At 38.4% G+C, this 125,956-nt stretch overlaps 2 protein-coding genes and 3 non-coding genes across 6 annotated transcripts in view; all 5 read left to right on the top strand.

The window, feature by feature from the left end:
• The first annotated feature begins 10,047 nt into the window (after positions 1-10,047).
• Cht7 (chitinase 7) lies at positions 10,048-113,692 on the top strand. 2 transcript variants are annotated; one of them, XM_019050145.2, is made up of 16 exons: positions 10,048-10,250; positions 78,111-78,204; positions 82,645-82,841; positions 89,481-89,718; positions 90,649-90,828; positions 92,324-92,447; positions 94,847-95,156; positions 97,698-97,936; positions 98,820-99,022; positions 102,944-103,161; positions 103,904-104,058; positions 105,316-105,456; positions 107,323-107,656; positions 109,643-109,765; positions 110,401-110,602; positions 111,660-113,692. In XM_019050145.2, the coding sequence occupies exons 2-16, from the start codon at positions 78,111-78,113 to the stop codon at positions 111,878-111,880; spliced, it is 2,979 nt and encodes a 992-aa protein (XP_018905690.2). In that variant the 5' UTR covers positions 10,048-10,250; the 3' UTR covers positions 111,881-113,692. The 2 variants fall into 2 exon arrangements, with proteins under 2 accessions (XP_018905690.2, XP_018905689.2); XM_019050144.2 differs by lacking the exon at positions 10,048-10,250 and adding an exon at positions 42,224-42,476.
• Positions 43,713-43,834, top strand: LOC140224126 (U4 spliceosomal RNA). Its single transcript, XR_011899400.1, has one exon. It is a non-coding gene; the product is annotated as a U4 spliceosomal RNA (small nuclear RNA).
• LOC140224125 (U4 spliceosomal RNA) lies at positions 44,302-44,452 on the top strand. Its single transcript, XR_011899399.1, has one exon. It is a non-coding gene; the product is annotated as a U4 spliceosomal RNA (small nuclear RNA).
• A 5,001-nt stretch (positions 113,693-118,693) lies between the features above and the next one.
• Positions 118,694-125,956, top strand: part of LOC109036155 (fatty acyl-CoA reductase wat) — a 17,825-nt gene continuing 10,562 nt past the window's right edge. Inside the window, exons 1-3 of the mRNA XM_072296839.1 lie at positions 118,694-121,521; positions 124,016-124,183; positions 125,400-125,564. Coding sequence (XP_072152940.1) covers positions 125,407-125,564 — 158 coding nt within the window. The 5' untranslated portion in view covers positions 118,694-121,521; positions 124,016-124,183; positions 125,400-125,406. The remainder of the gene's footprint in view (positions 121,522-124,015; positions 124,184-125,399; positions 125,565-125,956) is intronic.
• On the top strand, positions 122,805-122,876 carry TRNAM-CAU (transfer RNA methionine (anticodon CAU)). The gene has a single exon. It is a non-coding gene; the product is annotated as a tRNA-Met (tRNA).

Genomic DNA, 125,956 nt, shown 5'->3' with positions numbered 1-125,956 from the left:
TTGTAGTCCTTGAAAAAACTTAAGAATCAATTCAAATATTTTTTTGAAGTCCTGAGTCCTGAACCTGCGTCATTCATAGAATCAGTGGCAACGCTGGGGTTTCTTAGCAGTTCTATGAACGCAAAAGATTTCAATAGTTGCAACAGTAAATTGAGCAATTAAGTTCGATCGTCTTTCTTTTCTTCTCCATCCTGCTCCTCTGGAGCTTTTTGGTTGCGTTAAAAGATTCTTTAGACTCACGCTGTGCTCCTGTGGCGTGGCGCGCTTTGCGATACATCGAATGATCTGCCATTTAAACCTATGGAAAAGGATAGATAAACAGGGTGTTCGCAACGAACACCTTAAAAATCGATTCTTTACCATATCTTCAACTGGGGAAATATCGATAATCGATCATTCACTCTTCGCCACCACTGTGCTCACTATGTTGTCGGTGCTCAGACCATTCATGCACTATGAATATTCTGAATATCCGTGAGTTAAGTAAGCTTGCTTTACAGAGTCTCTTGCAGCAACTTGTCTCATCATAGAAACTTGCTATATTTACTTGTCTTGGCACATAATTATGGAAACAAATCAAAAGCTCTTAAAAGTTCTCTAACCAAAAGTAGGGTATGATAATTTCTTGTAGATGAAAGGACCTAACTGAGAAAATCTACTAGTTTAATTGAGTCCTTGCACGAGTTTTGAGGTGTTGATGTGTCATTAAAATTAAAATTAAGATTCAGTGTTCGAGCAATATGCCAAGTCAAACATATTTGTTAGAGCAAGGCTATTTATGAATAAAATAAAAAAAATGATTTACAAAGCCATAACCTTCCTTTCCTAAGCACAAACTAGTTGTTCAGGAGAGAAAAAATTTAATTCCTCTGCATTGAGTAGTTGTTTCCGAGAGAAATTTTCTCTCTCCCGAGCAACTAGTTGGTGCTTAAGAGAGGATTGTATCCGTTCCTAAGCGTTAAGTATATAGTTGCTCAGGAGAGAAAACATCTCTCTTTTAAGCACCAGCTAGTTGCTCAGGAGAGAAAACATTTCTTGGGGAGAAGCTTTGAATCAGGCACTGTGAAATATTTTTCGTCCGGTTGGGTTCAATACCGACTTGCAGCTTAGAGAACGGCAACTCTGTTGAAGGCAATCAATGAACTTAGCGTTCCAACTTTGCTGCGAACTTTTAACAGTACGTCAAGGTTTGCAGCACACAGTGGGTCGATTTTAAAGAAAAGCGATATAACACAACTCAACTAACTATAAAGGATTTTTTTAAAACTCACCCAGGATTTTGCCTATTTTAGTTCGCCATTTTTGTTCTTGTATACGAAATGCCTAAAAATACACTTTCAGATTAAAAACCTACCTTATCTCGCTGAAAGTTTCCATACATTTTGCATGTAATCAATGGGATCCAAAAAGTTACGCAAAGTTTAATCTCAGCGGCCATTCAAAAAAAATAGTAGAGATTTGATCCTAAGGATTTTTAAGGCAGGATATCACCATTTTCTTTAACCTTTTTGAGCACTTTTAATATGATCATTTTAACAACTGTTTTTCCTTATTATGAGATAACATGCATCCAAGATTTAATGTCTGTCTTGCTGTAGCCTTGATCATATGAGATGTCTAAAAACTAGTAGATATATTTTATTGATATCACTAGACTTGTAATCATATCAGTAGATATTCCACTGATATTATTAAGGACTCTAATAATTTCAGTAGAAATTTTACTAATATCAGTAAAGATCCAACTGACATCCTCAGATTCTCTGTTGATACCTGACTTGATCATATCTGTTTCTACGTCATCTTCAGTGAAGCTACTAATGTAGAGCGAATGAGTTGATATACATTAATTACGCTCGGATATATCTAAACAAGAATGAACGACTAACAGAAGAGCCTAGAGCCTTGCGGTAGCTCTTTAAGCGCGTGAGTCCGAGGTGACGCTGTTGAATTATCAAATGACGCCGGCCAGTGTTAGAAAAATCAACGTGACGTATATTCCTCCGTCCGAAATATAAAATTTCACGCACAATTTTGCAATGCTCATACTCACAGAGTACAATTAAGACGCCTAATAACCTAATAGGGAAACATCGCAACCGTTCACCTGATCAATGCTTGTCTTGTGCGCGCTCCACACACTATGTTGCAAAATCTAGTCGAACACACGTTTATTCTAATGACGGAGTTTGAATAAATGGGTTTTATTTGACAATCTTGTTCACCGTTCAATGCGCTAGGTCGAACAGTGAAAGGCTGAGCAATGATGCACGATCGCGCTTCGTAGATTGTTCCAGATATGGCGTCAGTGTAAGGGATCTCGATTGTGATAAACATTGATCACATCAGGTTAGACCTAACGGGAATATAACCTCTCACGGTTCGTTTGAGTAAAAGTTATATGAAATTTTCTATCACTCAAAAAGTCTTTTCGGATTCGAAAAGTAGAGTGAAAATGGAGTCTTTCTAGCTAAAAATGAAAATAGGTCGTTCGAGCTCCTGGAGAAATATATCGTTTTTTACATTTTTTAGGGCTTATTAGAGGCTGATACGAAAATTGACTCAAAATTACTCAATGTTTCTGTTTTAATTTCTAAACTAAGATAGCTATTAAAATGATCTTGGGTTCATTTTAAAGCTGGTGTAATTTGCCGTCGATTGAGTGGTCGCTTTAAGCTAATTTTGTCCAAAATTGACAAAGTTATGATAGCTTGAATAAAGGGTATCCAAAATAAGCTTACTCGTTTTCCTTACCGAGTAAGGCTCTATTTTTTTCTTTTTTCCCCTTCAAGACCAAAAACGCTAGAGTCAATCTGTAAAAATTACAGCATTTGTAGTACTCTCAGGTCTGTAACGAGCGTCAGATTTTTAAATTTGACCCATTGGTTCCGGAGAAAATCAATTTTTGGTCGTTTCTGTTCCGTTCTGCTTACAATCAGCTATTGACATACGGCGCAAGACGCGCCACTGACGAGGAGACCAAGTACAGAAAATCAATTTTATCCACTTTAACAATCGATCAAATTTAACATGTAAAGCTCGTTAGAAAGTTTAAAATACGATAAAGAACATTTTACTCTTTGCGTTTTTTCCCTAAGCCCCCATTTTTTGGAGTTATGGGGCATTTTCGGGGCAATTTTCAATTCGATGCTGTAAGTGGCCAAATTATTCGCATTTCAAAATCTAAAAGTCTCCTGAGAGGAGAGGTCAATACCTTTTTATTGATGTGCCATATGACCCCTGCTGATCCAAATTTTGGGGGCCACGACCTCTCAAAACTTTTGGGGCTTTGGAGGGCCATAAGTCACAAAAATTTCAAAAAGCAAGGGTATGTTTCGACCTCAGACATGGATTCTACGCGAAAAACTACGTAGAATCGATATGGCGCACGGCCTGTTTGCTCCAAATTACTAAAGAACTCCATTTCTCCATAAAAGGCCGTGTATTTTTGGAGAAAATAAGGAGCAAAAAAAAATCTGATTCTAATAGGCCGTGCGCCATATCGATTCTACGTAAAACGGATCAGCAGGGGTCATATGGCACATCAATAAAAAGGTATTGACCTCTCCCCTCAGGAGACTTTTAGATTTTGAAATGCGAATAAGGTGAGGTTGGGTAACTGGGCAGGAGTTCGGAGAAAAATGTCAAAATTTCAACTTCATGATTTTTTTCCCATCATTATATTGACAGTGGAGGCTACTTTTAAATTTTTTTTAGTAAGTACAACACCTTGTCTAAATGTAGGAAGAGTCAAAAGTCGAATTTCATCTTTCAATTTTTTCCCACAAATTTTCAAAAATTTCCCGTTTTTTTCACCCAGTTACCCAACGTCGTGGGGTAACTGGACTACCCCCCCTTAATTTTTGAGGGGGGCATTATTTTTAATTCTCATTGGCCAGAAAGTGATGTCCTGCTCATGAAGGTTTAAGAAAATGTCATTTGAATGTATATAAACATGTTTAAGTGGTTAAGAATGATGTCGTAACAGTTAGCGGCAAAAAAACCCTCAAATCTGAGAATTGAATAACGGTAAAAAAAAATTGTTTCCTTGTAGATAAATGCTTAGAACTTTCTGTATTACTACTTATAAAGTAGTATTGTATACCAGGACACTGTTTGGCCACTTTTAGTGAGATTAAGCATGATACATTTTTAAAAAATGAAAAAAAATTAAGCCGCAAGGCTGATCTGGGATAGAGTCAGGCGCCAAAAAGTTCCCTTAATTTTTAAGGGGGGCATTATTTGTAATTCTCATTGGCCAGAAAAGAATGTCCTTCTCATGAGGGTTTCAGAGAATTTCATTTGAATTTATATAACCATGTTTAAGTCGTTAAAAGTGATGTCATAACAGTTAGCGGCAAAAATGTAATTAAGTAATGCTTAAGTTATGCTATAATTGACTTAAGTTAGAAGTTTAGTGTGCTGGGAACCCTGATTATTGGTCTTTGGCACTTAAAAGTCCACAATAGTCAATTAGTTTTGACATTTTCAGAAGTAAACAAACACCGAAGCACAGCAACCTTGCAATGGGTAACTGGGCAGGTGCCACCACTGCCACCTGCCCAGTTACCTTGGGGTGGGTGCCCAGTTACCCCACAAAGGGAAAATTTTCAAGGTAACTGGGCATCAACCCTTTGCAGCCAGTATTTTCATCCAATTACGTTGTAATTACTCACGCATTACACAAATACATCATACATGAAGAAGAATTGTCAAAGTTGAATAAAATACTTGCTGGGAGTGAGATATGAGGCTCTTTTCGGGACCACCTCCGGCGTTGTTTTGAAAAAAAAGCTGTCCAATTTTCGGCACTTCACCATTCACCATAAAATTTTTTTTTGAAGTTATGTTTACATGTTCTAGATGGTTTACGTCATAATGAAGGTATGCCAACAGTGAAAACAATTTTTGCACTAATCTGGTAGAAATACAGAGGGTACTGCCCAGTTACCCCACCGCCCAGTTACCCAACCTCACCTTAATTTGGCCACTTACAGCAATCGAATTGAAAATTGTCCCGAAAATGCCCCATAACTCCAAAAAATGGGGGCTTAGGGAAAAAACGCAAAGAGTAAAATGTTCTTTATCGTATTTTAAACTTTCTAACGAGCTTTACATGTTAAATTTGATCGATTGTTAAAGTGGATAAAATTGATTTTCTGTACTTGGTCTCCTCGTCAGTGGCGCGTCTTGCGCCGTATGTCAATAGCTGATTGTAAGCAGAACGGAACAGAAACGACCAAAAATTGATTTTCTCCGGAACCAATGGGTCAAATTTAAAAATCTGACGCTCGTTACAGACCTGAGAGTACTACAAATGCTGTAATTTTTACAGATTGACTCTAAAGTTTTTGGTCTTGAAGGGGAAAAAAGAAAAAATAGAGCCTTACTTGGTAAGGAAAACAAGTAAGCTTATTTTGGATACCCTTTATTCAAGCTATCATAACTTTGTCAATTTTTGACAAAATTAGCTTGCAGACCACTCAATCGACGGCAAATTACACCAGCTTTAAAATGAAACCAAGATCATTTTAATAGCTATCTTAGTTTAGAAATTAAAACAGAAACATTGAGTAATTTTGAGTCAATTTTCGTATCAGCCTCTAATAAGCCCTAAAAAATGTAAAAAACGATATATTTCTCCAGGAGCTCGAACGACCTATTTTCATTTTTAGCTAGAAAGACTCCATTTTCACTCTACTTTTCGAATCCGAAAAGACTTTTTGAGTGATAGAAAATTTCATATAACTTTTACTCAAACGAACCGTGCTCTCTTGATGTCATCAATTGAAATCATTTTTTACCAGTAGGGTGGCTCAAGTTGTTATTAGTATACTTGTTTCTTAAACGGCTCTTCCTCAGAGAGACCTAGTTTGATTTACACTTTGTGTCTGATTTCCGTTTCATAATAAATAAGAATAATTACAATAATTTCCAGAAATTAATTTCTCAACATTCTCAACTCATATCAGACTGATTCATAAAATAAAAACGTGTAAAATGATGTAAAATTGCGATGTGCCCAAACATTAAACATTAGCCATTTAAGCATTTAGGTCTAGCATGTTTTTTCACCATTTCTGAGCCGTCATTCTTCAATTTGATTAAGGAGGTTATTGATAGAGCATGGTGAAAATGACGGATTTTACTAACTTCCAGTAAAGCCCAGCAGTATAACTTTGGAAATAGATCATTGCCAGGATAAACACAATGATTTGTAACAATAGAATATGTAGCACACATTAAACAAACTTGTGTGGGTTTCGAACATTTTAATGTTGGTTCACGTCTTTTATAAAGTTATAACGATCATCAAATTGTTTATTTTATGTATTGTACTTTTCGTGGCGTTATATCATTGCAATTCCTGCCAAAAAAATATTTTTAATGTATTTCAGTTGGATTTTACTCGAAGCTCGTAAAAATTGCTTTTTGAATGATGCTATTTCAAAGATCATCTAAATCATAATGTGAACCATATGAGACCTCTCTGAGAGATGAAGCTGTTCAAGGAACAACATTGAGAAATCATGCCTCTGGTTGTTACGTTTTTCGATGTATATCACTATTCTTTCAATTTCAATATAAACTGATTTATAATTCTATGATTTTTCACCATTTGTCATTAGATGATCACTCCCATTTCCTCAAACTGCATCCTTATATGCTTAGCTGTGGCCACTTTCGTGGGAGCTTCGATTGTGGTGACAAATTAAGACTTTACGTGTTTTCGTGGGCTTCCGAATGTGACGAAGCATTGTCGCCGTCTTTTTTATGATTTAAAAACAACGGAATCATCACTTTCATATCAATCCAAGCGATCTCAAAATAATTATCATATTAAATATCAATGCAGCACTTTGACTAGCTTTATATTTTGAGAGACTTGAACGCGTGGAGAGAAAAGTCAACTTTGTTAAGGTATAGATGTTGCTTCATGTTGGAACCTAAAACAAGCAGTAAGCTCCAACGCATTCGCGTCGGAAAGCGGCTCTGGTTCTGGAAAGCCAAAACTAATCGGAACTTTATGAATAAATTGCTCCATTTAAAAATCAAAACAATATCGAATTGCGATATATTACACGGATAAGATAGAGCTATGTCCTGTCGTAAGGGCGACATAGAGTCGATGTCATTTCAATAATCGCCCCGATGGCCACGATAGTTGTTAAACGTTTACGGTTTCCTTGGTAACCTTTGTTTGCTATCAGCTGATATCGAGTAATATGCCTAGGAAGCTCCAACCACTGCCTTCTTCCAAAAAACCGCGAAAACTTTAAAATTCAAAATTTCAAATTTTGAACGTAAAGTACATTTTTTCCATCACGAGATTAAAGCACAGACAAGTTTTGAATTATTGACTGTATCACCATGATTCCAAAAATACACTACACAACATAGCATTGGCTAACAATAAAACAATATGCAATAAAATAAAGTCATGACAAGGTACATAGTCGAAAATGGCGCCGATTCCCATCAACCAACGCGCGGTCTCTCCAATGTAACATGGTCCATTGATACTCCCCAGCTGGGACCGTCCGGAATAGCAGCTCTAGTGCAAGCACCAGAGCCGCTAAAAGCCATTTAATACTGGCCATTTTTTGTCATCAATTTTATACGTGTGTCCATACTTGTGCACTCCCTATACGGTACTCTAAATTAAATTATTTTATTTCTGGACAATCTTCGTGGTCCATCGTTTCTGAAAGAACTATTACTTTACTCTCCAAGTAGGAAAGTTTAGCCGGAAAGTTTTTCAATTAATCTTATCATATTAAATATCAATGCAGCACTGTGACTGCGGCTTTATATTTTGAGAGACTTAAACGCGTGGAGAGAAAAGTCAACTTTGTTAAGCTATAGATGTTTTTTCAAGTTGAAACCTAAAAAAGCCATTTAATATTGGCCATTTTTTGTCATCAATTTTATACGTGTGTCCATACTTGTGCACTCCCTATACGGTACTCTAAATTAAATTATTTTATTTCTGGACAATCTTCGTGGTCCATCGTTATCTGATAGAACTATTACTTTACTCTCCGAGTAGAAAAGTTTAGCCGGAAAGTTTTTCAATTAATCTTATCATATTAAATATCAATGCAGCACTGTGACTGCGTTTTATATTTTGAGAGACTTAAACGCGTGGAGAGAAAAGTCAACTTTGTTAAGGTATAGATGTTGCTTCATGTTGAACCCTAAAAAAGCTATTTAATATTGGCCAATTTTGTCATCAATTTTATACGTGTGTCCATATATACTTGTGCATTCCTTATACGGTACTCTAAATTAAATTATTTTATCTCCGAACAATCTTCGTGATCCATCGTTATCGATAGTACTATTACTTTACTCTCCGAGTAGGAAAGTTTAGCCGGAAAGTTCTTCAATTAATCTTATCATATTAAATATCAATGCAGCACTGTGACTACTTTTATATTTTGAGAGACTTAAACGCGTGTAGAGAAAAGTCAACTTTGTTAAGCTATAGATGTTGCTTCATGTTGAAACCTAAAAAAGCAATTTAATATTGGTCATTTTTTGTCATCAATTTCATACGTGTGTCCATACTTGTGCACTCCTTATACGGTACTCTAAATTATTTTATTTCTGAACTATCTTCGTGGTCCATCGTCTTTGAAAGTATACTATTACTTTACTCTCCAAGTAGGAAAGTTGAGCCGGAAAGTTCTTCAACTCGGTCTTTATGAGACTCATGTCATCGACGCTTGGTTCGGCACGTGCAGACGGTGCGGTCACAGCAAAACTGTCGCTGGTGGTGCCGGCGGCCTGGAGCTCCCTCCTATCCACCGCCTGCGCTCAGACCAGTTCACCACTCAGTGGGGAGGATTGGCCATGACGAGGAAAGTTTAAAAGCTTGGGTATCAATGCTTAAGTTATGGCCTGTTTTTGCCTTTGCGAATCCCTGTCATACTTTCTTCAATTCTATGGAGGACCAGTGACAGTAATTTCTTGAAAACTTCCTTGATTTCTCTTCGCTGTCGGCAGAATGTTCGATGTAAAAAAGTTGGCTTGTCTCTCCTTGAAAAAATCGAATACCCTCGGAGATTTTGAAACATTACAATGCTGTGCTGAGGAAAACGGGGTATGTGCATTCGAGCTTTGCCAAATTTCTCCGGGTGAACCGTGTCCTTTTGAGGAAAGTAATATTTACAATCCCTTGTAATTTTCAGCTATGATAGAATATTCCGGACAAAATTGTCTAAAAAAATTGAGGAAAAAAAGGAAAAGATAAGAAGAAGAAGAACCAAGAGGAAGGAGATAAGAAGAAGAGGAAGAAGAAAAGAGAAGATAAAAATAAGAAGAAAACATGAAGAAGTGAAAAACGAGAAGAAGATAAGAAGAAGAAAACAAGAAGATGATAAGAAGAAGAAGAAAACAAGAAGGAAATAATAAGAAGAAAATGAGCAGGAAAAAAGAAGAAGAAGAGTTGAAGACGTAAAGAGAGAAAAAAGAAGAAAACAAGAAGAATATAAGAAGAAGAATACAACTAGAAAAAGAGAAGAGGAGAGGAGAGAAGAAGAAGAAGAAGATGAAGAAGAAGAAGGAGAGAAGAATAAGCAGAAGAAGAAGAAGAAGAATAAGAAGAAGAAAAAGAAGAAGAAGAAAAAGAAGGAGAAGAAAAAGAAGAAGGAGAAGAAGAGGAGGAGGAGGACGGAGAAAAGAAGAAGACAAGAAGAAGACAAGAAGAAGGAGAAGAAAAGAGAGAAGAAAAGAAGGAGAAGGAGAAAAACAGGAGAAGAAGGAAACAAAAAGAAGAAGAAAAAGACGAAAAAAAGAAGGAGGAGACGAAAAGAAGAAGAAGGAGAAGAAAATACCTTGAAATTTATAATATAATATAAACAATATAAAATGGCAAATGTAAATGGCAATATAAATGGCAATACAAACAGCATAATTTTGAGTTCGAGACAAAAACTTCTTGTCCGACTTCTCTGGAATACCCCGTCCCACGGTGCGACGTCCTGCTAGGGAGAGCGTCGAGCCGGAGCGCCGTCCCCGGACGAGCCGTGAGCCCATAGTCCTTCGCTGCCAGCGCCGAGATAGTCTTCGCACGGACTCCCCATCTCGCCCACAAGTTTCGCGATTCAGCCCGCTTTTCCCGACCCCTGACCCAGTTTCCGCTTTCCCAATTTCGGAAGTTTTCATCGCTGCCCCCCGCCCCTTCCCGCGAGTGTTTGTGTGCATTTGGAGTTTCGTGAAGTGTTCTTCAGAGCGGTTTCATAGGGGTGAGTACAAGTTGATTTTCTTAGATTTACATCCAGAGAAAAACATATAAATCTCCTGTGCTATGCTGCCGGGTTAAGAAAAAACGCCGTATGAACCCTCAGGCTTTGCCAATTTTCCTCTGGTAAAACAAGAATTAAACTTATGAATGTTTTACTCCTGATTTTTCAGCTGACGTTGTTCGCATTTTCACCCAAAGTTCCTGAAAATTTCAAAATATTACATTCGTAACTTTCATCAAAAATAAACATTTTATTCAAGGCAACTCTCGAATGTTCATACGGCGTTCTTCCTTAGCACGGCAGTATGGAGGAACGCCGTATAAGTCATCAGGCGCACCAAACTCTCTTTGAGAAATTAAAAAATGTCAAAATTTCCCATCCAATTTCCTGAGGCTCGTAATTTGATCTTAAAAATCTGACAATTTCGAGGAAAAATATTGATAACATTTTTCAAAAATAAATCTTTTCGGAGAGGAAATCTGGTAACATCCGAATGCTCATACGGCGTTTTTACTTAGCACGGCATAAATGACGTGCCGATCGAGACCGGCCGCGACGTAAAATGAGGGGCGCAGAGGACAAGACAAATATGTGCAGTTTTTGACAAAATTGGGGAATCAATAATTTCAGCAAAAACAATCCTAAAATATATTCTGTGAAAAATTTACAAGTAAGATCAAATATTTAAGCATTAAAAAGTGATTTTGAATTTTCTTGTCCCCGCGAGGCTTCGTGAAATTTCAATTTTTTAACATGTACTTCTTAAAATTGCAAAAACTACACCGGTGCACCTTATCCTCCAAGCCCTTCAAATACCTCTGCGAATAGGAGTATCCTTAGATCAAGATCTTTCGTAATTTTGAGGAAAGTTTAAGTGCGGTCGAATGAGAGCTTAGATTGTGTCAACATTTAAGTAATCGGTTTGTGTTTGATTTGAAATTTAGAAAATCGTGCAGAAACTTCAGCATATTACTCGCTATCGTACCACCAAATATATGGACACGCATCATTTGCTGAATATAAACAATACGCTTAAAAAAACCTTAGGTGATAACCATACTTAGAAAAATTTTGAAGCTAGAGCCGACATTTCTGATTCCAGCCGCCGATATCAAGTGCAATCGCAGGAAGCCTCCGTCTTTTCATCAAATTTTGGCATTCGGTATCGAGAATTTTAGTTCTAGCTATCGAGTTTATTGAGGCACAGATAATGTTGAACAATTTTTTTTACCGTGCAGTGTTTTGAAATATGAGTTTACCAAACTTACATGGTCATTGCATAAAATTGGAGAAAAAATAGCTCTACCGTCCGTTTGGAAAGAATGAAAATGAAAATAGTGAGTTGACTCTCCAATGCTGATGTATTATGTTGATGCTACAACAAGATGTAGCCTCATAGCTTCCTCTACATCTGGTTGGCCTTTTACTTCCACACATTTTAGAACGAACAAATCAACGACGTGAATTGTGTTTTAACTTAGGTTTAAACTTAGCAAGTCAGTAAGTACCCTAATTTCTAAAATTGGTCAGTGAAATCCACTTCTTATAAAAAATGAAAAGGAGAGCTCTTTTCTCCACAGCCGGGTAGTTGCCTTTTGTATAAACACATCGGATTTTTGCCTACACGCATGACACTCCTCGAAAAGTCTAAACGTTTTTCGATTGAAGTGTTGAGAGGTAGAAAGATTTAATTGCATTAAAATGTTTCAAAATTGCACCTAACGGCTTACTTTTTCATTTATCAATGGGTGAGTTGCAGTCAACAATCTGCGACATGCGTCATATTGCAACAAATGTGCATTGGCATAGCATAAGTGTCTTTGATAAAGCAAATTTCGTGTTACGAATCCACTTTTTGATTGGTCCACGAGCTTAGGGCTAATATTTTGCCCTCGCAGCCGTAAATAAACAAACGCTCCCATTTCGAGAGGCTTTAAAAACGTGTACCAAACCTCTAACGAAAAATTACTCTCGTTATACCATTACTTACCCTCTCTTTCTGTTTAAACCTTCATAGTATTCTTCGAATTGTAATGTTAGTAGTCCTTGAGTTTTTCTTCATTTTATAATTAAATTCTTTATCAGAAATTTACCGATTATTTCATTAATATCTCCTAGAGGGGATTCAATAGTTGTGCTGCAGTCTCCATTTCGTTTGTGAAGATACTTACGTAGCGCCGCAAGCGCACCGTATCAGCCATATTTTTTGCGACCAATGAAAAACCGATACACAAATGGCTGAGTATGTACTCTAACTGGTATCATGCATTAAAGAAGAATAATAACTGCCTGAACACCAACCGTAACAATCATTATTTAGTTTCTAACGTGCTTCTTCACTTCTATATTTTTAATCTTTTTTAAATTCTATACGAATACACTGTAATCCACCGGCGACTGCTAATTGCTCGTGTTGGATGTATGTCTCGTATTTACAATATTGAAAATAATTCGGAAGGAACCCCAAAAGAATATTTCCGACCTTTTTTTAGCGTAATAATAACTTTTCATTCGAAACTTCGCAACGTTGTAATGGAATTAAGCCCTTCTGGTTCTTATACCACTTGAATGATTGAATGGCACTCGCAGTGAATTTAACTCAAAGTCCGCGGAACTGCAGAATACGCGTCGGATTTCATCGGCGGTCGATTCGCTTGCCAGCGATGGTCGGTGAGCACTTGAGCAGGCGAAGTATGTAGAAACTGCAGCTACTGATCCTGGGTGTCAGGTCGTAGCAGACCGGATTCCCTCGGTTTCACGTTACATCCTTGGATAGCAAGTCCTGACCTCTCACCAGAAGCTTCTGCTTTACCGAGTGCTCCCTCCTTGCAAGTATGAGGTAACTCCAAGAGGGTCAGCCTTCTGGCCACTCATGAGGCCTTAGAATATGAGAGGTATTCTTTATTGGTGTTATTTTGTCGCTATTCACAAATCGTCGTTTCTCAGACCAAAGAACGTAACTTGATTCCACACTGGAAAAAAAACACATTGGATCTAGAGTCCAGACTCTTGAAAACATTGACAAGAAAAAATACTCTTGATTCAATCAGATTTAAGCTTAAATCAAAAGGAAATCCGCTCAAATGAAGAGGCTTGGTTCTTGATTTAAACAAAAATCCGATTGAATCAAGAGTATTTTTTCTTGTCGATGTTTTTAAGAGTCTGGATTCTAGATCCAATAGGTTTTTTTTCAGTGCACGGTTGCATAGTTTACTTAAACAATTTAATTTTCAACGAGAGTATGCAAGCGCAATTTTTGTCTAAAATTTGTCTGATTCTCTCACGAGGTTGACAGAAAAATCGGTGAAATTTTCAATTAGAGATGCCCAAGATTCTTCTGGTAAAAATGCAATTCGCAAAAGGAGATTTGGCAACATTGAAGTGTAGTTACGTTTGTATAGGAAATGATGAGATGTAATGACGAATGAGGACACATCCACCAGGATGGAATAGACTAGATCTTAGCTAGAGACAAACCAAACATGCTGTCTTTTCAAAACGTTTTTCAAAGAATTATTCGCACGAGACGGAAAGCTCAAAAAGTAACTCGTGAAGGAGGTACGGACGATCATTTTTAACACAGATAAAATGGAAGCTAGATCATACAAATACCATTTATGAGCAATTAGCGTAAATTGTGAACACTCATTTTGTATAAAATTGAGGTGGTAAACCAGTCCAGTCCCAAATTTTTCGGATATTTTAATTGCAATCTAATCTAAAGGGTCTAAGAGTTTCAAGAATTTATATTGATAACTTTCCACAAAAATGTATATTTTATCAGAGGAAATTAGTTCATATGGCATGATTCCTCACCTTAGCGGTAAAAGGTACATGATTAATCTCGAGTTATTAGTGGGAAAGTTAAACGAAATGGGAACATGGACGGAAATATGATTCATTCAATTGAACTATTTCTGCCAAACGGAACTATGTGCATCAAGACATGGGCCCTGAGACCCATAAGAATATATGCATAACAGAGCTCATGTCATAATGCACATAGTTTCGTTTGGCAGGAATACGTCCAATTCAGATGAATATCCGAAAAGTCAAATTCAAATGTCACTCTATCAGTGTGGGGCATAATGGATGCGATGAGTTCAGTGAAAGTGAAATTTCCGTAAAATTTGCCAACGCGGACCGCGACAGCTCAACTTCCGAGCGATCAGTCAATGCGAAAAGTGATCGCACATGGTAACGACCAGTTTAATAACAGCAAACGCCAATAATTTACCGTCTGGAAAAGAAACCGGAAATTTCCGGCACTGACGCCGGCGGGATGAAACGGCGAAGTTGACAGACCGCGGTATGAAATAAATTTCTCCTCGTGATATGAATTTACTTGATTTATATGCACTATTTTACAACGGATGCCTTCACCTGTTGATCATGTTATCGATCGCTGGCAACGACTGAGAGAAGTCGTTGCCATTCCGATCCATTCTGCTATTCCTTGAACGCCCGATAAAAATTAACTTTTTTTCAAAATATATATATATATATATCTCCTTTGAGAACTTGTCTTTATCCTATTGGCAAATGACTATTCAAACATTATTTTTGAAAAAAGACGAAAAAAACTTGTACTTTTCAAAAAACAGTTGAAATTTAAATTTTATTAAGATAATATTTTGAGCGTTTTTTTAAAGTGAAGTTACAAGATGTAAGGTTTAAGAAAAGAAGTATGAAAAAGAATAAAGAAGAAGAAATAAGAATATATTATATAGAATAAAAAAGTTCCGTTGTTACTATATTAACTTTTAAAATATTTAAACAATTTTTTTTTTAAAAACTCTATCAATATGGTAAAGTTTTTCCAAATTATTTTAACAAAAACTAGACGTAAATTTTCCTTTGTGGGAAAGGAAAATGTTCAAAAAAGGTGCACTAAAACATAATTTTAAACATATGTTTCGTTGCACATACCTAGCAGTTAAAGTACTTTCTATTTCTTTAGGTTTAATACATATTTAAGACTTGGCAACATAGTAAAGGATTTCGCTGGTCACAAATTGAACCGCTTCCATTGCACGCGATGAATCCGATCAACCTCGAAGAGTTGGGTATTAAATGCTAATGTTTAATTTAACGGTCCTGAAATCGATCAGCATTCGCACGATCACACCAAGAGGTATATTGCCAGAGGTATTGAGTTTTGATTGCCAGACTCTTTACATACGCGGCCGTAATCTTTTGCTGGAGCTAAAAAAAATGTCATGTGATATTGCTCTGAAATTACGACGTTAAATTCTGAAATTCCTGAACTTACAATTCTTGTTTAAGATGTTGACATTTGTTATCGCTTACCCTTCAAAATGTATATTTAAGGCCAAATAATTATTTAAGTTAAGCATCAGCCACCAAATATATAACCTTCGTGCTAAACTCAAGAGCCACCAAGAAATACAGGATCTTTGAAATGATTAAAGACAGTAAAGATGATTCCTTTTACAAAATGTCATTTTTAAGTTATTTTTGTGAGCATTTATCGGTAGCATCAAGAAAAATGCTATGACTGAAAAATCATGTGATTTTTACTCTCAGTATTCTAATTCTTGAGTGGATCTTTATTAGAGTGAAAACATTTGATTACTCGTGCCTTAGCGGTTGCAAAACTTTCAAGCCTCGCTTTATTTTCATGAGTTATGTAGGAAAAGATTGGCCATACTTTTATCGGATCTAGCTGTTGTATTGTAGTAACGATAGATCATCAAAGATATAAACCATATGGTGGTTCAGCTTGGAGACTTTAACGCAAGGATAACAAAATAAACCAGGACTTCGTATTCTTCTTAGTCGTGAGCCTTCTTTCCTAAAATATAAAATCATGTTCGCCACGATTAAAACAATATTAAAAGAGGTCATTTAGTTTAAAACGCTACTACAGATTCACATAAACCTACAATAAGTTCAGATTAGCCAGACGATCAGCGGATATAAACAAATTGGTACCCGCTTTGTTCTTAGAGTGATTAATGAAACATTTTAATTTGAAATTTATCCCAACACTGGAAAGAAATACACATTGGATCTAGAGTCCAGACTCTTGAAAACATCGAAAAGAAAAAATACTCTTGATTCAATCAGATTTAAGCTTAAATCAAAAGGAAATCCGCTCAAATTAAGAGGCTCGGTTCTTGATTTAAGCTTAAATCTGATTGAATCGAGAGTATTTTTCTTGTCGATGTATTTAAGAGTCTGGACTCTAGATCCAGTGTGTTTTTTTTCCAGTGAAGCAGCATAGTAATAGACATATTTTAGATTACTGTTAGCGTAGCTGTTCGATTGAATCTTTCTCAACTGTTTACTCAGAGTTTGTCAGAGGAGCGATCAAGCAGCAAGAAAAGAAAGATGTTTAGTCCTGCGGAAGGATAATGTCATTTTCGTCATCCAAAAAGTGACAGATCACCATGGAATCAATTTCGGATTCGATGCACTGTTCACGAGCGATGGACGGTTTCCGGTGGGGAAAGAGGGTGGCGACTGCTGTCCTCTTACCGAACTCCTGCTAATTCATCTCGCCGTCGTGACATGATCGCTTTTCGAATCATCTTTGCGCGTCATCAATTTTCGGCACGGAGCCACCGGTTCGAGTCTCGATGACTCCAAACTTTCTACCCGAACTACTTCAGTTGCTTCCGTTACCGCGTTTGGCATCAGTCAGCATGTTGCCAGTTTTTTTCATTTTTTTAACATTTTTTTATTTAAAAAAAAAAACACGACTATTCCCACTGCTTCCGGTAGAAAATTGATCTATTTTGCAAGACGTATAACCCATGCAAAATTTTTCTCTGACTCTAAAATATACATAAAAAAGGCTGGATTAAGTCCGACCTTGAAAAAACGACAGAAAAATACTCTTGATTCAACGGATTTAGTATATGAAACCAATCTCTTAACAGGATCTTGATAAGCAAAAACATTGAATCAAAGTATTCGTCTTTGTTCAGACTAGACTTATCAACGATTATTTATTAAGCGACTTATTTTATTCCAGTGCATATTACCGAGAAGGATGGAAAACCCATTTAAAAATTAGTTTCACAGTTTTATCATCAAACGAAGTTCACGTTGCAAAAATCAAAGTTACAAAACAAGAGCGGAATAGAAGAATAAGAAAAAAAGCTTAGACATAAATCAATCAGCACTTTTGTAATAAGCACAACGATTATAAAATAACTTAAATTCACTGTCACACCAAAAAGTTATTCGTCACCAATTACGATCATTTTACATCGTATAAAACAAACCCTACGACAGCAGTTTAGTTCATTACAGGTTTCATATTGAGTGAACCCAAATTCTTAATAACCCAACAATATTATTCTCACTTCATTCTTTCCAACCTCATTTCTAAGGCAACTATAATGTTGCGTTGTAACCTTTGTTATGCAAGTTGGATTTATTCAAAATGACCTGTTTTTTCAATGAAGTTCGGCAAGAGTCAAGTATAAAAACTGTGGTGACTTGGACAACGCCCTGCCGGACGCGATGTCCTTTATGTTTGCGTCGAAAGACGTCAGAGTTGATCTCAATAATTTGCCCACAAGTTCGCATCCTGCACTTTTTTATGTTGATGAAAAGATGAAATGGCGTATTAGGAGTGGCAAACTGACAACTCTCATGCTTACGACTGATTAACGTTGCTTAACAGAAGTTTTCAAGCTCTGAAACAATATATTCCATAAATTTGGTTAAAGCACTACTTCATAACAAAATTGATTCGTTAAAACCATGAACATAGTTCTATCCTTAAGGGTATCGTTAAAGCTTTCCAATCGCTCTCGGTAAAAGCAGTTTCGGAGAAATCCCACAGGAACTTCATCCTTAAAACAAGGGATTCCTTTACACTCGCTACTGATATTAATCGGTATTTTGCAACACTTAAGCCATTGGAAATTATCATCTAAATACCCCGATAGTCTGTGCGTGATAAGTCAACGTCATTCTTATCATATTAAGCTCTCGTTTTGTGAGGATTAAATAAAAAAATACGGTGATATTGAGTTTGAAATGAGACAACCGTATCACATGCGTTTACACATTTTGCCTTATTTGTTTGTTGCCTGGAGAGAAAAGGAGTCTTGAAAAGGGAAGGAGACGCTTTGCAAAAAATGAGGGAGAAGCTCTGTAGGAAAAAAAAACAATAAAAAAAATGTGCCACTTTGACCCACAAGAATAATCGTACTTTGTCCCAGATTCTGAACGAAGAACGAAGGACCAGTTTCTTCCAGCTGATCAACATGTAGCACATGAAAGGCATTCGCGAAGATCAGAGTATCATTTGGTGTATAAGGTGTCTACTTGTCAGCCCATCGTTTACACATTTTTTTTTCATTCTTCTTTTTCTTCTTCATACTTCCTCGGACTATGAAAAAAAAAGAATGGTGAGCCACTTCTAAAGAATGCAAGTAGTGCATAATGATCCTTCGGTGACTATCAATTTTGAAGTTCATTCTCAATAAACCTATCACCATAAGGTACTTTTGATTTTTTCAAAATCATTTTACTGCCAAACTTTCATAAAAAATAGAACAAATAATCGTCTCAATGAATTGAAATCGGTTCAAACTTAGCGCACAAAAGTCTGGCCCAGACATCCAGACAGTGTGTCGACAAAAATCAAGTACCAATCGCAACAAAAAAAACAATTATTCATTGTGATGTCAGATCAACTTTTTGCCACTTTACCGTGTGCCAATACTTAATTCTCACCAGTTTATTTCAATTGCCACACTGCGTCAGTGTTTTTTATTTTTGTTTTTTCTCTCAGTCGATTTCATTCCTGAAACCTTCAGAGTCTCGGCGAGTCCCCTACCACGAGCAGATTTGCGAGAGCCTTGACGGAGTCTCGCGGTGCTTTTCACCGTTAGGACAGCGAACTGGCAGTGCGTCTGAGAACGTAACGCCGCGCCAAGTAACCGCATGCGAACTCCAGCGCAGCTCGCGGGCATGCACAATGAATATTACAACTTAACGATGCTGTTAGCTGCACACATGCTCATTGAAGTGAGCGTATGACACAGACGTCGCAGTTGCAGATCAGTGTCCCTGTTACCGATAGAAAGTAATGTCTCGAGTCAGTACTGCTTCCCATCGGCGTTGCCGATCTCGATGGACATTATACACGTAACTAGGGGAAGAATGGGTCAGTTGCGCTGGTCACAGAACACTGGAAAAAAACACATTGGATCTGGAGTCCAGACTCTTGAAAATATTGACAAGAAAAAATACTCTTGATTCAATCGGATTCTTGCTTAAATCAAAACGAAATCCGCTAAATTAAGAGGCTTGGTTCTTGACTTAAGCTAGATTCTGATTGAATCAAGAGTACTTTTTCTTGTCGATGTTTCTAAGAGTCTGGACTCTAGATCCAATGTGTACTACAGAATGATTGACTATACTCCTACTGTTCTGATTTAATTCTCAACTATTGTTAACGTGAAAAAATTTCACCAGTCATCGGTCATCATCCATCGATCGAAATCTGTGAGCGATGATTAGCGAAATTCAGTATGCCGTTTTCTTGCCCCTCAATTCTTTTTAATTATATTTCCTTCTTAGTATACCTAAGGTCGGCCTCCTGTGATGAAGTGGTTATAGCGCTTGCTCCATGTTATGTCGGGAGGTCCCGAGTTTTGTAATAATCTTCAGTGCCTGAGCAAAGAGGTGCATGCGACGTGGACATGGGTGAGGCGGCGAGTGTCTGGAGAGTCAAAACGCCTTCAATCCCGTGCGTATGCAACACGGACATCCATGGGGCCCGAATAGTTGCATCCACGCTTCACGATGAAATTATTACGGTGTTCGTCGCATTCAACACCAACTGAGGAAGCTTCGCTTATCATGTAATAAATTTCACCTTTCCAGAACCTAAACTCAGGTATCAGCACTGAAAAAAAGTGACATCAATTTACAATCAGGAAATCTTCCTTGGGATCAAGAGTGAACTCGCTTAAATCGTGCAGGTTCTTGCTAAAGGTAGGCGAGTTTTTTTTTTTCTCGTTAACATATTTCCTTCTTGATTCAAGAGGAGCATCTTCTTAGCGGCAAGTCCAACTATGTTTCTACTTAAAGCTTAGTATATGATGTCACCCGCTCCAATTTAAGCCTCCCCTGTTGGTTGTGTAAGTCGACTCAGGGCTGCCAAACACCCAAGTAGGCAATTTTATGAAATCTTGTGGGAACTCTGAGGAGGAACTTTCCATGACTGGACGTGCAGTGGAAAAAATGTGATAAGCTTACGCATAATGATTCATAAATTTGCAGCCAGGAATTTTTCATCCTTATATTTAAGCTGAATTTCTATAGAACCAAAAGGAAAATGCTCGAATGAAGCAAAAACAAGTATCTTCAACTGATTGTGAGCAGCATTATTCTTGATTCAAGAAAAAATCATTCTTGGCGGTGAATTGAAGAATTTTACTTTCTCGAGAGTGAAACTAGGATTTCATCTATTTTTCCTTCTACTATGGCAAAAGTGCTACCACCCCTCCCTTCCCCCGATTCACTCTCGAATACTGGGATTCGAATCGGAATATGTTCTCCTCGTACGTAAAATGACAAATCGACATGCCAGTGGCGAGGCGCGAATGATCGATTATCGACATTTTTCCATTTGAGGCTTTGGTGAAGAATCGATTATTAAGGTGTTTGTTGCGATTACCCTGTTTATCGATCCTTTTCAATAGGTTTAATGGTACATCAATCGATATATCGCAAAACACTGGAATTCACCGTAGCGCTACACGACGTTTTCCTTATGGAAACTTACGATCGGTGACAATTCTGTCGGAGGGCGGCGCGGGTCGGGAGAAGGCGTGCCCGGCAAAAACGGCTTATCTACGTCTGATTTTCATGGCGCTTGCGTGGTTCTTCCTCGGCTAGGTGTCGGCGCAGTGAAGCGTGGGGCGCGAGCCGTTAAGCCCCAGAAACCGGCCTCGTTGCAAAGCCATGCGTTCTCCGCGTCGTAGAAAGTTCCCGGGTGCAGCCGAGAAGCTCCAAGCTCCAACCCACAATTACCGCTATCGTTGAGCGTTGACCACCGAGCTTTTGGTCCAGCGGAACGACAGCAACGTTGCCACCTTGTCTACAGGCAAAACACATTTACTATTCTGCCGTCCGACGTGAGCACGCCGTACCACGATTTAACATTTTCTCGATTCTTGTTTTCTGGAAAATGCTATGTTTTACGATAGAACCAGCAAATAAACATCCTTTATTTTTTTTAGTCAATTCCAGCATACCGTTAAGAACTCAAAATGAAACATTGAGGTCGTTAGGTTCTCTTGTACACTGGAAAAAAAACACATTGGATCTAGAGTCCAGACTCTTAAAAACATCGACAAGAAAAAGTACTCTTGATTCAATCAGAATCTAGCTTAAATTAAGAACCAAGCCTCTTAATTTAAGCGGATTTCGTTTTGATTCAAGCAAAAATCCGATTGAATCAAGAGTATTATTTCTTGTCCATGTTTTCAAGGGCCTAGACTCTAGATCCAATGTGGTTTTTTTTCCAGTGCAGTATGTGTGGAAGATAAATATAAAATTTTGAATGGAGTTACGGCTTTTTTGCTGTCAAGGGCAGTATTTCTCCCAGAAGTAGGGATGCTTCATCATATGTGACTGATCGATTAATCGTTTTTGGGATTCCGCGCAGTTTTATCAATGGACCTTTTGCAAAAAAATATTGGAATTTCTTACATAAAATGGCTCAAAAATCGCGACGAGCGCATCGAGGAAGTCTGAAACACACTCCTTACTTCACAATTTTCGTAAGGAATGTACGGTTTTTTTTTTTAAGCTTCCCGCTTCAAAAACGATACTACGGTATTAACAGGTGAACATCTCGTAAGAGGAGTCGTTCCATCCAACCCTTGCTCACTGGTATGCTACACAATATTTACCATAGCCGACGCCAACCAAACACCGACCACACGTGACGTAACGTGACGTAACGTGACGTAACGTGACGTAACGTGACGTGACGTGACGTAACGTGACGTAACGTGACGTGACGTGACGTAACGTGACGTAAAGTGACGTGACGACACATGACGAGACGAATTTTATCAACCGACGTGTTCATATTGACCATTTCCTTGCGTTGATGAAGACCATGGTGCTTCCTTACGATTTGCGCCCAAAAGCGTCAGCCATGTCGAATATTGTGTTGCATCCTAGTGGGCAAGGGTTGAATGGAAAGACTTCTCTCTCGAAATGTTCACCTGTGCCGTAGTATTGTTCTTGAAGCGGGAAGCTGAAAAAATCCATACCTCTTACGCAGCTTGTGGAGTTAGAAGTATCTTTCAGACTTTTCCGATGCACTCATTATGATTTCTGAGCCATTTTTAAGAAGTAATAACTCTTGTATTCGCTCTAGCTGAAGTTCGCAACAGGCTCACTGGGTTGCGCTATGCAAAAAAAATTCGAAACGCAAGTCATCAACTAGCCCAATAATAATTGACCCATTACTTGAGTATACAGTTTCTCTTCGGGCATACCCTTCCGATGAATAGCAAAGATAACAATGGCGTGGCATGCTTTGCGATGTATCGATTGATCTGCCTTTTAAACCTACAGAAAAGATCGATAAACAGGGTGTTCGCAACAAACACCTTATCAATCGATTCTCTACCGCAGCTTCAAACGGGAGAATATCGATTATCGATATTCACGCCTCGCGACTGAAAGATAAAACAGTTTTGCCTGGCATGCAAAAGGCGTTGGGTTCTATGAAACAAGGCCCCCGGCTATACACTGGGCAAAGTCCGGCGCAACAGTAACACTAACCTACAATCAAAATTGCCGGCACTCAACCTACACCAGTCAATAATTGGTCGCCATAAAAGTAGGCAGCCACGTTTGCGGAGATTTGGTTTACAAAGAGTCAGTGCTCGGGCACTTTGGAATATGCATTGGCAGATATTTTGAAACCGCTGGATGGCAAGATTTTTGCATTATTGCCGACCTAGGTGGTAATATTTATAATATTCGAATGTATTATTCGTGTGTGAAAAACTGAGTTAATCCTCTGACGGTCACATTAAGTGCCAAAGTTGTAGCAGTCGGCATGGCACCTTAACAAGCCGCCATTCATTGAATGCAGAGTAAATTGTAAGAAGTCATAATGATGTCCGTGAGTGCTCTAAGTTGTAGTCAAGAGACCAATGGAGTTGGACTGTCGTGGTCTAGCGATGAGTTCCATGGCGGTGATCATGCAAATCTCTTCCGAGACCTTTTTTATCCAGTTTTCACGTTCACGATATCTTTAAACTGTCTTTAGTCTTGAATTTCAATCCTTTTTTTTTGTGTCTTCACAGTCAACATATCAATCTATGAAAAGTGTGAGCATTTTCTATATTTTGATTGAAATTCCTCCATTTTTTTCTTCTTCCTACAAATGGGTTGAGATTAACGAACAGTGAGATGGTTACATTCTTGCCCTCATTACTACCAGAGGCTAGTCAATTATTGATGCATAAATACTCATTACGTAAACGAAAGTTATCGTGGAAATTTCCTCTTCCTCCAATCTCCTGACGATCGCAAGTAGTATTCTTCTTTTTAAAAAAATAGATGCCAGTATTAGTGTTTATAGTTAAGTTGGGGGCAGCCGACAAGCCTAGGTATTATGAAGATATTTGGTCTAATGGTGCCTCGACCTCTTACGTCGATGCTTTGTTGCAATCATTTCACTCTAGAACAGATGTCGAAATTAGATTATCAATCCCAGTCGAGACCTGCGACTGAGTAATGAAAGATTGGTAAAATTTTGACAAGTACTCATAATCCAGAAGGACATCAGGAACGAAAACGGACGGAAACCATGAATTGACCACTCAATTGAAAGGAGAGTTCAGTTGTAGAGAACGATTGAATGAATGTGTTTTCAGCTAAAGGAAATAAAATTCAAACGTGTAGCAGTCTGATACACCTCCAGTAAAGTTCACGTTTTGCGTATAACTTACTCCATACCAAAAGCTGTGCATTGCAGCTGTTCAGAAAAAGAAAAAACTAAATTCAGCCGTTAATATTTGCTGAATGGAAAATGTTTTCGGCGCATATATTCACCTCCGAAAAATGTGAACATTTTTAGTTCTGTAAGGGTACTTAAAACGTGTTTTCAAGTTAGGTACTTTTAAGATAAGGCATTCGCGCCTATCTTTTCATGTAAAACGAAGACAAGAATTTTGACCGAAAAAAATGAAAAATAAAAAATAAAATAAACGATGCGTATGACCCATTGAAACTCTTCCTCTAGAATGAAACGGAATTTTTAATTCCTCTGGGCTCAGCAATTTATACCAAAACATATTAAAGTCACGAAAAGTACCTATAGAAAAATGTCCAAAGATGTGGCTAGAAGAGAAAAGATGAGGTGCATAAACGGGAAAAAATGACGATGAAGAGAAAACAAATGATTCTTCACAATTCCGAGATCCCACAAAAATGAAGAACATGACATTAAAGTGAATACATTCTGTTGCAAAGCTCAGTGCAGCGAGGAAATGAAAAATGTACGCTTATAATTTTTCTTGGATTCTGAGCAACGCGACATTGCAACGTATTGCCAAATCGCAAAGGAAATGGTTCTTTTTTAACATGCTTAATGATGTAGCCAGTAGTTTTTAATACGCAGTGAGACATCATTGTAGCATACTTATGAGTCTTGGCATTCCCCTCCTGAAGTCCCCCTCACTTTCTCTCTGCTCTATGCTTACAGTCATTATCCGTGCAGTTTCGTAATGGTTTCGGATTCAATAGACCAGCAAACTTAGGATTCCTCATTAAGTTATACTCAACATTTAGAGATTACGTTGTGATGAGATAAGTGATCGAGAAATAAAATGCCACGACGCGACGAGACGATTTCCTGAAAAACGTCAGATACTCTTGAAAGAGGATCACCCAGGAAGTTTTAAAATTGAGTTATGAATACAAAATTTAAGTACTTAAACAAGTACTTATGTTGACTCGGATTTCAATATTTTAACCATGATTTTTTTTATTTATTGAAAAAAATATAATATGGTGAAAATATTGCCCGTACCGATTGTCTGCTTTGGTCAACTAAATCTACCTACTATCTACTAACTAGTACCTACTATCTACTATCTACTACCTACTACCTACTACCTACTACCTACTACCTACTACCTACTACCTACTACCTAATACCTACCTACAACTAAACCTACTTTTTCGGCACAGAGATTCTTGAAGGTTTTGTGTTCTAGCTTGGGCTCATTTTTGCGATTACGTTCATTTTAAGAATTAGTGTTAATGAACTTTTTCCGCGTTTAAAACTCTGTTTTACTGGTCAAATTCCACAAAAATCGATGAAATATGGCATACTAGCAAGAGGATCTCTTGAGAAGAGGTACCCTAATTATTAATTACTGGAGCATTAGGATAAACCAGTGCGGTGGAGTGGCGTGACCGTATGAAGGATTCGCGACTTGATTTTTCGTCATCGCGGATTTTTTTTTCTTTTTTTTTGGCAACGAGCCAAAGTTTGCGATGACGAAGAGCCGTCATCTTGATTTCACCGCGGGCTCAACAAGATGTTTGGCGGGGTGGGGCGGGAGGAGGGGGTCGTTCTGGCGATACATAACCACACGAGTACTTTTACTTCGAAATTAAAACTCCGCGCCCGCCGTGAAAACGAAACCGAACAGAACTTTATCGAGGCTCCGTAATTTCTATTTCAACTTTCGCTGATTAACTTTTAAAGTTGGCATGGGAGTCACGAGATCGTTTCCTCGCTCTCCGTGCTTTACCGCTAGTTACATTCGATTTTTTTTTATTATTTATTTATTTTTCATTCTACTTTCCTAATGCTTCATCTCTTTACTTTATTTCTTTTTTCCTTCATTATTTTTTCCATCTATCGTTTTCCATTTGAGAGGCTTATAGGGCAAGACGCATGAGTGCAGTATTTGCTATTTTGAGAAATACGTGTTTGAATTTCCGGAATTACCTACATGGATCCCTCTGACGGAGAGAAAGTTCAAACTGACTTTTTCATGCTTAAAAATTGGAATTTTGGAGGGAATTTTTCACTGAATATAGTATGTACAATAAGACTAGTTTTACTTGAAATCATTAATATCTAATTTTTTTCAAAAACTGCACATATCCCTGTTCTCCAAGCCCCTCATTCCTTTTCATCTCCCTCTTATATGTATTATCTGATATTAAATATTTATTTTTTCATTTGATTTGATATATACTGAAGACGGCACTTGACACATTGATAAAAGCATAGTTGTTTGAGAGTTACGGCCTATCAAAAATCTTCACGTTTGAGAGGAGAATAGGGACAAGTATAATACCATCAAAATCAGTCCAGTAGCTTGTTTGCCGGCATTACACTCGCACACTATGTGTCATTGATTTGAATTACTCTAACATAGTTACATTATTTTACGACCGATCTGTTACAAGTCGTATACTTCTGACCTAAATGCGTAACACATCTGAATTGAACAAGCAAATGATATAATTTGACTTGGAGTGAAAGTTGCTCGTAAATTACGCCAAAAATGCTTCAAATAATATCTGTGATAAAGTTCTCAAAGTCTAAGGAGAGCTCTTCGCTTTTTTCCATGGTGCCAATTTATATGCCACACTTTTAGCCATCAAAGACGATTGACTGACTTAATTTTTGAACGATATTTTTTTTTCAATATGATAATTTGTATGAGTCGAAACTTAACAATTTTAATATCCTCTGGTTCATTCCTAATACAAATAAAATTTATCGTAGGAGAGGATAACAGACTGAGCTCCCAACCAGTTTGCCAACCTCGCGTTTTATGTGACGGTGTGAGGCCCTTATGGCGTGTGCTCTGCGCCTTACGCCGCACAGTGGAGCAAATCAGCGAGAGAGGTGAAAAACTTTAAAAGCTGATATCCTCGTTGACTCAAAGTGAAGAAGTTTAAAGATGATTCATTTTCTCACTTTTCTCGTAAACTTTTCGTAAAGAAGCACTCTTTAAAATGTATAGTGCGCCGAAATAAACGTACATCTTTGTACTTCTGGTCGAAAGTTGTGTGTCCGACCTCCCCCGAAAGCTCATCCCACCGAGCGCCAACTTGCTCGTTCGAATAATGAGCCTACCGACCTATATCAGTGGTTCCCAAATAAATGTAAGCACTGAACTCCAGACGAAGAACCGGATCTGACTGGAGCACCTTGAGGTAAACACAATGATTGAGACATCCTTTTGTAAGGACCTCAAAAGCGTACAAAATGATTAAGGTCTCCATTTGAAGGGAAGCAGTGCAGTCAATTGTGTCATTATGGGACTTTTCATGCCTACCTTTGGCAAAATTCGGTCGATTTTAGAGGGATAAGGATCTGAATCGATCAAATTTAACCGAGATTGTGCCTGAGCGCATTTCACGTTGTTAATGTTTTCATCATTGTTAAGACGAATAAATTGATTTTTTTTAAATTTTAATTTGAAAAAATAGAAATCGATGCGATCTTGTCATATTTATCTTCTAATTTGATGTAAGTGGTAGAGTCAAGTTCCCTCATTTGCATTAAATTGCATAATTTATACCAAAAATCTCTTTTATTGAAAGGAGAAAAGGGCAAAACACCTGAAGAATAAACGCAAAATAACAAATTTGGAAAGCTAAGTCGTGTTTATCAATAGATTTGTGTATTTTCAAATATAGGATGGCCCAGACCTACCGTGCCATGGGGTTTTTTCGGTTTTACTAGTCTCAGAGCCTCCCTGGTTCCCCTTGAGAGGTAAAAGCAGAGGGGCGCGTGCTTCAAAAGTCAGGGTTTGTGTCAAAATTTTCAAATTATTTCATCGGAATCAGAAAGTACGGAAATTTTAACTCAAATTGACACCACAAAATCCGAGATCTCTCGCTCGGTCAACATGAAAAAAATTCAATTTATTTACTTACTCCGAAATTATTTTCCTTGGGTAAGGACGGTGGGGAGAGGCACACACAGATCTTGGTGCTAGGCTTCGGTCCTCCCCGATGGTTTCACCCACAGTTGCCACACGATCGCGGTTCGTGACCAGTTTCTCAAAATAGCGGCGTTACTTTCTGAAAGAGAGCCTCACGCTTGCAGAGTAAAGAAACAATTCCTCGTAAAATGTTTCAACATCGGGCGTGATGTCAAAGGAGGATCACTGAACTTAGTATTCGAGACCAGCATCCTGTGGTAGCGGAAAGGCGTAATGGGGCTGCGGAGAGTTGCCAAAGGTTATACAAGAAATTCTTCCTCTAGTTCCAGCGTGCAAAGAGATCGTGCTTTTAAATGAACTACATTTTGCAATTAGGAACTGTAATTTCTGGTTCAGTTTAGAAACAACGTATTTATCATTAGGTTCCCTGTGCACATACGTTTCTTTTAGGAATGAGCCAGAAATTGTAGTTCCTAATTGCGAAATAAAGTCAAATTACACATTATAATGAATGATTCTCTGTGTTGACATTTTACATAGAACACGATTGACGAATTGACTTTTTTCCAAATTCAATTCAGAGGTGATACAATTGGACGTATTTATGCTGAAAGGAACTATGTGCATAGGGTTTGGGTGGAGCATAGTTCCGTTTAGCATAAATGCGTCCAACTGTGGCGTGCGTCAATGCACGCTCCTTGCGTATAAAAAAACCGAAGTCTTCTCATTGCAGATGGGCACTAACCTGAATTCGGCATATTTTTCGACGCAAGAATTTTCACAAGTGTTTTTTTTTTTTTTTTTTTTTTTTTTTTTTTTTTTTTATTTGACCACTTTACAGGTGTCTTGCATCAGACGACTAAGGACATGAGGAGGAAATTATGTTTTGCGTATTTGCCGGACCTATGCGGTGTTTTTAATGGCTGATTTGGACGTGTTTATGCTTAAAAGTACTATGTTACATCCAAAATGCACATAGTTCCTTTTTGTATAAATACGTCCATTTGATCCACGACAATCATAATTTTTAACAAGCAGAAACTTTGAATTTACTACTTATCATAAAAAATATGAACGTTGGCATTTCCCTCATAACTTAATTTTCAGATTTTGGTATGCATAACCGTATTCTGAGTGAAATTATTTTGATGACTACACATATGTTTTTTATACGTTTAATGCTTACCCTGTATTGTGGTCGAATAAAACAATGGACCCGTCAGTGGCGATGCTGTTAGTTGGCAATACTGTTTATCCTCTATTCAAATCCATTAAGTTTATCGATTTAGGGGAGATAAGCTGCTTGACCAAGAATCGATTGTTTCACATACACTTAAATGACGGAAAACCAGTGCTGCCAGCATTCGAGAATCGCCACGGGGACCCGATGATTTTCTCTACTCAACCAGAAGAAAAAAACGAAAGTCCTAAGGGGCATCTCAAGAAAATTTTTTCTCTATTTAGGACTGAAATTTTTAGAAGATTTCACACGTATCATCATTTTATTTATTCCGACAACCACTCTTTATTTTTCTCGGCAAGAACAGGGAAAAAAAAAGAGATCGAAATGAAAACTTTAGGGGCAATAAAACTGCGGGATGAAAGCAGCAAGGACAATGGAGACGTGACAGTAAAAAAACTGACGCACATCAACACAGATGCCATCTTTTGAAACAACAACTACAATTTACAGCGAGGTATGACTGAAAACTTGCAACTTTTATTCGATTTGCAGCGCTGGGCATCAAGGTAAATAATCTTGGTGAAGGTTTCAGGTTGTGCCGCGCATCCGTTATGAGCTTGAACGTGCGTGTATATCAAAACCAGTGTTGCCAGATTTCAGGGATACATGGCTTTATTTTGAAAAATCGGCCTATGCGGAAAAAATTCGACCGCTTGCCCTATCTGGCAACCATGAATTGTGCGAGTAACTTGATGATACATTGCGATTATTTTAGACTTCGATGTAACACCGTCCGTACTCCTTGTAATGGAGTGCGAAGGCAAAGAACTCAGCGCCTTCACCTTTTTGCCGCACCGGAGACTTTTTTTCAAAAGCCTTTAATACGTTAATTTTTTCGATTTCCCTCTTAGTATACCTGTCGCAGAACTCAGGAGTGATGGGAAATGCTAAAAAAAAAAAAAAAAAAAAAAAAAAAAAAAAAAAAAAAAAAAACGAAATTAATTAATTTTCTCGTTTAATTAGGGAGTGGCTAAATCATATTAATTTGATGCGTATCGTACGCAAAATAAGCATACACGGTGATACGGTGCAAAATACAACAATGAAATAGCAGTACTAATTTTTTGCATCGTTCCTGAGCAAATATTTAAACATAATAAGCTCTTCAGTACAAAAAATTGCACTGAATGTTGCCTAAGAGCGGTGGTGAGGCGTGAACGATCGATTATCGATATATCCTCATGACTCGAAAGTATAAAGAACCGATTTTTAGAGTGATCGTTGTAAACAACCCATTTATCGACCCTTATCCGTAGGTTTAAATGGCAGATTAATTGATGTATAGCAAAGCCCGCCATGCTACTGTCCCATAGTTGTTTTCAATGCTACTGTTATTCGGTGACTTAAACGCATGGGTAGGAAAAACATCACACTGATCTTTGCCGCAAGGTGGCTTTCAAATCTTTTGAAAAATACTGTTGAGAACGGCATGATCATAAATTGAAGAGCGCTTTCAATGCTACTGTTATTCGGTGACTTAAACGCAGGGGTAGGAAAAACATCGCACTGACCTTCGCCGCAAGGTGGCTTTCAAATCTTTTGAAAAATACTGTTGAGAACGGCATGACCATAAATTGAAGAGCGTTTTCATTTGAAATAATGAGGAAACAAAAGGATATAAACATAATATTTCACAGACACTCAAACAGACGAACAAAAAATTGAAATCGGCTTCGGCTTTCAATTTTAATTGACATTTTTATCTCATTGGTTCCCCCACGAATATTTCCATCATCATTCCTCCTCCCAGCTATATCGTTTCATCTTTCCTCATCACTCACAGACCAGGCACTTCGATCATGCGTCATCGATGTATCAATGTACACTATGACCTTATCACTATCAAATAATCAATGTACATATCGAGTCTATTAACCGTGGTCGAACCAGAATTTTAAATTTTTTTCAGGACAGTGTCTTATAAAACGTATAGGACAGCGCGTTTGGTCCTCATAATTATTGTTTGAAACGTATGTTTTCTTTCATTTTCATCCCACCCTCTTCGCTTATTTTAAACTTAGGTAGATAATTGGACGTAGATCGGAACTATGTGCATTAAGACATGAGCCCTGAGACCATAAGAATATATGCATGACAGGGCTCACGTCATAATGCACATAGTTCCGCTTGACAGAAATACGTCCAATTGAGACGTCATGGTGCAAAGTTTGATTTATTTTATCAATAAACCTGAGCTATTAAATTTTTATCTTCCTTACCCAGGCGGGAAGAGAGAACTTTACGGGCGAAAGTTTTTCAATTCAGTGCGTAACTTCAAGCGGAAACGTGGGTTGCGCTAGCTGTTACTTTTTATATCCCACCTGTAATGGGGAATCGATTACATGAAAAGGTGTCGATTACTAGGTTCCACGAGACTATTAATTAATCTTTGATCAACAGGAGACAGATTACAGCATACTGTTGCTCAGTGGCGTGGCGTGCTTTGCGATATATCGATTGATCTGCCATTGGAGCTTATGAAAAAGGATCGAAACACAGGGTGTTTGCAACGAACACCTGGATAATCGATTTTTCATCACAATTTCAAATGGGGAAATATCATCGATTGATCGATCGATCGATCGTTCACGGCTGCTGCTCCTCGCGCTCATTTTGCGAGGTTCTCTACCGTCATCATTATGAAACTGATAATTACCCATCATTAGGTCGATGAATTGCTCTACCTTGGGCATATTTCACATACATTTTTGTCAAATAGGCGCATAAACATATGATATTTGGGTCGATTGGCTTTGTAAAGGCATGTATCTTCAGATCCAGTGGGTGGAATTCGTGAATTTCGCGAGGCAATGTTTTGAAAGTTTTTAATCTCTTATTTAGTGAAAATGCAATCTTTATTCCCGTTTGCGCCACTGTGGAGGTCTAAAAGAAGGGTACCAATCAGACATGGATTAGTATTGTCTTTACTCTCAGTATAAAGGAACTTTACGACACTTCATTTCCCGCGGAATCATACCCAAATGTGAAGCCCATCAGTGACGTGGCGTGCTTTGCGATCCATCGATATTTCCCCATTTGAAGCTATGTTAAATAATCGATTATTAAAGTGTTCGCTGCGAACACTCTGTCTATCGATACTTTTCCATAGGTTTCAATGGGATATCAATCGATACATCGCCAAGCACGCCACGCCACTGGAGCCCACGTCCTCGACTAAACACCCCGGGCAACCGGAGCCCACCCGCAAGGCTCGAAGCTCAAAGCTCTGGGTAATTAATCAAGCGTCCGGCGCGGCGCGGCGGCAGCGGCGGCGTCGTCGTGATTCGTTCGGATTCGTTCGAGTTCTGTCACGATACAAATCGGGATCCAGATGAATGCCGAGCGCGGCGTGCAGACCGTACATTCACATCCGACGACCTTGACTTGCACCGCAAACACCCCCCTCCCGCCGGCAGCGCGGACCGCAGGACTCAGGCCGGCCAATCGAAAGTGAAAGCTGAACGGCAGACAGCTCCGACTCCTGATCGCGCCTGCTAGCTACGCTGTGTCCGCGAGGAGGCTGAGCTCGAGGCCCGGGGACCGAGCCGAGGTTCATGGGAATGTGAAATGAGGCGGCCGCCGTTCGCCGTTACAGGTGGAAAAACTCCGGCTCGCTATCGGCCGCAGCACCGGCGAGCGTGGGAGGAATATAGTTTGACGGATTTGACCATGACGCAGAGAGACAAACATCAGGTCTCGATAGACGATCAAAGTCCCGAACCAATTACCATCAAAGTTTCGGGAATCATCAGTCTTAAACTCATTAATTATCTTAATTTTAAAATGAAAACTTGGCAGAAATTTCGGCCTCCTGTGGTGTAGTGGTTATAGCGCTGGCTCTACAATCAGGGGGCCCCGGGTTCGACTCCCGGCTAGGCGACCCGAGTTTGATGGTCTCAAACAACGGTTGCCTTGGGCTGGTACATGGTACGGAAGGAGCGGCTCTTACTGGAAGCGCAAGGATTACCACTTGTGTGGTATTTGAAGTAGTAAAAAAAAAAAGAAATGTTTCCTGAAGCAGGAAATGATGAATGGTGGCACTCCGCTCTGATTTTACTTTGGACAAAATAGTGCGGCCCGTCAAAATTTGATGGTAGATGGTGGCCATCAGTCATCGGCATGTCTACTTTGATCGGAATTGGTTCGGAATTTGATCGTATATCCAGGGCTTTCGTGCTTGAGACCAGGAGGAATCGCTGGCGTTCATCGGTGGATCCAGCAAAGTGGCAACAATGTTTTTCTCCATTTAAGGCTATGGAAGTTTATCGATTCTTGGAGGGGCCAGGCACATACGGCACGGCAAAACAGAAAGTGATCAAACCTGCCGTATTATCGAAGAGAACGATAAGTACAAATATGAGGTTTAGGAAACACGGATCTTATTTTTCCGAACGAATCTTCCGTTTTTCGTGACACTGTCAAAAGTCATCGAAAAGACTCATTTTTTGAATGATTAAATATCGAAATCTCTTAATTTCAACCATATGAAAAGATTCGTATTCATTGCATATTAGGCAAGACAGCAGAATGTAACCTTCTGCATGCTAATGCACTTAAATTCGGACGGACCACATTCAAATTTTAAGGTTTAAAATTGGCAGAATATGATATCATTTTACTCAAGACAGCAGAAAGTTTGCTCTCGTGCGGTAAAGTTACTTCAAATGGAAGTAAGTCTACGTTTGTAAACTTACTTCCATTTGTTTGAGATGACGTCAATTTTTCCGCTCTTAGCGCTTTTCTATAATTCAGTATTTTCCATACATACGTGATCCAATTTTTTAAGGTCAGCGCCACACACAAATGTCTGCTTTGTTGCTGGTTATTATTTTTTGAGCCCCTCTAATTTTCTACCTCTTCTTTTCTCGCTCCAACCTCAAAGTCATAGAGTGGGAATCACGAGTCCCAGGATAGAAGTCAAAAAGTTAATTCAATCTTGGGCACTGCGTGATTTATTGCTGCGACCGCGCATGCTGGCAGTAACTGGTTTAGAGCCTTCAGAAATGTGCGCGTATTACCGTAAGACATATGAATACACGCACCGACATTGTTGCAAGGTCTGGAGAAGATGGATGATAGCCTGTGGTTCTTTTGAAATTCGCCAAAAGTTTTGAACAACTCTGATGCTCGGTTCAGAAAAACAAATATGTTTTATTTTCATTTTTCACATGAGAAGTTGTTTAATGTAACGCACTTGCACACGCCACATCATTTTTTTTTTTTTTTTTTTTTTTTTTTTTTTTTAAATTAATTCGTCGATATGTTGCCCTAGGCTTCTCCTAGATAGTCGTGTTTGCCACACGTTTGTACTGTCAGAAAAAATTGAAACTAGCATATTAAAAATACGTTTTAATGCCAAATTTGGCTGGCTAAGCTGCATAGAACATGGTAATTGAACAAAAAATCGAGCTACAAGCCAAAAATAAATTATAAACAAGTATTTTAAACTATGTACAGGTGAGAAATAATATAAAACATGTGCTTTGAAATATTACTTGTTTAATTTATTTTTGGCTGGTAGCTCGATTTTTTAATCAATTACCATGTCATATCAAAAGTATTGTCTTTTTTCACCCTCTATCTCTCTCTCTCTACCTGCTGTTTTTTCAGGGAGTGAAAGATTAAATGGTAATAACGAAGCACGTATCTTCAACAGTCATCCATTCTTTGCTTTGTTCAGATAATGAATTTAAAGTGGCTTTACAGCATGGTATAGACCAAGAACATGCTTAAATTTCGTGCTTAAAACTAATCCAGAAAAAAATCGACAACTTCCCTCCAACAGCCCCCCCCCCCCTCTACTTTTACAATTGATTACGCCAAGTTGGCTTTAATATCTGCTCACAATAATGTTTTGCGGGAAATTATAAAACTATAGTTTTCTGATAGTGGCAACGTTTGAGAGCTAGAGTGGCGTAGGTAATGGACATTGGTCGTTTCGTGGACCAATGGGCCAATTTGATGATTGTGGTCCACGACACCGCCAGTTTTCTGTTTAAATAACTGTATATATTAGATTTAGAAAGGTGGAAAGAACTCGTTCATCGCTACCTAGCAACCATGAGTCTGATCGATGCTGTGACCGTTTGTGGGACAGAAGTCACACTTTCACCGCCGCCCCAGCCATTCAAAGCGCCGTTGCCTTTTGATATAAAAGTCACAGCTCTAATCACTAATTTAAAAATTAACTTTTACACGTCGATTAAACTATATAGCAATTTTTCTTCTGTTAAATAGATCTGGTTTTTTGTAGACTGATTCAGAAAAATCCACCTGCTCTCCAGGCCGCCATAAGGGGGGGGGGGATACTGGGTCCCTGGTACCGGGGCCCGGGCCCCGGAGGGGGCCCGTGTTACCCGTTAAAAACCACTACGAATTCACATACAATCCTGGTTTCGTAAGAAAAAGTGAAAAATTTACCCTAAAAATTTCGGGTAAAGGTGAATAGATTTTCAGAAACACGCTGGGGCACTGTAGAATTCTTCTTAAATTTTCAAAGAAGTATACTTCTTGGAAAATTTCTATCTATTTTCGAGATTTACAGTACAGAGGGATATTTTTAGTACGGCGTTTCATTTTCTACCGTCGTCAGATGCTAAGAGTCTCCAGTCTGGGCATTCTCGACTTAAATGGCTCATGGCTCAACTCCCTTGCCATAGACAAACTAAGGGGGAGTCCAGGGGGGCCTGGCCCTCTTAGAACTGAAAATAGTATCATATGCCCCCCCAAAAAAATAAAAATAAAATTTTTCAGATGTTTTGAATGCAACAATTCGCAAGTATTTTGTGCTGAAAGTATAAAAAAAAAAAAAAAAAAAAAAAAAAAAAAAAAAAAACAACATGATTATTCCGCAGAAATTGGTGGAAAAATTCTTTATGGAAGCTTCAAAATGCGTCCGATTAGTCGTATAAATTCTAAAATTTCTCGGGGGATGCCCCTCGGACCCCCCCCCCCCCATTTCAATCCAATCCATTTAAATCTTCCGTCACATTCATACGGCGCAATGATACAACTATTTGAACTCTCCGGAATGCGTGAGATATCACTCCGCATTTGAAGGCGTTTTCAAAACAGCCAAGTTCGTTATCGGAATAATCGTTTTGCGTAGTTCATATTATTTTGTTTCCATTTCTAACCACTTGTTTAATATAACCCCTCCTATAAAAATTACCCATTTGCTAAATACAATTCTAGCTGGAGCGCACTTCAGCTATGCATTCACCACTGCAAAAATGTTAACGGAAATCGAAAAGGCCAACGTGCATGAAGGCTATTTCAATTGTAATTTTTCGTCGCATTTCTAAGGCGCAATGATACAACTATTTGAACTCTCCGGAATGCGTGAGGTATCACGCCGCATTTGAAGGCGTTTTCAAAACAGCAAGTTCCGTTATCGGAATAATCGTTTTGCGTAGTTCATATTATTTTGTTTCCATTTCTAACCACTTGTTTAATTATAACCCTCCTATAAAAATTACCCATTTGCTAAATACAATTCTAGCTGGAGCGCCCTTCAGCTATGCATTCACCACTGCAAAAATGTCAAAGGAAATCGACACGCCCAGCGCGCATGGAGGCTATTTCCATTTAAATCTTCCGTCTCATTCTTACGGCGCAATGATACAACTATTTGAACTCTCCGGAATGCGTGAGGTATCACGCCGCATTTGAAGGCGTTTTCAGAACAGCCAAGTTCCGTTATCGGAATAATCGTTTTGCATAGTTCGTATTCTTTTGTTATATTCCGTACCACTCGTTTATTTTTAATCCTCGTAGAAAAACCACCCATTTGCTAAATACAATTCTAGCTGGAGCGCACTTCAGCTATGCATTCACCACTGCAAAAATTTCAGAGGAAATCGACAAGCCCAGTGTGCATGGAGGCTATCTCCATTTAAATTGCATGGACACTCCATGCAACAATTCGCAAGTATTTTGTGCTGAAAGTAGAGAAAAAAAACATGATTATTCCGCAGAAATTGATGGAAAAATTCTTAATGGAAGCTTCAAAATGCGTCCGATTAGTCGTATAAATTCTAAAATTTCTCGGGGGATGCCCTCGGACTCTCCCCCCCCCCCTCCGTGCTTGGGGCCGGACCTTAAAACTGGTACCTGGGCCCGAGATGGGATGTGGCGGGCCTGGCTCTCTCTCGAGTGGCCAAACTAAAAACAAAACCAATGCAAAATCGAATTTTCATCGCGTAAACATAGTCCGTGCCAAATATGCACTTTTCCACCTTATTTCAGATACATTTTGTCAATTCATGAACGCAAAAAAACGCAATCATTTGGTTTTATTTGCTCTGTACTCACGTACATATGAAGATGAATGCTTAATCTTAATGGTTATCTTATTTTGTTACAGGTAAGTTTCGAAACGTAGTTCTGCAGACTTTGACGTACAGGTAAAATATCTGTATAAACATTGCATATCTACCAAGGACCAATCATGTTTTTTGAACATGGCGTAAAAATGAAGTGCCCCTCAATTCGTAAATGTTAAACATTCGCTTGATGTGAACTACATTTTGCAACGAGGAACCACTACTTCTGTTCTATTTTAGAAACAGCATATACGTCATTGGTGGTTCCATAATGCAAAATGCGGTCTAATTGTAACCGTGTAGCGGCAAAAAGCCTCTGCCCCCGGAGGAATTTGATTTAGATCAGTAACTAATTTTCGTTCGAAAAAGGATTATCCTCTTGAAAAATGTATTTGACCACTAAAATAAGTACAGAGGCCAAAAGTGGCCTTCGGCTTAAGAGGCAGGAAGTTTTAATTGTATAACACAGAAAACGATGATTGGTTGAATTAGGAAAGCCTAATGTCTCCATCGTATTTTATCAGAAATTTTGCAGATTAATCTCAAAATTTCTGATGATTAATTGGCTTATCTTCCTTATCAGTGTTCTATCATGCAAATTAAAATATCTCTAGAATACCCATTGCTTTCGTAAATGCACTTTGAAGAAAAAGAGAGAGAAAAACGGCAGAAAATGAGCAAAAGTTGAAGAATTAATACTTGTAGATAAGGAACAATTCGGATGTTTCGAATGAAGAAAAAAAAAGTCGATGAGTTTTTTGGTGCAAGACTCAGTAATGCGCAGCGGGCTAGAAAATATCACGATCCTGCCAAATTTCCTCTAACGTATCGACTGGACCTGAAAAAATTGCACATGAAACGTTTTGGTGAATAGTTTTAGTTGATCAGAGACCAAATATGAATTGCTCGAATATCGTTCAAGCGTGTACATCCTGCAGTCATTCAGTGACTCTAACGCATGGGTAGGAAAAACATCGCATTGTTTAATCGTTTGAAAGATACTGTTAAGGGCAGTGATCATATGTTCAAGAGCGTCTTTTTTCAAGTAATGAGGAAGCGAGAGGGTGTAATATAAATTCCAAAAGTTCTTTTTTTAATATTAAAGTAAAATTCATCATTTCCTAAGGGTCATACACTGTTTTTTTCAAATAACTATCGAAGCGATTATGTTAAAATAACTATAAATAAACAAAATTTCAATTTAGTCTTGTGGTGAAAGTAGCCTAGTTTACATTGCAAAACCAACATATAATTGGAACCGGTTGAGCAGAAAGGAAGCAATCCTAACGGTCCATTTCCAAATTTTTTGTATGGTTGGTTTTTTTACAGGATGGATGAGAGTGTACATTATTTGAACATTTCGGGGGATTTTCTGTGTTGTGAATCAAATTACCTGAAACTTTCAAGAGAACCCATACAATCGTTCCTCCTCTGTAAAAACGTAAATTGATCGCTAAAACTGTCTATGGCTAATATGATTTGGTCTCTTCCGGCTTAGCCCGGTCCAATTCGTTGCTGCATCCAACTTCGGGAACTAATTTGTGGCTCATTTAGAAGCGTCAAAAGACTCAGGTTTTTTTTTTTTTTTTTTTTTTTTTTTTTTTAATTCATGGTTTTAGGTTCATCGCTCAGCAGTGCACTTTAAATGAGTAGGTGATTTATTGAGACATAAGTCACGGAATAACTGAGCGCCGTTGACATGGTCCAAAGAGAAGAGACAATGAGTCAATATTACTTCGGATGCTCCTGACAGTTATAATCATCGAAATGTCAATGGTGTTCGTGTAAAAGAGCATCAGGCACTCTCGTAACACGCGATTATATTGCCATAGGAAGACGTGTTTCCTTAATTAAATCAGAAGTAACTATACCTATGACGACATGAGCCTTGCCATGCATGCATCCTCGTAGATCGACGGGCTCATGTTAGAATGGATGTGGTCTCTTTTGATTTAGATACGTCGCTAATTCATCGTTTCCCAGACGAAGGCACGTTACTCGGTTGTAGGGTTGCAGACTGACTCAGACAAGTCGATTTTGTGAAGGGAAAGTAACTGTAAATCTCTGCTCAAAATTTTACTGATTTTTGTAGTGAGTCCAAGGGAAAATGGTTAAAATTAGGAGAGAGAAATGTTGAAATTTTAAAATGGAAATAATGTAGCAATAGTTATTGTCTTTTGTCTGGAGAATGATAACTTGACACGATCGTCATTGAAAATTCCCGGTTTTTAATATATGAAAATTCCGCAATATGATGGTGTGGTGGTAGTTTTTATTGTTTAGAACCTATATATGAAGGCAATAATTTTAAAACCAAATATTCCTAGTAATCATTAAATTTCGGCATTTTGGGATATTGTCGCTTACGTGCATGCATAAAATCATTTTTTTTTTTAATTTTTTTTTTTACTGTTGAAAATATGTTGAACACTATTAAAACTGTTAAACACTGTTGAAAAAGTTATTCTTTGTGAGAAATTTTGGAGTGAAATTCTATGCCAGAGTTTATAAAGCGCCCAAAAACCCCGAGTGATATGAATGTGGAGCGGAATTTATTTTTCTATAGAGGTGACTTTCACTATTACGGAGTGGAATCTACTCTTTTTGCGGAGTGTCGCACGCTTTTATGGTGCTAATTTCAATTCGCAACCAAATCACTCGGGGTATTTGGCAGCTATATTGACTCCGACACCGAATTTCACTCCTCGATTTTTAATAGTGTAGGTTGTAATGATGGCTCGGTGATCAAGCTGTCCTGAGTTTGATTCCCGGCTGATACCAGACTTCGTTTCTGTTTAAATGGCATTTAAAACACTGGAGCTTTGTCATGTGTTCTGGCTAAAAAACATCATAATCAAAAAATTCCAAGAAATCTTTGGAAGCTCATACACTTGATGACAGCTAAGAATTCACGCCGAAGATCTTGACAACGGAGAAAGGAAAATATAAATAGAGCAAAACGAAGATGAAGAGGTGGATACAAATTCGAACACATCAACACGTGAGCCTTCGAACAAAAAGCCTGACTCTGAACCTCTGAGTAAAATGTCATCCATGATTAATGTGGTGTTGCCAATAATGTCTCTTTTGGTTTTTTTCTACGTCTCGGTGTTCGGTCTCGGTTGCTACCTTGATAATGATATGGAGTATGTCTAAGAAACGGCGATAGGCAGATGAAAAGAGAAGGGAGGAGTCCATTGTTTATCGCGAGAAGATGATGCACACCACCAAATTAAAAGGAACACGTGGTTTTTGGCCTCAGCCCTTCACAGTATTTGATTTTGTCAAAGCAGCGAAAGGTTTTAGGGGAGAATTAGGAGCCTGATTTCCAAACTTTCAAGAAATAAAAATGAAAAATTCGACCCCAGGTGTCTCCATGATCGAAAAAAGACTGTACATTTAGATTTTCTCTCCAAAATTCAAAATCAGCTCATTAAAAAAAGGGTAAATTGGCCCGAAATGATAATACAAAATCACCTTTTAGGAGAAAAATTAAGAGGAAAGAAACTGATTGTTTATTTTTGCGGCCCTAGTCCAATTTTAAGCTGATTTTCTACGTAAACACGAAATTCATCGAAGAAGCACCTGCAAACTCTTCATTCGTTAAAATGGTCCTACTTATGATTCTATTTTTAGGCCTCCTTGAAACTTAAAAATTATGATCATCATGTAAGCCATATGGGGCTCCAATGAATGTACCGTTTCAAGAACGGATATGGATACGGTCCCCCACCGCACAGTGGATCGTGTCGATCAGAGAGGTCGGATATTAAAGTTTTTGCTGAAACTGCAAATTTTGATGTTGATTCCGTCACATTTTAAATCTTAAGAGTTGCCTCTATTGGAAAATTTCACGAGGAAACCAATGGAACCCCTTTTAGGTTCTATAAAGTTTTGTATTAATGGAGTTATGAGCTTTTAAAGTCTCCCCCATTGATTCGATCCAATGTGTGCCGCCTCTGCCGTGCTAAGGAAGAACGCCGTATGAACATTCGAGAGTTGCCAAATTTCCTTCGATGAAACGTTTATTTTCGAGGAAAGTTGTTAATATTTTTCCTTGAAATTTTCAGGAACTTTAGGCGAAATTGCGAACAAAATCATCTCGAAAATTGAAGGAAAGATATTCAAAAATTTACCAGGAAATTCGTGTTTTATCAAAGGTAATTTGGCAACGCCTGATGGCTCATACGGCGTTCTTCCTTAGCACGGCAGCGCTGCTCTCGAGTCATCCTCTTCAATCATTGCACTGACTCCATGTCACTGACCCATGTAGTTCCCTCGCAACAAGTGCCATGATAGACAACTCATTTTCCCCCCGAAGAAGTGACAACTCAGCTGCCCAATCATCGATTCACCAAACCCCCCGTCCAAGCCCCCCCCCCCCCCTCCACTCGTCGGTAAATGTCACTCGCCAACCATTATTTCAAACACGACTCAATCTCGGCAGTTCCACGCGCGTCGACTTCTGGTTCGGTTTCCAATTGTCTCTGCGGATCAACGGGAGTGTGACCGGTTGGAGTACGGTTCGCACCGGACCGGTTCGGCTTTTCGCGTTCGCGGGAGTGGAGTGCGTCGAGCAGCAGCGCTTTCTGCTGGGAAGTTGACCCATTGTGTGAAGGCGTGCTTCGTTTCAGTCGTAACAGCTGTTCGCGGAGTTCGCGTCGGTGATGGTGTGAGATTTTTGTGTTTCCCGGGCCACGATTCAAACTTTTTCGAGGTAAGAACTGTTGTAGTTCCTGGAGAATAGTATTTGAACCGCACTGTCGTCTCAAGCAAAATCGCCGTAACTCCACTCCTATGGTTTTATATTTTTCTAGCATGCACTGCTCTATTACAAGAGGATGCAATTGCCCTAAGTAATGGTGTGCCAGAGTTGCATAAAAAAAATAAGAAGGATTTGTTAGGTTTTTTTAAAACGGCATTTCGTCAAAAAAATTGACGAATTTTCGAATGGAGATACGGCGTTTTCCCTTTGGACAATGTCTGTTTTCCAGACAGTCCCTTTGTCTGTTTTCCAGGAAACGTATGCTTTTTTCCAGAATATTTTTTTCAAACAGGAGAAATTTGAGAGCATTCGGATGCTCACAAAGTGTTTTTTCTTACCAAGGTGTGGTATGATAAACAATCATTGTACAATACCACCGGCCATTATTTTTCGCCGTTACAAAATTTAAATACAATTATTTTTTTCTTTTACTTATAATACTTACTTATAATATGTTAGAATAACTTTGCCCTGATTTAGTGCGTTCAATTCATGATTGAATATAATATCGCTCTTAACCGGCTGCACTAATTAGACTCATTAAAGCAAAGAAAACATTTTTTTTAACACTTAATGTGATAAAGGAAGTGCGTGTTTTGTCAAGGAAGCGACAATTTTGCCGGAGAACCGGCCGGGTACATTCTAACACAAAATGTTTGCTAACTGTTCTCTGCATCAGTATAGTGTCTGCTAACTTATACACAAAGACGACATAAACATAGTTTCCTGAGTTGTTAGCTGAAGTTAAAGAGCATCTTGGTTTTCCGGATAAATGACGGTTTTAAAGCATGACAAAAAATATACGTAAGTTATGAAGAAGAAATTTTCATCCGCTCCGGGAAAGTCGAAGTAATCTGTTGAAAAAATCACAAAAAGAGATTTTTGCGGGCATTAATGCGTGACAGCGCGGCGAACCCCATAAACTAACCGTGCCTTAAAGTACTTGTTCAGAGCTCCAAAACGTTTTGTATAGAAATCCGCTCTCTGCAGTTGGATTAAAATAAATTCAAAACTTAAAACTCCTAAAAACTAGTATTTGCCGGCTGATTGTTGAAATTGATAGACAAAGTTATAGAGAAAGAGGACATAGGGAGTATGGAACGATTTGGTTGAAATGGGCGGTTCCTGATGACTGAGAAAGAAAATAATGGACTAACTACAGGGTCTCTCATGGATTGCCGTTAGTTGGTCCATAGAGGCGATATCGTAACCAATGAAGTTCATTTGAGATACGATTATTGCTAGTTGAAAACTACCTATAATATATATACCTATATATACCTTATATATACCTTCTTTGTCCATTGCAACCACCCGCTTCCACCGATAGGATCCCTCAAAATCTCTTTTGTCCTCTTTGTCTATAGCTTTGTCCGTCAATTTCGAAAATCAGCTTGCAGGGATCACTTTTTTACAACCCTGAACTTTTCCAACAAAGGAAGGGGTATAGCACCACGAGAATTACATCAAAAGGTATATTTATGGGAGAAATCAATCAAGTAGGTATTGTAAAATATAAACTTTTCCAACGGTCAAACCTTGATAATATTATGGAGTATGTCTTAGAAACGGCGATAGGCAGATGAAAAGAGAAGGGAGGGGTCCATTGTTTGTTGCGAGAATATGATGCACACCACCAAACTAAAATCCAGATTTTCTGATATCAACGTAAATTGATGCAAAAACGTTTGTAGATATGTTTTTTCGTATTTTGGTTTAATTGGCAAGAAAATAATGGACTGACTACACAGGGTCTCTCGTAGATTGCCGCTAGTTGGTCCATAGAGGTGATATCGTAACCAATGAAGTTCATTTGAGGTACGATTATTGCTAGTTGAAAACTACCTATATACCTCCTTTGTCCATTGCAACCACCCGCTTCCACCGATAGGACCCCTCAAAATCTCTTTTGTCTTCTGTGTCTATAGCTTTGTCCGTCAATTTCAAAAATCAGCTTGCAGGGATCACTTTTTTACAACCCTGAACTTTCCCAACAAAGGAAGGGGTATATCACCACGAGTATTATATCAAAAGGTATGGTTATGGAAGAAATCAATCAAGTAGGTATTGTAAAATACAAACTTTTCCAACGGTCAAACCAATACGATAGTAGGTGGGCTCATTCACCAAGTGGCTGTTAAGCTCGTTGGGAAACAAAGTCGCATAATTCCGAAAACCACAAAGTGGGCCCAGGAGGCGGTAAAGGGGATAATTGGTCGCGTCGTTATGAAACGGCGCCGTGGTATTTGATCTCTTGATGAATTTTTGAGCGCCGTTTAAACCGGTGTTGCCATGCTCCGATTTAAAATCAGTTTATTTTACATGCGGTGGATCATGAAATTCGCATCTGTCGACAAAAAAAATTGTTCTGAAGATATTAATCACAGCAAAAATATATTCACTATCAAATTAAAGTCCAACTCGTTTGTCAAATTGATTTTAGACCCCTTGGCTGTCTTTATTAGAGTGTTCAAAGAGATTACCTCATATTATTTATTGATGATATTTTCTTTTGTTTCTTTGGGCACTTTAAAGGTGAGTTTGCCTTCGTGTAAACTTCCATCGACAAGAGAAGAATGAAATATTGGGTAATCGAGAAGATAATTGATCCAGCATTTTGCTGTTCTTGAGGCACGGTTAAACGAGCTGTTTAAAGGGTAGGCACTGATCATTTGAAAGATATCGAAACATTTTCATCTTACGACTTTAATGAGGGGTTGCTGTGCTGTTGATTGAATCCCACCCTCTGTGAGAGCTTTACTATTAAACAGAAAGAAACAAAGTATTTTTCTAAACAAGTTAGTTAGGAGCAGTTTTAAGTTAACCAGCCGCACATTTTCGGGTACAGAAAAGTCAAAGCGGAGAAAAGCATCTGTCGAATATGAAAATGGACGTCGATGTTTATGTCTAACGTTTAATCTTATTGAGGAATAAAACTTAAAAGCAGCTTCATCCTTTGGTTGGATGTCGATGTGACTTAATTCCGTATGGTTGAACTCGGTTCAGATTTACGTTCCAGAAGAAAATCCTATTTCAAAATCCGGTCCTTACAATTGTATCCGTCCGCAGAAATGCTGAGTCTGAAACAGTCTATGGTGAAGTTACGGCTGGAACAATGATTCAATGTGTGTCTTTTTTAAGATGAGCTCAAAGTTGGTGAGCTTGATTCGATGCCTTTAAAATCGCATGCAAAATACACAATATTAACCGAGAAGTGGTAACTGCGGGGCGGCAAATTGCGTCACCCAGGTGGAGATTATTCGAAATCACTTTTACTTTCCTTCACCTCGGCAGCCGCTCGAGTGCCTGAAATATTCAGAGGAAACCGTGCAAACGAAGACGGTTGACTGAGAGATCAACATTCTATTTTTGGTGATAGTGGTCTTGGCGAGAAAAATTTACAGCGGTTACGATACCATGTTGTCAAATCATTCGCATACGCTTTCAGCCAAGCTCTAACTAAATGGCTCAACTAAATAGGCAGTTTCTACGAACTCAAACTAAGGATACCCGTATAACTTATGTCTCATTCGTTGAGGTATCATTCACTCGCATGATTCAACATTGAAATCGAGAGTGGACATAATTTTTTCCAGCGTGAGTCAGAAAAGTCGGGTTGGATCACTATGAGCTGTTGGGGGTGGGGTTATGTGCACTGGAAAAAAAACACACATTGGATCTAGAGTATCCGGACTCTTGAAGACATTGACAAGAAAAAGGACTCTTGATTCAATCAGATTTGAGCTCAAATCAAAAGGAATTCCGCTCAAATTAAGAGGCTTGGTTCTTCATTTAACTTTGAATCTGATTGAATCAAGAGTATTTTTTCTTGTCGATGTTTTTAAGAGTCTGGACTCTAGATCCGATGTGTTTTTTTTTTTTTTTTTTTTTTTTCCAGTGTGGGTGGGATGGGAGTGTTGACGAACGCAAAAGGGCGCATCAAGACATGCCCTAGTGTTCTATCGTCGGGTCAGTCCGTCCCTGATTGGAGGAGATATTCCAACAAAAGAGTTGATCGTAGTTTTATTTAGTATAATATTAATAACTAAGAAAAAAAAACAGTTAACATAATTTGGAGTATATTAGGCCAAGTTTAGCAAATGTATTATAAACCAGGGGGCTTTGCACACTGATTGCTTTGCAGTCCAACTTTAAATGCGCTTTGCGGCTCCAGCGTAATGCGTTTCTTGTTACTCTTATGATTTTATATCATAGAGTGATGATTTGATGAATATTTTAAAGAAATTAGAGGGACTGCTTGCACGCCTCTTCATGGTGCTATAAATTCAGTCGATATCTGTTTCGGGGTTCTCGGGTTGCTCGGACTTTTAAGCAAGATATTTCAATGGAGGAGCCTGTTTTTTGGTTTCAAAACGTAATAGAAATATATTTCTTAAGAGTTATTAGCCACAAGCGCGAGAGGGATTTTCGTATCGGCCATCTCGTCTATATTACTCATAAAATTTCATTTAAGAGCCACTCTCTACCTGATTCTCCGTCAAATATTGAACATGTAAAAGGAGCAGTTAATGCCCACGCAGGAATTTAATAGAGAACTATGGAATTGTTTTTGAATCTTTTTATTTGAATTTAAGTATTGGTCATAAATACCGCCCTTTTAATATCCAATCAGACAGAGCTGAGCTTAGGTCCCTTTGACTCGGAGTGCGATTTGATTCACAAATTGGTTTTCAAGATTGCATTTATCAAGAAGTTTACCAAATATGATTTTTTCCCTCTCTTATTTTCTTTTCGTAGTTTTATTTTTATTAATACAGACTGCCTCCCGAAAAAATGCCAATACCTCGAGGATAAATTGTATGAATTTAAATAAAAAACAAATTCGCACCCTACTCCTTTACGGAAAAAAATTGCGTACGGCAGGAAAATACAATTCATAATTTAAAATCCAATCCCACAGGTATTAGCCTTCCTGGGTACCCTTTTCTTATGGACTCAGTAAAAAATAAATTAATAGTGGCGGTAATTTATAAAATGTGATGACTCTGAAGTGATATTAGCTCTAAAGTACCAGAGGGTACATTTTATTGGTAAATTCTAAGATGTGTGGAAACAAGTTACTTAAATTGAAAGGTACACACATTTTGGTCATAACAGGGGGGAAAATCAGAAAAAAATATAAAGTAGCCTAAAATAAAAACCATCCAGTGTTTGAGAAGTTTCATTCAAAGGAGAAATCCAGCCAAGCATAAAAATTTGAGCAAAAATTCCGCGGAAAAAGTAAAAGCAGAATCCGAAGCAAACGGGAATTTCAGTGTCGCAGATGATACTGAAAACTTCGGAATTTTCTGTACCTCCAAATTACCTCGAGGAAGACAAGTATATTTAGTTTTAACCAGATCTTTTCACTTTTCCTCTCTTCAGAGAGTTTAATTAATAAATATCAAAGCACAATTATATGAAAAATAAAAACTGAGGAATCACAAAATCCGACGTTTTTAAACCAGGTTGTCAAACTGCATCTGATTATCCAAGATAATTCCCATTTTTTAATTAAAAACATGGCAAGGTATAATTTTAAGAATTTGCGCAAGGATCGGCAGCACTCTAGGGCGTGATCGGTCGTTCTTTTGAATGTTCAATGGGAACTCACTGGAATTAGCACGATGATTTTGGGAGGAGAAAAAATGAGAAAACAGAAAAGGCAAGTCGACTTGTTTGAATTGCTCACTTGCGCAACGGTAGCGGCATCGGCAACGACACAGCTCGTGGAGGAAGTCCAAAATTGTGAACGCCTCGATCTCCCCTTGTTCTCTCCATCTCTCTCCCTCTATCTGTATTCGGCTGTCGATTACTCACTTCCCAAACAAGGGTCTTACTGATCAAACCGTATTGTCACGTCACTAAATTTTCGACACTCCGTACTTCAGATCCATTCCAACGCAAGGAGGAAGAATAAATTCTAACGCCTGCAGGAAGAGAATTTGCTTAGATATATTACTACACCTTTCTTATGTGTAAATCAAATTTATAATACCGACATTTAAACATTTGAAATGAAAGGTTTGTTTTGGTAAATTGTGATTTTTCAGAATTTTGCACAAAAATAAATTTGACGAAAAATTAATCTAAGTATTAAACAATAAGCTCAAGAGCTCTTAAAGTTTGCCTCTTCGGCATAAGAAAGAAGCATTAGCCAGATTTGAACTATACTATCAACCAAGTTAGGATATTAATGTGTAATGGGCCTGTTGCAAACTTTTGCTAGAGCAAAAATAAGAGTTGTTTCTTGTGGATAATGCCTCAAAAATCACGATGAGCGCATCGGCAAAGTCTGAAATGCACTCATAACTTCACAATCTGCGTAAGAAAGTTGCGTTTTTTTAAGCTTCCCGCTTCAAAAACGATACTACGGCACAGGTGAACATTTTGTTAGAGGAGTCGCTCCATCGTCGGCGATATTCATCATGGCCGACGCTTGCGCGCAGTTCCGCGCGCAATTCGAGGAGAGTTCAAGGTCAATCAATTCGGGCGTGGAAAATATGTACGTTAACACGCCGATTGTTATCTGGTCTAATCCAGTTCAGGAGTTATCTCGTCCCATCACACGTGTTTTGGCGGATTGGCGTCGGCCATGATGAGTATTGCCGACGATGGAACGACTCCTCTTACAAAATGTTCACCTGTGCCGTAGTATCGTTTTTGAAGCGGGAAGCTCAAAAAACCGCAAATTTCTTACGCAGACTGTGAAGTTATAGGTGCATCTCAGACTTTGCCGATGCGCTCATCGTGATTTTTGGGGCATCATCTATAAGAAACAACTCTAATTTTTGCTCTAGCAAAAGTTTGCAACAGGCCCATTAGATGCTTAAGTGTATGAGCATTGAAGGAATTTTGAAGACATCGTGAGAGATAATGCTCTTAAAAGTATGCGCTCTAACATCTCATGAGTAAAATATACCTTGGAGACTTGAACGCTCGAGTAAGAAAAAGTGTCTCTCAGGTTAAAAGGTTCTTTATCTAAAAAAGAGAAAATTCTGAGAGAAATGTCTTCATGTCCTCTCGTACCTCTTAACTGTGATATACGCTGTTAAATGTATTTCTATCATTATCAAAATATTTTCCATACCATCCCATAATCTTACCTCACAACCTCCCCCCCCCCCAAAAAAAAAAAACCATTGGTAAAAGGGAAAAAATCACATTTCCTCGGCTTAGCCACTAAAATTTGAACCTAATTAGGCCACAGAATAATCAAGGCTGCATTAATTTGGGCAAAAACAATGCGGTTCGTCTGCATAGCCTACTATTTCAAATTGATTGCATTCGCTTCTCTTGTTCTCCTTAATATTGATTTCTGACCTCAGAGGTACATGAACCTGAGCCCGATTTTGTTTCTTTTTTTATTTTCTTTTTCATCGAATGAATTTTTTTGTCTGACTAAAGTCTGGCGGAAGAACAAGACCGGCAACTTATCCCGGTGGAATTATTTCTAACGTGAGAATTGAAGTTGGTTTACTCCATGTGGAAAGCGTGTTCTGCTACTAGAAGAGAACACTAAAGATCCTATCAGCGTACACGATGACCCCGTTTGATCGTGTATGTGCATCCTCTTCTTATCTGCATCGCCTCACGTCATAAAACCATTTTAATTCCTCGTATTCTGGGTAAAACTGATTAAATAGACCGTGGGAAATGGCGGATAGGGGTACTTATATGCATGGATGTCACTTTAGCACAGGATTTTTTTTTTGTTTGTTTTAAAAAAAAGGAAAACTATCGAAGGGATGTTTACACCGAAAAAAAGGATGCTGATTTAATATCCTGGGTGTAAAAAAATGTGTGCGACAACTCACAAAATGCTGAATTAACTGCCACTGCAGTTAGTTTTACATTTTGACATTGCTGAAGTAACTGATATAGCGATAAATTCAGCATTTTGTAAGTTGTCGTACACTATTTTATATCTAAAATGTTAAACCGGTATCCTTTTTTTTCGGTGAAATCATAAAATGGTAGGTTCCTTCTGGACGAATGGGCTTCTTGTAGACATTCAAGCAAGGACCCTCATTTCATAGATAATTTACATCATGAAATGTTCAGGGGAAAATTCTGCGGAAGCAGATTAATACCTTAATTTTTATTTTTGCTTATTTCTTTTCAATTTTGTTTATTTATTTTTTTCACTTTGCTTGTATTTAATGAAGAAAGGGTAAACTCTTTGAAAAAAGTTACGAGGTCTGCTTGCATTCCTGACAAAGTTCTCTTTGGGTACTTAAAAATCGCGAGTTAGTGTTCATTGCCATTTCATTTTTTCTTAAAATGGCTGTGTTTGTCATTGATTACTCAGCGAATTCGTTGATATGACCAACAGAACAAAGAAGTATGTGGTAAGAAGGACACGTATGCTTCAAATGCACCATTTTGAAACTGTGACCGTCTATATTCACTGCAATTTTGCTTGTTATCGTTTCAGCGAGTAAGAAAACATATTTATTTACGCGTACTTATCTCATATTTCACTTTATATAATATTCCGCACAGAATTTTGTAAGCTAATATTCGGTTTATAAACGGATGGTTCTTCACGTGTATGGAATAAACTTTGAACCAGGTCTGTCCAAGGGAAAAGGGACCTTAATTCGCTAACACCTAATATTCAAGCAAGCATTTTAGATCAAAAAACGCCACAAAATGTCAAACCAAATTGAAACTATGAAGGTCTGAAGTTTGAAGTTAAAAAAACTTACTCTCGCCGAATATTTGTTTAAAATTATAATCTGTCACGTTCAAGAAAAAGAATTAGAATATGATGCAAGTATTTGCTCTAAATTTACGCACTTAACTAAACCACTCTCAACTTAACTCGACGAAATTTTATTTGCTGAATATTTTGCCCTTATTTGCTAAAGTCCCCTATCCCGTGGACGGTCACGATTATTGACGAAACGATCCAAAAATACCGAGATAAAAGGGGGAATCCGGCAAGGTTGCTCTTTAGCACATCGAGGACGCCCGATTTTGCTGCAATCGGGAAACTGAGGAGCCTGTATTCTGTACTGCTTGTTTAACCTACTTGTTTAAACTGGTTCTCTCGAGCAGAAAAAACACCAACTACCGACGACCGGAGCGGGGCTCAAACAAAAGAGCCGGCTTGCGATATTCAGCGAAAATGTTGGCCGCAGCCCCGGAGCCCGGACACAATCGAAATTCAGAGCTCCCAGCTTGGTCCGCCTCGAGACCGCACGCCGCACGCGCACGCCACAACTTTTAAGACCTGGATACACACGGCGCGGCGATCAATCGCCACGAGTGAAAGACGAGAGCCAACGGAGAGCCTTGATTTCGATCCATTGACGTCGATATATCGAAATCAAGGCTCTACATTGGCTTTCGTCTTTCACTCGCGGCGATTGATCGCCGTGTGTATCTAGGCCTTAAGGTGATTCGATGGACGCCATATTTTGTGTCAGAATGGCATGCGATATATCGCATCAATTGGTTCCATTTTTTCAGCTACTTGTCATTTTTCTCCAATTTTGAGATCGCAATTCTGTTGTCAAGAGACTAAAGCACTCACCTACCAATTTTAACAAAGAAATTCGATGTAATAAAGGCGTGGTTTTTTTCAGAGAGAAAACATCGCATTCGATACTGATATCGAAACTGCACTTGAATGCGATATTTTCTCTTTAAAAAAACCACGCCTTTATTACGTTGAATTTCTTTGTTAAAATTGGTAAGTGAGTGCTTTAGTCTCCCGAAAACAGAATTGCGATCTTAAAATTGGAAAAAAATGACGAGTAATACTGAAAAAAATTTCCACCTTCTCCAGGGTGGTTTGAAGGTAAATGTTCTTCCACCAGCGGCGCCTGGTCGATCGACAAGGAACCGCTTGTATCCTATTTTTTGGGTAGTTTAGGGGTGGGATTTTATATTAAGGGTTGATATGGTATTCTACCTCTGGAGGAGATGTTTTCCTGCCAATAAAAATATTGGTGTTTTATATTTAATTTTTGGGGTTTGGAGAGGATTAATTGGAACTTCTTTTGGTATAAACCAAAAGAAGGCTTCTTTTGGTTTTGGTCGCTCCGAACTTATAAATGTTGGATCTTTTTTATCAAATGAACATTTATATGATGTTGTAGTAACTTCTCATGCATTCATCATAATTTTCTTCATAACGAAACCTTTAGTCATACCAAGGGTGCCGGAGTCTGTATAGTGCCCAAGAACCGCGATTGGTCTGAATTATTGAAACTATCACCATGAAAGCGTATGCAAAAAGAGTGGATTCCGCTCCGTAATAGAGTGAGCCTTTCCGTAAGAGGAAAATATTCCGCCTCTCATTCGTATCACTCGGGGTTTTTGGGAGCTATATACACTTTGGTAGAGAATTCCACGCCATATTTTTAACAGTGCAAAACTGAATCGCAGCAATTCGAGTTTCTTGCCGTTCAATGAGCCAAAAATAGTTTATGTCGACCAGACTCGTCAAAACTGACAGCACTGTGATCGATTCGCGATATGCGCGAATATTTGGGCGCACTCGACATTTCCGGGTGCCGCGGCCGTTTGGACGGGAGCCAGGGTGTTGCCGCGCTTGGCAAAATTATCAAAGCCTGTCTTACGTATCAACACAAAACTGCCGTGCTAAAGGAAGAAAGCTGTATTAAATCTTGAGAGTTACCAATTGTCCTCCGTTAAAATGTTTATTTTTTAGAAAAGCTATGAATATTTTCCCTTGAAATGTTGGGAACTGCAGGTGCAATTGCGAACAAAATTATCTGAAAAATAGAGAATTTGCAGGTGTCTTAAATTTTTAAATTTCATCTTTACAATGATATCACTAGGAATATTGAGTACGAGGATATCCTTGTTTTCAAAATTGGACAATTATTAGAGAAAATACGAAAAAATGACCTAATTTGCTAAAACACGTGTGTTTAAATGGAAAATGACGCCAGATTACGTCTTGAGGCGGCACATTTTCTCACTTTTAAATCTATTTTCCTTCAATTTCCCATGTCAGAAAAAAATTATGAAAAATATTGCGAACTCAGCTCATCAGGCACTCTCAGATGAAGCAATACAATTTTTGTGTGCAAATTCTTCATTGGCAGGAAAATATTCTGGAAGGAAATATACCAGGAAATTCGTGTTTTATCAAAGGGAATTTTGGCAATGCCCAAGGGTTCATAAGGCGTTCATCCTTAGCACGGCAGCATTAGCAACACTGAAGCTCCGGCTTGGGCCGAAACAACCGCCAAATTTCTTGCGTGCTGAAAATGTCAACTCAGGTGAATGAGTGGGTCTCGGTGACACGATTCCTCGCCGGTGGGGGGGGGGGGGGGCGGAGGGATCGCTTCAAATGCAATTATCGACTCATAACTGTTCAGCATCGTTCCGGTTCACTTATTTTGGTCCAATTCCTTCCACCGGTGTCAAGTGTGACCCGTCACCCGTGGTTACTGGAGCGGGTGAAATCTGATTTGAATGATGGCAAAACCGCATCTCCCACGTTTAAAATCAAATTATATTGATCCGATTCCAACGTACAATTTCGTCGGATCAGAATCAGCCATCCAATTCACGAAACATAGTACGTGGCTCGCAGTCTATCTGCTTCCTCGTAGATAGTCTCGGATTCTGCATTGGAATTTTCACGGAAAAAAAACGGATTGCTGATTCAACGATTGAATTGTTCAAAAATTTGTCCGACATGTTTCAAACGTACATTTTACAATATTGGAAACTAATTCAACATACATACATTCGAGTCGCTTTACAGCGCGCCCGGGCGCTCTGCGACACCTAATCGCCATCTTTGCCTATCGATCGAGAGGTCATCTGGTAAATGGCATCTTGAGATTTCATCTTGAATGCCACCTATCCAGGATTTTGCTGGACGTCCCCTACATCTTCTCTCAGGAGGAATCCAATCTAGTACCTTCTTAGGCAACCTATCATCCGCCATTTGTTGAACATGACTAATTTAACGACGAGCGTAATTTTATTAGTACTTAATTGTTGTAAAATCTACAATGCAACATTTCGGACACTTGTTTTAAACTACAAAATTGTTAAATCAGCAATTTAATTTTTTCCGCGTAGATAATCTTAGATCCTACATTGGATTTGTATGCCATTATATTCTAACACCAATTGAATTAAATTCGAAAACATTAGCTAAATACCTTACTTAACAATATAAAATCGTAAGCAGGACGCGCAATCCATAACACTTGAAGCGCGAGGCGGTTCGGGGTGCTGAAACGCGAGCGGGGTCAGGGAGCTTACCCCCAACTTCAACATAAATACTCGCACAAATGGAAGAATTCAAAGTAACTGGATGGTGAATTTCACTTGAATAATTTTAACAGAAAAGGCAAAATAATTTAAAGCATATTTTCATTTTCAGTCATAAGACGTGAGTTTTACATTTTAATGACAGAACCTTCATAAACTTTCACTTATATACTTCAATCATATCATATTATGTATGTGTAAATGATTAAGAGATTCTCTGCTTCAATTGAAAACATATTAAAATACTGAGGTCGAGGAATGTTTACAAGCAATCTCAGTCTATTTTCCTCGTTTTAATAGTGTTTTTCTTTTCATGTGTTTCAGGTAAGTTTCCAAAGCAGTAACGCTTAAATACTAACGTCAATTTGGCTGAGTGCTCGCTGTCTAAAAGGCTAAATTGTTATTATTTTCAAGGTAAAAATACGTTTGTTCCTTGATTTTTTTCACATTTACCACTGCTTCTTTTAAAATTACTCAAATAATATCCGATATACACACTTATTATCTTCTTTTACATAGTTGAACTGAAGGTTTGCCCAACACAGGTGTTACCATGTTATAATCGCGATTGCTAATGGCTCATTGGACAACTTTACTCTCATACTTTCCCCATGTTCTTTCAAATCCCGGCACTAATTAATATCGAAATCCTCGAGTTGGACGTATTCATGCTAAAAGGACCTATGTTGCACGCAAACGTCATGCATATAGTTCCTTTTAGCATAAATACGTCCTGTCAAGCTGCTACAGCTCGTTTTGATGGCAATTAAACGTTGCCAAGTCCCCAGATTCCTGGGTCCGTCGTTAGTGTATTTCATTCGTGAGATTATAAGATTACCTAAAAATAAGCACGGAAGTTCTAGTTCTCATTATAAGATCTCTCTCGTAGAGGAACATGTTTTTAATAAAATAAACCAAGTTATTTGGTTTAGACGGCTGAACTGGGTGTAACGGCATTGGAATATTTACCGTGAGTGAAGTTGAACGAGGAATCGGCGCATGGAAACCTAACATCAGTTGAGGCTCAGCGGAGACTTTAACGAAAGGTTAGAAAAGTCAACTAGATCGTGTCCCCATAAGAACATTAATTTCAAACTGGAGGAAATTCTATTAACGACCGGATTCAATTGTAATTAGAGGGGACGCCTCCTGACCGCTTTGCAGTCCAACCCCTAGAGCCTAGAGCTCTTCGCGCCTCAGGCGTTATGCGTTGCGCTTTACTCTTATGATGTTAAAATAGAGTAAGGGACTACGAAAATTGACCAATTAGCTCATAGCATGAACCAAAATTACATTATTTCCGTATAATAGAATTGCATTCTAGTCAGCTATGTACTATTGCACCTAGAAGTAGCTGCGGAGCTTGTTAATAATACAATTTTATTACTATAAAACAAAAATGAATGTTTTCCTAGATGCATGAAATAAGTACAAATGTATTAACCCACCGATGCATTTCCGCTAACATAGCCGTCATAGGTGCGTTAATAAATTTGTACATATTTCATGCATCCAGGCAAACATTCATTTTTGTTTTATTGTCGATTTATGGATGCAATAATGCATAATTACAGAAAAAAAAAGAAAAAACAATTATATTGTTTAAAAAATAAAAAATAAAATAAAATGAGTATACAGGGTTATTCAAAAATCACGCACCATTGGCCATATCTTTAGTTCTAATTAAGATATTGACTTGCGGTTTTTGACGATTTCCCTCATATCGAAGGGAAAACTTTTTTAGGTACTTTCCAGTTTTTGACCCCTCAGGGAGAGGATTGGGGGTGGAAAGCGGGGGAGGGGGCAACTAAAAATTTCAAATGGCCAGTGGTGCGTGACTTTTGAATAACCCTGTATGAGTAAATATACTAATCTGTAACAGTGTAATTTTACAGGGGAAAGGATTATTAATTATCTATCAATAATTTCACTTTCATCCGGCAAGAGTGTACATTCTATCGGCGGATTCCCCGAAATAATCTGCATCCTAATTCCTGCGGGTGCATCAGCCGCATACTCCGTCGGCTAAAAAAAATATGGCCGTGTATCATTTGTATCAAGTTGTGTGGCACACATTCCAGGCGCAGTTCTGCACCGATGCACCCGAGTTATTTTGTCACTCGCTCTCCAACACTGTCACGTTCCAGAAAAACCACCGAAGAGCCACCGAACGTTGCCAAATTTTCTTTGATAAAATACGAAGTATCAGGGAAACTTGTGATTATTTGTCTCAAGAATTTTCAGCAAGCTTTGCTCGGAAATTAATCAAAAGTCTTTGAAAATTTCGGGAGATAAATACCTGAGCATCCTCAAAAACAAGTATTTTATCGAGTAAAATTTGGCAACATTCGAATGTCGATAGGACGTTTTTCGCGAGCGCGGTAGAATACCGACCGGAGTCACCTACCGACGACCAAGACGTCGTTCCTCGGACGTAAGGGCGTATATCAGTTACCCTCGTGATCCCTGGAAAGCATTGAGTTGTGTGGAGAACAGAGCTCACGTTCGAAATTAAGATACGCCTTTATGTCAGAAAAGCAACGAAGAGATACCTCAAATCACGCGCACGCACATTTTTCACGCACAGCGGTCATCGCGCGTCCAGCCCCCTCCCCCCGCTTTCCTGCCTCGCGGATGCAAATTGGGTCACTTTACAATATGCGTTTGGAAAACAATCGGTCCTGATTCACAATGCCATCCGATCGATTCGGTCAATGACCGATCACTTTAAAAAAACAAAACAAAACAGGAGGAAATAAACGGAGGGACGTGATTCTGAAGGTCTTCCTGGTAAAAATTGGCAGTAGAATCTGTGTTCCAAAATACCATAGACCTACAGCCGGCTGTAAGATTTCCAATAGCTTTTATAGCCGGCCTCACAATTTCTTATAGCCTTTTATAGCCGATGGCGATTAAGCAACAGCCAGGCGATAAAGTGTATGCTAAACGTTACTAATTACGGATGCTAGGTCTTAGTGAGTTTTTGGACCACTGCTCTCTTTTTGGGCCGTAGTATCTTGATTTATTTTGCGAGGGAAGCTCCGTACTTTTGATGGATGCCTGCCATTCCTAATATATTAGAGCGCCTTCAGTTTCGTACGATACTGTGCAATACCTCTGATGTGAAATAGTTGCTTCAAGCGCCGTGGCACGCTGCGGTGCGGCAGGCGGGCAGCCAACGCAAAACGCGCATTGGCGCCTACAAACCTAACAGGGATACTTCACGCGTTGCGCAATGCGTGAGGTATCCCTGTTAGGTTTGTAGGAGCCAGTGCGTCGCCGCTCCGCTTTATGTTAGGCTCTAATATTTAATCTGACGGAGTCAGCGTTATTCAACTCATGATTTTGAAATGTTTGGACATCCTGTGTGGATTATTCTCGTTTTAATTGATGAAAAAAATATGTATTAAAGGAAAATATAACGTGTTTTGTAAATATTAAGGTGGTTCTGTATTAAACTTGATGATTTCCAAAACACACGAATTTCTACACAATTTCTCATAGCCTTTTATAATCGATGGCGAAAAAGCAACAGCCAGGCGATAAAGTGTAAAGCCTGGCGATAGGAACTATAGCCCGGCTGCATAATTTTTTATCGCTTCGTATAGCCCGGCCGTAAGATTTTCTCCGCATTCTACAGCCAGCTATATGATTTTCTGGAGCCTTCTTTAGCCGGCTATAAGAATTCCTATGGTATTTTGAAACGCAGCTCTTATCGCCAATTTTTACCAGGGCTCACATTCATCAGAAAAGTCTCATATATTTTTTCTTTTCTAATTTTTTTATTTCTTTTCCTTTTTTTCTTTTCTGGACCAAATTGCGTTTTGTCTGTACAGTGCGTATTGAGTACCTTATAGGGAGAGTATGGACACTGGGTTACATGGAGCTCTTAAGACTCAAAAAAGTGGCGTCGACTCTAGATGGGAGTGGGTGAGAAGGAGTAGTTGCCAACCTTTGATGTTTATCACCTTCTCCACCTGTTACCAACCTTGTCATCGTCGAGGTTCAAGTTAAAAATACGTTTTCAAATGTAATGCACGGATCCAGAACTGAATTAATACGTCTGCCTTTAGGACTCGAGAAAATTGCATGGTCAATGTATAAGCAAATAAAAATTCAATATCTGCACTTGGAATGGTCTGCATGTGACGTCCGCCATCCTTTCTGGATCCAAAGAGCTCTATAAGATGGCTGAGCCAATCATGAGTTGAACCTTCAGTGGTCAAACTCTGTCGGTGAATGAAGTCTAATGCGTATGAGTTGCAGATCTCCAAATGTGAAACTAAATCCAACCGAGTTTTTGGGTAATCAAAATGTTCACCGAATTCCCTGTTTGCAGAGGTAAAAAAAATTGAATTCCGGGGGAAGGAACGAGAAAGACGGGTTCATGTTGCATGTAACAAGGAAAAAAGATGAAAGAGATGGTTAGATCGAGGATGGTTGCGTTCTAAATCGACATCTGAAATCGTCGCTGTTCTGTCGTGGTCGTGAGGGCGTATCTTTATTTCGGTGCACGTGAGCCTCGCAAAGCGTGGGATTGTAAGGAGAACAGGGCTCACACAAAAATTATTGTATATCCTGAGTGTGCGGAGGTTAAATCCTGAGCCGACATTGAAAACTAAACTCGGGCGAGACGCGTTCCGGCCGAAATAGAAAGTGAAAAACCACAGAAAGTGTTACGGCGAGGTGTTAAAAAGTGAAAACCGGTCACCGAACAACTTTTCCCCTTGACCGCATCGGGTCAACAAAAGTAAAATCCCAGTGTTGCAAAATTTTAATCATTAAGATACTTAAATGTGTTGCCCTTCGATTAGAAAACATTGTTACAAAGTTCATAGGTCTGTACCCTTAATTTTGAACACCTCTTAAAACCAGTTTCGAATATCTTATAACGTACGGTCAGTCGCGGTTATGAAAGTTAGCAACACTGTTTTTCCTCCATTTAAATCCATTGAAAATATCGATTGTCGGTGAGGCAAGATGCTTCGATACGCATAGATTGTTTCCATACATTTGAATGGAGGAAAAACAATGTTACCACCTTTCAAGAATCGCTACTGCGTACGGTAGGACAAAGCTACATCTGGATAAAAACGTGCATTTTTTCAGCTGTCTCCTCGATCCTCAAAAAATTAGATCTCTTCCAACACGGTTCAAATTCGTCTTTCAGAGAAGGCAAAATTGTCTTGACGCACCGGGGGAAGGGAGGGGGCTTTGAGATTTTGAAACATCAAAAATCATGTACTTAAACTAATCAAAATTTAACGACAATTAAATGAAAAAATACAACTCTGAAAAGAAAAATTGCTTTAAGTAATACTGTTAATTCGATGACTAATAAAATGTTTTAATTTCATTATGAAGGGCACTTTGATCCTGGCACGGTTATCAATGAAAAACAATGAAGAGCAAACATATTGAAATTTTCCATGATACCGTTTTTAGTTGGTTTCGCTTGACTTGAAACAATTCATAATAAACTTTGATAAACTCTTGGTCTTTTTCCGCACGATGTTCTCTAATATAAAGGTATGATGAATGTTGCTCTTGATTTTGACATTTTCCAAAATGTCAATCTGTCAAGTAATCGAACTAATAAAGCGCATAGGCAGCCCTTGTGGTGCATGGCTAGTTCTCCCAAAGAGTTCCATAAACTCTCAGTTCAAAATATTAGAATAGAATGGAGTAAAGCGAGAGTGCTCATATGCACCTGAGTGATCGAATGGGACAGAGCAGACGTTTTGGTCTCAAGTCGACGGACGCAAGAGGACGGCCTTGGAACCGACTCCAAGGTAGACGCTGCCTCCGCGAACCGCGCAGTGGGACGAAATCTGGAAAATTTACATACTTCATCTCTTAATAAGCTGAGAGTAACTTGACTAAAAATATATTTACTTACTGGAGTGCCCTCTGAGAACTCTACGGAAAATCTACGAATTCTACGCCATGTTCCATTGCGTCGCATGTTTAGATGCGAGAGGGGCGAAAGCCCCTCTACTCCGAACTTCAGAACGAAATATCGGATCTTTTGATTCTCAAAAATAGTGAGTTACGCCCCGTGACCGTTTCGCAGTCCATCCCTCCAAAACGCTTTGCGCCTCAGCCGTTATGCAGTACGCGTTACTCTTTTGATTTTATATTATAGAGTGAGATGGAGAAAAATGACGAAAGTAGCTACAAAAAATCCAGTCTTCCTGCCCGTTTTTTCCGGGTGAAAAGGGACTCTAACGTCGTCGAAGAAGAATGACCATACATCGGCGTCCACCGTGCGGCGTGTCGCACGGCCAGAACTGATCGGCTCAGGCGGGGCACACGCCGAATCCAGTTTATATAACTGTAAACCATCATTTCACTCTCGACAGGCTAATTAGAAGTTTCCTCGGCCGGGGCTGGAGCTGTTGGGGGGGGGGGGGGGGGGTCAGGCTGAATCGCCCACTCGGGCAACCTCCGATCAGCCCATGGCCTTACCTAATCGGAATCGAATTGGGACCAGGCACGACCTGGACCTGCACTTCTCGGCCCATGGTTCTGCTCGCCTCGGGTCAAAAAGTGAGATTATTTGACCAAAGGTCAACGCTCTCACAGCTGGACCTACATAAAACCAAATAGAGCATAGTTGAAAAAAGCAGAAAAATTGAATAATGTAAAACAGAAATAATACACTTATGGAAGGTCATTACACTGAGAAAAAATGATTTTAAGTTTGAGAACGTCTGCTAGTATACGGGACTGGCAACGCCGGTTGCCTAGTTCGGATGATGGCAGGCGCTACCACAATTCTGGAGATTTGAACGCAGCATTTAAAATTAAGCGCTTCTTTAACAAAGATCGCAACATTCCCACAACTTGCTATTCCATTCAGCCGTGGAAAGCTCCATGTTTTGGCCAAGAAAATATTTCAATCTTATTTGGCCTGTTTTTAATCAGTCACACGTTTGACTCGTTATCCTAAAATAAAAACGATAAACTTCGCAGACGAAGTTCGTCCGCGTGTCTTTCCTCAGATGGGCTTGAGTATGGCTCTCTCTCTTCATCCTCTTTCTTTCCTAAACCTCTCCAACTATTCCTCAAGTGAAACACTTCACTGAAAAGTAAAAAATAGACTATTTATTACGTTAAAAAATGAGATGAGATATTCGCACCCATCAGTTTATTGACGATACAGAACAGTAAATTATTACCCACTGTCCGACTAAAAATTGATCACTTAAAACTGAATTCCAGCCAGGGACGGACTGAACGGTTTGGTATACTGCCGTGCTAAGGAAGAACGTCGGATGAACCTTCAGGCGTTGCCGAATTTCTTTCAGTAAATCAGGAATTGTCAAACAAATTGTGAGTATTTTTCTTCCAATTTTTGGATAATTTTGCTCGCAATTTCACCTAAAGTTTCTGAAAATTTCAAGGACAAATATTCATAACTTTCCTCAGAAATAAACATATTATCGAAGTAAATTTGGCAACTCTCGAATGTTCATAAGACGTTTTTCCTTAGCTCGGCAGTATAGGTTTAATGATCTTAAAATTGTGTTTTTTTTGCTATTGAATGTGCATGTGCTAGGTTCCTCAAATCTGATCGAGAGGACTGAATAATACAGCATTTTGTATCACTCGTAGAACCTATGTCTTCACTTTTTCTAGTAAATTTTCAGAGTCCTCCGAATAAAAAATTTAATAAATTTTAAAAACAACCAAGCCTCTATTTTGATAACGTAAGCAATTTTATATGATTTTGCGTGAAAAGCTTGAACTGCCCTGTCAACCAACTTATCTAGAATTGAGAGGGGAAGGCTGCCTTCTTAATCGAGCCTTGTGACCAAAACTTTGATTCTATACAGCACACTTTTTCGCATGACACATCGCATGGGACTATCGAGCAGACTTGGCCGCTGAGAAACGCGCTTCACCATGACACTTAATTTTTAATTTGAATTTCTCAATAACGGCTCCATACTCACATACTCCCAGGACCGCGTCTTTCAAGGTCCTCGCTCGTTTTGAAACTTTTCGTGTTGATGTCAAGTGTTCAGGGAAATTAATAAAAACATATTAGGCCTCTTGAATACAAACTCATGATTAACATGTTTATTTTGCATCTCTTGATTCCGGGAGGCTGCGGTCATCATACCCCGATATTAGTTGCGAACTACATTCATTACAATAAATAGGTCGCCGGTTGGAAATGCCTCTTTTTTATTCTGAAAATGTATCAGTCATCATCAAGAACTTAACATCGTACCTCGAGATAGATGGTATAATTTGCTAGAATCTAAAGCGCTTCGGGCCTTATTTGGACTACATTTTGAATTAAGGAACCACTATTCCTGGCACATTGAAGAAACCAAAACGTGCTATTCATTTTCTTATGCAGATAGGTGATTATACAGTCAAAAATTGTAGTTCCTGATTACAAAATGTCAAATTGAAAAGGAACACGTTCCTTTTCGAAAAACATGGGTTCTCTGAAGTCTTCGCGTGCTTTATGTCCCTCCGTGAACTCTCACTTATGTACCTTTTGTCCGCAAAATGACGTTATGTTTTTGCTTTGAACAGCACTATTTACCTTAGTGGATAGTGGTGAAAGGCACACAGAACACTCACCAGCATTTTTCATGAGCAATCCAAATAGGTAGCCACTGCCACATTGCAGGTTACGTGTGACGTGATTAAGCGGACTTACCTATAAAAATTTGAATTTTCAATCCGGTCTGACAACACAATTTCAGTGGCACGTGGTGTTCACGACAACGGGGCTTGTTAAAGCTACGGTCGTGATTTCTTTGTTGCTTGAAACTAAATGTACAGGGTGCCCCGGAAGTCTACTTTTTTCCCAATTATTCTGGAAAAAAGAGGTCCTCTCTTTGTAAAATTGGAGAACAGAAAATCTTCATGATAACTTTTTCAATGTTCTCACCTTTCCAGCGAAGTACTGACAATCTGCAAGATGATTTTTTTTTTTTTTTTTTCCAAGTTATTTTAGGTTTTCCATCTTGTTCAGATTCTACAATCCAAACGAGATTTTTACGCACACAATATCATTTTCAACAACTCCTTGAACGCAAAACAAACAAAAAAAGTTTCTGTCTGATGAGTTCTTAAAATTTATTAGAATATGATTTTGTGTTCTGCGAAACTTCTGTGATAATTGTAATCTAAGTTCTCCATAACAATTTCGGAGACAGTTTTTTGTTTCATGATGAGCATTTATATTTCCCACATTTCATACATTTGAACGGTATTTAATTTTTGAAGCTCAAAATACGCTAATGTACTCTGCCAGTTACCTCACAGGGCCACACTGACATTTACAACCGATTGTGAGTGTAGAATATTAGGCTTGGTCGATGAATGTCATAAGAGCTAGAGATAGCAGCGACTTTTGCATTATTTGGCTAAACGCCTGCATAAAGGTTAGATGTCAAGATTTACAGGCATATTGCATCTTGTGTGTAATGATAAACTACGAACCTATTCTCGATGCGAGACTATCTTCTCCTGTTTGATTGGTTTTTATTAACTCTCAGGTTTTAGAAACTTCAGGAGAAGCCAGAAATAGCTGCAATGCAGATGTCTTTCGGTGAGGTTCATCACTCACTAATAATTCATTCATAATGCGACGAGTGTGCGCGTGATCTGCGAGAGATTACTTAAACGCCTCCGGTACACATCGCAAAATAACAGTGCTATCGCTTCTTTTAAAAATAAAAACCGTGGTGAGAATAGAGTACCTTTATAGACAGAGTATGGCCATTTTTGTGCCGGTTTTTCATTGGTCGCGTGAAAACAGGCTGACACGATGTTCTTACGGCCGTAAATAAACAAACAAGATGGCTGTTATCAAGCAAGCTTGAGGTTATGCACATCTTATATTCTCCTGTGATAAAGCCGAAAGGCGATTTAACAGTGTTTTCATGTGTTTTTTATGTGTTATTCGTAGATATGCTAATTTAAATTGTTACTGCCGTGTAATTTAAATTTTTGTCAAATTTTAGCTTCTTATCGATGTTACGGTGAGCCGCCATCTTGTTTGTTTATTTACGGCCGTAAGAGCATCATGAAGCCTAAAACTCGTTGACCAATCAAAAAGCACCACAGTTTTCCTGTAATAAAAAGATACGAATGGCCATACCCTATAAAGGTACTCTAGGTGAGAAGTCATACGTAAAGGCAATTTTTTCGTTTATGTTAGACACAATATAACTGAATTGCTAAACAGCCTTATTGATTTTTTAGCACTACCGTGAAATTGAACCATAAAAGGAAATCATGTGAGTCGCGTAACTGACTCATTTACTAATGAACAGACCCGTCAACACAAAAAAATATTCTATTAATTTGGCGGAACCCATCCACTGGCGTGGAGACCCGGCTCACAGTGGGGTCAGGCAATGGGAGGGTCGGACATGTTGAGAAACATATTGGCTTTGCTATGTACAGATTGATATTTCATTCAAACCTATGATAAAAGATCGATCATTATGGCGTTCGCAACGAACACCATAATAATCGAGTCTTTACCGTAGCTTCAAATGGGATAATATCGATAGTCAATTATCACGTCTCGCCACCGATGTGGCGTATCCATCCATTATCTTCACCCAGTCCTCAGTTCATGAATGTCTCGATCACTCATACTCTATATTGAATTTATAGAAATAAGTAATTAGACTGTTGTTAATTTTGTATTCCTTTATTAATAAGTCAAAATAATTGTATATATTTCCCACGTAGGAAGATAAGAATAAAAAAACTTTAAAAAAAACTGATGTGGAAATTTTAAAAGCTTGTGCCTTGGTTAATTTGGAAAATGAACGTTCAAGAATACCAATGGGTTTATCATAGACTTCTTTCAACTGACACCCCTTAAAATTTATATTGTGACATAAAAAACATAATATTCAGAAGTGTTTAAAAAAAAAAAAAAAAAAAAAACATGGCCAGCCTCTCCCAATAGTTCATTCCATTGTGCGGCATCTGGGCAGCTCAAGCCGCAGATATTAGTGGCACTCTCTTGCTTTCTATACTTAAGAGCGTCACCCTCCTCGCCGCCCTTCGATGCCCCCCCCCCCGCCGCCCCCCGCCCCCGCCCCCGCCACCATGCTTCTTTGGCGTCAGCGCCGTGGTACTTTCTCCAGTGGCAAAATCGTGCTTCTGTCGGCCACTTAATATAATGAAAATGCTCCTCATCTGGACGTATTTCTGCCAGACGGAACTATGTGCATCAAGGCATGGGCCCTGAGACTCATAAGACTATATGTATAACAGGGCTCACGGCATAATACGCATAGTTCCGTTTGGCGGAAATACATTTATCTGTAACCCTCCGTCTCCAATTATATGAGGAAAGTCGGCAATTTGCACTTCATCAACTTTGTTTCCTCCTGTTGATTTTGCAACCGAGCAAAGTTGACCACCGGTTTGGTTTATCAAGACTAATTAAATTAAGTAATCGCGTCATGCGCATCAGCAACTAGGATGATAGGGATGTATTAAATCAATGGAGAGGGACTCTTTTATTTTTCTATAAAGTAAAAGTCATATTTATACCGTGCATTACATTTATTTTAGTTAAATTTGTACATACGCATTTGTATGTACAAATTCAACTAAAATAAATGTAATGCACGGCATAAAGGTGACTCTTATTTTATAGAAAAATTTTAAATACCGCTACCAACATGTTTAAATAAAGACTCTTTCATTCTTGAATTATTAGGCGTCTCAGCAATTCGCTCTGAAGAATAAGTGATAATACACTAGTCAATTGCTCTGATAAGTTTACCGTCCTTTCCGCAGGCTCAACCGAACTCACTTTTATCCAACATCATCATGCGATGATTTTTAAGATGCCAAGTGTGTGAACTTGGCTTTTATATGATTGTAATGGAGGTTGCGTTATGATTGTGTCATAGACGATTCAGAAGTAAGGAAACATGACAGGAAGTACTGATTAGTATGCTTGAGATTCAAATTGACGTCTTTTTTCGCCTTGAATGCATGGTACCAGCTAGCAAACTCGCAAGTACGTTTAATGAAATCAAGTACCTTGGTTAGGTTCGGTTCAATCGTTGATATAGGCAACTAAACGAACTGCCATGCAAAGCGGAGTGTATCATCGTGATTTGAAGGTGCTCCAAGTTGCTGGCTACTAGCGCTATATATCCTCTTCCTAGTTGTTACATTTTCAGGATGGTCAAGTGAGGCGTGTATCACTACAATTTTGAACTTTCTTGAGACTAATATTTTACTACAAGTTTCTGTAAACTTATTGATCGTCTAGCAATTTATCAATATTTTTATTTTTATTCAGGAAATGTCAAATAGATGGAACGTGCAACCATCGAAAAATGCATTAAGCTTCGAGAACGTTTTAGGAAACGCATTTTAGAAGTTGCGATGCGTATTTTAAACAATCTAAATAACAAAAGCACCCAAATTTCATGAAAGGAAACATTTCCAAAAAAAAAAAAAAAAAAAAAATAAAAATGTATTAAGTTGCAGAGCACGCACGCTCGCGGTAGGGTAAATCTTCTTTCTACCATGATATCGAGGTCGGAACGTTAAAGAAAATTCAAAACTCTGTAATAAAATCCTTTTTATTCGTTAAAAACGAACATGTCCGGGATGTTCCAAGCGATAAAGTGTGCATTCATGTTGATATCTGTACTGACATACGACGAGACTTCTTTGGATAAAAATAATGGAAATCATGTTTAACGAAGGATAGGGCCGACTGGCCGACTCCACGTGACTTAGAGATCGAGATTGGAAGTATCTTCAGAGTATGTTCATGGCAATATGTGTTCCACTATAGTTATTTCACTGTAAAAAAGTTGAACTGCTCATCCTAATTGACACTTAAACAATTTTCATTAAATATTTGGAATAGAATGAGGGTTTTTGGAAACCCGTAATTTACAATCAAACCTTGTAAAAAATGGAGTATTTTGATTTAATACTCGAACCACAATGCTTTGTGAAGTGCAAAAACCGCTAATTACGGTCATGAATGGGAGTTGAGGTGTAATGATGGTTTTAAGCTGATTATAACGTTGACTGGAGTTAAAAGCTATTTTTACATGCGGTCAAAAATGTAAGAAGCTTGTCAAACAATTCTTCAAAATAACCTGTTTCGCCAATTCTTACAATTAACTAAATCTTCATACCATCTTTCAACCTGATGTCAAATCACGCTAACCGCAAATTACAACTATATTGCAGGAGGATACCTTTTAATGTTTCATCTGGATGTTTATTTTCCTATAGTTTCCTACATTATTTTCCCATAGTCGTTGCTTTCAGTAACATAAGCGCCCTCTGGAAAATTAAAAAAAAGTCAATCGATACCGAAATTATTTTTTAATTTAGTGGTTTCACCATTTATATTTTTCTCTTCGAAAGCTGCCTGATGTAGTGCGTTTCATCGAATTATTTTTTCTAAAATTAAAGAGTGGCATGTACTCACAGGGCATGTACCTTCTCACAGGGTATTATAAAGTTATAACTCAGAGACTGTCATCAAAATACCTCACCCAGTGAAAAGTACCTCCTTACTGACTAAATTAGTGACACTATACTGCTCCGCGCTAGCTGTGGCCTCCTGAAAAATGTTTCGCAACAATATTTTGTATTTCGCTTTTTAACTCCAACCTTTGATGTTTAAATCTTACAAATCCTTTCCCAGCCCGTCTAGCCACATAATCTCAAGCCCTCTTAGCTTACTTGCTGTGAATATTCCTTTTTTCATGGTCCTTTTAGGTAATGTAATCCATCTCGCTTTATTCGCGAATCTCACAATATCTAAGTGATTCAGTATCTCATCGATTTCCTAATGGTGAATTTGGATCCAATTTTTTTATTACTTCGCCTGAAAGTGCTTAAAGAGCTGATTTCGCAGTATTTTTATAATTTTTTTCTGACATGGAAAATAGTATAAAATATATTTAAAAGTGAGAATATGCACCGCTTAGGCACGTCATCTGGCGGCATTTCCCATTTAAACACACGTATTTCAGCAGATTAGATCATTTTGTCATATCTTCTCCAATAATTGTTCGATTCATGAATCAAGGATATCCTCGTGTTCAGTCCACTCAGTAGTTTCCCTTTAAGGTGATTCGATGGACGCCATATTTTGTGTCAGAACGGCATGCGATATATCGCAACAATTGGTTCCATTTTTTCAGCTACTCGTCATTTTTCTCCAATTTTGAGATCGCAATTCTGTTGTCAGGAGACTAAAGCACTCACTTACCAATTTTAACAAAGAAATTCAACGTAATAAAGGCGTGGTTTTTTAGAGAGAAAATATCGCATTCGAGTGCAGTTTCGATATCAGTATCGAATGCGATATTTTCTCTCTAAAAAACCACGCCTTTATTACGTTGAATTTCTTTGTTAAAATTGGTAAGTGAGTGCTTTAGTCTCCTGACAACAGAATTGCGATCTCAAAATTGGAGAAAAATGACGAGTAGCTGAAAAAATGGAACCAATTGATGCGATATATCGCATGCCGTTCTGACACAAAATATGGCGTCCATCGAATCACCTTAATACGAATTCATCAATTTCAGACCTGTAATTCTCTATTGCTCCAAATGCTCCACTCTCCAAATCCATCGTAGACTTAATAGACTTTTTCTCCGAATCCTCGTTGGAATTCTCTCATAAGATGTATTGCTCGCTCTCTGCAACTGTATAAATCTACCACCATGCGTGACCACTAGTGGTGGAGAATACTTTGATTTTCATTGAAATATAAGCTACAACCGACAACAATGCCGATTTATGAGATGAATAATAATCCTAGCTCCCAAGAGGCTATTGTAATCAGCTGTCGCGTCGCGTTATAAGTCCAAGCACTTACCAGTTAGCACCTTGCCACTTCATGCGCGAATGACACATTTCGCCAAATAAAAATAAATATATAGATACAACAAGAAAAATGCGAAGAGGTAATTTATTTAAAAAAATCGAGGGTACTCTTTCCTTTAGTAGAACAATAAATTGTACTCAGAAGTAGGTAGAAATATTTTCGTTGAGACCATTAGATGGGCTGATACCACTGAATTCAACTCGTAAGCCGTTGTGCAGTATCGTGCAAGATTGAAGGCGAGTTGGGAATATTCGAGCAAATATCCGCTCTTTTCTTACCGAGAGCTTTTCCTAGTTTACACTGTTTTCATGTATCCCAAATTCTTACAATTACAAAAACAAATCTCCGTCTTTCTTCAACAAAACATTGAACAGTCACTTTTAATACCGGACGTATATTGTTGATTCCGCGATGTCCGTGAGACCTATGTCATCCTGGATCTTGTGGGCAATGACGTTCCGGGACAAAATTAAAAGCTGCATATCCTTCTTAAAATGGCACTTGTTTTTAAAGGAAAAATCGTGTGTTAGACATTTTGAGGTGGACATCACTTCAGTGATCATTCACGCCTCATTTTGAAAGAAGAAGCTAATATTTTTGGCTCAACCTTAAAATAACCTATTTGCGCATGGAAAACCAAAGAGGTGAAGAAGAAAGAATTAAAAGATGAAGATAGAAAGAGGAAGCAGAAAAATAGAAAAAAGAAGCAGAAGAAGCACTTATCTACGTTAAGACATTGATAGCACGTATGTTGTCTCTAAAATAAGTCCAAAATAGTAATGCACGGTAAAAATGGATCGCTGGTTTAACAATGAATTAAATTGCTAAAAAATATATCCAGCATGTTTCAAATGTACATTTTACAATTGCGAAATGCTAATTTAACCACCCCCGTGGTTAAATTAGCATTTTCCTATTGTAAAATCTACATTGAAACATGCCGGATACTTTTTTAACTATACCAAATTGTTAAATTTACAATTCCGTGTTCCTTTTTAAAAACTGTATTTCACTTTTTATGAGACACGTTTAATTGAATTTAGACCATTTTTACTAACAATAAACACGTCGAACCATGAACGATAGTGAGTTTCCTATGATTTTGTGGCCATTTCGCAGCATTGGATGAGAGTGCGACGAACCTCAGTCTTATCGGGATCTGCATGTTCAGCGGCACTCGTCGCCCGTCACTGAGATCCTCTTATGAAACCACTTCGCCTTCCGCGAGACCGTTTCACAGCCGCAACCTCCCCCACCACCCTTGCAATCGTGCATCCCACGCAGTTTTCGGGATTAAATCATTATTCTCACTCGAAAATTCACACCATTCTTCTAGCTAGCCTGTCGCGTCCAATCAAAACGTCACGTAAAGGCATTTTGCGGTCGGACATTTTTCTACTTTTATTTTTCTTGGGAAAAAATGATGTAACTATTGTTGAATGCAATATTTATGAATTTGATTGATGGCCACTAGACAGGGAAGAAAACTCAACGCCACGAATTTTGCTCCCTCGTCATGACTTTCGTGGAACAGGGTGAAAACGTCAAAATTCCCCCACACGAGAGGGATTAAAGATATTCCTGAGTTCGTCAATTCAAAGTTTCCGCTTTCCAGAAAACAATAGAAAGTTGGTACTTTTTTTTGGCCAACGTGCGCAAAAATTCAGATTAAAAGTGAAAATTTCAATACAGAGGAGAAAAGCCCATTCGAGCACACTTTTCTCTCAAAGAGATATGCTATTTGGTGCAACGCTAGTTACGACCTTTCAGATAGACAACTGCAGACGCGTTTCGGGTCTAATTCAGATTTGAGAATTTGTGCTCGAATTGGATTTTTCTCTCTGCAGAGAGATTGTCAGTTTTAAACTGAATTCGTACGCAAGTTTGCCCAAAAATACCAACTTTCTGTCCGAACGACTCGTGTGTCAAACCGTAATTAGTTTACATAAAATGCCAAAACAGTTTTCTTGTATCGAATTGAACGTACAAATTATTTTAGTGTTCTTTGCGATGAAATTCTTTACACCATGGGGGAGCATCCTAAAGTTTGCAGCACGCGGGGTGTCTCTAGAGTGGAACTGACTTTTTTTGAGATCAAATATAGCTTGTTTGGGGCTAATAATGAAACATTCAAACCACTATCGTTTTTGTTGTATTGTTTGATGATCCCTGATTGACTTTTATTTATAGTTGATAAAGAAGCCTCGAGAAAACAGGAGGAAGTTTTGATGAGGCAACCTTGTGTAAAATTTAAACGAACGTGAAAACACTCATCATAGGCTTCCCATTGTGAAGCGAGAAGATTGATTTTTGATCAGATTGCCAAGTGCCCATCGTTCACTCTGAAACCACCTCTCAATTCACTTTCCGAGACACATCGTTACCAGTTATCACTTTGTAAGCTCAGCGACTCTGTTACGGTGGGCTAATATGCCGTGCTCAGGAAGAATGCACACCGAAAAAAAAGAAGTGTTACGCCAACAACTGACACTGCTGATTTTACGACCCGATGTTGTTAAAAAAATGTGCCAGGACGGCATGCGTTACTTTTACAGCTTCAGTGGATGTTAATTTACACACTTGACAGATGTTTCTTTGACTAATGAGGACGTAAAATTTACGTCCCTGGAGACGTGAAATTAACCCCCTTGAGGATGTGGATTTTACGTTCTGCCGGTCGTAAATTATAAATCTTCGGGGTCGGAAAATTTACGTCGTTGAAAGCGTAAATTTCACTTCGTCAGGGACGTGAATTTTACGACTTCGGGGACGCGAATTTTACGCCTTCGGGGACGTGAATTTTACGCTTCCGGGTAAGTAGGCCAGTAATAATAAAATCGTTTGTGCTGATTGAAACGTCACAAGGAAGGTTAAACTAGCGTCTATGATTGTTAGGCCAACATCTTTTGTTGGACGTAAAATTAACACCCTCTGAGATCGTTAATGCCACTATTAAAGCGTGTTACCGTAACAACCACAGTCGTTGAGGCAACAACTAGACCGGACGTATTTTTAGCAAACTTTAACAATGTAGCACCTTCTTTTTTTTCGGTGCAGTATGAGCCGTCAGTCTATGCCAAGTTTCCCTCGATAAAATCGGATACATTAAGAAAATTGTGAAAAAAAAATTTCCAAAATTTTCAGACAATTTTGTACGCAATTTAATCTAAAATATCTGAAAATTTCAAAGTAAAGAGAAATATGCAAGAATATCGTCAAAAATATATGTTTTAACAAGGGAAATTCGGCAACTCTCGAATGTGTTTCCTTAGCACAGCGGTAATACTGCACAGATAGTTGAAACTTCTTCTGGATATCGTTTTATCCCTATCCAATTCATGCGTCGGCTTGAAAATCAAAACCGGAGGCCTGATTTGAACACTGACAATGTGAGAAATATTAAAGGAAAACGACAGTATCGACTTTTCTGATATTGAAGGGCTATGATTTGCAGTTAATTTTCTTTGTTAACAATGAACCTATTTCTGAATATTTGGAAACGTACTGTATTTTCGTAAAGTAAACGAGAAAATGAGGAAAATATTACCTTAAATCTAGTTTACTGATCTTATAAAGGAAAGAGGGTATTGAAGGTCCGTAAGTTGTTTCCGTGGACCGTACCAATCGGAAATTTGACCTTGGGCAGATTGAAACAATATTGTGGCAACCTTCGCGATATTGTGAGCAGATTTTAACAGTAAGGTTGGCCTGAGAATCTTGGTACAATACACCATCAATACTGGATATATAACCTTAGTATTTTAATATTGCACCAATATTACCGATTGGGGTGAGTCGCTGGAGTATACGGTGGCTTTAGACATCTTTATTTTGAAAATCGATGCAGCCAATTTAACCAGCTGCAACACTGCAATCACAACGTAACATGCACTCGAGATCTTGTTAAAATGTCACTCCTCCAAACCCTTTCCTCATTCCAATCGGTGGAATAATCCACCGCGCTTCGGTAAAACATCGTATGAGCATTAAAATGTTGCCAAATTTCCCCTGATGAAACATCTATTCTTCGGGAGAGTGATGAACATTTTTTCTCGGAATTATCAGATATACTTTGGAGTAAATTATGAACAAAATTAACTGAGGCTTGAAAAAAAAAATATCCCCAAGTTTACCGGAAAACGAAAAGAAAAGAAACTTGAAATAGATTTGGTAACATCCGAGGGTTTAAATGTTGTTCTTCCTATGGCAGTAATACTCGTGACAAAAAGATCGATTTGGATTTGCAGTCGAGGACATGCCTCGTGTCTTATCCAAAATGTCACTCTTCGTTCGAAGCGAGACTCAAGAAACTGGATTATTAACGGTGTGTAGGAACACCGAAAATAGTCTGGAGACTTTCGGTACACCTAAACGTTTAAATATAAACTCCATTTAAAAGACCATGCTACTGAGGATATTTAGTGCAAAATAATGCATTATTAGTTTAATAATTGAAACTCATTGCTAAAAAACAGTATACATCTGGCCATAAGGAAAAAAAAAAAAAAAAAAAAAAAAAAAAAAAAAAAAATTCTCTGCACTAAGGTTCGAATTCGGTATGAAACTGAAAAACACGCCTTTGTATGTCTGTCGTGTTCCTATTCTTTGCTGGAAAGTATTCTCGAAAGAAAATTGTCTGATTATACCCAGAAATTCAATTTTGTTGGCAGGCACGTCTATTCTCTTTTTGACGTATGATTTTGTCGTGAAAGTATTTTATTTCGTTATAATCTGACTCTCTGAGTTTTATTTGAATGTTGTATTTTTAAAAAATATAATTTGTTCCAGTAGAAATGTTTTATTTTTGTAAATTTTACCAGGATATACAGCGAATATTACATCAAGCTCTTTGCGTACCATTCACGACTCAGGGGGTAAAATTTCGATCAAAATTTTCCATTTAATGTACAAGAAAACTCCTCTCACATTAGCTTCCATTTTCTTACACTTCATCAGAAAGACCGCTAAAATCTCGTCTAATCATACTTTTTCAGGTCTTCAGTTGGAAATTCAATCTTAAAAAATTACATTCCATAAAGCTTTCTCTTTTAAAAAATTCCCACAGTAAAATACGTTTAACTCTCTGATGAAATCAAAACGTAAAAGTGTGTACGATTTTCACCTCGTGATGTCAACATATCTCTTACTTTTCTAACGCTGCGTTCAAGTCTCTCAAATCACTCGTTGATCCATTGCCAAAATATCACAATATTTTTTGATAAAAGTAAAGTACTTTTATTTAATCTCAGATGACGAACGAAACTAACTTATTTGCAAACAATTGACTGCTAATACTTAAGACGTACAGAAAAAAACTCCTCTTATCTTGGGTTATAGATTCCCAGTGGCGTGGCGTGCTTTGCGATATCTCGATTGTTCTGTCATTTTAACCTATGGTAGAGAATCGATTATTAAGGTGTTCGCTGCGAAAACCCGGATTATCGATCCTTTTCTATAGGTTTAAATGACATAACAATCGATTTATCGCAAAGCACGCCACACCACTGTAGATTCCGTTTCCTTCATACTTCGCCTGAGGAGGCTCTGAATCACCGCTGGATCGATCTTGCGAGGTCGCGGCACACAATGAATTGAGTCAATAGGATGGATCGGACAAAATTTGGAAACTTTGAAAGCTTATAACCCCGTATATACAAAAATTTGAGGTTCTAAAAGTAGTTTCATTGGTTTACTTGTAAAATTTTCTTCTAAGAACACCCCTTGAAATTGAAAATGTGACGAAATAAACATCAAAATTCGCAGTTCCAGTCAAAAATTACTTGTCCGTCCTCTCTAATCGACTCGATCCACTGTGCGGCACGGCTGCGGCGTGGCGCTTCAAAAAACGAATTTGAAAGTGTGCTTGCAGCGGGATAAAATTACTCCGATAACCTTGAAACGTGTCTCATAATGAGAACAGCGAAACGGTTGCAAATTCGTTTGCAAAATCTTACGATTTCTAGATTTCCCGAGTAACTTTGGGTCTCACCGATAAATTTTTATCAGGCACGCGCGCAGTGTCGATTTTACGTTGACGTAATTTAACAATATCATACATTATTTTCTCTTTCATATTAATCAGCACTGATTTTCCCTGCAAAGAAGAAAAGAGAATACCGAGTTCTCAGCACTTCGGGAAATACTGAGTATTTGATCAAAGGAGCCACAACCTGCAACCCTGGATGATTCAGTCACGATATTCACCGCTTAGCTATAATGAAGACAAAAGTTCATGTCAATGGCTTTAAGACTTAGATACTCCCGACTCCCGCCCACCAGGCAGGAAAGAAGGTCTCCTACCTCTATGAGTTCAGAAAAATCAAGTCAAACGATAGTGATTATCCGTCGTGTGGACTTCAGGTTTCAACTAAACGCTAACATTCTATTCGGTTTCGTACTCCCACTAAAAATCAAAAGTCTTACAAAAAACAGCAGTTTTCTCAAAATACTCATGTTTCTGATTATCATAAATATTGAAATCATGTAGGAAAGATTCATATTCAAATTCTTCCCTCTGGACTTTTTTTTTTTGCATTTATAAAGACCGACCGCTTTTTTGTTCCAAAAATTCAAACGTAGTCATCATTTTAGGAATCAAGATCACCCGTATGTATACAACAGGAATCAACAGGAATATTGTAAAAACTCAACCTTTGAATGCGATTTTTCAAATATTTCACTCATAACACTGCACTGTCTCAGTTCATTAAGTTTGGCATCCTTTCACGGAACTAAAGGATATTTATGATAGAGCAGGAAAGAACCGTGCAGAGTGTTTTGAAATTATATAAATTATATTATCTGAGCTGACTATTAGTCATTTTTCGATGGGGGTGGGGGGGGGGGTAAGAAATTTTGCAACGGGGCACACCAAGATGGGCATGTGTATCTTGGATACATATGAGTATATGTGAATAGCTTTTATAAAATAGGAATCAAAAGTGGATGAGGTAGGACTATAAAATCGAATGTACCCACCTCTCTTTTTTTTACACGGAGTGATAAAGGGTGCTGAAATAGGCATTTTGGCCGTTTTGAGGTTAGAAAATTGCGTGCTTAGGTGTTGCGCACCACTCTGATCGACACGAAATTTTGACTAAATGCACTTAAGTGCCTAATTTATGAGGTAGGACAATAATATGGGATGTATCTCTTCTTATTTTTTCACACGGAGTGATAATGGGTGCCGAAATGGGCAATTTCGGCGTTTTGAGGTTAGAAAATTGCGTGCTTGGGTGTTGCGCACCACTCTGATCGACACGAAATTTTGATTAAATGCACTTCAGTGCCTAATTCATGAGGTAGGACTATAATATCGGATGTATCTCTTCTTATTTTTTCACACGGAGTGAAAATAGGTGCCGAAATGAGCAATTTGGGCGTTTTGAGGTTAGAAAATTGCGTGCTTTGGTGTTGCGCACCACTCTGATCGACACGAAATTTTGACTAAATGCACTTAAGTGTCTAATTTATGAGGTAGGACAATAATATCGGATGTACCTCTTCTTACTTTTTCACACGGAGTGATAATGGGTGCCGAAATGAGCAATTTCGGCGTTTTGAGGTTAGAAAATTGCGTGCTTGGGTGTTGCGCACCACTCTGATCGACTCGAAATTTTGACTCAAGGTACTTAAGTGGATCACTTAAGAGGTGAGACGATAAAACCGGATATTTCTCTCTACATTTCTCCACGCCTAGTCATCAAAGGAGGCTAATGGTGGCATTTAGGCCGTTTTGAGGTTAGAAAATTGCGTTTTTAAGTATGGCGCACCACTCCGATCAACACGAAATTTTTACTGTATCTTATTGGATGTATAAATTAAGAAAAGAGACAATTTTTGTTTGTGTGCATGTTTCCATACGCCACCTAGCCGCGAAAAAAGGGAAAAAATGATTTTTTCAAAAATTTTACGAATTTTTTTGGAGGCTAAAATATTATCCGATGATAATGAATTTTTTTCTACAAAAACTAAGCTAATTGATGTAGATTCTGACAAATTTTGGTTCAATTCTATCGAAAATTACGAAAGTTATGAGGAAATGACGTTAGCATAGTCAAAAATAGCCCAAAAAAGCGGTTTTTGGGGGTCTGAGGGGGGGCGGAGGGGGTTGGGGGGCTAAAATCCCCCAAAACCTAAGTTTTAGGACACCCTTGATGACTTAAAATGGTTAAAATAAAAATCCATTCACAAGGGCATTTTGACATGCTTATCCCGGGAACCTTTGAAGTTGAAACAAATCTGTCTTTCTCTTTCCAAGTGGGTCACGTGTAAGAGTTTTCATACACTTCGCTAGTTTCTTCAGGAAAATCCGTATAATTACGATTTTGTTTGGCACTTATACGAAATAAAAGAGGAAAAGAAAGCCATAAAAAACCTTAACCCCATTTAAATTCTGCAATATGTTTCTAATAAATTGTTCTTCTTTTGTTTTGTTTCAGATGGTCGCGATGACGCGGCCGAATAGGCTAAAACACATAGCGCTCCTCACTCTAGTCTTCTTAGTCATATTAGTCACAGTAAATAGTACACAAAGTAAGTATCATTCAGCACTATTCTGGAAAGGCATCTGCCATTAAATGGCATTGGTCATTTTATTTCAATTTTCACAAATTAAAGGATAATTCATAAATAGCTGTCACACGGGAATTCACGGTAGAGGAACCGTGGATTTTGGTGATTACAACGATAGGCACATTGATATTATCAAGTCCAATTTAATGATATTGTAAGCATGCCCTACACGGAAGAAACAACTTAGCGCTATGAGCCCTGCTAACACTTAAGGTAACATAGCGCCAACTGGAGGCAGTAGTGCTGAGCCCTACGGCTTTGGGGTCCAGCCCTGCAACCTGAGGGTCTAGCCCTACTACTTAAAATTTTGATGAAACGTAAAAATTTACAATTTTTGTCAAAAATTTCATATCCGACTTCTTCCATTGACTCGATCCACTGCAGCGAAGAGAGCTCCCCCTTGTTATGCTGCTATTCCGGACGGTCCCAGCTGGGGAGTATCAATGCAGCATGTTACATTGTAGAGACCGCGCGTTGGTTGATGGGAATCGGCGCCATTTTCGGCTATGTTCCTTGTCATGACTTTATTTTATTGCATACTGTTTTATTGTTAGTCAATGCTATGTTGTGTATTGTATTTTTGGAATCATGGTGATACAGTCAACAATTCAAAACTTGTTTGTGCTTTTATCTCGTGATGGAAAAAATGTACTTTACGTTCAAAATTTGAAAATTTGAATTTTAAAGTTTTCGCGGTTAAGGAAGCTTTAACCACTGGGTTGGAGCTTCCTAGTCATATTACTTGATATCAGCTGATAGCAAACAAAGGTTACCAGGGAAACCGTAAACGTCTAACAACTATCGTGGCCATTGGGGCGATTCGACAGTTTGAATCGTTTTCGTTGATTGAATCGACAGTTGTCGGATTGTCAACAATCATGTAGCAACCTCCATCTGGTAATCAACTGCCAACTGCCGAATCATTCGTATTGTCATTCGCCTAACACAAGATTCCATTGAGTCCAGATTTGCTGCTCCTTTCCGCTCTTATAACTCGCGACCAAAACATTTCCCCAGCATGCGGTAAAGAGCCAGAGGGGCTACAGAGAGTCAGGAACAACATATCAGTTTTTCATCAAAATAAAAAAATGGCTTTTTTTTAAATCGGCCCAAACGTGAAAAAATAAGGGGTCTTTTTTGAGCGTTCCGGCGTTTCGGAGGCGATAACTCGAGCTGAAGTTGACAAAACCCTATGATATTATACATTTTCTGAAGCTCTCGTCACGTGAATTCCCGTTTAACATCACCCCGTGTGGCCCTAGAATTACCGTTGTTTTTTTTCTCCGTGCGGTATCAACAGAATCGGTCCTTGTAAGGCTCTCTAAATCTTTTGTGAATGCCATCCTTTGGAATAGATATTGCTTTTAATATCTGAAAGATCACCCTAGATTTAATAATTTTAAAACAAGATGAGAATGTATTTTTAAATTAAAAAACGGAAGCAGGAAATACATCACGGGATTACAATGAAAAAAATTAAATGTTGAAACTTCTAATGTCTAGGATGGTATGTCATAAGTTGTCGTTCGACTAAAAACCATTAAGTCGATAACACATTTCTTAAACATGCACGTAAGTCATCCATTTCATCAGGAGAGTTTTCTGACTCGAAAATCAGAATCGTCCAGTATTCCGGGCATTATTTATTTCCACCGACTTTTCTCCCTGGAAGAAGATGCGTACATATCATGCAATTTTTGCTAAAGTTGGCAACTACGCCTATTCAATCAACGGCTATACTGGCAACCGTTTACGATCGGTCAAGCGAAATTGGAAAAGAAGATTACCAGTGGCATGGCATGATTTGCGATATATCGATTGATCTGCCGTTTAAACCTGTGGAAAAGAGTCGATAAATAAGGTGTTCGCAAGGAACCCCTTAATAATAGATTCTTCACCACAGCTTCAAATGGTCAAATTACGATTTTCGATCATTCACGCCTCGCCACTGGAGATTACCCCTACTGCCCCACTTTCATAATCACAAGGCTCAAAAGCGGCTTTTACAGACCAATTTTCAGACCAGACAAAAATGATTCAAGGAAACCGAGGGCTATGAAGAGTTTTATGAGCATCCGCAAATGGGATTCGGTGGGAGCCCAACAGAGACTTGAAACTAATAATTTCTTTGCATCTTCTTTCTATGATTACTTTCATTCTTTTTCACTGTCAGGAGCCTTCTTCGAAAACTTCTAGGCCATTAAAATGTTTATTACCCATTCGCAGAGAAGCACAGCTCGATTGTTTTCTTTCATGTTAAACTGGATTAAAGTTTTCCATTCTTCCTGTGCTGAAAAGTCTTACAGGCTTATTTATTACGAATCCTCAAAAAACCCATAATGCTATCAGAATAACTGGATTGCATTTTGCAAAAAGGAACCACTAGCATTGCAATGATGCTAAGATTGTGCAACTTCATTCTTTGCAATAAAATTGCGGAAATTGTGAAAAACTATGAAATTTAGACGGTAAATTCTGTCTTAAATTTACAGTTTTTAGCGAGTAAAATAGAAACTATTAAGGGATAATCGGCTTTTTCCTCCAAGACCAAAGAAGTTGCACAATCTTAGCAACATTGCAATTCTAGTGGTTCCTTTTTGCAAAATGCAATCCAACTGAACTCATGGTAAGGCAGAATAACGTGCAAGCTTTTAGACGTTGCAAAATGTTCTTTGATAAAGGCCATACATTTTTTAGAAAAGGCTCGCAATTTGATTGGAAGTATCTGAAAATATAATAATAAACAAGTATAAATTTTGTGAAGAAGGACGTTTTCCCAGCTAAGATTTTGCTACAAGTCCCTCTCCTGTCGCATAAAATGTTGGCTTCAATTACGAGAAATTATGGAGGAGGCATAGAAAAGAATCGGATTGAACGTATCATTTTCATGTATGTTGTTTATAGCTATTGAGAATAAAATTGGCAAATTCTAGAAAATTTGGCAAACTTTCTGTATCAGTGCTTGCTTGAAGTGGTTAAACGCGTCACTATTCGTGCAGAAAATTAAGCTGTCCAGGATTTAATTTCATGTTTCAGCCGCGCTACACTTTCACTCCAAAACGAACGTTTTGTCTAGCTTTCTTTCCACGAGATTTATTTCTACCTATTTTTACGAGCTGTCATGTCGTGGGTGTCAAGAAGCCGAAAAAAAGTTGACACTTTCGCCCTCTCATTTCATAGGATCTGAATGACTGTTTTTTTTTTGTTTTTTGTTTTTTTTTAATGGAGTTTGCCATAAGGTTTTTGGCCTGTACGTCAAATGAGATGATGGAAAGAGCCAAAGAAAGAGGTCATTGAAAACTGAACACTAGCAGTAATGAGGATCGTATGCGCCTTTTGAAAGTATGTTGATAAATTTGTTCTATGACCATATTCGTCCACTGGCTCAAAACTTAGAGCTTATTTCTTTCTTTGAAAATCTTCGCTTCCTTCATCTTCAAAAAATTGCACCCGATACTTTTGACGTTTGGTAAAAAAGTCATGCCCCGTAAATTATTATCATCTTAGACTAAAAGAAACTTTGGAATACGTGGAATGGTTCATGCAGGTTCATTCGTTTGTCACGTACATAAATTCTACATGGCAATGGTTAATTTTGAAAAAACAAATACATTAACGGAAGTTGTAGAAGCTCCTGCTCGTTTCTGATTGGTTCCGGATGACATCATTCGGTTTGGCGCCAAACCGGGGCGTTTAAAATTTGCGGAAAAGTTGCGCTCTTTTTTAACTGTGTATTTCTTAGTTTCTGAGTTATTTTGTTGCGTTCTTTGTGCGCATCATGTTCTACGTGTCATTTACCTTCAGAAAGGTGTATTTTCGAATCACAATCCGTTCATGGTTAAGTGACCCATTTTGGGACATGCTCTAAGTCGTGCACTGAAAAAAAAGGTTGGTAGAATTTACCATTCCTTCACGCTGTATTTCACACAGCGTGGAGGAGTGGTAAATTCTACCAATCTCCAAGTCAATTCTGCCAGTGGAATGGTTACCATGGACCAGTATATAGTAACGTTTACCTTTCTTCTGGTAGAATTGACTCTAAATCGACGCTGAGTAAAATACAGCGTGAAGGAATCACTGGAAAAAAACACATTGGATCTAGAGTCCAGACTCTTAAAAACATCGACAAGAAAAAGTACTCTTGATTCAATCAGAATCTAGCTTAAATCAAGAACCAAGCCTCTTAATTTAAGCGGATTTCGTCTTGATTCAAGCAAAAATCCGATTGAATCAAGAGTATTTTTTCTTGTCAATGTTTTCAAAAGTCTGGACTCTAGATCCAATGTGTTTTTTTTTTCCAGTGATGGTAAATTCTACCAATCTTTTTTCAGTGTAGTTTTGCCCTCCTCCCCCTATCGTTGGTTCATTTTAACGATAACCGATGTAATTTGCGTGTTTCAGGTGTTCGAAGGCGGCTGAGGCGGCCGATAAGTAATAGGGTTAATGATTCACTTTCACATAACAATGACCAAGATACGTCGGCCAGCATCAACCGATTCCGAGTGAGGAACAAGGAGAAGGAAACCGTCGCCGCCGCCTCATCTAGCTCATCCGCTTCATCTGCGGCCACGAAAAAAAATGCTGACTCCGGATACAAGGTTTGTACGGAACGGAATTAACTCATACAGAATCAGTGAAGAAAACGGTACACAGTGAGAAAAAACACGCCCAACTAGGATTTAACTCGGATCCTGTGGATTTAACTCAAGGCGCAATATCTCGGTTAATATTCAACGTAGAAAGTTGCTGTTTAGACAGATCTTGTTAGTTTAAACTAATCTACAAGTATCAAGCACCAAAACACAGAGCTATGACCAGCGCAACTGACCCATTGAAAAGCTCACTTGCGATAGTGGAAAAGTAATATGTCAAAATCACTCATCACTTTTTCTATAATCGGCCCTAAAAAGTGTAGCCAAAGATAGTTTTCGAGTTCTTTCGGCGGGAATTCGTTCGAGAACCTGATTCAAACGTTTCTCCGACCGACACTAAAAATCTGAATCGAAAGTCAATTCATTAGACGCCTCGAGCAATTGCTTGATGGGCAGAGATGCCTTCCACGACTCCTCACTCTATTTAGTTGATTGCGTCAAAATATGAATTTAATTGATTTTATGCCTTGAGTGATGGAAACTAGATACTTCTGATATTGTTATGCACCTTGACTGTCGATCATAAAACAGGAATGGATTCAAGACAAAGTTGTGCTATCTAAGATACGAACCAAGCTGACCTAGCCCAGTTTCAAGTATTCAATGATGTAATTAAGGGACATTTTCCTTTGACCGAAAATTGGTGCTCGGTCTTTTTTCCTAAAAAAAAAAAAATCCTACCACACGTTCTCCTAATACTTATCTTCCACTAGTTTTTTGTCTCATCACAGTATAAGTCCTACAAATAAGATGGCCTACTGGCTTTTATCCTAAGAGTAATTCTCCTTATCGTAATTAGAACTTGAACATGAGTAGAGCAGAGAGAAACAGGACCGTATTAAGGGGGTGGCCACATGGGCCGCGGCCCATGGCGGCAAATCTAGGAGGCGGAAAATTTTCCAATTGTTTTAAATGTAGGTATAAAAAAAAATCGTATTTAGAAAAAAATTACAAACAAAATCTCTCATTTCCTGAGAGTATAGTAATTTCTAATGTAGTCGTCTTTTGGTGATTCAAGAGATAGCACCTTTAATTAATCGAGTTAAGAGAGAGACCAAACATGCAATTTGGCCAGGAACGGCGCGATTGAGAGAGAAATGATGACGAGGACTTTAGATGAAAAGGAGAAGCCCTCGGCGCAGCGATCGGCATGTAACACATATTAGCGCCTTCATTCATACAAGACTGCACGAATACTCCACGCATTGCATCAAACACAGTGCGGTCACTGCGGTCAGCGTGAAACGGATAGCGCCTACAAGAATGCATGAATACTTCACGCATTGCGCCAAACACAGTGCGGTCAGCGTGAAACGCATAGCGCCTACAAGACTGCGTGAATACTTCACGCATTGCGTAAGATATCAAAAATGTTGATATCTTAGTTAGGAGTTGATTTCAGTAATTTTCAATTCAAGAATCGTGTTCTACGTTAAATTCTGGTTAAGAAACATGTATCAGAATACTTACATTAGTACCTTGTCTAGTGGTCTATTTCTCGTTCTCTGGATTTTTTCATATCCGCAGTTGGGCACTTTCCAAACCGAAATTTAATCGATTTCTCGATAAAGAAACAGCAATACTCGAAAGAGTGCAAATGATTTCGTTGAGTGTTTTACGTAGCATTGGAAATTGCTCGTCAAGCGCTGCCGAGAAATCTTGCGTCAAAGCATATTCATTGCAATGGCAGCGTGACGCTCCGGCAGGCCTAAAGGGCACACGCCGCGCCAATGGACTTTTCAAGTTCTTTCATTCTGCGACCACGCCCGAGTGAACCGGCGGCTTTCCGCCCTTTTGTCAAATGTTGCCAAATTGTACGCCAAAATACTCCCATGATAACTCACCATCGAGGAATTTCTGAGTACCTTACGTCCTCACATCCCAAGGTCACGATCTGACATCCTCAACCTTAAAATGTTGAAAAGTGAAATGTGTCCCTTACAGACGCATTTAGTGGTGACGTCACGGAACGATATTGTTGGTTCGATGTCTCGAAAGTCGAAATGTGCCCCAACAAACAAACATAACCTCCAAAACGAACAATTGATGAAAGAAAGCTAAAACTAGCCTATAACTAAAACATTAATCCGCAGAAGAATAAAAATATGAAAGCTAGTCATTTTCCAAATCGTTTGAGACCTTATCCACAAAAATTGATAATTTAATGAGCTCGTGACATAATACTTATTCTTCGGACGAACGTTGTGTTTGTTTGTTGGGGCACATTTCGACTTTCGAGATATTGAAATTAGATCGAGATGTGACGTCACACTAAATGCGTCTATTGTTGCTGATTTGGATGAGGATATCGATGGCTTAAGTGCAGAACCACGTGTCTCCGTCGCAGAGTTTCAAAATCTCTGCTCCTATTTTATTCAACTATATTACCGTGCTAAGGAAGAACGCCGTATAAACCTTCAGACGTTGCCAAGTTCCCTCCGATAAATACCGAATTTACCGGGAAAATTCTGAAAATTATTCTCAGAAATTTTCAGATAATTTTGTATGCAATTTACTCTAAGACATCCGAAAATTTGGAGGAAAAATATGCTTAAATTGCGTCAAAAATACATGTTTTATCGAGGGGAATTTGGCAACTCCCGAATGTTCATACGGCGTTCTTCCTCAGCACGGCAGTATACAGCTTGAAATTCATGTAGAATATTCTGCTGATGGGAAAGAAAAATCAAGGAAGTTTTCGAGCGATTGAGTTGGCTCGTTTACCAAAGAAAAAATTAAATACGACAGGAAGTCTGCGATATCGCTAGCAGAGATGTGTGGTTTCGCACTTTGACCAGCGATATTATAAGCAGTGGCGTGGCGTGAATTGCGATGTATCGATTGTCATGCCATTTAAACCTATGTCGAAGAATCGATTATTAAGGTGTTCGCTGCGAACACCCTGTTTATCGATCCTTTTCCATGGGTTTAAATGGCATAACAATCGATATATCGCAATGCACGCCACGCCACTGATTATAAACCCACGCGCTCACCATCACGTTATTCTGTGTCTATACATTATATGTTGCCACTTAATAAAATGCGCTTTGGTAAAATTCACGCTTCCTTACAATTCCTGTTTCCTTGTTATCAGATTATTAACCTTTGCGCCGCATTATTTGAAATCAATCTTATAAATATCAGCACTAATATTCATGGATACAGCTGTGCAATCGTTGCATTATAGTTTGATTGGCTAATTATTTCCACAAACGGGGTAAAATATCCTCAAGTCCAACATATTTGTCGAATAAAGACCGATAATTTTCGAGTCTAAATGTGCAATAAGAACAAACATTTTTATGTCTATAATATAACGAATTAATATAACGAATATTGATCAATTTAATGTATGGATGGGTATTAAATTTACCCATCTCATATAGTCTCCTAAGAAGTCTTTGACACTCTAAAATACGAAACGTAATTTTAATCGCAAAATTTAAAGCAGCGGACGTTTTTGATAACTACATCAGACACACCGCATTAATTGTTGTATCTGAAGAATGGGAATCATTATAATGCTGGAGCTTTTAGAGCGATGACGTGAAGATAAAAAAGAAGGCCATTTAATTTTACTGTAATTCTCATTCATGACCTGTATTTACTCAATTCGAAGAAGCCTTGAGACAGTTACGTCGGACATGCTTTTATTGTCAGGTATGTCAAAAAATCCTGGCATTATTTGCTCTCTCTTTCCCGTGAAATTTGAGCAACGTTCTTGCTGCTTCAATGAAATACGATAGTTAAAATTAAAATTTTAAAAAGTGAAGAGAAATGGCTTAACTCGAAAAAAATAGAATGTACGTAAACTCGTGTACTGTCAACTTATCAGATAGATGGCTCAGTTCTAAATATAATTTTAGGCAAATTTTACTAAAATATTTATCTTCTATATTTAGACATACATTTTCTAAAGCAAAATCTTAAATTTCCCGGTGAAGTCGAAATCAAACTATAAAATGTGAATACATAAGTTACTCTCTGTAAAGTAAAATATTGCTTACTTTTCTTAAGCTGCGTTCAAGTCTCTCAATTCCTCGTAAGTTCGTGTAAAAATAGGATTCTGTTTGTTGACAGAGGAGTTATTCTTTTCACACATGAAATAGTGGTCTATTTGCAAGCAATGAGCACCCTATATTTTCGAAGTACAAGTTTTTAACTTTTTATTACATTTTAAATGTTTAGGGTCCCCTCATTTTTCTCCTACTTAAGATCCTAATTCTCCGAGTTCGAAATTGTGTGAGACAGATACAAATCAGGTCAAAACTACTGTCACTTAAACACACGGTCACTTCCTCAACCCTTAAATACCAGTGCATAGTGATTCGCGTCATACAGTCCAGTTTTGCTCACTATGGCACTCTCAGTAGTTGTGAGTGTTATAGCATCGCGTTCGGCACAATGTACACTTGTACACTTTATAGCCCACATTCGCTAAAGCGCAGCGCAGATCACCCACTATCGATTTTATTCCATTTGAAGCCATGGTAAAGAGTCGATTTTCAGGGTATTTGTTGCGAACACCATGATAATCGATCCTTTTTCATGGGTTTAAATAGCTCATTAATCGATCCATCGCTAAGCGCGCCACGCTACTTCATTTGAATTATCTAACACTGCCGGCGGGCGCACAAGACTCAACATATAAGCAAATCAAACCGCAAGCTTCAAATGATCATTTATGATCTTTGTCGTGTTGCCGTATTTACCTTCACTCGCGCTAGTACATGGATCTACTTACCTCTCTTCAGGTTTCTACACGTATTAAATGACGAGTATCAGTTGCCATGATGCATTACTTAGACTCATTTACTAACGTCTCATTAATTACCAGTGCTAGTTTTTTGTTGATCAATCTGGGGAAAAAAATCAAATCATTATCAAAAAAATCTGACAATTAAATCGAGTAGCTCTAAATAATCCGTCAATGGACCTAGATGATAGGAGGGTATAATTTTTGCTACGAATTTGTAAAAATAATCACAGATACTGTTAGTTAACAGCAAGAAAAAAAAAATGATTGAAAAAAAAATGAACTCAATGACAATGGAAAAAATGCTTAGTAATCAGAAAAAATTAAATAATTTTACACAAATAATCACATAAGGTGGTGGCCTAAAACTTTTGTATCTTAGAAACCATACTATTTATACTAACAAACAAGTTGCTTGAATGTACAAGCAATTTTTAATGTTAAAAAAATTACATTGGTCAAAAAAGACCCACGGTATTTTTGGCCGAGGACTTATTACCTATACCCAAAGAATTTATGAAATGAGAGTTTAAAAAATAAAAATGAAATAATAATCATAATTCAGAAGAAAAGCAATACGCACTGAAAAAGGAAATCTCGGTGTATTTACTAAGAAAAGGGTAAAATTACCAAGAACTCAGGGTTCTATTTGATCCCAGTTTTTTCTTGGTAAAATTACCATTTATGGAATTGGTAATTTTACCGAGAAATCTCGATAAAATTATTGAACTTTCTCGGTAATTTTCCTGGACCTTGGTAAGAACGCCAATATTTTTTACCGACTATGGTAGGATTACCGAAATAAAATGGCAAAGTTACCGGGAATTGATTACCATTAAAAGTGGTATTCTCACCTGAAAAAACAGTAAAAATACCGGTTTTTAGGTATAAGTTTAGCAGTCTGTCTTGGTAAAATTACCGATAATTAGTAAACAAAGTGAGATGGTAAAGGTACCAACGGACCTTGGTAAAAACGCCGAGAATTTTTTTCCAGTGCGAATAAGGTTGTTTGAATGCGGGAGTATGCTGTGTTCTAAAATTGTGAATATTCGAGTTTAAAGTCTGACGATTTGGTCCCTCGCTACCTTGTTAATCGAATCTACGGAACTTGAATTTCAAAATCCTTGCATTTTGACATTAATATCAACAAAGTTGCAACAAAATAAGTGAAATCGCATTGCGATCCTGTCTAACAGAATTGCCAAAAATACAATGAATGCCATTCATTTTAAACGTCAAGATTTATCTAAAGTCTTGATTTATGATAACTCAAGGCGAACCTCGCTGTGTCTTATTCAAGAACTCAAGACGAAAATATTCTGAGAGTATTTTGCATGTATTCTCGATACGCAGACAAATCAACACCGAGTTTGCGCAAGCAGGGGGAGGAGAGAGAGAATTTGATCTTGTTTCAATTTGAGAAAACCAGAGTGGCATAAAGTGTAAGAAAGAAATGAAAGATCAGAAATTTTAGTGAAATATTTCATATTTTTCAGGAGACAGAGTATGCAACCCGCACTCAAACACACTAGAATAGAAGAAAGTCATAATATTTACATTTTGCAAAACATGAAAAGGAACCGGTATTTTTCAACATCTTTCATGAATTCTTGATATTTCATGAAATATTTCACGTGCGAAATTTCAAGGTTTTATTTTTCATGAAATTTAGCCACCTTGGAGATAACGCTCCTCAGTCTCAATAAATGTGTTATTTATCTGAACAGTCTGACACCAAGGCGGCTGGAAAAAGCTCAAAGGACATATGATTTTGTGGACGTAACGAACTCGTTTAATTACCACGGCGGTGATGCGTTTTTTTCCAGGTTGTCTGTTACTACACCAACTGGTCGCAGTACCGGCCCAAAATTGGCAAATTCTTACCCGAGGACATCGAACCCGACCTGTGTACACACGTCATTTTCGCTTTCGGTTGGCTCAAGAAAGGAAAGTTATCTTCCTTCGAATCCAACGACGAGACTCGAGACGGCAAAATCGGTCTCTATGATAGGATCAAAAACCTGAAAAAAGCCAACCCCAAGTTGAAAACACTCCTTGCCATTGGTAAGTTAAAGTGTGTTCATTACTGATTCACGTTTTGGTTCATCTCTCATTGGTGAAAGAAAATAAAATCTTCCTCATTAGATTGGTTGATGGAACAAATTTTGACCAATCAGGAGCCAACATTACGTTTTATGAATTTTTTATGAGGATGATTGAAGATTTCATGCTCTTTTTATTGATTTGACGAGTCCTTTATTTTTTGATAATTTTAGATTTTTAGATTTTTAATATTTATATAAATAGTTTATCGTGCTCGATACTGGATGGTCTGACAAACAGGGCTATGCTCTCGTCGTTCGTAGAAGAAGAAGAAGAATACTTTTTTGGCGATTCTACAATTTCTTGAAAACACCACTCATTAGTTAATATTATTTTTCGCTATCGAAGGCTTCAGCTAAGGAAGGTTGCTCTAGATTTTTTATAGAATTTTAAATAAGGTATTTCAACAAAGTGAATATAGGTTCAACCTTTTTTCCTGGTTACCGCCACCAAGAAATGCTTTGTCCAGCCGTAATGCCTTTCACGCACTGTAGGAATTGAAAAGAGGAAACAGTACGACTGAATCAGTCATTTTCTTCCCACGTAGACAAAAAATAATTTCGTTATTTTTAAAAGTTCAATTTTCATGACAGTTTTCAGCAAATATTCAAGAAATTGTTTTTTTTTTTAATTTTTGAAAATGTTTAGCAGAAGTAGGATGAGTGATAGAGAATTAAATTAAACTCTGGCTGCAATTTTTTTTAAAACTTTAGTTTTTCTACTTATCCCCGTTCAAAAACTTCCGAGGAGATTGATTTAAAAAAATAAATAATAAAATGCAACATTTTATATTGAAGGATCAGCAAATGTTTCATACGCGGGAAATTTCAATAAGTTACTTTCTCGTGGATTTTCTTAAACTCAAATAATCTTCCAACTTTTTATCAACAGGTGGATGGTCGTTTGGAACACAGAAATTCAAGGAAATGTCAAACACGAGGTACGCCAGGCAAACTTTCATCTACAGTGCCATTCCATTCCTGAGGGCAAAACACTTTGACGGTTTGGACATTGATTGGGAATACCCTAAAGGAACCGACGACAAAAAGAACTACGTTCTTCTCTTGAAAGGTAATCAAACGTTAAAAGTAGTAATTAATCAACAATAAATGCGAATTTGGGCGTTCAAACTTATTAAGAGATATTGACACATAAAAAATAGAGTTACTAATGTAATTGATCTGCTTTCCTGATTTTGAACGAATAAGGAATGACTAAACAGGGGCTCATCATAGTGGGGAAAACATTGAGAAATCAATACATTTTTAACATGACATCAACGTAAAGCGGTTGTAACGTTATAAATCAAAATGAGTGTATCCAATTTTGATATTTACGAAGTTTTATAAATCCTTGCCGTATTTGTATAATAAAAGAAGCATCAACTGGACATTGCGTTTAGAGGCTCATTAAGAATAAAAACTCGGCGATTTTGGTTTTAACGAATTCTGCCTTGCATCGAGCAATCCCAAGAACTGGTGCACAGCAGTGATTAAATCTTACTTTCTTCAACGACTGAGCCGGAATTCCATCACTTTCATCATAAACAATTAATTTTTTTGATTGTGTTAATTTAAATGAGGAAAACCTCTTGTCGTTGCACGGTTAATGCAGAAGGATACACTAAGCTCGTTTAATTATTTTTGGCATCGGGTGTTTCAATTTAGGAGTTTTTATTTTATGGTGTTGAATGGTAGTAATTGGGTGAAGGTACCCAATTCATTCCTCCCAATGATCATATGTGAAATTATTTATCTTAGCTGAGGGTAATTTCATCTATTTTGATGTACTTATTGAGGAGGCAGTCATCATGATTACCAGTAAAAGAAATCACGTTACCGGCAGTGGTGCATGATGAATAAACCAATTAATGGCAAATGCTGGCGGTAATGCAGATGCTAATTAACTAGCAAGCGCGCGCATAATGAACGACATTTCCGATCAACGTTAACAGCCTCATCCAGCCTCTCTCCAACTCTTGCCCTCCCCCCTGCCTTAACCCCCATCGCCCGCCTTTCCATCAGAGCTTCGTTCTTTTCCGGAATAACTAGTGATTTAAAGTTGTCAATTTTGATGAAAATTTCGTTTGAGACTTTTATCAAGTATGCGACCATTTGAGAGGTGCCACTACCACGGATTCCAGCATTGTAGTACTCCGAAAATATTTTAAATGGTGGGCAAAATATGCATGTAAAAAGTTTAGAACAGCCTGACAAAGAAATTATGATTATATACCGGCATCTCTTTACCTCAATGGATAATTAGGATCTAGAATTGTTTTAATTTCTTTTGATCAAAACCGACCTTTCATATTTGAATGTTATTTCAGGGAACTCAAATTATTTTTGTATACTTGTAAGTTATAAAGAACTCTATGAGTGGTAAACTACAGTCATGTAATTTCAATGTATATTTCTTTTAATTACTTTCAGTTACATTATCAAAAATTTAGAGAATGTGTGAAAACTGCAGATTCTCTTTATGTCAGGCCCATGTTGAAAATACATATGTGTTTTTCTTCAAAACTTTTGAGAGATATTAACAATTGTAATCTTAATTCGCGCAGAGTTGAGGGAAGCATTCGAAGCAGAAGCACAAGAAGTGAAGAAACCTAGACTCCTGCTTACCGCTGCTGTCCCGGTGGGTCCTGATAATATCAAGGCTGGATATGATGTTCCTGCTGTCGCTGGGTATGTGTAATTAAAATCCATAAATCCCTCATGGGCACCTTTGAGTCGGGGTTGTAATAACACCGCGGGTGCAGTGGATTTTGCTTTCTTTTTATTCGTCAATCTGAATTTTTTGCATCCAAAACTGCCATGACTCTCAATCTATCAACAATTGGACTGCATTTTGCAATTTGGAACTATAAATTCTGGCTCTTCTGGAAAAACTCTTATTTGCACAGGGAAAATAATGGCACATACGTTGTTTTTAAACCGGGCTAGAATGTATAGTTTCAAATTGCAAAATGTAGTCGAATTGGCGGAGCTTCATCGGAACTTCATTGTGATCGATTACATCGATGGAAAAAATGCAAAACCATTTATCTCCATTGCAGTGTTTCAAAATTTTGCGTTTGTATTATTTCGAAGAAAAACATGGCAACTTCATGGCTTGAAATGTATACAGAACTTTCTGCTCAAAGAGAGGAAAAATCAAGGCAGTTTTCAACAAATTATGTTGACTAGTTTTCCAGAGAAAAAATAAAGTATGACAGAAAGTCTGCAACGTTGTAAAAGGAAATATCTGGTTCCGCATACTTTTGGCGTTTATTTCGAGTCTAGAGCAATTGTTTTCAGGATGAAAGAAGTTGAGCATGTAGAGCAAATTACATACCGTTACTTACTTTTTTGTACACATTTAATTCACTAATACTTAGAACTTTGATAACTTAGGCGAGCAATATCCACTATCTATTTATTTGCCAAGCGAAAATAAAATGCGGCCAATATGCAGATATTCTGGTGAGGTCACGAGATAACTCGCTCCAGTTACCCAACCTAGATCCTGATTTTCTCCTCTGAATTTTTTCAATATTTTCCCGGGTCAGAGCTCAAAGGACAATCTTTGCCGCCGAACAGTGGATTCGAAATCCACTCATTTAGTGTGGTCGTAAGGAGGTATGCGATTATTTTGCAATCCCTGCTCTGAAACGCCTTTCCGTCCACCGCCCTGTTAGTTGCGGAGGAATGGAAAGTTAGGGCCTAGATCTAACTTAAAATTCGATCAATTTATACCAAGAGTGGTGGAAAATTCAGTAATTTTCCCTCGACTTGGCAATAAGTCGGGAGTAAGTCGGTATCCCTGGGCTCCCGGTTGGACCGGACTTGAATGGGGATCAAAGGGCACGGGGTCCAGCACGGTCGCCGGTTGGTTCTAACGCCTTGTTAGCATTGTTGCCAGTAGTGCTGAAAAATAACAACGTTTTGCTCTTTACATTAATAAAATACCCACATTTCATCGATCAACCAGGCAACCTTGCTTGTAGGATACGCTTCCACCGCGAGTCACTCACGAGCTGACTCTTTTGACATAGATTGGATTTCCGTCCCGATTCTGTTGCCATGCTTACCGCAACTTGTTTCTCATATCATGAAGAAAAGCGACACGGAGTACGAAAGTTTTTCTTTCTTAAGGTTTTTTTCCCTAAAATTTACGAACATTTTGAACATTTTGTGACATCTTGGAAGGGTAGGAGAGTTTAGCAGCTCGGTGTCATAGAGCGCCAAAGGTCGCTATACAAGCGGTTTTCATATAATGAACATTTTCCAAATTTCTGCACCGCAAAAAAATGAGCCAATATCATTTTTTCCAAGACAGAGAAACGCAACTTGGTTCGAAGGTAGCAAAACTGATTCAAACGATTCAATTTTTTACAAAAATATAACTGCGAAGTTCCTGTCCAAGATTTTGCAAATTTCTGGGAATAATTAGAAAAAAATCAACCACATTTTGAGGAGTGACCACGGCCTTTTTAAACAAGCACGATTTGCGAGGGAGAACTTTGCTGTACGTTGAGATGGAGTTCCGTTTTTTTGTCTGGAAAATGACGATTGACGATATGATACCATTCTCACACTTGTACACAGACCATCTCTTTAGAAAAAAAACAAATCTCGATGTAGATCAGCAGCCTGATTGTCGAAATTTATGTCGGAACGACACGAATCGAAAATCGATATATTACACGGCGCAGATAGGGGTATGTCTAATCTTAACTTGCCGACATATTCAGCTAAAGTTTCAACAATCTGCGGGCTGATCGTTGAAATTGATAGACAGCGCTATAGACAAAGAAAGTATAGAGCGATCATTGGTTGAAATGCGGGTGGTTCTTATAGACAAAGGGGGTTAATGATGGACTAACTGTAGGGTCTCTCGTGGGTTGCCGTTGGTTAGTCTATTGATTACCTCCTTTGTCCATTGCAACCACCCGTACCCTCCAATGAAATTTCTCCATATCCCTATTGTCTCCTTCGTCTATAGCTTTGTCATTCAATTTCAACGATCTGCCTGCTGGCTGCTAAGAACATTTTGAGGCTGTGATTTAATCGTTTCTAAGTGGTATTTTGCTTACTGTAACCAGGTATTTGGACTTCATCAACCTGATGGCGTACGACTTCCACGGTAAATGGGAGCGAGAGGCCGGGCACAACGCGCCCCTCTACGCGCCATCATCGGACTCGGAGTGGCGGAAGCAACTCAGCGTCGACAACGCCGCCTCCCTGTGGGTCCGCCTCGGCGCCCCGAAAGAGAAGCTCGTCATAGGGATGCCCACCTACGGCCGCACGTTCACCCTCTCCAACCCCAGCGTCTTCAAGGTCAACTCCCCTGCCAGCGGCGGTGGCAAAGCTGGCGAATACACCAAGGAGTCTGGATTCCTCGCCTATTACGAGGTAATTTTGCTAAATCTCATCCTTTTCCAGCGGGCTGATTGCTGAAATTGATAGACAAAGCGCTAGACAAAGAAGATATAAGGTGTAAAAAGCTATCCTATTGGTTGAAATGGGTGGTTCTTGTGACTAAAGGAGAAAATGATGGACTGGCAACAGGGTCTCTCGTAGGTTGCCGTTAGTGAGTCTAGTGCTTACCCATTTCCCTCGATACGCTCGTCGACCAACAGGCTGATTGTTGAAATTGACAAAGTGTAAGACAAAGAAATCATATGGAGTATGGATCGATCCTATTGGTTGAAATAGGTGGTTCTTGTGACTAAGGGAGAATCTGATGGACTAACTGAAGGGTCTCTAGTGGGTTGCCGTTAGTTAGTCCAGTGCCTATCCCCTTTTTCCATCACAACCACCCGCTTCCACCGAGAGGACCCCTCCATAACTTTTTTTGTTATCTTTGTCTATAGCTTTGTCTACCAATTTCAACAATCAGCCCGGAGTGACTAGTGACCCTCCTCTGGCCCTTGGTGACAGGTTGAAACTTTCGCTTTCGGGATTTCAACACTTCCTATGATACGCGTTTTTGCTATTGGTTGAAATGGTTGGTTCCTACATACCAAGGGAGAAAATGATGGACTAACTGAAGGGTCTAAATTGAGTTGCCATCAGTTAGTCTATTATCAACCTCCTTTGTTCATTGTATCCACCCGCTTCCACCAATCGGACCCTTCCATATCCTTTTTGTCTTATTTGTCCATAGCTTTGACTGTCAATTTCATTAATCAGCCCACAGGTAGACAAGACGAACTGCTTAAACCAGAGGCCAAAGATTTTCTAGCGGATTCCGTAGGTGATCGATATCTTAAGCTAATTTTCTATCCTTAAACGCGGGTGATGATGTAGATTGGTTGGAAGAGAACATTTAATCACCACCGCTTGAAATTGCTTAGTATCCTCCTCCAACAGTCAGTGCACCTCAGCGTGTAAAACCACCTGCAATTCTTTCTCTCTTAATCGGAAACGCAAACGCCTCAATCAGTATGCAAATGCGTCTATAATGTAAACAGCATAAATCCCTATTTGGGTCAGTAGCTTCCTCCATGCCGAGGGGCCGCGTTCACAAGACGGGGAAGAGGTGGTATCCTGAGGCAGTGTATCGAACCACCGACACGGCGTTGCCATTTTTAATTTAAATGTTTTAATTTCTCCTATTTCCAAGAACCACGTGAGTAGATTGTGAGGTAAATGCGAGCGCTCGGTTTTTCTTGAAAAAAAAAAGCGGTTAAACGATAGCGCTTCTAGCGTTTAATTTGAGTGATGCACATGGCAGCCGCGCAGTTCACATAACGGATGTTAAAGCTCTGAGAGAGGAAAACGCAGAAAATACACGCCGTCTCGTGTGCGTTTGTTTCCCATCATTCAATGTTGCGTCAGAATTAGACGCATGCAGTCCGTGGTCGGTCGTCTGCGACTGCGTCGTTGCGAAACCTCGACACGAATAATAGTCAAATTTAGTAGCGTTTAAAAAGTAGTAAAAGAGCGACCCCAAATAGCGTTTTTCAACGGAAAAATTGCGATATTTTGAAATTAAGTTGCGATTTTTTCACGGTTTTTGGCGTTACGATCATCGACATCTGAGCGACTATCACTGAGAAAAAAAGTTCGGTCGTATGAACCGAATGTTCGGCGTTCAATATCGGCCGTATTGTTTGGTTCATGCGACCGCTCTCTCGGTTCTGGGAACCGTATTCTCGGTTCATTCAACCGTGCTTTTTCGTTAGTTCTGTTCGGTTTAATGCTCGGTTGCATGAACCGAATATACGGTTCCCAGAACCGGGAGAGCGGTTACATAAACCGAATAATACGACCGATATTGAACACCGCACATTCGGTTCATATGATCGAAGTTTTTGATCCTCAATCTTGTCAAAATTATATCTCTGTAAAATCAAAATTTAATCTCAAATTATCACGATTTGTAGTTCGATAATATTGCAATAAATCGCAAATTTGTTGCAAATCTATGCGATGAAAATCACAATATCGCAATTTTAAATCCGATAGTATAACAACAAAGCGGTGTCGATATAATCGCGATAAATTCTCCGATCAACTCGTAAATTATTGCGATCACCGCTACTTGAGATAGTACACTGTTAGAAATTTTGGAGTGAAATTTTAACCCGGAGTCTATGCGGCGCCCAAATATGCAACCGTCGATTTGCTTTAAAAATCAATTTTACAGCATCAGCGCATTTTAGAAGCACAAAGTCATGCTTTTAAATTGATATGACGTTCCTGCGCGGAATTAAAGGCCGAAGTGTGCAAAGCTACTTTCTCACGCACCTTCAAATGAGATTTGTTCAAAAACGCTCTTCTAGGAACCAACTCATTAATTTTTCGTCAGAAAGAAAACCTGTTTGCTTTTCTGGGCACTTTTTTAGATCAAGACGAAGATACATGATTTTTACAACATTTTCATCGAGTTTTAAAAAAAAGTATTTTCAGCGCAATGTCCAATGTTGAACGAATTATGTCTCTGTTCAGATCTGTGAGATGTTGAAGAACGGTGCCACTTACATCTGGGACGACGAGATGAAAGTGCCATATTGTGTGGCCGGAGACCAATGGATCGGGTTCGACGACGAACGATCCATCAGGAACAAAATGGACTGGATCAAAACCAACGGATACGCTGGTGCTATGGTCTGGACTGTAGACATGGATGATTTCACCGGCACTATCTGTGGAGGAGACGTCAAATATCCACTTATTGGAGCCATGAGGTACTGACAAAATGCCCGAATATTTTTAGCAATCTTGCATGTTTGCCCCGGCAACGCAGATCAAAACAATGTGAGAAATATAGAGTACATTTTTACAGTACAGAGACTTTTATTATTTGAAAAATTTGTACTTCTAATGCGTATTTCTAGAGCAATCTTTGTGCAAATCGTCGATGTATTAAAAATATATATTTACCCTCTCCTTTATGGAAAAAATCTATGATACGAGTGCACATCACATCTTGAATGATTTTTTCATACTCAAATGAAATTTTTTAGGAATTAGGTCTTTGATAATATTGTGCAAACCATGAAAATTGATTATGCCCATTTGCTATTTATACTTACTGTTGTCTTAGCAATAAAATTAGAGTTTTAATTTTACTATCAATGCACAATTTTGCATGAAATAATTTCTTTTGAAAGTCAATTAGAACCAAACCTCTTTTAATGGTTTAATCAAAAACATCGTCCACTTCATTCATAATTTGCATTATCAGTAAAAATGAACTACATTTTGCAATTTGGAACTATAAATTCTGCCTCGTCTGAAAAAACACTTATGTGCATACGGAAACTAATGGCACATAAGTTGTTTTTAAATCGGGCCAGAAGTTATTGTTCCAAATTGCAAAATGCAGTCCAAATGATCAGGATGTCCAAATGACTCACACTCAAGGTAAAAGTTTTCAAAACAGCAATTCTTTTTGACCGTCTTCGATGAACTCTGAATTATAAATGTAAAACTTTTAATGATAAAAGAATAATTAGTCACATAGTCTCATTGAAATCTGTATTTTGAACTTGCTAAGTTTCCAGTGATGAGATGCATTTTGGTTATGTGACCATTCTTTAACCTGTTCAATTCTGATTTGAATACCAGGGAAGAATTACGAGGTGTAAAACGAGCGAACAATGCCCAAGACGTTGACTGGAGCAAAGTTGCCCCTACAATCAACTTGGAAGCAACCACCAAACCAGCGCCAATCAAAATTCCCGTCAGTGAAGTTATCGCTAAAGCCAGGATTCCTACAAAAACCCAGTCAACCGCTAACGCTATCCAAACAGATGTTGTTGATAGGAATGGTGAGCCATACTTCTTTTTCTTCTTCTCAGTCCATTTTATTTCTGAAATCTGCATAGTCTCCACCAGTTTCATACCATGAGCAGATATTCGTGGAAGCCTTGACAAATTTACAGTGTTTTTAATTACCGTCATAGCCTCCGTTATTTTCACGTGAAATTCATTTTAGATGAACATGAACAGTCTTTAAAAATTCCTGTTTTTGAAGTTTCACGTATTTTTTTATGTAGTTAGGGTCCTACCGCAGTTACGTTTCACATGCTTTGAAAAATACGAAGTAGTTTTACATCTCCTCAAAAATATTTTCTTTTTTTTGTACCAAATAAAATTCATATATTATAAAATTATAAAACTGGAATACACAGGAAGGTGGGGTAGGATCGTTTAAGCCCAAGTATCCTTGATTTTGAACTCCTGAAGTAAGAAGGAATGGTGATATCAAGAAGAAAGCTGTTCACTATCAAGCAGAAATCTGCCTGATTCAATCGATTTTAGGGTTAATCTTAATTCAAGAGGAGGTCTTTTTGACGCGGCAGACTCAAGCCTCTTTTTCCAGTAATATTAAAAAGCCTCAGACACGTTACCTGAAGTCCAAAAAAATAAATTTCACCATGGATGACAGCTCATCTCGCTGATGTCAGGGCTTGGTCGAAGAATTACAGCTGGAGCAAGGCTCCTCTCATGGTGCTAAAACGAGGCTTCTCATGCTGCCTTGCTAAAGAAAAACGCCGTATGAGCATTCGAGAGTTGCCAGATTTCCTTTGATAAAAAGTTCATTTTTTAGGAAAGAAATGCATATCCTTCCTTGAAATTTTCAGGACCTCTAGGTGAAATTGCGAACAAAATTGATCCAAAAAATTGGAAGGAAAATATCCTCAAGTTTAACAGGAAATTCGTGTTTTATCAAAGGAAATTTGGCAACGCCTGAAGGTTCATACGGCGTTTTTCCTTAGCACGACCGCGTATGGCTCCGGTATGATATTATGCAATGTCAAGTCAACCCGAAGTCAACGATTTTGTTTTAGCACCTATCATTATGCTCATCAGTTATGCTGCTGGTGACATTAAGCGAGTTCCGAGCGGGGTTCGGGGGGGAGGCAATTCGTATGCGGCGACGCCTTTGTTTAGGAAAGGATGCGTTGCCAATTCTAGGAAATTAACTTTTGAACTTTTCACACTCGGTTTAGTCCACGGAAAACTGCGCCATTTTGCACATCGTGGCAACTATCTCGGTACCCATAAACGCATCTCTACAGGGTGTCATATCTGGTCTATGATCGTCGGATAAGGCACTTTTAAGCACATCGTTTCAGATATTGCTCCGAACTTCTACATTAGTAAAGGAAGAAGAATGGCGTCATTAAAAACAAAGTAATGGCGACTGTCTCTTTGGCAACATGGTCTAGCTCTTGTGAAAGTGGCATTCATTTACCTGAGACTATGTGGATGTCATGTGTGAGCGCCACTTTTCTCTGCAAGGTGGGATGAAACTGAAGTATTATGTTCCAGATCATTTAATAACATGTCTTAGTTGGACGTATATTCACACCGAAATGTTGAGAGTCTAACTTTTCGATTGGTGTAAAGGACATTTCTTATTTCTGCAGAGGTGGACCAAGGAAACATTTAAATATTTGAATTAGATCATTGCATTTGATCAAAGTGACAGCTACTTACTAGTTCTGTTACGAAAACATCTTGCGTCTAACTTTTCACTAAATATGCCGTAATATACATATGGGCAGAAAGTCAATTTGGCCCTTAAAAAATTTTCAATGGCGCCTAAAAATCGGGCTTGACGCGCCAAATGGCTCCTAAAACTCAAACTTGAGTTTCGAACACTGACTACTAAGTACTAATAAGTCGCTCTTATAGCGCTTCTGTGCGCTCTGCGACACCCAACCGCCACTGACAGCTATTTTTTTTTTAATCCGAACAAAATATTCTCTAATTGAAAGGATACTATTGTTCAGGTAATACATTTTACTGTGGAAAAACATTTTTTTTTTATAAATTAAGATTTGAATGTGAATTCACATAAGTTGAGGACTCGTTCAAAATAAACAAATTTCTTCCACTTAAAAATATTTTCCTCTTTAAATGAGGAAAAAAACATTGACCTTTATTTTACACGGAAATAAAAATATTTTTCACTATTTTTTTCTGCAGCGATGGGCTTGTGCGGTTTTGACAAAACCCGACTAAAACGTGAAGCTTGTTGATGAAAGTCCCCGGGTCTGAGTGCGTGAGAGAAGCGTGTTATGCCTGAGGAGTATATAGCTGAGAGCACTCTCTGGGAGTAGGTGGAGAGGTGACCGAAGGAGAGTGGTGACGCCTTGTCTTTCTCCGTCATGACACATTGTGCATTGATCAATGCGCACATACGACTTTCTCTCAGCACGTTCTCAGTTATGCAGCCCTGCGCCACTGTGTCCTGCTACGTTTACCTTAAACTAAACGTGATCCATTCCTTATCCGCGACAGACTCCTGATGTCATTGATAAAGCTTGATTAGCCTCTTTGTCGGGACACCCTTTATCGACTACTGCGCTTTCGTGGGCGTGAGCACAATCTTATTAATCGTCGGGAAGCCTTTAGGCTTGGGGCAGTTAGTCATGTCAAAGCCCTCAAACAGTCTCAAACATTCTTCTTCTTCTTCTTCATCATTGTCCTCTTCTTCTTCTTCATTTTCCTCTTTTCTTCTTCTTTCTTCTTCTTCTTCATTTTCCTCTGTTTCTTCTTCTTCATCATTGTCTTCTTCTTCATTTTCCTTATCATCCTCTTCTTCTTCTTCTTCTTCACTTTCCTCCTCCTCCTCCTCCTTTTCTTCTTAATTTTCCTATTCCTCTTCTTCTTCTTCTTCTACTTCATCATTGTCCTCTTCTTCCTCTTCTTCTTCATCATCATTTTCTTCGTCTTCTCTTTCTCCTTCCTTCTCTTCTTCCTGTGCTTTTTTTCTTCTTTATCCTCTCCATCTTTCCTTTCTATCTTTTTCTTCTTCTTCTCCTTCTCCTTCTTCCTCTCCTTCTTCTCATTCTTCCTCTCCCTCTTCTTCTCCATCTTCTTCTTTTTCTTCTTCCTATTTTCCCTCTTCTTCTTCCTCTTCCTCCTCCCCTTCTTCTTCTTCCTCTTCTTCTCCTTCCCCTCTCTCTTTTCCTTCTGTTTTTCTTATAAAATTGCCCTCATTGGTCTTAGAATTGCCCGTGCCTAAATCAATCAAGCTCAATCGTTGAATCAATATTTGATCGCTAAAAATATCGATTTTGCTCTAAATTGTTTGCCCTAGCGGGAAAAATTTGCCTACCAGCACGGGCACTTTAGGCGAATTTTGGTGGCCCAGGTGCTAAGCCCCGTATTTCAATTGCTGTGTTTCAAAATGTCGACTTCTACTTTATTTTTTGAAAATAAGAACGAGCCAAATGTATAGCTCTATATTTATACAGAATATTCTGAAAACACAGAGGAAAAATCGAAAAAGTTTTCAAGATAGTTACCTTGACTAGATTTTCATAAAGTATGACAAGAACACTGGGAAAAAAACACATTGGATCTAGAGTCTGAGACTCTTGAAAACATTGACGAGAAAAAATACTCTTGATTCAAATAGATTTAAGCTTAAATCAAAAGGAAATCCGCTCAAATTAAGAGGCTTGGTTCTTGATTTAAGCTTAAATCTGATTGAATCAAGAGTATTTTTTCTTGTCGATGTTTTTAAGAGTCTGGACTCTAGATCCAATGATTTTTTTCCAGTGGATTCTACAACGTCGCAAACGGAGTTACGTGGTTTCGCACTTTGATCGTCGATTTTCCTTCCATCCGGCAAAGGTGCTTCTCTGCCAGCATCTCATGAATACTTGAAACTGATCTGCGACCAGCATCTGTGCGTCTGTCACCATTGTTATTTATTCAAATTTCTGTTGCAGTCCGTGCTCCTCAGGTGTTCTGCTACATGACCAACTGGGCCCGCAAACGAACTGGTGCAGGAAAGTTCACCCCGGAGGACATTGACCCCAAGCTTTGCACTCACGTCATCTACGCCTTTGGAACCCTCAAGGATCACTTGCTCACCGAAGGGGAAGAAAAGGAGGCCGAGCAGTATGAAGCTACCGTCGCACTCAGAGACAAGAATCCTAACCTCAAGGTAAACGTCAAATGGCAATACTTCTCTGCAAATTCCGTGCGTATCACTTACTCACTTTTATGTTTACTTTTGGTAAACATAGAAAATAATGCAATTTTAATAAATAACAGAATGTCAATATTCTCCCGAGAGACAATTTATTCGAATATTTGGGTATTGAGGTGATTCGATGGGCGCCATATTTTGTGTCAGAACGGCATATGCGATATATCGCATCAATTGGCTCCATTTTTTCAGCTACTCATCATTTTTCTCCAATTTTGAGATCGCAATTTTGTTGTCAGGAGACTAAAGCACTCACTTACCAATTTTAACAAAGAAATTCAACGTAATAAAAGGCGTGGTTTTTTTTAGAGAGAAAATATCGCATTCGAGTGCAGTTTCGATATTAGTATCGAATGCGATGTTTTCTCTCTGAAAAAACCACGCCTCTATTACGTTGAATTTCTTTGTTAAAATTGGTAAGTGAGTGCTTTAGTCTCCTGACAACAGAATTGCGATCTCAAAATTGGAGAAAAATGATGAGTAGCTGAAAAAACGGAACCAATTGATGCGATATATCGCATGCCGTTCTGACACAAAATATATGGCGTCCATCGAATCACCTTAAATTTCGATGGCCAAAGTGCGAAACCACGTATCTCACGGTTTCACATCTTCTTAGTATTTATGAAAAAGCAAATGCCAGCACAGAGTGTTGAACAATGGACAAATGAAAATCAAACGAATGATTTTGTTGCAGATTCTGCTAGCTATTGGAGGATGGGCTTTCGGATCGACACCATTCAAAGAGCTCACTGGCAATGTTTTCAGGATGAACCAATTTGTCTATGAAGCTATCGAATTCTTGAGGAAATACAAGTTCAATGGATTAGATGTTGATTGGGAATATCCCAGGTAAGATGGAAATCAGACATTCCCGAATATATGTATTCTATGTCTATAGTATTCTATAAATGTGGTTAAAAATTTCTATTTCCACTGCCGCGCCGACCGCACTGTGTTGGCGCAATGCGTGAGGTATTCATGCAGTCTTGTAGGCGCTATGCGTTTCACGCCGATCGCTGCTGACCACACTGGCGCGATGCGTGAAGTATTCATGTAGTCTTGCAGGCGTTATGCGTTTCAAGCCGACTGCTGCTGACCGCAGTGTGTTTGACGCAATGCGTGAAGTATTCATGCAGTCTTGTAGGCGCTATGTGTTTCATGCCGACTGCCGCGCTGCTCCGTCTCAGGTTAAATTGCGTGTTTGGTTTCTCTCTTAACTCGACTAATTAAAGGTGTTGTCTCTTGTATCACCGAAAGACGACAAAATTAAAAAGTAATGTACTTTTTCTCTCATGCAGGAAATGAGAGATTTTGTGGCCCTTTCTCGTTTGTGATTTTTCTTCTGAATCCGATTGTTTTCTCTCATTTTTTGATACCTACATTCAAAAAGATTGCAAAATTTGCTGTCCCCTAAATTTTGCCGCCATGGGCTGCGGCCCATGTGGCCAGTGCCACCCCCTTAATCCGGCCCTGTTGGTGACGGAGCATAATTCGGAAATTGCACACGTAGGAGTGAAAAATTAGTTTGAACGAAACATCCTAAGTAAATGTCATGAATAGAACTAGAAAGGGACGACCTGATACTTATGTTTGGTTTAAACCTAAATATGGATGTTCTCTATTGAAACTCAATACTGCGAGGAAGGATATTAGGTTCCTTACCTTAAATCAGTTTGAGATATACAAAACTTGTGAGGAATACATTTGATTAGATTACATCTTGTAACACGAAGCCACTACCTCTGGCTCTCCCATAAAATCACATATCTGTGTAGTGAAACTAATGGCATGTATGTTGTTTCTTAAATGGGCCAGAAATAGTAACCTTATCGCAAAATGTAATCCAATTTTCTTGGGAGGCAAGGCCGAGGAAAGGAACAGGATTAGCTTATCGGGAGTTGGAGCAAAACAGACTATTTTACAATGAAAAACTTTCCTACCACAAAATCACGTTATACTGAACTTTGGACAAGTGTGCATCTCAACCCCTTGTATTACGATGAATATATCTAATTTCACCATATTTTTCTTCAATACCCAATGGAATTGGTTTTCACTATTATTTCTTAACTTAAACTTAATTTTCTGTATTTTATTCTAATTCAGAGGTGCAGATGATAGAGCTGCTTACGTTAACTTGTTGAAAGAACTCAGACAAGCCTTTGAAGGTGAGGCGAAAAGTTCTGGACAGCCCAGGCTTTTACTGACTGCTGCCGTTCCCGCCAGCTTTGAGGCCATTGCTGCTGGGTAAGTCTTCAAAAAAATGTTTTTTCACAAAACTTCACATAGATAAAAATATACTTTTGAACTTGTCGAGACTTTCAAATGCATCTCATGGGTAAATTTTTGTCTTTTTCAAAAATTAAAACAACGAAGAGAAATCAGGTCCTCCTTATTCCTAAGACCTCTCTGTCACACTTCAATTACTGATGCCATCTGTAAATATATTTATTCATTAGTATATTGTCCAGCAGTCTGGTCTGGATGTCTGGTCAGAGACCGGTCGAGTATGTTCATTCAATTATCAAATTAAACTAATGAGGGCGTAAAACGGTTTGTGCAATAATCAATTTAAATTTCTCGCTCGTTGAAAAACTTTCTTTACAGCACACAGACATTTTCTTTTCATTTTTAGTAATCTCCCACATAAAAATGAGGGGGAGAAATTTTTTGAACAAAATTATACTGATCTGCTGAAAGTAACTTCTACAAGTAGTTCTCTACAAGAGAATATTTGTGCGGGCTCCTTAGAAAACACCAAGCTTCGTACTAAAAGAAAGATTCACTGCAATTGACTGAAAAATCAGCGCAACTCTTCTGATGCAAAAAGTTAAATTGCCGGATTAAAATTGGCAATTGTTGACGTGGCTTGGTTCCTTTCTGTCCAATGCGGTCCAAATATGAATCCACAGACTCTCGCGAGGTATAATACAACTTTTTAGAATTTAATATGGACAATCATTAGCTGAACCGTTATCAATTGAAAAAAAAGACTATACGCACTTGCATTCACTATCTGACGATCAACGCTATCTGGCGGCGCAACAATGAACTACACGTTCGCCGCGCCGAGCTGTTACCCCTCCCCTCACTCCACCTCTCATTGATGGCTGGCCCATCGCTCCCCTGTCGCCAGTCTGTCTGGTGATGACTCCAATTCCTTTGAGCCGCGCCGCAATCTCTCTGGAATTTGCGGAAGCGCCACCGTCTAGATTTTATTCCTCCGTTATCTTTTTCACACCCTCCTGACCCACTTTTTTGGGTACGCGCAATGACCACTCACTGCAAACTTGCGGACTCAGTAGACACGCGTCCTCTAGTGCGATTCTGATGTAGAAGATATGGTTTCTCCATGGATTTCAACGAGGAATTCGAATCCGGGATCAGATTTGGGCTGCCATGCATTACATAATTTCAAGACACGAGGCCGTTCATAAATTACGTAAGGCTGGTCTAATTGGTGCCTCTAATGGAAGGGGAAGTGCAAAATTTGGCTCGAAATTGTGTCGGAAAAAATCAATGCAAAATAAATCATACAATTTATTCTAAGGAAGGCTATTTACATGAATACAATTGCGTAAACGGACACAGATGTTGTATAGAAGAAAAAAAGGAGGAAAATGAAAAGAAAATAAAAAAGGAGGGGAAAAAATGTAAAATTTTTAGAAAGATATCATTTTCAAATTTTATTTTGCTCTTTATATAAGCAGAGACTTACACTTACATAAGGCAGTATTTGAACCTCCTCTTCCTCCCAAAGGCATCCGTAAGTCACCTCCAGACACTTACAAAATTACAAATTAGGGGCCGTCCATAAATTACGTAACTTACTTTTTCGGCATTTTTGACCCCCCCCCCCCATCCCTCCATCGTTACGTTTTTGTGACGTATGAGCCTATCCTTCAACATGTAAAAACAAAATGGCGCAACGCTCTCCGCGACACCCCCCCCCCCCTCGAGCGTTACTTACTTTATGGACGGCCTCATTGGGGTGTTAGTCCGTTATTTGTTTTAAAATTAAAATTAGGAAAAAAGTATGTCCTGTCTAACAAGAGCAGGCAGGTTCTGGATCATCTCATGTATTAATTGTAATATATGAATAATATTTTTCAGTTATGATGTACCGGAGATCTCCAAGTATTTGGACTTCATCAACGTGATGACCTACGATTTTCACGGCCAATGGGAAAGGCAAGTCGGGCACAACTCACCCCTGAACCCGTTGGAATCAGCGACGAGCTATCAGAAGAAACTCACCGTTGACTATTCGGCCCGAGAGTGGGTGAAACAGGGTGCACCTAAGGAGAAACTCATGATAGGAATGCCCACTTACGGTCGCTCTTTCACCCTAGTTGACCCGACGAAGTTCGACATTGGCGCCCCCGCGTCTGGCGGTGGCACCCCCGGAAAGTACACCGCCGAGGCTGGTTTCATGTCTTATTATGAGGTAAGTCCGTCGAAAAAATCATGAGAACCATACTGGGAAGCTTGGTTTTAGGACATTCTGTCAACGAATTTTCGTCCGCACACTTGTTTTGTCCAGTAGTTGACGTCCACGCGTAAAATAAGCAAGAGTGACTCGGTCCAAGTGTTATATTTTTGTCCATGTAATATTATAATGGCAGTATCAACATGAGAAAATTGAGACCCTCAATCTGACTCTCTCTCAATTTCAGAGAGAAAGAGGTGTTGTTATGGTAACTCATTTTTTGAATGAAATGTTACTTTCTTCTTTTGATTTGTCTTTCCAAATTGTCATTGGTGAGCATTTGGTTTTATTTCTATCCTTAAAATTGTCGATATAAAATATATCTTGTGTACAGTTTTTTTTTTCCTTTTTTTAATGAAAATATTGCTTCATTATAAAAGCATTTACATTTTTAAAACGTGGCAAATATTTGTAAAACCTTTTCTAAGCGTGGCATTGATATCAATCCCAATGAGCCGTAGTTGGGTTGAAAGAAACTTTACACAAAAATGAAAGGAAGAGAGGAAAAAATCAAGAAGCACGCAATCTTCAGTTTTATACCATTTGTACATCGATCTTTTAGAGTCAAATACGTCCAATTTTGAGCGTTTGGTTGCACGTATACCACGCTGCAGCCCAGTAAAAGCACAAAATATGAAAGAAAAAATCGAAGTGCTTTGAAAATCATTAAATTTGACACGGAACCACCTTAATATTTACAAAACACATGTCATATTCCTTTTATACTTATTTGTTCAATCAATTTAAATGAGAATAATCTATGCAGAGTGTGCGAACACTTCAAAATCATGAGTTGTAAGTCGCTGATTCCGCGAGTTTAAATATTAGAGAGTAACACAGAGCGGAACGGCGTGCTGCCAGAGCGAAACGGCGTGCTGCCAGCGCGAAACGCGCATTGGCGCCTACAAACCTAAGGGGATACTTCACGCATTGCGCAATGCTTCAAGTATCACCTTAGGTTTGTAGGCGCCAATGCGCGCTAGCCGGCCGCTCGCCGCAGCGTGTTACGGCGCCTTATTAAACAACTATTTCACAACAGAGGTGTTGCACAGTATCATACGAAATTAAAGACGCTCTAACGTATTAAAAATGGCAGGCATCCTTTAAGAATACGGAGCTTCCCTCGCAAAATAGATCGAGATACTACGGCACAAAAGGAGAGCAGTAGTCCAAAAACTTACTAAATCCTAGCATCTGTATTTAATGACATTTAGCATATAATTTGCCAAAAAAAAAACGCGTGGACGTAAACTACTAGAAAAAACAGGTGTGCGGACAAAAAATCGTTGACGAAATGTCCTATAATCGGAAGCTTAGCTCCGATTGAAAGAAATAAAACAAGAATCTAAGTGCAGGTGTAACAATCTGATCATCTTGCAGCCTGTCAAAATTATGTTTCATTCCTGTTCCAATTTTCAAGCAAAATTTGAGGTAAAATTAAATTTTTTCACCAGTAAACAAATTACTAGCGTAAATATTATATTATATAATATTCAGATTGTAAGCTTTTTTGAAACAACATCTTGTTGCTTCCGATAGGGAAACAACAAAAGGTAATAATATCAGGTTTTGAAGAATTTAGAGTTTAAAAGAATCGTATGATTAGAATTTATCATGAGTAAAAGAACAATGACAAGAATTGCCTCTTAAAGTTTTAGGTATTAAAGTTTATTCAAGAAAAGAGCAACTTGAAATGTTGCGTAGATTCAAAAATACGAACCAGGCATTTCAGCATCGTTACATCTTCATACACGTACCGTGCTTCTGCTCTTCAAAATATTCTTCAACTGTCCATTGAAAGTATTCTGTGAATTTGTTCTCCTGATCACCCTAAAAATAGTCAGGAGTGCGTTTTTTGTCGCTCTTTCTAGAGAGTAAACTTTCGCCGTTTCACCTAAAAATGTCGATGACTCGATTGATTTTATGATCAAATTTCCATTTCAGGTGTGCGATTTCTTACACGGCGAAAACACCACTTTAGTGTGGGACAATGAGCAACAAGTACCATTCGCCTACCGAGGAGACCAATGGGTTGGCTTTGACGATGAGAGAAGTTTGAAAACGAAGGTAAGAGAATTCTTCAAGTTCTATAATTTCACATCACAACTCGTATAAATGCTCTTTTGACTATAGAGTGCAATATTTTGGTGGCATCAGCTTTCAATTTAACTGGAACATTATCGTGCTTGCGCTTTCAATATCACAAAAAGTAAAACAAGTGAATACATAAATAAAAATAATCAAATAAAATATAGGCAGGATAAAGTATGCACTATCATCTCCCTAATTGTGAATGGAAGGTTTGGTCATCGTTGATCCTCATAATGGAGAATTTACACACAATTTTTATTGCTTTATCTGAGAGTTCTCAATGAGCTTAGTTCGCAAAATGTTCATAATTTTTTTCTGAAATGAGTAATCGTAGAAAAATATATTTAAAAAAGTGAGAAACTATGCCACCTTGTGACATCATCTGGTGGCATTTCTCAACGTAACACGTGTATTTTAGCAGATTATGTTATTTTCTTATATTTTTTCCCATAAATTGTTCAATTTAGAAACCTCGTTCTCAGTGCTCTTATTAGTTCTATTCTAAGCATGAGATTTACAAACTTTGACATACCTGCTAATTCTCTATTCATTAAACTATTTTTTCCTACGATCCACCACTGTTCTAATCTACTTCCTCATTTTTCTCCTAGATGGCTTGGCTGAAGGAGGAAGGATTTGGTGGAATTATGGTTTGGTCGATCGATATGGATGATTTCCGAGGCACATGCGGCTCTGGAAAATTCCCTCTGCTCAACGCCATGAGGTCTGAGTTGGATGACTACAAAGTGAAACTTGAGTACGATGGCCCGTTCGAATCTTACAATCCCAACGGACAGTACACTACCAAAGATCGTAAGTATTCATTTATTTGGCTGCTTAGCGCGCCTTCATTTACATTGCACGCAACACGCCAAGCTTCATTACGTCTCTAATCGGTCTCATTGAGCAGAAGTCTATCACGCGTTTAAACTTACAAAAGTTGAGCATGCAATTTTTATTCCTCAATCTAAAGGACCGATTGGCAAGATTAGATAGAAATTTCAAAATTTCACCTTTTTCAATACGGTTTTAAGTGAGTATGCTTTCGTTAGGAAAAATGCTCAACATAGAATAATATAACATTATGCCTTACATGAGTTTATTAACGACAAGGCTTATTAGCTTTTACAGGCATTATTTCATTTGACCCTCCGCCTACATTCGAATGAACATTAAGTTTTAATGAATAATTGTATTGGTATCAAAAAATTTTACTCATCGGTTAAATTTCATTAACTGTTTATCAAAACAGCAAAAACAATCAGTATTGTAAAGTGTTGATAAAGTTTACTCAGTTTTTTCGAAAAATAGTTGATGGTCGAAAATGGAAGCTGAATTTTTTGGTTCCTCTTGGGAGGATCATTGACCAATTTTATATCAAAACCATGCTCAATGCAAGCAAGATGTAAACTCATAAAGTAGTAAGACAACACTCCAAATTTTGTTGAGAGTCTAAGGAACGATGACAAAAACATGACCGTATACCAGTGTTCTGTGTTGATTTAATCAGCACAAGCTTATTCGATTCTCTGAATCAGTGAGAACGAAAACATCAACTCGAAAAAATTAAAATAATCAAGACACACACAAAACTGTATATTAGGTGAAGAAGTTAGTCTAAGAAAAATATTTTTGGTGCTTAAAAGCAAGTATTTAAGGAAACTCTCAATGTCCAAGTTGGCACAGATACGATAACTTCAATGACCTTTATGAAAATTGTCTATATCCTTAGTGAAAAGAGAGCATTTTCGAGGTACCGAGTTGGTGTGTTTTCGTTCTCACTGTTTCAACTGTGTCTATCATATACCATGTGTACTATTTTTTCTTATGTAGGTATTATTTTATTATCATCATTTTCTTTCCATCGCAGCAAACACGGTGACATGTGAGGAAGAAGACGGTCATATCTCATACCACCCAGACAAGGCTGACTGCACCATGTACTTCATGTGCGAAGGAGAGAGGAAACACCACATGCCATGTCCATCCAACCTCGTCTTCAACCCCAAAGAAAACGTCTGTGATTGGCCTGAGAATGTCGAGGGCTGCATGCAACACACTCAAGCCCCGCCCACCGCCAAGAGAAAATGATCAAAATGCCACCCAAAACCTCAATCGACTTAAAATCGCCGTGAGCCCGTAACGTAGTTGTATTTTCTCGTTGATCCCGAAAATTAAAAAAGCTGGGAGGCAGCCTCTCTTCGACCTTTTCTGATCAGCACGATCGAGTGACGTAATCAAACTGATCTGAAAAGACTACTGGTCGATTGTTGAATTGTTATCAAATTACCATTATTGATAGAGAGGTTCATCGAATGATGAGGCTCTATCGATCAAGGTCATTCAATAACTGATCAACGATCGACCCGTTTTCATGGAAATTTTTACGGCCCAAAAATCTTTTAAAGAGCTAGTTTCTTCAACAATCCAAGCGAAGATTTTCAAGAAATTTTAAATTTTTTTGGCCTTTGATCTCTTTCCTACCTTAAGAGGAGATTTTATATCATGCACCCCTTCTTGTAAAATTGTTTTTTAAATGTCACTGGTATGTTCAGACGAAGGGAGACAGATGATGGCAAAAGAATGAAGCTTGTTCAACAAAAAATTTGAAACATGCGTCTTTTCCACCACTCACTGGAGTTATTAATGGAAAAATAAAGAGAGTGCAACATTGAAAGGACGTGGGTACAAATCATTCTAAGCTCCATATTCCACAACAGACGTTTAAAAAAAAAAAAAAACAACCAGTTTTGCAACATTTTCCAACCATATTTTTTGTTGTGCAAGGAGGACATATGTATTCATATTTTCAGTATTTCAATTTAAATCGCCAAAAAACTCTCTTTCGCCATGTCTGAATCATAACCATCTTGAGCATGCCATTGTAATAATATGGAAAATATCAGGGAAATACGAGAGTAACAGGAATTGAATTATCTAGAAAGCTTTGACATTTGAAAAGGGTTTCCCTTTTGTAGAGGTTGATGATAATGAAAATATTGAAAATTTGCATGTAAATAGTGGTGTAAGCTTCCCTTAAAAGTGCAGAAATACTATGTTTCGGTAAAATTACGTGCCAGTGAATTCATTATGAACGGCAAGTCTTAATGAACACAGCGGTTTGATATGAGTTTCATCCGTGTGAGTTGTGATGAGCGCGATGATCTCCTCTAGACGCGCGCAGATGAATAAAAGACGCAAAATAAAAAGAGGTACGGCTCTGAACTTTCGAAACAATAGAGGTTGATGAGATTTTTTTTTTGAATCGTCGTAAACTGGAAAATATTTCTGGCGGGAGAAAATATTTGAAACTGCCATACGCTTCTTCTTTTTAAACAAGAGCACCTAGTGTAAGCGCAAATACTTTAAAGAAATACCGTTTGTTTTCATGAGTTTTATTTTTTTCAGTTTGTATTTAAGCATATCTTTGCCACGGAATTTTTAACCAATAAAAAGAAGAGAAGAAACAACGTTGAAATGATCGTTCCTTTAATGCCAGAACAAGTTTTACCGAATACATTTGTAAATAGAATTTCATTCGTATAAAATGGCTGCGGAATTGAAGCGATGGGATCAGAAATTGTGATAATAACTGTTCAAATGTAGTTTAAACTGTTTTCAATCCAAATTAAAAGTATGCTTAAAATTATTTTATTTAAGAACTTGTTGTGAATCGCTTTTATCGCGCTGTCATGGCAACCTCATATCAAACTAACTAAAAGTTAGAGTATGTAAAAAGAAAACACAAAAAACCATGAATAAAAATGAAAATAATCTCGTTTTTACAAAAACTAGCTGTTTATATTTTATATTTATTTTAGGCATACTTATATTATTTTTAGCAAATTTGTTAATTGTGTACAAATGTTTCCATTGAGTAAATAAAAACTGAAAAAAATTCAATTTTGTAGAAATTTGATTTTGTTTTTCCGTCTCGTGACTTTGTACCTAAAGAGCAGGGCTACAGCTATAACTTTGTTTATTTTCTCTTATTTAGTATGCCCTGTCCTCGTTTGAATGGAATTGAAAATATTAACAATAAGTAGATACGAAGGAGTAGAACCGAGAACAAATTCAGCATCTAAACTTGCACCAATGCTAAGTTTGTTGCATCTAGCGTGTATGAAGGGGCTTCTTAAGAGACAGAGTTTACGATGGATTCTCATGAAATTTTGCAGAGAGTGATGCGATAACATAAAAAGAAACTTGACGATGCTAAATCTGTAGGGAGCAGTAATGTTTCATTCTTCTTATTTTTACAAACTCATTATGAGTGAATTAACATTAGGAAATCTTTCATCTCGATTTTCGGCTGGTTACCGATAATTGATTGGAGAAGTGGCTAGAGATTGCACCTTATGATTATTTGTTCTGTTTTGATTATTCTATTTCCCTCTAATTTTAGTTTATACTCCCAGCACATTCCTAAAACGAATTGGAAACATTTGGGAGGAAAGCTCGGAGTCAGCAGAGATGCAAGAACATCAAAGAGTTTCAATAGAAATATTTTGATACGTTTCAGAAAACACGTTACCCGTTTCCCTGCTTAACATCATGTCGTTGATGGGATTTTTCAAACAAAAGGCGAAACATGCACTGGAAAAAAAAAAAAAAAAAAAAAAAAAAAAAAAAAAAAAAAAAAAAACACATCGGATATAGAGTCCAGACTCTTAAAAACATCGGCAAGAAAAAATACTCTTGATTCAATCAGATTTAAGCTTAAATCAAGAACCAAGCCTCGTAATTTGAGCGGATTTCCTTTTGATTTAAGCTTAAATCTGATTGAATCAAGAGCCTGTTTTCTTGTCAATGTTTTCAAGAGTCTGTGCTCTAGATTCAATGTGTTTTTTTCCAGTGTGGAGTGATTATTTTATTCACGGGTCCAATCAATCTCTGCTAAGTTACGACTGAACATTACCGAACGGCGAGGCGCCGACATTTTTATCGCATCGTTCACTTTCACGCTCGTAGACGTAAGATGAGAATTCACACTCACACGCTATCTCGCGAGAGGTCACACATCCAGACTGTAAAGTTCAAGTTAGTGAGCGGATTGAATATCCCAAAATTCGAAAAAGCATCGCCATTTGGAAGCATATGCCAGATCCATCGTGACTTTGCTTCGAAGGGGCAAAATCGCAACGTTTGAAGTAAATGCATTATTTCTCTTAGAAATGTCAGTTGCAACGGTCGCAGAATTGTGTTTTGATGTTTGAATTTTGTAGATTAGCATCTGTCCAGGCACTGCCAGCAATTATATGCACGTTGCAATTTATGTAATGCATGTTATGAATTAGAATAATTTTTGTTACAGAATTTATTTTTTGTGAAAATAGCATTATATCAGAAACTTGAGAAAGAAAGTGTCAGTCGTGATATCGTCCTTTGAAAAGTCAGGTATTTGATGTCATCCACCGCGGTAGTGACACCCTTGGTTTCATCCAGCTTGCTTTCATCTAAGTTTCACGTTGAGTAACCGATGCTAATGAATGTCTTACTGACTAAAAAAAGGAAGGTAGATTAACCCAAGGGGGTCACTACCGTGACTGATGACGTCAAAAACCCGACTTTTCAAAGGGCGATCGGTTAATATTGAACGCAAAGAGTTGTTATTTGGACAGATCTTATTATTATTAGCTGATCTACAAGAATAAACATCAAAACACAATTCTGTGACCAGCGCAACTGACCCATTATTTTTGACCTATCCTTGTTTTGTTTGAGATCAATAGACTCCTGGAAGGTCCAGACCGTGTGATTTAATAATTCCATTCCCTTTAAAATCTCATGAGAAACGTTCAATTCAGTGATTGTGTCAAAAATGAACTTTTAACTAGAGCATCATATGGCAAGATTCTTTTCTTCGGATTTTTTTTTCCAAAGAGAAAAATTTTGCCCATTGAAAATTCGATACAGAGTACATAACCGTAACGCACGCAGTGCACGGGATAGGTCTTTCAAAATAAGTGTCACGCCATCAAAAATGAGAAAGTCAAGCATAGATGTATCGATTCCATGGATCGAACTTGTATCCAATCTCCAGCCTATAATTTTTAAAATCAAATTGATAGATCTTTAGATATAATCATGACGAATAAAAATGGATATCCGGGAGGTCAGAGAGCCTGAAGTAATGATAACCCCGTAGCTGAGGCAAAGCAACTATACTCTTTTTGGCTCGATCAGGAATAGTTAATATAAGTTATTTTTTAGTTTGAAGATGGAGAAAAGGTAAAAATAGTAAGGAAACGTGACAGGGAGAAAAGTAAAGGTTAACTTTTTTTTTTTTTTTTTTTTTTTTTTTTTTTTTTTAGAAAGCTGCACTAATGCTCACCTGTGATGAACCATCGTATATGAACAACTAATGTTATGCATGTTGAGCGATTAATGAAATGCATATTAGGAGTTGGAATAAAAGTTTGTTATGACATTTATTTTTTATGAATAAAGCTTTACACCAGGAACTTGAGAAAGAAAGTTTCTGTCAACATGGCGATACACTAAGAAGCCTGCAACAGAAGTATGAAAGGAATCGAATGAGGAAGAGAAGACCTGTTCTTTACCTAAAGAGATCATGCTTCAGCGTTCTTCATACATCAACGATGCACGCGGCAATACCGACATGAAATTAACACCTTAGCGGTCTTGTTTTCGGAAGTACCTCAATGAAATGCAAATCCATCCTGTGAATAATCCCCTGCGGTTTGCGCACTCGAAGAGATGGAGTATCAAAGGCACCGGTGAGATTTTCGTCGGACAGATGGGCGCAGCACGCGTGTCTCTCAGCTTCCAGCATAATCATCGAATACAGATGTTACATCAGGGATTTCGGCGAAACTGGCGTACGATATGCTTTAATTAGTTATGATTTATATCGGAGAGCCTTTTTTGGAGGCAGGGCCATTGGCAGGCTACCTAATTATTGACTGCTTAATACACCGCGGTGACGAATGGGCGGTGAAAAGACCCGGGCCCAAAGTTCAACATCACTCAAACGGCAGCCCCCGCCGACTTTGCGCAATCTGACAAAAATACAAGGGTACCTCCCTGATTACGCAAAAAAGGTGCCTAACCTGCAAATGGATTTCATTATTATACATACATGAAAGTCACTTTTACAACGCACTCGGGCGTTCTGCGACATACAAACGCCACATGTGCTTATCTTCCCAAAGGTTAACGGGCAACTGCGGGCTGATTATTTAAATTGATTGACGAAGCGATAGACTAAAAGGACATACGGAGTATGGAGCGATCCTATTGGTTGAAACGGGTGGTAATTATAGACTTAAGAGGAAAATGATGGAGTGGGTTACCGTTAGTTAACCCAGCATGTCTATTACTTGCCTCCTTCATCCAATGAAATCACCCGCTTCCATCAACAAGATCGCTTTATTTTCAGGTTGTCTTCCTAGTATATTGCTTTGTCTATGAATTTCAATAATCAGCTCTCTGACAACGTGATACCTCTGCGACAACCGCCTGCTGCCACCCCTTCATGGGACGTTCGACTTTTGGTTTGGATTGGGTATCCCCTGGGAAAAGGAAATTTCATTAGTCACAACGAAAATATCAAAGGCACAAATGCATCCTACTTTGATCCTCACTTCCACTATCTTATTCTTGGTATCATATAAATCCAATGGTGAAGTTAAAATTGATTTCAGCTAAAAGTGCATTATTTTACTAAGAATTTTTTAAGCTTATACGAGGATTTTACCTTGTGCGTGGTTAGTTTAAAGTATTGTCTTGGAAAGGGAACAATATGGAACATATCTCGGCCTCTCTCCCCGTATCTCATTCTACTCATATCTATTTCGGAGATTTTAGGGCACAAAAATTGAAGAGTTGGATGAGTGTGAGATTGTCGCCAATACCTGACGATTAAGTCCTTCTTTTCGTGTTGCAAGTACACTCATTACCATGGTTACAGTCATTTTCCTGCGGATTGGACTTTTCTACAAGTACACTGAAAAAAAAAAAAAAAAATTGAAGTTGATTTAACATTCAAGATGTAAGAAAAGTGTGCGAGAACTTACAAAATGCTGAATTAACTGTTACAGCAGTTACTTTAGCAATATGTCAAGATGTAAAACTAACTGCCGAAGCGAGTAATTTAGCATTTTGTGAGTTCTCACACACTTTTTTTACATCCGGGATGTTAAATCAACTTCACTTTTTTTTCGGTGTGATCCATTTCCAATGATTCATCATGAGTTTAGAATCGGAGTAAAGCAAAATTCAATGTGACACGGTGAGCTGAACAATAATTCTAACCACTTTAACATACGTATGCTAAAAACAGTTCCCCATTCTTGAGTGCTGGAGAGTTTCTTCGATTTGAGACGACAAAATCGATCAGAGATGGATTTCTAAATTAATCGTCTTCTCCAAAAGCACTGTATCTCATTCTCTCTTCACGCACTAACAGCTTATTTGGACGTCTATATTATCCACGCTTGTCGAGGTTAGAGGTACGTGGAACTGATTTTTGAAAACCCTATAAAATTGGTATTTACCAAACGAACAGGCATGCGCGGTCTCCGCGTTTAAAAATCGGTAAGGAATAAAAGAATCCATGGATCTACGAATAAGAAATTAGGTTAATCATCATTTTTTGTGCATTATCGTTAACCCACATTTCTTGATGCATCTGAAGCTTTAAATGAGAATTTCAGTTAATTTGCACTGCTTTTAAGCAATAAAAAGTCAGATATATTTTTTTCTCGCGTATGTTAGAGAGTCTGTTAAAAATTATTGAAGATAGGAAAGGTCAAAATACTATGAATTTCTCATTAAATTGTGTTCAATTTTTTTTTTTTTTTTTTTAAATGGGAGAATAATTTCAATTACTCTATCTTCAAAGAAACATATAATTACGTCAAAGAGTTTTTAAGGCCGTGTAATGATACTATGCCAGGGCCGGATTAAGGGGGTGGCCACATGGGCCGCGGCCGCGGCCCATGGCGGCAAAATTAGGGGGCGGTAAATGTTGCAATTTTTTTAAATGCAGGTACGAAAAAGTCGGATTCAGAAAAAAAATTACAAAGAAGAAAATGTGACAAAATCTCTCATTTCCTGAGAATTCATTAATTTCTAATTTTGCCGAATTTCGGTGTTACAAAAGACTGCGCACCTTTAGTTAGTTGAGTTAAGATCCAAACCAAACACTTAATTTGGCCTGGAGCGGCGCGGCGCAAAGAGAAATGATGACGAGGACTTGAGATGAAAAGGAGAAGCCCTCGACGCGGCGGTCGGCATGTAACATATATTAGCGCCTACGAGACTGCCTGAATACTTCCTGCATTGCGTCAAACACAGTACGGCCAACAGCGGTCGGCGCGGCGAGAAACGCACAGTGCCTACAAGACTACATGAATACTTCACGCATTGCGCCAAACACAGAGTGGTCAGCGTGGCACGCGGCGGAAGTTAAAATTATTAAACCCCTTTTATGTTTGTTCTTTCTTAATTTTTTAGTTCATTTCTTACAAATGAAAGGCTTTGTCCCCACAGAGATAGGTTTACGGAACTGAACTTTCGCGCGAAGTTCCGTGAACTTTTGCTAGTAATAGGTTGACAGGGCTTACGCAAAAAATGTGTCCAACACGAGTGAACGCGTCTTATGCACCCCTCTCCCTCCGGCACGTTCACTTGATGGTTTTTATTGATGTTTCAAAATGAATGAGAAGAGGGCGGCAAAATACAGGCGGCCCATGGGCGGCAAGTAGGTAAATCCGGCCATGTACTATGCGGCGATTCTCAATTTAGGGTTGTAAAAGCAGTAAATTATGAATACAATCCTCGAAAGCAGTGAGAGTTTTTTGAGACGAAAATTAAGCTTTTACATATTGATGAGTAATCATCAAAATTGTACAATTTCAGCCTTTGTAGCGGCAGAATGAGCCGGAACATTTTTATTCTGAAGGAGGCTATTTGATGGAAGAGTCCGAATAGCGTTATCTGTAGGTAAATCTATAGTAGTCTCAGTATTAAGCCAACTAAAAATAAATAATCCACTGTCTCAGCATAATGTCTACAAGTCTTGCCTACTTCTCTACTCAGTTTATCCTCTTTTCTTTTCAATTTCCGTCTTTCTTCAGTACCCAGTCATCCAGCTAAACCTGCGTTGCGTTTGGTACATGATCGGATGAACTTAGAGAACTATAAACCTAGAGAGCCCACATAGAGAAGATGCATAAGAGTCATCGACCCCTCTGCTCCTCTCTAATAACTCTGAGACGCTATTATGCTATTCTCTGTTCTTCAGAAACCGAAGGATTACGAGAGAAAGGGGGATTATCAGAGAGGCAGTTACGCGTATGGACACTACATGAATCGCAGTTCTTACAGCGCCCCCCGGCAAAATGGGTTGTGTGATTCTCCCTATCAACTGATAGCGTGGTAGTACAAATACGTTTTAGCTAATGACACGCATTTGTCTTCAGCGGATTTTTCTCTAGACCAGCCAAGACGGCTCTCACCGCGCGGCGTGGCGGCTTATGTGCCTTTTACTGCATCCAGGATTGTCAAATCTTCTTCAAAATCGATCAACTTTGCATTCCATCAGTAAATTCATCAATGATACCTGGTGGATCTTTCCACGATTGCTGAAAAATCGGCCTCTGTTGATATGCACTGATTTTTTTCTGACAATGCTGTTGTAAACTGTTGCCATTGCATTGCAACTACATTTACTGCGTGATAATCCGGTACCGAGGATGGCTCCTTAATGAAACATTGTGAAAAAATAAAAGAAAAAAAAAATTAGAAGAATATAGAAAAATAGGCGAAGAAGTGGATCAAATCCAATACCTCTTAAAGCAGGAGTTCCTGGGCTTGGATCTTTGCCGAGGTGCTTAAATTTAATAATCCTACAATAAATTAGTAGATATCATACCCATAGGACTTATTTATGAAAACTAACCGGGAACAACAGGACATCATGTTTAACAATGAAAACTCATAGTTGAGGGGCATTTGTTTTAACTCCAATCTGTGAATGATAATCAATAATATTTTCAGACCAAAAATCACTTGTCTGTATTTCAAGCCATCCGCGCCACCTTAAAGTCCTAAAATCTCCCGAAATTTGTTGAAATTGCATGAAATTTTACATTCGTGTTCTCTTTTAAAATAATGGGTGTCCATGTTTGAAAGTTCCTCCATCACCCCGTGATGGTAGATCCCTTCGCTCAAAAACTAGAAAATATGCATTTCTGGAATGTATGACTAATATGATGACTGTTTCACCTCTTTGATGATAATTCTCGGTTTTCATGCAATATTATTTTTTTTCCATTTTTCAGATCATTATTATATTTTAGGTACTGGAAATCTGGCGTCTACGCCGCACATCTCTCCTCACGATCGTTGAAACGCAAACTGATGAAGAGTGACAAATGATAGTGGTCGCCAGCAACTGTCAAGGATAATCGCCCATTGCCACCACCGCACCGCTCGCACGGTTGCCAGCCGGGCAGTGAAATCTCGATTTTTTTTCATTCGTTTCTATGGACGAGTTCAATAGTTGTGCACGGATCGGCAATTTAAATCGACGCCGCGCGCCACGGTCAATATTTGCATCTGCGCGATGCGACTTTGCTCGCACTTTCTCTCAACGCGCGAATGCCACCAGCGATTACTGCGATGGTATTCGAGAAGCTTTTACGCGAAAAAGAACTGGACTTGCTTTAGAACAAACAGATTGTTCCAATGGAATAAAATATCAGGTAGACAATAGTCCGTTGCAAACTTTTACCACAGGAAAAGAGGGATTATTTCTTAAAGTGATTTCTTCGGCATTGGGCAGAAGTATCCAATAGCCGATTGATTAATTTATAATCTCTAGATTACAGGACATTTCATAAGGGGTTTGGAGCAGTTTATTAAGATGTAGCGCATCAAGTATTTGTAAAAAAAAATTTTCAAAGAAACATTTAAAAGTTCCTAATGGATATCGCACATCGATGGGCAAAACGATTTGATTTATTTGGGGTTTTTTTGTGTTCCTCGAAGGTGTTTTTTTTTTTTTTTTCAAATTTTGTGAGCAAATGCCTGACGTTCTACACCGTGATGTGGAGCTCGAAAATTCTTTAAAAAAATGTCTTCTAATCCACAAATGTAATTGATAATTAATCAATCGACCATCATGCACATTGTTCTTCAAAGTGCTGAGGATCCACTCCGCTTCACATAATATAACGTTAGGATTTTCGGTAAGCGAGTCAGCAAAATTTGAAAAACTGCTGACTTCACAATTTGGGTAAAAATAAACGTATTTTTCCCGCTCATGAAATTATGTAACGGTAAAAACATAATTTGATGCGGATGGCTCATCGTTTCACAACTCCACGTAAGTCATCGTTAAGGAAAGTCATCAGTTAAGCGTTAAGGATCGGAAGTAACTTGTACATCATCATAGGGGAGATAGTAGTACGGATTCTTAGAGGTTTTGTTTGTGTTTGAATACGACCTATCTTTGGTTTTAACTCCTAGATACAACTATTCGTGCTTGATGGGTGTCCGTGTTGCATACACACTAAATTGAAGGCACTTTGGTTTTTTGGCTTTACTCAACGCGGCGCCCAGCCGCCGTCTCGTCGAAGGAAAAAATCTTTCCGATGAGTGAGATCTCTGGAATAAATTGTCTCTAAACTCAGCAAAGATCATCCTTTTCACCTATCTCAGATCCTTGCACATATCACATAATCATTTGTTTAGTTGGCTGATTCTTTTCTAAGCATGATTTTAGAAATTACAACTTACCAGTTGGGGCTCCGGTTATTGTAACAATCAAAAATATCGTCGATAAGCAATAATGCAAAATTTACGTAAAAATAAGATACAAAATGAACATAATAATTACGTATGTAGACGAAATAAATATGCAGGTGAATAGGAATTTCCTATTACTATGATAGCGTGCGATTTTGAAAACTTTTTATCCCCTTAGACAAGTCTTAATTCATTCAGCGGTAGACTTTTTTTAGCCAAGTTTCCTCTCCATCACCGAAGCAGAGTGGCGCAGTGGAAGCGTGCTGGGCCCATAACCCAGAGGTCCGTGGATCGAAACCACGCTCTGCTACGAAAATTTTAGAATACTGTATTATTATCTCCTCAGTGAAACCTCCCAAAAACGTTTTTGAACTTTTTAGAAATATAATACTGCAGCTTTTACTTTTTAGAAATATAAATACTGCAGCTTTTACTTTTTTGAAACTGGGTGTATCGATTGACCCTTAAATACTGATCAAAAGCCATCGAATGCGATTAATTTCCACTCAATATGCGAATGAGTCGCAGTGTTAGAGAATTCGCCGTTTCCTGGACGTAAAGGAACGTAATTGCATTCCAAGGTTGCGAAATTGACTCGAACAACTCAATTATTTACAAAAATGTACTGAGTAATTTGTATCCCAAATTTTTCTGATTTTTGCGTGAGATTAGAGGAAAATTTTGTCAAATTTTCAGTTAAAATGTCCAAGATTTTCCCGGTAAAAATGCAATATGGGAGGTAAAATCTGGCAACATTGAAATATAGTTACGTTCTTTCGTGAGAAGAAAGATGAATTAGCGGAGAAAATCTGCATTTTTGAACTAATGTGTCCTTGATTAATGCGTAGTGTTTTACTCCATCCGAGGCTTCTGTTGTGGTCATCTATAAATTCTCATCCGTAAAGTAACAGAATGTCCTGTCTGATGTAGAATATTTTTCCGGGTGACAAAAAGTTATAGTTTCCCTCACTTTCCTTTTAAGTACTCGAGGAAGTCAGGTATTTACTTCAACATGAACTCTCAATCATAATCGACTAGCCTGACGCTGTGGTCCATGATGAATTAATATACCTGTAATTATATGTATTTAGTCCCGGTCCATCTCGTCGCTCCCCAGAACTAAAAGCATTCCTCCATTTTCATGTTAGCTCCGGAAAGTATGGTAGTCATATTAATAACAAGGCTCACGTGGAATTAAAGGTACGCTCTTATGACAGAGGAGCGGCAACTTGTAGCTCAACAAGTCAACACCCGCGCGTGATTAGTCGTTTGTCTCGTGCATCTTTTAATCGTCATTTTCCCTATACCTCGGCTTCATCCCAATTCAAGGACCCTGCCGAGTTCTCTCTGCATTTGCGGAATTGGAATATTTGACTTCCTATTGCCGATTTTTTGTCGATACTCTAATTTTTTAACCTATATGTCTCCGTTTTTTGCTCTCTTTTTTAGCTTCGACTAAATTGTCTCGCCCGATCGCTGAGGAGAGCCCGCGCTTTATCGGTCAGTCTTATCGTGGTTGGCGTGTGTAGTTGTTCTATTCCAGTGGATTTCTTCTTTTCGTTTGCGGTTCTTAGCAGGATTTTTGGCCATAAAGTACACAATTTTGACATAATTTTTGTAAGTACGCTATCACAATTTACCAACGATGGATCAGTTTCCGGAGGAGTCCAATATTGCCGTGCTAAGGAAAACCGCCGTATGAACATTCGAGAAGTGCAATATTTCTACCAATTAAAATTTCATTTTGGAGGAATGTTATCAATATTTTTCCTGGAAATTTTTACACTATGTAGATCAAATTACGAACGAAATGCTCTGAAAAACCGGAAGAAAAATGTTGATGAATATTCTCACAAATCCGTGATTTATCAAAGGAAATTTGGCAACGCATAAAAGCTTAAACGGCGAATTTCCTTTGCACGGCAAAATAGCCAACTTACAAAATATGTTTAAAAGCACCGCGCTATATATTCTCTCTTTAAAATAGCGAAAGGAAAACGAACCGAAGAAGGTCTGGGAATTGACTCCTTGGCAAGATGGGTCTATGCAATCAATATCTGTTAAATGGCAAAGATAGGTACACATTATTATGCTATTTTTGTAGTATAACTTCCATTTGATCTGTCAAAATGCCTGTCAATATCTCGTTCAAAAATGTTGATTCCCAAACTTCTTGATCTTTGATCAGATTTTAAAGAGGAAACACACGACTTTTTTTCGAGCCCCGACCTTTAGTGGTGGTTCATTGGTCCTTAAAGCCTCAAAATACTAACGGCTATGAAGAGAAAGGGGAAGAGACCATAATCTTTCCTTCTGCCCAAATTGTATTGATAATATATTTGTGTAAGGAAAAAAGACAAATCATACTCTAAAATATAAAATATTAAGAGTCACGCGTAACGCATAACACTTAAGGCGAGGAGCAGTCGCGTGGCGTGCTTTGCGATATATCGATTTTTATGCCATTTAAGCTTAAGGAAAAGGATCGATAAACAGAGGATTCGCAGCGAACACCTTAATAATCGATTCTTCACCATAGGTTTAAATGGCAGAACAATCGATTCATCGCAATTCACGCCACGCTACTGGCGGAGAGCGCTTTGGGGGTTGGACCGCGAAGCGATCAGGGGTGTACGAGTGTTTCCCTTTTTACAAATTTTAGAAACATTATTCTATTCCAATACTGAGGACGAGTTGAATTAAGTTGACTCATAGGTCGAGTCAAATGAGACTCAAACGTTTACAGGGTGTACACTTTTTGACCGTGATAATAAAAAGGTGCAAACTCGAATCGATTATTTTATTTTTATTTGTTTCTGTATTCTGTCTCTAGATTTATAATGGCACCTAGAATCCCAGATTTGGTACTAGAAGGTATAGAAGTGCCGCGAACGGAAATGAACAGGTCCCTGATCCAAGATTTTTTCGAAGGGAAAAATATTCTAATCACAGGAGGGACAGGTTTCTTCGGGAATGTGCTAATCGAAAAATTATTAAGGTAATATAAACCTGACTTATTTTGCAACTTTGTCCTTCTCTTACTCTGTTTTTGTGGAGGAATCTTATTCATGCTGTTAATTATTTTCATATGCACATTTAGAAAGAGTCTACTCCCATAGACTGCGCCCATAAATCCTAATTATAGCCACTTTGTCGATGATAAAAGGTAATTTTTAAAAAGTAAATGTGTCAATGTAAAATTAGAGCAAATATCTTTCAAAATAAACAAGAAAAAAACACAAAAAAATGTGGCCCAAACTATATGTAACAGCTAGTAAAATACTACTGGGTCCACTCTATTTTGCGAAGAAAGCAAGGCCAAACAATTTTAATTACCATAATGCACCTGAACTCTGATGAGTATCAGCGCAAGACTGATGGAGGATAGTG

The sequence above is a fragment of the Bemisia tabaci genome, chromosome 2 (assembly GCF_918797505.1).
Source record: "Bemisia tabaci chromosome 2, PGI_BMITA_v3".
Lineage (NCBI taxonomy): Eukaryota > Metazoa > Arthropoda > Insecta > Hemiptera > Aleyrodidae > Bemisia > Bemisia tabaci.
The sequence above is the reverse complement of the archived record's forward strand: the minus strand, read 5'-3'. Positions and strand labels throughout refer to the sequence as shown.

Coding starts and splice junctions, on each gene's coding strand:
- Cht7 (XM_019050145.2), top strand. CDS start 78,111: ATGGTCGCGATGACGCGGCCGAATAGGCTAAAACACATAGCGCTCCTC. Junction 89,719..90,648: donor GAAAACACTCCTTGCCATTG/GTAAGTTAAAGT, acceptor TTTTATCAACAG/GTGGATGGTCGTTTGGAACA. Junction 104,059..105,315: donor GTTGATTGGGAATATCCCAG/GTAAGATGGAAA, acceptor ATTCTAATTCAG/AGGTGCAGATGATAGAGCTG.